At 54.8% G+C, this 121,420-nt stretch overlaps 6 protein-coding genes across 13 annotated transcripts; 4 read left to right on the top strand and 2 right to left on the bottom strand.

The window, feature by feature from the left end:
* Window positions 1-22,965: 22,965 nt before the first annotated feature.
* Window positions 22,966-31,348, top strand: HOMER3 (homer scaffold protein 3). Of its 3 annotated transcripts, none has more exons than XM_055430753.2 (10): window positions 22,966-23,168; window positions 24,843-24,924; window positions 25,008-25,164; window positions 25,620-25,751; window positions 27,401-27,508; window positions 28,591-28,712; window positions 29,249-29,405; window positions 29,737-29,847; window positions 29,957-30,043; window positions 30,880-31,348. In XM_055430753.2, the coding sequence occupies exons 2-10, from the start codon at window positions 24,911-24,913 to the stop codon at window positions 31,069-31,071; spliced, it is 1,080 nt and encodes a 359-aa protein (XP_055286728.1). In that variant the 5' UTR covers window positions 22,966-23,168; window positions 24,843-24,910; the 3' UTR covers window positions 31,072-31,348. The 3 variants fall into 3 exon arrangements, with proteins under 3 accessions (XP_055286728.1, XP_055286730.1, XP_055286729.1); XM_055430755.2 differs by lacking the exon at window positions 22,966-23,168 and adding an exon at window positions 23,282-23,849; XM_055430754.2 differs by lacking the exon at window positions 22,966-23,168 and adding an exon at window positions 23,881-24,255.
* A 593-nt stretch (window positions 31,349-31,941) lies between these two features.
* DDX49 (DEAD-box helicase 49) lies at window positions 31,942-39,742 on the bottom strand. Its single transcript, XM_055430747.2, has 13 exons — window positions 39,571-39,742; window positions 38,351-38,474; window positions 37,643-37,728; window positions 37,432-37,553; window positions 36,676-36,863; window positions 36,415-36,555; window positions 35,390-35,465; window positions 35,020-35,096; window positions 34,757-34,854; window positions 33,476-33,550; window positions 32,764-32,852; window positions 32,576-32,647; window positions 31,942-32,479 (listed from the first exon to the last, which is right to left on the bottom strand). The coding sequence occupies exons 1-13, from the start codon at window positions 39,683-39,685 to the stop codon at window positions 32,291-32,293; spliced, it is 1,452 nt and encodes a 483-aa protein (XP_055286722.1). The 5' UTR covers window positions 39,686-39,742; the 3' UTR covers window positions 31,942-32,290.
* Window positions 39,743-40,044: 302 nt separating this feature from the next.
* Window positions 40,045-57,886, top strand: COPE (coat protein complex I subunit epsilon). Its single transcript, XM_055430756.2, has 10 exons — window positions 40,045-40,217; window positions 47,020-47,082; window positions 48,737-48,837; window positions 51,956-52,108; window positions 53,259-53,312; window positions 53,761-53,842; window positions 54,921-55,076; window positions 56,316-56,384; window positions 57,452-57,526; window positions 57,681-57,886. Exons 1-10 carry the CDS (start codon window positions 40,092-40,094, stop codon window positions 57,726-57,728), a joined length of 927 nt encoding a protein of 308 aa, XP_055286731.1. The 5' UTR covers window positions 40,045-40,091; the 3' UTR covers window positions 57,729-57,886.
* Window positions 57,887-60,479: 2,593 nt separating this feature from the next.
* On the top strand, window positions 60,480-80,351 carry CERS1 (ceramide synthase 1). Of its 5 annotated transcripts, XR_016038122.1 has the most exons (9): window positions 60,486-60,952; window positions 63,179-63,338; window positions 68,252-68,432; window positions 70,978-71,139; window positions 71,603-71,750; window positions 71,952-72,061; window positions 78,454-78,616; window positions 79,759-79,840; window positions 80,212-80,349. XR_016038122.1 is itself a non-coding variant. In XM_055430749.2 (8 exons), the coding sequence occupies exons 1-8, from the start codon at window positions 60,716-60,718 to the stop codon at window positions 80,236-80,238; spliced, it is 1,107 nt and encodes a 368-aa protein (XP_055286724.2). In that variant the 5' UTR covers window positions 60,486-60,715; the 3' UTR covers window positions 80,239-80,349. The 5 variants fall into 5 exon arrangements, 4 of the variants coding, with proteins under 4 accessions (XP_088695336.1, XP_055286724.2, XP_055286723.2 ...); XM_055430749.2 differs by lacking the exon at window positions 78,454-78,616; XM_055430748.2 differs by lacking the exon at window positions 79,759-79,840 and having other exon boundaries at window positions 80,212-80,348.
* A 242-nt stretch (window positions 80,352-80,593) lies between these two features.
* Window positions 80,594-82,367, top strand: GDF1 (growth differentiation factor 1). The gene is made up of 2 exons (XM_055430752.2): window positions 80,594-80,920; window positions 81,534-82,367. Exons 1-2 carry the CDS (start codon window positions 80,596-80,598, stop codon window positions 82,316-82,318), a joined length of 1,110 nt encoding a protein of 369 aa, XP_055286727.2. The 5' UTR covers window positions 80,594-80,595; the 3' UTR covers window positions 82,319-82,367.
* Window positions 82,368-82,704: 337 nt separating this feature from the next.
* UPF1 (UPF1 RNA helicase and ATPase) lies at window positions 82,705-116,643 on the bottom strand. Of its 2 annotated transcripts, none has more exons than XM_055430745.2 (24): window positions 116,145-116,643; window positions 104,233-104,375; window positions 102,516-102,605; window positions 100,017-100,184; window positions 99,430-99,610; window positions 98,081-98,242; window positions 97,339-97,456; window positions 97,090-97,188; window positions 96,495-96,603; window positions 96,169-96,328; window positions 95,950-96,068; window positions 95,366-95,530; window positions 95,160-95,274; window positions 94,215-94,358; window positions 93,634-93,847; window positions 90,465-90,582; window positions 89,909-90,065; window positions 89,546-89,688; window positions 88,016-88,190; window positions 87,410-87,491; window positions 85,955-86,116; window positions 85,614-85,831; window positions 85,170-85,292; window positions 82,705-84,564 (listed from the first exon to the last, which is right to left on the bottom strand). In XM_055430745.2, exons 1-23 carry the CDS (start codon window positions 116,364-116,366, stop codon window positions 85,173-85,175), a joined length of 3,384 nt encoding a protein of 1,127 aa, XP_055286720.2. In that variant the 5' UTR covers window positions 116,367-116,643; the 3' UTR covers window positions 82,705-84,564; window positions 85,170-85,172. The 2 variants fall into 2 exon arrangements, with proteins under 2 accessions (XP_055286720.2, XP_055286721.2); XM_055430746.2 differs by having other exon boundaries at window positions 97,372-97,456.
* Between the last annotated feature and the right edge of the window lie 4,777 nt (window positions 116,644-121,420).

Genomic DNA, 121,420 nt, shown 5'->3' with positions numbered 1-121,420 from the left:
AAATTGCAAATGTTTTGTCAGACTTGGAAACGTGAGGATTAGAGAGACCAAGGGGAGTGGGGCTCAGACAGAGGGTGGGGATCCCATTTCCTTGAAGAGCAGCTTCAAGTGGCAGCCCCTTCCCCACCACAGTGCATGGACAAGGTGACCCTGCAGTTTCTTGCTGGAGCTTCAAGTGCAAGACACCACTCTATGCACAGACACCTGCAGCTGCTCTACGGAATCTCGCCCCCAGCATATTCGCAACCATCCGGCACAGCAAGGCCCTCCCATAGAACAGCGGGCCCCGCCCTGCCCACGGAATGGAGCGCTCTGCCCCTCCCTCACTCCATGACTCCATCCAGCTGTTCTGAACAGACTCGCCCCGCGAGACCCCTTTAAACCCATCCTCGAGGGGCGCACAGGTGCATCCCAGCTGACCCCTCCTGCGGGGGCAGCCCTGCCCCCCACCCCCAGGAGTGCACAGTCCAAGTCCTCCCCTCAATGCTGGCATCCAGGTGTCCTCTGGCAGCCCACTGACCTCGGTGCCTCCCCCCTTTACCCTCTATACGGTGGACTCAGGAATAGCGTCACCTCAAAACCTGCTCCTGCACGGCCTTGATGTGTGACCTTAGGTGTGTCACTTCACTTCTGCACACCTGTTTTCCTCCTGTACATTGAGCTCCCTCCTCCAAACCTAGACCCTCATTTCCCAGCTGGGCAAGGACCTTGACTGCTCTGTGCCCCAGTTTACCCATTCATGATGGGCTGTTGAGAGAACTTTGAGGAGTCACACTGGATGCTTAGCATTCAGCTGGCACTCAATAAATGTTTGGAGTTGTTCATTTAGTTCCTCCAGGTAAGGAGATGTGGAAACAAGTGGTGGTTGGAGAGGGTTGTGGCTGAGGGAGAAGCCAGCAAGTGGAGGGGAGCCCAGGGTCAGCACTGAATCTGTTTCCTTACCTGCAAGGTGGGCTTGTGAGACTAGTCAGGTCAAGGGGGAATTACCAGCCTGGGCTGTGAGACAGAACAGAGTAGGTGGTTTAAAAATGAGGGCTGGGGACTTCCCTGGTGGTCCGATGGTTAAGACTCCGTGCTTCCACTGCAAGGAGACCGGGTTTGATCCCTGGGACAACAGACTGGTTCCAAATAGGAAAAGGAGTACGTCAAGGCTGTATATTGTCACCCTGCTTATTTAACTTATATGCAGAGTACATCATGAGGAACGCTGGGCTGGAAGAAGCACAAGCTGGAATCAAGATTGCCGGGAGAAATATCAATAACCTCAGATATGCAGATGACACCACCCTTATGGCAGAAAGTGAAGAGGAACTAAAAAGCTTCTTGATGAAAGTGAAAGAGGAGAGTGAAAAGGTTGGCTTGAAGCTCAACATTCAGAAAACGAAGATCATGGCATCTGGTTCCATCACTTCATGGGAAATAGATGGGGAAACAGTGGAAACAGTGTCAGACTTTATTTTGGGGGGCTCCAAAATCACTGCAGATGCTGACTGCAGCCATGAAATTAAAAGACGCTTACTCCTTGGAAGGAAAGTTATGACCAACCTAGAGAGCATATTAAGACGCAGAGACATTACTTTGCCAACAAAGGTCCGTCTAGTCAAGGCTATGGTTTTTCCCGTGGTCATGTATGGATGTGAGAGTTGGACTGTGAAGAAAGCTGAGCGCCAAAGAATTGATGCTTTTGAACTGTGGTGCTGGAGAAGACTCTTGAGAGTCCCTTGGACTGCAAGGAGATCCAACCAGTCCATTCTAAAGGAGATCAGTCCTGGGTGTTCATTGGAAGGACTGATGCTAAAGCTGAAACTCCAATACTTTGGCCACCTCATGCGACGAGTTGACTCACTGGAAAAGACTCTGATGCTGGGAAGGATTGGGGGCGGGAGGAGAAGGGGACGTCAGATAATGAGATGGCTGGATGGCATCACCGACTCGATGGACATGAGTTTGAGTGAACTCTGGGAGTTGGTGATGGACAGGGAGGCCTGGCGTGCTGTGATTCATGGGGTCGCAAAGAGTCGGACACGACTGAGCGACTGAATTGAACTGAACCGAACTAGGGAACTAAAATCCCACGTGCTGTGTGGTATAGCCAAAAAAGCCTAAAACAAACAGAAACAAGGATTTCCCTCTGCAGGTAGCTACTCACTAGTGATAAAGAACCTGTCTGCCAATGCAGGAGATCTAAGAGACACGGGTTCAAACCCTGGGTTAGGAAGATCCACTGGAAGAGGGCATGGCAATGCACTCCAGTATTCTTGCCTGGAGAATCCCATGAACAGAGGACCCTGGCGGGCTACAGTCCAAACAATTGCAAAGAGTTGGTCACCACTGAAGCGACTGAGCAAGCAGGCAGTAACTACTCAGTCATTCCCAACTAGTTCCACCCTTGCTCCAGGAACATCTAGGAACATCTATGGCTGGTTTTCAGCAGATCCCGGATGTTCCCTTAGAGAGCACTGCTCAGCAAAGGCACAAAGCCTGGAATATGCGTGGCGCCTTTGAAGACGAGATTGTTGAGGGTGGCTGGAGTGGGGAGAGGGGTAGGTGCTGGGCAACTGAAAGCTGAGATGGTATGTGGGCTGGGGGAAGCGAGCCCAGATCCTCCTGTTAGCAGGACACGCTCCCACGAGGGCAACCTGCCCTGGGTCGGGAAGAAGAGTGCATTCAACCTGCAGTTTCATGGGGCACATGCGAGGGAGGGGTTGAGCAGCCAACTCTGGAAGTTGAGTCCTGGCCTGGAATCTGCCTGACTCTCCTGCATCTGTCCCTCCGGAAAGATACCTCACCCCAACTCACACCCCAAGCCCCAGCCAAACTGAGCCATTGGGAAGAGCTGGGAAGATGGGAAGGGTTTGGAAGCCCACGTTGGAAGCCCTGCACTGCCGCTGTCTCTCCTGCCCTGTGGGCCCTTGGCCATGGCCATCACAGTCCTTGGGTTTGATTTCTGCATCTATGTAATGGAGATCATCACACTGAACTTGTGAGGTTCAAATCCCCCAGAGGTGGGGAGGGTCTGGTCAGGTGTTGGGGAGCGCAGGGCTGGGGAGGGTGGTTCTCTTTAAATGGCTGTAGAGTAAGCAAATCCAGCCCATTCAGTTTAGTCACTGTTCATTATCAGTAGCTCTGTTGCTGGTGTTTAGTTGCTAAGTCATGTCTGACTCTTTGTGATCCGATGGATTGTAGTGTGCCGGGCTCCACTGTCCGTGGAATTCTCCGGCAAGAATACTGGAGTGGGCTGCCATGCCCTCCTCCAGGGGATCTTCCCGACCCAGGGATCAAACCCATGTCTCCTGCATTGGCAGGTGGATTCTTCACCACTGAGCCACCTGGGAAGCCCCAGCGGCAGTTTGTGGGCCCCACAAACTGACTCTAAGACAAGGACTTGAGGGTCCCTGGGTTACTTGGGAGGTGACTCCAGGAAGAGCTGGTGGGGGTGAAGACCTAAGATGCAGGAGCGGGAGGATGGAATTCTGCAGGCAGTGCTGCGGGAAACGGGCTCATGTCCACTGAGGGTCTCGCAAGATGGCCTGGAGCACCCCTCGGAGCAGCACCACCCCAAGGCTGACGTCAGAGTGGCCTGGGCTGACCTGGGATCGCTGACCTGGCACTTCCAGCCGGCCCCCCAGGTAGGCCAAGAGAGCCATGGCCAGAGAAATGGTGCTGGGAGCTGAGCAGGTGCAGGGGGCACATAGGGCGCCCCATCGGGCCCTCCTCGCATCTCACCCCGGTGAGCCCTCGCCCAGCCCTGGGGCCTGCTGGCAGTGCCCACTGGTGTAGCCGGAGTGGGCAAGGCCCAGAGAGGCTGCGCCTGCCCCGTCACACAGTCAGCTGGGCAGCCAAGCTTCCCCGCCCACAGCACACGCTGGCTCTCGGCAAAGCCCTGGCCACTTCCTCTCCACTCTTGCTGCTCCCAGAAGACAGGCACCTGCACAAGCTCACGGCCGCCGTGCAGAGACCGTCATCACGGAAGAGCCTGCTTAGGGCCCAGGCGTGCGCTCTGTGGCGCTGTCTCCCGGAAGAGAAGGCCACCCCTCCTCGGTCCTTGGCTTGGCCCACGGCCAGCGTCTCCCTCAGAACAAGGGACTCCTTCAGACACCTTATCCCCAAAGACGTCTTATACGGTCAGCTCTCTGTATCCATGGGTTCCGCTTCTTTGGATTCCTCCAACCACAGATCAAAAATATTCAAGAAAAAAAATTCCAGAAAGTTCCAGTAAGCAAAATTTGAATTTGCTTTGTACCAGCAGCAGCCATTGACATAGCATTTACACTGTATTAGGTATTATAAGTAATCTAGAGACGATTGAAAATGTACAGGAGGATGTGCAAATACCACACCGTATTATATAAGGGACTTGAGCACCCACAGATTTTGGTATCCAAGGGGGATCCTGGAGCCAATGCCCCCATGGAGACTGAGGGGCAACTGTAGGGCATCCTCTTATCCCAAAGACATCCCCAGTCAGCCCTCTTCTCTCCACCCTGATGCCCCCACCCAAGCTGCCCCAGACTCTTCTGGAGGCCCCAAGCCCTGCTTCCTCCTCCTCCCTACTTCTGCTCTAGGGTTCTTCTCCAAATCTTTCTGTGCACCCCCAGCCCATTAGGGATAAAACCCCAGCTCCCCATCAAGACCCTGCCCCGTCTTGCCATTCCTGATGGCCCCAGCCCGGAGAGTTCAGGCCACGCTCTGCCTCCCTCTGGTTACTCTAACATCTACCTCGTCCCCACTCCCAGGCCTTTGCACATGCAGCACCCTTCGTCAGAAACACCTTCTCCTGTGCCTGCCTCTGTCACTGAGTTCTCCAACCCTGAGCTCCAACCGTCCTCCAAAAGCCTTTCCCAGCTCCCCAGCCCAGCTTAAGTCACCTGAGAAAGCTCTCATGGAGCTAATTATTTTCTTTCCAATAGCTCCATTCAAACTTAGACATTTATTTCTCTGACCGTGCCTTCTGTGGGCTTCCCAGGTGGCACTAGTGGTAAAGAACCCGCCTGCCGATGCAGGAGACATAAGAGACGTGGGCTCGATCCCTGGGTCTGGAAGATCCTCTGGAGGAGTCAATGACAACCCACTCTAGTATTCTTGCCTGGAGAATTCCATGGACAGAAGACTGGCAGGCTCTGGTCCATAGGGTTGCAAAGAGTCGGACACAACTTAAATGACTTGCACGCACGCACAAATATCTTCTGCATTGAATCGTTACTCTGTGATAATACACCCAGGTCTTTATTTGTCCCCAGTGGCATCTCAGACTCAACCCAATAGGATTCAATGCATGCTGAATAAACCTCCCCCGCATTCCCCCCAGGCCTGGACCTCCCTGTGTATATAGCCCTCTCCACTTTCTCCAAGCCAGTGTTTACTGAGTAACGACTCTGTGCCCCACATGATTCGCAGGATTTCAGGCTGGGAAAGGACTTGCCTCCCAGAATCCCAGGCCAGAAGTTCCCTGAATGTCCCTCTCTCTATGCCATGTCTCCAAAGCGTCCTTGGTGTCAGGCCGTCATCCTCACCCACTCCAGGCCCCTGAGACCAAAACCCCTGATGCCCCTCACTCCCAAACCCACGTTCATTCACTCAGGCCTCTAGTCCTGACAACTCTCCCTCCTCAGTTCTCAGCTCCACCCCGGTGGCTGTGCCTCAGTTCCTCCCCACACCCTGCCTGGGCTCACCCTGGAGGGTCGCGGCTCCCCAGCACCCTCAAGCATTAGAAGGGCGCTCTGTCTCGGCCCTGCACCATCAAGGCCCTGCCCAGGGTGCAGAGCCTACTGGAGGCTGGGAGGCCCAGGAGGAGGCCAGAGAGGAGACTGCAGTTTCCTGCAGGTTATTCGTCACCCATCCACTTCATCCCAAGGCTGCTGGCTCACAGAGGGAGACTGTGTTTGGAGGTTAGAGGCAGGCTGCAGCTCAGGAGCCTCCGGCCCTGGTCCCCCGAGGCCTCCTATTTGTGTCCTTATGGAGTTGCACGGTGGTGCAGAGCTGCTACCAGCTCACCCTTGACTGAGCTCCCTCCCTGCTGTTCCAGGGCCCTGCACTTTGCCCACTGCACCCCCCTGGCCTGGCCTCCTCCCCTAGTTCTGGTTAGCCCACGGAGGCAGGGAACAAGGGTATTCCTTGCTCCCTTTTCACAAGCAAAGGAATCGCGGTGTCATGGCACACTAGGATTGGAACCCTAAATTTAGGGTCCTCAGCTGTCTCAACCACTCTCGTATAAGCCCATCACAAGAATTCACAAGTGCTGGGACTTACCTGGTGGAAGACTCAGCTTTCCAATGCAGGGGGTGTGGGTTTGATCCCTGGTCAGGGAGCTAAGAACTCATGTGCCTTGAGGCCAAAAAAACCAAATCATAAAAAACAGAAGCAATATTGTAACAAATTCAATAAAGACTTTAAAACAAAATTCACAAGCTTTGAGTCACCTCAAAACCAGGGACATCCTGTCTATTTAAGGAGCAAGCGCTGAGTGGGTTCAAAGACTGAGCACGGTTTTGCAGGAAGGGAGGGGAAAGGGCATTCCAAGCGGAGGGCACTGCATGGGCAAAGGTGTGCTGGTGGGAAGGGCTGGGGGTTCTGAGGCCAGTAATCAGACTGATGTCACTGCACTGGAAGAAACGGCAGGAGAGCAGAGCTGAATCACAGAGGCTTCTGGGACCTACAGGATCCATAACCGCTGCGGGAACTGACAGCACCTACTGCACACAGGCCGCCTGGCACTCGGTGCCGTCTGCGACGACTCCACATGCTGCCCTTGGAAGCCTGTGCTCATCCCCACTTTTCCTTCCTCTTTCTTTTAAATTTTATTGATTAATTTTTGGTTGCCCTAAGTCTTCATTGCGGCACCCAGGCTTCCTCTAGTTGCAGCGAGCGGGGGCTGCTCCCTGTTGCTGCGCTGGGCTCCTCATCGCAGCCGCCTCTCTTGCTGCAGAACAGGCTCTAGGGCACTCAGGCTTCAGTAGTTGCGGCGCTCGGACGTAGTCGCTCCGCGGCATGTAGAGCCCTCCCAGACCAGGGATCGAACCTGCGTCCCCTGCACTGACAAGCAGATTCGTATCCACTGTGCCACCAGGGAAGTCTTTGTCCCCACTTTTCACACAAGCACACGAGGCTGGGAACACGGGTGGAAAGGCAGTGGGGCAATGGGACCCTCCCTACCCCTCAGCCTGCTTCCTCCCTAGTTTGTGTGGGGGCGGGGGCGGGGGATTAATTCAGAGCATCTAGCTGAACTAAGGGAAGGATGTCTGGCTGTCCTCCAGGCAGTAGGGGACCCACGATGGAAAGACTCCTTTGCTACCTCCCTCCACGCAGCTCTCTCAGCAGAGAGTGTAAACCCTGACCAGGGACCAGGAAAAACAATCAAGGAGCCCCAGGGCTTGGGCCTTGTGCGCGGGGACCACTGTGGGCGTCATCTCAAGCCCTGGGAGAGGGTGACCCTTCTCTCTCTGGCCACTGCCCCCTGCTGAGCCCCGCTGTCCAGCCACTCAAGACCCAGCAGTTCCTCCCTTGGGCCGGGGTCCCCCAACTTGTCACCAAAGACACCCTTCCCTCCTTTTAACCGAGGGGAGCCACTCTAGAAAAATTTCTCCCATCTCCCGTACTCTATGTGATGAAGCACACACAGTTCATTTTCCCTTTATAAAGACAGACATGAGGAAAATACGTGAGACTTCCCTGGTGGTCCAGGGGCTAAGAGTCTGCACTCCCAATGCAGGGGACCCAGATTTGATCCCTGGTCAAAGAACTAGATCCCAGGTGCTGCAACTGAAAAATCCAACATGCCACAACTGGACTCGGCACAGCCAAATAATTTAATTTTTTTTAAAAAAGAGGAGAGCACAATCAGGGAGAGCTTAGAATTGTGTGCTCCAGCACCTCCACTCCTTTGCCTCCCCCCCCCATCACCCCTCCTAGCCCAAATTACCTTTTTTGGGTGGAGTGTGGTTTTCCTTGCCTGGGTGGCATTTCACTGTGGTACAGTGTCTGGTCTTTTTGTCCGGCGAGACGGCAATAGTTGGATCGTGGATATTATTTTCATGAACATTGATTTTTACAAACATTCGCTAAGGACCTACTGTGTGCCCAACACAGCTAGTAAATGAGTGAATGAATGCCAGGAAGTAATGAGAGCCATGAAGATAAAGAAGCCAGATGGAAAGTGCTGGAAGAGGTGCAGGGCCTGGATGTGCTCATGAGGAGAGGCTTCCTGGAGGAAATTTGAGCAGGGTTTGGGGGACTTTCTGGAAGCCAGAGACCCCAGGTTGGGGGCTCTGGTTTGTTGGCTAATTGTTTGGTTTTGATGTAAAATCCACATAACATGAAAGTATCCATGGTGGGGCTTCCTTGGTGGTCCAGTGGTAGGAATCCACCTGCCAGAGCAGGGAGCACTGATTCAATCCCTGGTCCGAGAAGATTAACTAAGCCTGGGCAACTCAACTACTGAAGCCCGTGCTTGGCAACAGAAGGAACCACTGCAATGAGAAGCCTGGGCTTTAAACTGGAGAGTAGCCCTGGTCCTCTGCCATTAGAGAAGCACAAGCGCTGCATCAGCAAACTCGACACAGCCAGAAATAAACAAAGCAACAAAAAAGAAAGTAGCCATTATAAGCTATACAATCCCATGGCATTTGGTACATTCACAGTGCTGTGCCACCACCACCTCTATCTAATACCAGAACATTGCTGAAATCACTCCCCCAAAGGAAACCCCATACCTGTTAAGCACTCACTCCTCAGGCCCCCTTGGGTCCCATTGGGCGCCTCTGATTTTAATCCACATTTTGCAAAGTAAATGTCTCTAATATTTATTTGCAAATGTCAAATGTTCAAAGAAATGGACAATGTCTCCCCAAACACTGGCCAAATTTGGGACCAAGAGGAGGAACTGAGAAATGGAATATTTCCTGCCAAATCAATCAACAAGGATGTCACAGTCATCAGCCATTCCAGTCCTCCAACGTGAGCTGGTGAGCCCTGAGGGAACTCAGGAAGGACAATACCTCCCAAACTCATGTCCATTGAGTCAGTGATGCCATCCAACCATCTCATCCTCTGTCATCCCCTTCTCCTCCCGCCTTCAATCTTTCCCAGCATCAGGGTCTTTTCAAATGAGTCAGTTCTTCGCATCAGGTGGCCAAAGTATTGGAGTTTCAGCTTCAGCATCAGTCCTTCCAATGAATATTCATGACTGATTTCCCTTAGGATGGACTGGTTGGATCTCCTTGCAGTCCAAGGGACTCTCAGGAGTCTTCTCCAGCACCACAGTTCAAAAGCATCAATTCTTTGGCAATCAGCTTTCTTCACAGTCCAACTCTCACATCCATACATGACTATGGGAAAAATCATAGCTTTGACTAGATGGACCTTTGTTGGCAGAGTCATGTCTCTGATTTTTAATATGCTGTCTAGGTTGCTCACAGCTTTTCTTCCAAGGAGTAAGCGTCTTTTAGTTTCATGGCTGCAGTTACCATCTGCAGTGATTTTGGAACCCAAGAAAATAAAGTCTCTCACATACATAGAAAGCACTAAATTCCTTAACTTGGGATATCTGGTTTTCTTTTTTTTTTCCAGGTTTTTAAATTTATGCTGTGCTGGGTCTTTCTCTTGTGTGGTGATCGGGAGCTACTCTCTAGTTGTGATGTCCGGGCTTCTCACTGCAGTGGTGGTCTTGTTGCAGAGCATGGGCTCTAGGCACAAGGGCTTCAGCAGTTGTGGCTCCTGGGCTCTGAGGCGCTGGTTCAGCAGCGGTGACCCTGGATTTGGTTGCCCCATGATCCCACATGCCGGATCTTTCCAGACCAGGGATTGGACCCATGCATTGGCAGGCAGATTCTTTAACCCTGAGCCACCAAAGAAGCCCTTGGTTTTCTTTAATTGGCAATAATCTTTTGACACTCAGACCACCTGCCCTTTGGTGCAAAACTTCTACATAACCTGGCTCTTCTCCTCCGAGCAGTTCTCTCAGGGCTACTTGAGATGCAATCTCCTCAGCTTGAACTCCTAAAAATTTGTGCCGCATAAAACATAACTCTCAAAAAAAAAAAAAAAAGGACACAGTCACCCAATGGGACTGGAATGAGATATGGGTACCCCGATGAAAATGCGGAAGCAGGTGTGGCTCTTAGTATCCATAAGGAGCCCCGAAAAATGTACAACAAAGTGATTCCACTTTTAAGGCTTTCTCCAAAAAGCACTCATCGAGGAAGCAACCTAGATGCCCAACCATCAGGGATCAGTTTAGTAAATCATGCAAGAGCCTTCAGCTGGACACTGATGAAGTCTTTCAATGCAAGAGAGTAGAATGGTACTGATTGGTGTGGGAAGTAGGCCTTGACTGACAAGTTGTATGTACAGTGTGATTTCATTGTAGCTGAGAAAAAAAAAATCTGGAGTGAAACAGACAATCATGATAGTAACAGTGGTTTCTGAGTGTTGATTTTATTTTTTAAATTTCATTCACTGGACTTTCCTGGTGGTCTATTGGTTAAGGAACCGCCTGTCATCTGCTGTATAGAACAGGGAACTCAATATTCTATAAAAGTTAGATGGGGAAAGAATCTGAAAAAATTCCATATATAATATATATGCGCGCTTCATCGCTCAGTCGTGTCTGACGCTTTGCGACCCCGTGGACTGGAGCCCACCAGGCTCCTCTGTCTATGGGATTCTCCAGGCAAGAATACTGGAGTGGGTTGCCATTTCCTTCTCCAATATTATATAATATACACATATACATAACGGAATCACTTTGTTGTACCACAGAAACTAACACAACATTATAAATCAACCATGCTGCTGCTGCTAAGTCACTTCAGTCGTGTCCGATTCTGTGTGACCCCATAGACGGAAGCCCACCAGGCTCCCCCATCCCTGGGATTCTCCAGGCAAGAACACTGGAGTGGGTTGCCATTTCCTTCTCCAATGTGTGAAAGTGAAAAGTGAAAGTGAAGTCGCTCAGTTGTGTCCCACCCTTAGCGACCCCACAGACTGCAGCCTACCAGGCTCCTCCATCCATGGGATTTTCTAGGCAAGAGTACTGGAGTGGCTTGCCATTGCCTAATCAACCATACACCAATAAAAATAAAAATTAGAAAATTAAAAAAAAAAAAAAACATCAGCAAGTAAAAAAAGAAAAAGACCCCACCTATCAAACAGGGGCATGGGTTCGATTCCTGGTCCGGAAAGATTTCACATACTGCAGGATAACTAAGCCCGGGAGCCACAACTTAAACCTTCGAGCTCTAGAGCCTACGCTCCGCAACAGGAGGAGCCACCGCCATGAGAAACCCACCGCGCACGCGCACAGCAACCTCGCCCAGTGCAGTCAAATAAATAAAAATGTCATTCACTCAACACTTTGCCAGTGCTTTGTTTTTAACGTAACAGTGAGCACTGGGCATATCTTAGGCACATAATAAAAATTCACTCAGGAAATTAAATGCTATAACGAAGGACCTACTTAGATTATTTATGTTATGCTTGTTGTGTTTTCTGAAACTGTTTTTACACTGAGCATATTACTTTGGCAATCAGGAAAGAAAATTCATAAAGCTAATTCCATTAGAAAACGTATGCGGGTATCTTTCACCCCCTCCTCACTCGTCATCATCGTTGCTTATCTCCCCAACCACCCTCTCCTTTCTTCCCATCTAGTTCTTCCTGGCCTCTCATCCAGAGTGATACTGGGACATTCCAGCTCCTGGGGGCTGGGGCTGGGCTGGGGCTTCTAGAAAATATGCAATTAAGATGATGTAGAGAGAATTCCCTGGCAGTCCAGTGGCTAGGACTCAGCTTTCACTGCTGAGGCCCGGAATCAATCCCTGATTGGGGAACTAAGATCCCGAAAGACTTGGGTTGAGATGGAGAAATTTCCAGATGGGGGAACGGAGGTTCAGAGAGGTAGTCTGACCTGTTCAATGTCACGCAGCACATAAGTGTCAATGGAAGCTGTCTGCTCCTAGAGCTCCTGCTCCCTGGAAAGGACTCAGGCCAAGCCTGGATTCCTTCCGTCCCTGCAGCCATTTTATTAGGCTTATATGATGATGGCTTTATTATTGATGGAGGGAATTGTAGCCCACAGGGAGTTTGATTTCCCAGTGGGTCATGAGCAGAAATTGCTGGTCTTTCCCGTCCCCAGTGTCTTAGTTGGTAACTAATCTGCCTGCAATACGGGAGACCCGGGTTCAGTCTCTGGTTTGGGAAGATCCCCTGGAGAAGGAAGTGGCAACCCACTCCAGTATTCTTGCCTGGAGAATCCCTTGGACAAAGGAGCTTGGACTGTAGCCCACAGGGTCTCAAAGAGTCAGACACAACTGAGCGACGAACACTTTAGCTTCGACTTTCCTTCGTCAACACCTCACACTGGTACTCCCAGTTCCCTGAGAAGCCTCAGCACCAGGACTGGGGATGCCAAATCAGATACATTTGCTCTCTGCTCTGGGATCAGGCCTGGGCTGGGTGCTCTGTCTGAGAAATCTGGAGGGCTGCATGGAGGAGGGGACACAGAGTTGGGGCTTGAAGAATGAGTAGAAGTGTGCTAGACTGAGAAGTGGAAGGCTAGCTGGATGGATGTTTGGATAGAGCAGCAGGGTTTAGATCATGGATGGTGGATCATTTCTGGAAGCTAGGTAGATGGATGTGTGAATGGGTGGGTGGATGGATGGATAGATGGATGAGTGGATGGACAGATAGTGAGTGGATGGGTGGGTGGTTGAATAAGACAAGGCAGGCCACTCCGAACCACTGACTGACAACCTGGCCAACCCTGTGGGCATCACTCAGCCCCTCCTCTCTCATGTTTCTTCTCTTCTTCTCCCTGGAAGATGTCCCCAGAACAGCAAAGACACCCCCAAGGACTCAGTCCAGCAACTAGACACATCCTGCATGGGCCCCAGGGTGCAATGGTGGTGGTGGTTTAGTCGCTAAGTTGTGTTCGACTCTTGCAGCCCCATGGACTATAGCCCGCCAGGCTCCTCTGTCCATGGGATTCTCCAGGCAAGAACACTGGAGTGGGTTGCCATTTCTTTCTCCAGGGGATGCACTGAGACCCCAAGTCCTTTTTTAATTTTTAATTTTTGGCTATCCTGGGTCTTTGTTTGCTGGAACTTTCTCTAGTTGCAGGGAGCAGAGACGACTCTTCATTGCCATGCTCGGGCTTCTCATTGCAGCGGCTTCTCTTGTTGCAGAGCATGGACTCTAGGCACTTGGGCACTTGGGTGGTTGCAGTTCCCAGACTCTAGAGCATGGGCTCAGTAGTTGTGGCACACAGACTTGGCTGCTCCGCAGCATGTGGAATCGTCCCAGGCCAGGGATTGAATTCTGCACTGGCAGGGGGATTCTTATCCACTGCACCAGCAGGGACGTCTGAGAGACCTCAAGTCTTGATGTGGTGAGACTAACACCGCTTTCCCAGACTCTGAGTTCCCTGCTCAATTTGGGAATTGTAATAGTAGAGAATTAAAGGATTTTGAGAAGAACTCCACATCTTTGGGGGTCCCCAAGATGTGACAAGAAGGCTGAGTCTCAACTGCCCCCGCTACACTCATCATGCTTGTTACCATTTCAGGAGGCTGAAGGGGTCAGCTTCCAAACTTATGGCTCTGATGTTACAATCTTTAAAGATCTGAATAAGTTTTGACAAGGGGCCCTGCACTTCCTTTTGGCACTAGGTCCTGTAAACCACACAGGCTAACATAGTAACGTGCTCCCGCTGCCTCAATCAACAAGCATTTAAGCTGTGCCAGGTGAATGCAAGCAGAGCCAAGCCATGGTTCCCCTTGCCGGAAGCATGGGGCCGCTACTCTCAGGCCTCCCAGCCAGAATAAGACAGAGAAAGATTCGAACCTGGGCTTCCCAGCTGGCGCTTGCAGTAAAGAACCCACCTGCCAATGCAGGAGACATAAGAGACGTGGGTTCGATCCCTAGATTGGGAAGATACCCTGGAGGAGGGTGTGGCAACCCACTCCAGTATTCTTGCCTGGAGATCCCATGGACAGAGGAGCCTGGCAGGCTATAGTCTATAGAGTCGCAAAGAGTCGGACACGACTTTGGGGGCTTCCCTGATGGCTCAGATGGTAAAGAATCTGCCTGCAATGTGGGAGACCCGGGTTCAATCCCTGAGTTGGGAAGATCCCCTGGAGAAGGGAATGGCAACCCACACATGTATTCTTGCCTGGAGAATTCCATGGACAGAGGAGCCTGGAGAGCTACAGTCCATAGGGTCGCAAAGAGTCGGACATGACTGAAGTGGCTTAGCACGCACACACGGATTTGAACCCAGGCCCCTGACTGCAGCCTGGAGGTAGTGCCTCCCCTATATGTGGTTGGTGTCCAGTGTGTGATCCTTTCTCTGTCCCTTAATGGGCCCCCTCCAGCCCAGGGTAAAGCAGGCTCCTCCGTGATCTCCCTTGGTACTAGAGGATCTGTGCTCCGGAAACCAGATGTTTCCTGCCTATTGGAGGCCTGGGATTTCAGTGATAAGGCCAGAGCCAGCGTCAAGAGTTTCCGAGAGAGAAAGAGGAAGGCCAGACAAAGCAGAAAGGGGGTTGCTGAGATGAGCTTCCTCCTCGAGGACCCGGGAGGGACATGTGCTCAGAGCCTGTGGCCATCCCTAAAGATATAGTGATAGCTGATCATAATGTCTCTTGTTTGTCAAGCACAGTCCAAGATGCCCTCTGCTTCATGATAAATGAAGAGGAAAGTATTAGTATCACCCTCCCCAGTCCATTTGTGGCATCCTGGTGAATCTAACCTCAACCTATAAAAGCAAATCCTGTCCCTCTCCTGCTCAATAGTCTCCCATGGCTCCCCAGTCTCCATTCTTCACTGGGGCCCAGAAGGCTCCTTCTGACGCCCAGCTCATGGAACTCTCTGCCCACACGGCCCCCAACTGTGCCCCCCACTCACTCTGCTCTAGCCACACTGGGTGCTGCTCCAAGAGGCTGAGCGCGTTCCCACCTCAGGGTCTTTGCACAGGCCCTTTCCCCTTGAATCATCAGCTCAGAGCAGCCTTTGCCAACCAGTTGTCTTTGTCCATTGTTTTGCTTGGTTTTCTTTCCTTCTAAGCTGACGGAGGCCAGCCTGCTATGTCCTTTGTTTGTCACCCATTTCGTCCCCACCATGGCTGTGAGTCCCCTGAGGGCAGAGCCTCCCAGAGTACTAGCATGTGCTCAATAAACATAAGTTAAAAAAAGAAGGGACCTCCCTGGTGGTCCAGTGACTAAGACTCTGAGCTCCCGACCCTGGGGGCCCAGGCCCGATCCTGGGAACTAGGTTCCACATGCAGCAACGAAGAGTTTGTATGCCACAACTAAAGATTCCACACGCCGCAACTGAGACCCAGCACAGCCAAATCAATAATTTTTTTGGAAAAATGAAGAACCTCCTTCTTAAAGAGGAGGAAGAAGGGAATTCCCTGGTAGTCCGGTCCAGTGCTTAAGACTCCAAGCTCTCACTGCTGAGGGCCAGGTTCAACCCCTGGTCCAGGAACCAAATCCTGCAAGCTGCATCAGTTCAGTTCAGTTCAGTTCAGTCACTCAGTCGTGTCCGACTCTTTGCAACCCCATGAACCACAGCACGCCAGGCCTCCCTGTCCATCACCAACTCCCAGAGTTCACTCAAACTCATGTCCATCGAGTCGGTGATGCCATCCAGCCATCTCATCCTCTCATCTCATTATCTCAACCTCTCATTCCCTTCTCCTCCTGCCCTTAATCTTTCCCAGCATCAGGGTCTTTTCAAATGAGTCAGTTCTTCGCATCAAGTGGCCAAAGTATTAGAGTTTCAGCCTCAACATCAGTCCTTCCAATGAACACACAGGACTGATCCCCTTTAGGATGGATTGGTTGGATTTCCTAGCAGTCCAAGGAACTCTCAAGAGTCTTCTCCAACACCACAGTTCAAAAGCATCAATTCTTTGGCGCTCAGCTTTCTTTATAGTCCAACTGTCACATCCATACATGACCATGGGAAAAACCATAGCCTTGACTAGACAGACATTTGTTGGCAAAGTAATGTCTCTGCGTCTTAATATGCTGTCTAGGTTGGTCATAACTTTCCTTCCAAGGAGTAAGCGTCTTTTAATTTCATGGCTGCACTCACCATCTGCAGTGATTTTGGATCCCCAAAAAATAGTCTGATACTGTTTCCACTGTTTCCCCATCTATCTGACATGAAGGGATGGGACTGGATGCCATGATCTTCGTTTTCTGAATGTTGAGCTTCAAGCCAACCTTTTCACTCTCCTCTTTCACTTTCATCAAGAGGCTTTTGAGTTCCTCTTCACTTTCTGCCATAAGGGTGGTGTCATCTGCATATCTGAGGTTATTGATATTTCTCCCGGCAATCTTGATTCCAGCTTGTGCTTCTTCCAGCCCAGCGTTCCTCATGATGTACTCTGCATATAAGTTAAATAAGCACGGTGACAATATACAGCCTTGACGTACTCCTTTTCCTATTCGGAACCAGTCTGTTGTTCCATGTCCAGTTCTGACTGTTGCTTCCTGACCTGCATACAGGTTTCTCAAGAGGCAGGTCAGGTGGGCTGGCAAGCTGCATGGTGTGACCAAAGAATTAAAAAAGAGAGAGAGAGAGAGAGAAGGAGGAAACAGAGGGCCAGAGGAGTCCCCAGGGTATCCATGGAGATGGGACGATTTGGAACGTTTAAGTCTGAGTCTAGATTATGCCAAATCTACCTGCCGGCAAGTGAAAGCCCTTCGGGTAAATAAGACTCTGATGGCTGCAGGGAGCAGAGTCTGGCCTGTCAGACTCAGGTCCCAGGCCAGGCTTTCCCACTCAGCCAGTTTTTAACTCGGGGAACTGGCTTGAGCTCCTTGAGCCTCAGTTTCCTCTTCTATAAAAACAAAGTCAGAGGACGAGGTGGTTGGGTGGATTCACATGAGTTTGAGGAAACCCCAGGAGACAGTGAAGGACAAAGAAGCCTGGCGTGCTGCAGCCCATGGGGTGGCAAAGAGTAGGGCATGACTGAGCGACTGGACAACAACAACAAGAGGGACTTTACTGGTGGTCCGCTGGTTAAGAACCAGCTCTTCCACTGCAGGAGACATGGGTTCAATTCCTAGTGAGGGAACTAAGATCCCACATGTCACACAGTGTGGCCAACAACAATAAAAATGAAGTTAGAGATCAGATCAAGGAGGCAGCCTGTGGGGTCCTGCCTTGGGCTGCCTGGCGGGTGTCTCACTTTCTCTTTGTACCCCACACTGGGGGACAATGGAGCCCCTGAGAGCCCTTTACTCAAGTCAAGACTCTGAGGGACTCCCAGTCTGGGGTAGGGGCAAAGCCAGAGAAAGATACCCCTGTGTCCTGGAGGGTCAGGCTTGGGGTAGTGGAGGGAGGCTGGGAAGGCTTCCTGGAGGAAGAAGTTTAGCAGAGCTCACATTCCAGGCCCTAGATGGGGTCAAGTACAAAAGCTCAGAAATGAGGCCAAGTACAAAAGTTCAGAGATGGGGTTCAGCAGCTTGGCCAATGGAAACGAGGTGCTAGATTCTCCCTCTGAAACCTCCAAGAGACTCATGGAAGTTGCTGGAGCAGGAAAGTGAGCCATGCCACCAGTTAAGGGATCCTGGGGGCGGAGATGCTGGCTTGGGGGAGGCCCAGAGGGGTGAATCCTGACTCTAGCCTGTGCCTGGGGACCAGGAACGACCTCCCCTGGCAGACTGAGGGAGGAGGATGAGGCATCTGAGTCACCCAGTTCCTGCAAGAACATTCGGCACCAGCGGCCTCACGTGGGCTGTCCCCAAGCGGGAACACTGCCCCCGGAGCCCCTCCACGCAGCCCTCCCCGAGGCCTCCTGCTCTCCGTTCCCGCAGCTGTTCCCTCACGGCCACAGAAGGCAAGTAGGAGGAGAGGGCAGGCGGAAGGGAGTCCATGTAGGCTGCTTGGGGTGGGGGGAGGTTCCCTGGCTGAGAGTCCAGAGTGCCCTGGGGCTGCCAGAGCCTCTGGACTCTGTTGGGACTGGGAACCTGAGGCCCAGGGTCTGCCGCTGTTCTGCACATTGTGTAGTGTTCTGCATGCGTGCTAAGTCACTTCAGTAGTGTCTGATTTTTGTGACCCTATGGACTGTAGCCCACCAGGTTCCTCTGTCCATGGGGATTCTTCAAGCAAGAACACTGGAGTGGGTTGTCATGCCCTTCTCTAGAGGATCTTCCCGACCTAGAGATCAAACGCGTATCTCTTGTGTCTCTGGCACTGGAAGGCAGGTTTTTACCACTAGAGCCACCTGGGATGCCATTGAGATACCTCGTTCTCTCCTAAGAGTTGAAACCCTGGGGAATTCTCTGGTGGTTCAGTGGTTAGGATTCTGCACTTTCACTGCCAAGGGCCTGGGTTTAATCCCTTGTCGGGGCTCTCAGATCCTACCAGCCTGCAATCTGATCACATCTCTCCCTCTCTGGCTTCAAACTCTCCCATGGCTCCCCAGTACCCTCAGAAGGAAACCCACCTACCTCACCACCACCCATGAGGTCCCACCTGGCTCCTGTGACCTCCTTAGCCCTCAGCATCCCCCTACTTTCTTCCTACTCACTCTATTCTGACCACCCTGGCCTCCTGGCTGTTCCTCCAACACACTAGTCCACCCTTACCTCAGGGCCTTTGCACATGCTGTGCACTCTGCCCAGAGCACTCTTTCTAACTTATGATCCCTGTTTGATCCCTCAGGAAAGATGCAAAGAGAGAGGGTCACGTGCCCAGGAATACACATCAAGTTGGGAATGACTCAGGGCTTACACCCCAACCTGTCTGACTAACACCCGCAATCCAAGCCCTCTCTCACCAATTATTTAACATTCAAAACAGGCCTCCAGACCAATCCACCATGGAGATGAATGAGCCTCAGCCTCTCCAGGTTTTGCTGCAGGTAAGTGCCAAAGACCATTAGCCTTAGGCCCAAATCCCCTGCTCGGGGAGCTCCTAGGCCAACTTGACTCTCAAGTCTCCCACTGTCTCTCCTGATGTGGTCCTGGTTTTTCTGCCCCACTTTCTGCCCTTCACATGAACGGATGGTAGAGCCTTCAAGGACGGCACAGCCAAAAATAATCGGGCCCCGACCTACCTCCCGAAAGTGGGGCAGCCCCGCCCAGCCACCTGGTACAACAGAGGTAATTAGTACATGTGGCAAATAAGGGTAATTAGGTCTGTGGGAACCAAACCACGGATCCAGGTTTGGAGTTTGGAAGGGGCTCAAGTTCTGCTTCCCTAACCCCCAACCCACCCTGATCCTGGGAGGTCTAGTGCATAATCCAGTGCCAGACCCCCTGCCCCAGCCCCTTCATGCCGGGGCTGGGGTGGGGGAGGTGGGTACCTGTCTTCATTACTTCCTGGGGGCTGTTTGTTTAATGAATTAACCTTGGCCTTTGGCAGAAGTTGAAATAGATCTGAACTTAAGGTGGGGTCAGTTTTTGTGTGTGAGTTGAGAATCATCAAACTTTCCTCTGCCATGAATCCCATGCAGCTGGAAGATGCCAAATCCAAGAGATGCCTCAGTTGAGCCCTTGAGATACCTTCAGGCTGGGGGAATCAGCTCTGAACACAGACACTTCCACTAGGAGGGAGGGTGTTAGGGAAAGTTTAGCAGGAAAGAAACCTTCTTAGAGAAGAGGGCATGGGGGGAGGTGGGTAGGGGTTTGAGGAATGAATAGTTTGCTAGGAGGATATGATCCTGTGGCTGTCCCAACTGGCAAACCTGGGGGCATGGGGAGTAGGAGAAGGAGGGTGGTTAGAGAGGCACATGCAGGGCCCAGAGCTAAAGATTTAGAGGATATCTATCATGTCACATTGGACCCATTTCTGTCCTCAAGAGCTCACATCTGGTTGGGACCCTTCAAACCCTGAAAGTCTTAAGAACTTGGCTCAGTATCAAAACTGCCTGTCCAGATAGCCAAGAATAACTATGATGTTTATAACTAGCAAAACATTTATTAAGCTCCTAGGGTCATACCCTCTTCATGCCAGGCCATATTGGAGCCTTACAGGAAGCCTCAGAAGTGGGTACCATTCTTAATGCATGCTTTATAGATGGGGAAACTAAAGTACAGGGAAGGAAAGTGATTTCGTTAAGGTCACCCTGCTGGTAAGAGGCACCCTGGCTCATGTGACATGGAAGGCCACCAAGGACCTAGGCAGCGCCCTTGGGATCCCTTCCTTCTGGCAACAATTATAGAGTTCCTGCTGCAAGTCGGGCTTGCTGTAGGTGGTGGGACAGAGGCTTGAACAAAGTAGGCAGTAACCAAATCATGACAAACAGACCAGAGTGGTTCCTGTAATCCATGCCATGAGGTTGGGCATGTGGTTTTGGGGAAGAGTGACAGACATTCTCTCCCCTTTGCTGCTCTGGTGGGACAGGAAGTCTCCAGGGAAGAGAGACAGTATAACTTCAGCCAAAAGTTTGGGTCAGATTTAACGAGGCAGAGGCCAGAGCCTCACCTGTAAGAGCTACTCTGTAATGCTGCAGTCCATGGGGTCGCAAAGAGTTAGACATGACTGAGCAACTGAACTGAACTGAGCTGACAGCTGAATGAGCTGTTCTGTTTCCTGCTTGGTTCCTCCTATGGCAGGAAGCGCGTTCCCTCACGTCCTTCCTCAGCCCCAAGAGGAAGCTGTCATGTCTAGTCAGCTACCTTGGGTTGGTGGCCTCTGTTCGCCCCTCAAGGACATTTTCAGTCCTTTGTAAGAGAGGCCCAAGGACCACGCAGAATAGGGCTCAGGTTGAGTGGGAGTGGCAGCTCAGGGCAGCCTCCTACTCATCTATGCCCAGGAAACAGCGAGAAGCTGATGGTGTTGCCTGGATTCTTCCTGCCTCCTCTCCCCACCCCAGCCCCATGAGCATCAGCCCATTCTCCAGGCAAGAAAGCCCAGTCTACTGACAGAATCATTCTGTCAGTTTGAACTGGACTAAGACAACTGCAGGTCGGGGCTGCTCAAAGCCAGCTCCATCCCAGTCCTTCCTGGAGACTTGAGAGGGGACCCCATTCTCTGTCATGCTGTTGCCTCTTGCCCATGTAAGGGGTAAAGTTTGCCCCGGCTCCTCACCCACCCGCCCCCACAGAATAGCCACCTGACCCCAGTTCTGCAGCCGGTCAGTACTTAGCACACGCTGAGTGGCCTCCAAAAGCTTCGGCCCTGCCAGCACCTTTCCAGTTACATTTAAGAGATTTTTTTTTTTTTTTGGTTATAAGGAAAAGTCACTCTCTGCACGGAACAGACGGTATTTTCTTTGTTCCCTACAGTGTTCAAGCGTTTCGTGGCTTCGGGCCTGAGAACGAAGCCAAATCCTTTGCTTATGCAGATGCCGTGTGAAGTTAGAGGCAGGTGGAGAAAGTGAGTCTGTGGCTTTGTTTCCTGAGCTGGAGTGATAGTCCCTCTCACGCTGAGTGAGGTTCAGGCTCAAGGATGGGTCAGTTCTGGCCACAATCAAACCAGTAAATAAATCCGGGATCCCAAAGCAAGGGATGAGGTGGTGCAGCAGGGGTGGGCAAGGTCCCTACCAAGCTCAGGATAGTCAGAGAAGCATCTGGGAGGTGAGGGGGCAGTGGAGCTGAGCCTAGAAGGACAAAACAGAATATAGGCCTTTGAGAAGGGCGTTCCAGGTAGAGGAAACAGCTTCGGCAAAGGCTGGGAGGGAGGAAAACTCAGATCTTGGCCTGGGATGGAGGCTCCAGAAACGACGTGACCTAGGATTCACCTAAAGGTAATTTGAAGGGAGCGACCAGCTCAGATGAGGGGGAAACAGACAAGAACAAGAAAAGGAGACAGAGAGAAAAAGCAAAAAACCTTGAATGTGGGCTTCCCAGGTGGTGCTAATGGTAAAGAACCCACCTGCCAATGCAGGAGACACAAGAGATGTAGGTTCCATTCCTGGGTGGAGAAGATCCCCTGGAGGAGGGCACGGCTACCCACTCCAGTATTCTTACCTGGGGGAATCCCATGGACAGAGGAGGCTGGCAGGCTACAGCCCACAGGGTCACAAAGAGTCAGGCACGACTGAGGCGACTGAACACACACGTACGTGAGGCTGAGGGCGTCACGGAAGTGCAGGCAGGCCTTCCTTGGTTCAGTGCCCCTGTCCATGAACCTGATGGCACCGTGTGGCTTTGGAGGAGTCTCCAGAGAAAGGGTGGAGCTGGGACTGACAAGGGGGCTCCACGGGCTTGGACCAGGAGATCCTGGCTCAGCTCTAGAAGGACAGTCTCCCAGAAGTATAGGAAGGCAGTAGTGACAAGCCCAGGGCCGTGGACCTCCAGGCTATTCACCCATTCGGTGGCAAGTGGACATGGACATTCCCCCTACCTGTGATTTGGGGGCCCTTTAACAGAGCAATGACAATTCTAATCCAACCTCATCAACACTGTGACAGCTGTTTGGGGAGACACAGAAGCCCCAAGGTGGACAGAAGCTCGAAACTGGGGATCAGAGTGGGGTGGGAGAGCGGGCAGGAAGGAACCTGAGCAGGGCACCTGGGATCAAGCCTGCTGTTTGCCTCTCTCTCATCTTCCAGCCTCCTCTCAGCAAGGGCTCTTTCTTCATTTTCTGCATACGGGCACGCCTGGGCCACCAAGGGGCAGATGTGCCCTGCACCTGGACTCCCTTTGGGTGAAGAGGGACCTGACTCCCCATCACAGACAAAAGCAGCCGTGGCCCAGAAGTTCGGGGACACCCCCCCCCGCCCCCCCGCCATGCACCCTTCAAAGGAGGCCGAGGCCACATTCTCCTTTGTCCGCCTGTCGCCTGTGGCTCTGCCTCTGTCCTCTGTCTCTCTGCCTCTGGGTCCGGGTCTCTGGCTCTACCCCTTGACTGTCCCCCTCCGCACCTTCTTAACCTCTTGCCCCCCGCCCGCTCCCGCTCGGTCTGCCAGCTCCTGCCCCTCCCTCTCTCCCGCCCCCCGCGGCGGAGGGTCGGCAGGGGGCGCTGCGGGGCGGCCTCGGCGGCCCGGGGAGGCGGGGCGGGCGGCGGCCGCGTCGGGACCCGCCGCGATGGGACCGGAGGCGGCGCGGGCGGCGGCGGCGGCGCAGACAAAGGCGCGGGCGGCGCGGAGGGCGGCGCGGAGGGCGCGGGCCCCGGAGCCAGCGAGCGAGCGGGCCGCCGGGCTGCGCGGAGTCGGCGCCGCGGGGCGGCACCCGTCTCGCGCCCGGACACTTGCGGGGCGCCGAGCCGGCAGGGTGAGCCCGGCCAACCGAGCCAGCGCTGGGGGTGCGGGGGGACCCGAAGTTCGAGAGCCCCGGAGAGGGTGCTGGGGGGATCGCCGAAGTTCGGGATACGGAGGCTGGGGGCGGCTGGGGGAGCCCCGGAGTGCCAGAGCTTGAGAGGGCAGGGGACCCCGAAGTTCCGGAGTCGGGGTCAGGGAGGGGACATTGGGAGGGGGTCCCGAAGTTCCGGCCCCGTCGTTGGAGAAGGCTGTGAAGGTGTCTCCGAAGTTCCGGACCCGGGGTGGAGGGGCGACCCGAGGGAACCCCGAAATTCCCGACCTGCGGATGGAAGGGTGGCAGGGGTCCCCGAAGTTCAGGAGTCAGGGACAGCGCGAAGGATCCCCTGAGTTCTGGACCTGCGGTTGCGGGAGGTAGACAACGTGCCCCCGAAGTTCTGGACCCGGAGTGTTGGAGGGCCGTGGCAAGGGATCTTGGAAGTTCCAGGGCTGGGGGCGACACTTCCCGAAGTTGGGGCGTCCTGGTCCTGACGCGGGTGGGGTCTTGATCCCGAATGAATATCCGATCCCCTGGACTGGGGCTCGTAGGATGGGGCTTCGACCACTGAACGCAGTGTTGGATCCCGGACACCGGGCGGGGTCGGGCTCCCCTTGGGGAGCCCCGCGGCCGGCGGCGTCCGAGGCGCATGACTAGTTGGTGAGTAACTTTCCCCAGTGCAGCAAGTCGCGGCAGGAGCGTCCGGACGGGCAGGAGGGACCTGAGTGTCTGAGACCCCTGCGTCCCCGGAACCCCGGCTCGACCCGGGACCCACCCCCAAGGCCGGCCAAAGTCACCGCCCCTCCCCCACCCCGAGCTCCGGTTTCAGACCCTGTGACCAGGACAGCAGCTGCCCAGGAAGGAGAGGGTGCACTCCCCCCTCTGACCACGGGGGCTACGGAGTCCGGGCCTCCCTTCCCTCGGTCTGCCTGCCCTCCCTCGGGTCTCTCCACACGTACTGGGACTCAGTGGTGATGGCTGGCCACCACAGTGGGCCTGTTCAGTGCATCTTGTCTTTTTAACTAGGCTGCAGGCTCCCTGGGGATTTTTGGACTTTGACTGCAAGGTGGGCCTCTGCTCTAGAGTGGAAGCTGAGGGGTTTCTTTGCGGGTCCCGTGGGGGATGGGTCTCCCAGTAGGCACCCGGTAGCGCCCCACTCTTTTGATGGAGGCCCTCCTTTGAAGAGTGATGGATGAATGTCAGAAGGTACTGAACAGGAATTGGCCTTGGCCTCCTCGGCCCAGCCCAGAGATAGAGAAGACTTCACTGGGAGTCCTGTAAGCAGGAAGATGTGAGATTTATGCTGGGGATGTCAGGTGCCACCTGGCTCCTGTCAGAGGCCATCTCCATCTGGAGGATGTTCCTGCAACACTCAGGACAGGAGATGGCCACTGGTGGCCCAGATGGTAAAGAGTCTTCCTGCAATGCAGGAGACCCAGGTTTGATCTCTGGATTGGGAAGATCCCCTGAAGAAGGGAATGGCTACCCACTCCAGTATTGTTGCCTGGAGACTTCCACGGACGGAAGAGCCTGGAGGGCGACATTCCCTTCACTTTTGGATCGAAATTCTGTGAATGGCGTACTTGGGGTTGGACGTGCTTGGCCTCCCTCATCCTGGCCTGGGGGACACTCACAAACCCCCTCTCCCTCCAGAGGCCAAACCAGCAGTTCCTACCGTCCCACTGGCTGCCGCTTGGAGCCCACCCAGACCAGCCTGACCAATGTCCACAGCCAGGTGAGCCCCTGCTTCTGCCAGCTTGACCCCGAGCCCCAGGGTGGGTGTGTTTGGCCCCCACTGAGCACCCTCTCCCCACACAGGGAGCAGCCCATCTTCAGCACACGGGCACACGTGTTCCAGATCGACCCGGCCACCAAGCGGAACTGGATCCCTGCGGGCAAACACGCACTCACTGTTTCCTACTTTTACGATGCCACCCGCAATGTCTACCGAATCATCAGCCTTGGGGGAGCCAAGGTCCTGGTGGGGCCTGGGTGGGGTGGCAGGTACCAAGGATCCCAGGGACAGGACTGGGTCCATTTACTGCCTTGCTGTGTGCCTTGGGGGCCAGGGGATACTCTGAATTTTTCTGGGTCTCCGTCTTCCTCCTGAAATGGCTCAAGCCAAGTGGTGCTAGTGGTAAAGAATCCACCTGCCAATGCAGGAGACGTGAGAGACATACGTTTGATCCCTGGGTCAGGAAGATCCCCTGGAGGAGGGCATGGCAACCCACTCCCATTCTCTTGCCTGGAGAATCCCATGGAGAGAGGAGCCTGGTGGGCTACAGTTCATAGAACTGCAAAGAGTCGGACAGGACTAAAGCGACTTAGCACAGAAGGATTAATACAAGGGGATTTTCTCTGGGGGTTTCCTATTGATTATTACCAGTTCCATCACCCATGAACTTTTCTCCCCAACCCACCTTCCCTCAGGCCATCATCAACAGCACTGTCACTCCCAACATGACCTTTACCAAAACCTCCCAGAAGTTTGGACAGTGGGCGGACAGTCGCGCCAACACTGTCTATGGTCTTGGCTTTGCTTCTGAACAGCATCTGACTCAGGTGGGCCTATGGGGGTACATGGTGGGAGGAGCAGGGCGGGGGTTGGGTCTTATCTTGTATGTACCGGGGGACCCTGGACAGCTGCTGGGCCTCCATCTTCCCAGCTACAGAATGGGCATACAGAATCGGACCAGCCTGCAGCCACTTCCCACTTCTCTGGTCCACATCCCAGCTCAGTTGGCCACCTGCTTTGATTTTGAACACACCCTGCTCCTCTCTGGGTGCCTTTGATGGGCTGAGTGCTTCCCCACATCCCTGGCACTACCTTCATTACCACCTCCCTCCACCCTCTGCTGTTTCTAGAATTCAGCATTGTCTTATTAATTGTTTCCCTGTATGGTTCATGTTCTCTGAGATGCTTTTATTCTCTTTTCTTCTAGAAGCATTAGTTTCCCTTTCAAATTTAGATCTTGAATTAATTTCTGCGGGCGGTATAAAGTAGGAGTATTTTTTTTCACATATGAGTATTCAGTTGCTCTTCGGACTTTTTTTTTTGGCCACGCCATGTGGCATATGGGATCTTTGTTCCCCAACTGAGGATTGCACCCCTTGCACTGGAGTGTGGAGTCTTAACCATTGGACCACCAGAGAAATCCTGGAACAGTTTTTGAAAACACTAGCTACCCCTAATATCCCCAATGAATTGCACTGGACGCTTTGCAAAAACCAAGGGGTTGTATATCTGTAAATATTTTAAAAATTACTTCCAAGGTAAGAAAATTGGGGGGGCTTCCTTGGTGGCTCAGTGGTAAAGACTCCACCTGCCAATGCAGGGGAAACAGGTTCAATCCCTGGACCAGGAAGATGTTAGATGCTGCGGAGCAATGAAGCCCGTGTGCCTTAACTGTGGGTCAGGTGCTCTAGAGCCCAGGAGCTGCAACTGCAGAGCCCACGGGCCCTAGAGCCTGTGCTCTGCAACAAGAGAAGCTGTGATGGGAAGCCTGTGCACCACAGCTAGAGAGGAGCCCTTGCTCGTTGCAACCAGAGAAAAGCCCAAGCAGCAATGAAGACCTAGTACAACCGAAAATAAATACATACATCAACAATTTTTTTAAAAAAAGGTTCCCTGGTGGCCTAGTGGTTAGGATTCCAGGCTTTCATTGCCATGGTCCAGGTTCAATCCCTGGTCAGGGAACTGAGATCCCACAATCCGCTTGGTGCAGCCAAAAATAAATAAATAAAATGAAAAAAAAAAAGTGTATCCTACTCTAGCTGGAAAACAGGTATGGGAGATTAATGTAAACTATAACAAAACTGAGAACAGGGTGGCTACTCTCCCACTGGCTGCAGGTGCCTGTCAGAGGCTCCAAGTCCAAGGTCTGCTTTTTCTTTGTCACAAAGGATATTCACAAAGGATATTCACAAGCATCCCAGGCATGAAAGACAGATTAGCACCCACCTGGGCTCTCCTTGCTGAGATAAGCTGATTGGGAGGGAAAGGGGCTCTCTTTCTCAAGGTGGTCTCTGTGAACATCCCACCCCTGCCCTCTAGCCTGATACCCACTCTGCCCCTTGGGCATCATTTTCCAGGCCTTCTTCCCTCTCTTCCAAAGAGACAGGGCTGGTGCTGGGTGGGAGTAGTGTGGTGGGGCCCTGGTGGAGGGAGCTGGGAGTTTGTTGACTGTCTGTTCCTATCCCTCATCCCTCAGTTTGCTGAGAAGTTCCAGGAAGTGAAGGAAGCAGCAAGGCTGGCACGGGAGAAATCTCAGGATGGGGGAGAACTCACCAGTCCAGCTCTGGGGCTCGCTGCCCACCAGGTCAGCACTCCTTGTCCCAGGAACTCAACTGCTATGGAGCGGGGGGTCTAAACGCTATGCCGGTGCTCAGGACCAAATGCTTACTGATGATGTAAAACTAGATCCATGGCAGGGACCATGGAAAAGAGTTGTGGGTGCCATGGGAGCATGTCATAGTCCTGTCTGAAAGTTAGATAAAAGAAGGCCAGAAAACTAGCTCACACGGCAGAGTTGAAATGCGAAAGTTGAAATGGCTAAGTAGTGGTGCGTGCTTGCATACTGTCGCTTCAGTTGTGTCCAACTCATTGTGACCCTATGAACTGGAGAACTGCCAGGCTTCTCTGTCCGTGGGATTCTTCAGGCAAGAATACCAGAGTGGTTTGCCATGCCCTCCTCCAGGGGATCTTCCCATAGCCCAGGGATATCGAACCTGCATCTCTTATGTCGCCTGCATTGGCAGGCAGGCTCTTTACCACTGAGCCACCTGGGAAGACCTAAGTAGTGGGGTGGGGTAAAACACTGTCCCTGAGCATTTCCCCCACTAACTTATTCAACGCCATTCATTGACCACCTACTGTGTGCCAGACACAGGACCGGGCACAGGGCTTAAGAAGATAAATAAGTAGGCTGGTCCCTGCCCTCAGGACTGTGGTCCAGGCACCAGGTGGATTCATGATGAACTCAGCCTAATGGAGTAGGTTTCCTGTAGGAATTTTAAATAGCTGTTGAAATTTGGCCCCAGGAAAGGTCATTGCGGTGACAGAATAGCACCGAGGCTTCAGATTGCTGCCCGATTTGCAGATTATGAGTATCTATCTCCCTGGGTTTAGGCTAGCCTGCATTAGGTTTGTTGCTGTTGGGTTGGTGAGAGCCCAGCAGGCAAGGAGGCGGGACAGGGCGCCAAAATACAGCCCAGGGGCCATGTGGGGGCCATGGATGGTGGGTGAGGAGGGGAGAGGAACGATTGGATCCCAGTGCTGGGAAGGCCTCCTGCCCCCTCTCAGTCATGACCGCTGACATCAGCCCTGACCCCAACCATGACCTAACTGGCCCTTAACTGAAGCCACGCCCTTCTGTGACTTCACTTCTATCCATGCCCTTAGGTGCCTCCAAGCCCCCTCGTCAGCGCCAATGGCCCGGGCGATGAGAAGCTATTCCGCAGCCAGAGCGCGGATGCTCCGGGCCCGGCTGAACGCGAGCGGCTCAAAAAGATGCTGTCCGAAGGGTGAGGGGGTAGCGCAGGGTACAGGGGCGTGACAGGACGAAAGGTGGGGGAGGCGAGGAGAGGTTCTCAGAAACTGCTTGGACTCGTTCAAGTGGCGGAATCTGACAGTGGATCCACGCCTGGGATCCCAGTACAGGCCTCGGTTGGAGAGGAGACACCCAGATTACGCCCCTTCCAGAGCCGACCCCGCTTGCCTCATCCATTCCTTGGGGCTAACCCTGGCCCGTCCACACCTCCCCCAGCTAATTCTAAACCCACGCGTGCCTCCCCACCACCCGGTTCAGTCCACATCCCATGGGTTGATGTGCTTGCCATACGGACTGTGTCTCGTGGAAAGGACACAGAAGGGCCTACTCTGACCCCACCTCCCGGGAAGACCCCGCCTCCCCGGGACGTCCCCACCCGCTTGTCTCGGGGTCCCTTGACCCCGCCCACAGCCCCGCCCCGGCCCAGCCCCGCCCTCGCCCCGCCCCCGGCCCAGTGAGGCCCCGCCCTGCCCTCTGCCGACTCGGACTCCGATTCCGGCGCTCTCGCAGCTCCGTGGGCGAGGTGCAATGGGAGGCCGAGTTCTTCGCGCTGCAGGACAGTAACAACAAGTTGGCGGGCGCCCTGCGAGAGGCCAACGCGGCCGCCGCCCAGTGGAGGCAGCAGCTGGAGGCCCAGCGCGCAGAGGCTGAGAGGCTGCGGCAGCGGGTGAGGAAGCCTCACCCTCCCAAAGACCCCAAGTGGCCCAAGGGTCACTGTGAAGGCCCTGCCTCCTATCTGTCCTGGGTTCAACTGACTGGATCTGTGATCTCGGCAGGTCATTTCCCAGTGTCTTAGTTTCTTGCTCTGTAGTATGGGTCTGAAGTAATGTCGGCCACAGAGGGTTGTCAGACCCTAGAGTCTACCTGCCAGATGTTAGGTAGTGGCCCGGATGTGAAGGGATGAATTCCGTCATGGGCTTGACTGACCAGGAGGCGTATCCCTGGGGTCAGGAGGGTACAGACTGGGCCATCAGGGACTGACCTTCCTGTCTGCACAGGTGGCTGAGCTGGAAGCCCAGGCTGCCACCGAGCCACCTGCAGTCGGTGAGAAGGAGGGACCCAGCCAGTCATTGGAGCAGCTGGAGGCACTAGTGCAAACTAAAGACCAGGTGTGTGAACACATCTGTATGCACGTGTGTTTCCTTGGGCCTTGCCTTCCTTGATCTCCCACAGGGGAGCCAAGGACCTCAGAACAGATTCTGGGAACTTTTCCACTAGGAGATCCAGACTCTGAGGAGCCAGACTAGTGGGTCCCGGGAGGCTGCAGACACCACTGAACGTGAGGAGACACAGCAGAAGGTGCAGGTAGGTGTGGTTTCTGTGGGGTGTGTGGGGGCGGTGACTACCCATGGCAGCCAGCCCCTGGTATGGAACGGACATGATCTTCCCTTCCCACGGGTTCTGGGCAGCCGTGTGCCTCCCCGAACCTCCGTTTCTTCACCTATAAATGGAGTCAGGAAGACATCTAAGGTTGTGGAGGATTCTGATGACCAGGTGCATGGAAAGACTGAGTGAGATGATGGTTATTAGGACAATGTTTCATCTTCCATTCATTCAACAAGCAGTTTCTGAGTCTCTGTTGAATTTCCATTCTTGACCTCTATCAAGTCCTCACACATCCCCATCTGAGGCCAGAAGCTTGCATTTGTACCCTGCTGTGGCTGGCCTGGCTTTCACTGAAGACTTTATCTGAGGAACGTTCATAGGGGCATGTCCTGTGAGTCCAGCAGGTGGAGAAGTTAAAGGATCTGGTGCCCCCAAAGAGAGTATTTGAGGGAATGCTCCCTGTTGTCTCCTGGGCAGCGTGCGCAGCAAATGCAAAGACCCTGAGGTGGGGAGAAAGTATTCAAGGAACCACAAGGAAGCCAGAAAGGCTGAGCAGGAATGAACAAGGAGAGGAGGGAGGGGTCTGAATTTCATTCCCAAAACAGTGGGTGACAGGAGGATTTTGAGGAGGAATGTGGTCAGTTCAAATTGGCTGGGGGACCAGGGAGTGTCTTGGGTACAGTTAGCTGGGAGAAAGCCATCAGACAGGGAGGGTTTGACCCAGAGTGGGGGCTGTGGTCCCCAGCACCCGCTTTGAGATGCTGGACCCTTGAGACTTGCTGGGGCCCCCAACACCGCCTACCCTCTCCCTGTAGGACCTGGAAACCCGAAACGCAGAGCTGGAGCACCAGCTGCGGGCCACGGAGCGCAGCCTGGAGGAGGCGCGGGTCGAGCGGGAGAGGGCACGGGCCGAGGTGGGCCGGGCTGCTCAGCTGCTGGACGTCAGGCTGTTTGAGCTGAGCGAGCTGCGAGAGGGGTTGGCCCGCCTGGCCGAGGGCGCGCCCTGATTCCAGGCTCCAGGTCTGCATAAAGGAAGGGGCCTGTGGGAGCTGGTTTTACACGAACGACTCCTGCCTGGGGCACAGGCCAGGCCGCAGGCGGCACGGTGAGCCAAGCCCCCTGGCAGGGACTGGGGCCCAACTCAGCCTGGAGAGGGCTTGTCCACAGGACTCCAGCCAGCCCTGGCTGTTCACAGCTCAGAGGCTGTTTTTGAGCTTTTCATTGTGTAGAATTTCTAGACTTCCCAGGGTGCGTGCTGGTGCCCAAATTACATTTCTAAGTGTGGCTGTGTGTGTGTGGTATCTGAGCAGCCCGGGTATACCTAACCACCATCACTGGACCCTCTGTCCATCTGCCCTGTCTGTGTAGGGTTTGGTAAGCCACCTGGAGGGTGAGGTTCAGAAAGCCTGAGGGAGCATGTCTAGGACACATGGCTCTGCTTCCCCATCTCCTTAAGCCCTGCCCATGCTGTCTGGACCAGTTTGGACTAACGTGGACTCTGATTAATCCCCCCACTTTCACTTCACTCTGGCCACAAACCCCAAATACGACCAAGTGGGCAAGTGGGGAAGCTCCTAGAATGTGGCTGTGTTCACTAGGCATGGAAACAATCTCTCCAAAACATCATGTTTACATCTGGATAGTAGAGTGGTTGCTATACCCATTTTCCAGATGAGGAAACTGAGGCCCATATAAGGGACTTCACCCACCCAAGGTCACTCAGCTGGAATGGTCAACACTACAGTCCAAAGCTTTGGGCCGGGCCCAACAGGAAAGAACTAGTGGGTGGGGTGGCAACATGATGTTCCAGGGGACTTGAGAAGTACAGGCAGCCACACCTTCTCCTCGCTGCCCCTGCTCCCCAGAGTCAGACTGCAGAAGTTAAAAGACTCATTTATTAAGCACCTCCTGCAAGTGACACACCTTTGCTTATTGCACATCCAGGGTGACCCTGGGCTGGGGTCACTGTACCCCAGGGGGACTGGGGCCCAACCTCATAGCCAGTGTTTCTTCTTCCTCAGCAGCCCACCTCTTGGCTGAGGCTCTGAAAAGGGGCCACCAGAGGCTGCAAGGTGGAGGGCTGTACCCTGTACAATGTGAGTCTCAACGGGCTCTGCTGAGAGGCACTGGGCAGGCTGGGAGAGGGTTCTGTCCTTAGGGGAGGGTGCTCCAACCCTCACCTTGATGAAGGAGTCCCAGGCTGGGCAAGTGGGTGCTGTGTGGAACTCAGGCTGGACCCTGAGTGGGTGCTGGGGACAAGGAAGGCTCAGGCCGGGCCCTGGGTGGGCGCCCCCTGCGGTCAGCCCTGCTGGCCTTCTGCCGCTGCAGTGTCTGCTCCACTTTCTCCTTGAAGCGCCGGTTCTTCTGCTTGATCTTGGCCAGCTCGGCCTTGCGCTTTGCCTCCAGGTCAGGGTCCTGGCACAGGCAGGACCAGAAGGTGGCTGAGCTGAGCGTCCTCCCTGGGAACCCTTGCGCCCTGCCCCTACCACAGACGGCTCAACCAGCCCTCACCTTCCCCTCCAGAATCATCTGCTTCCGCTTGTTAATCTCCTTCTTTTCATCGAAGTTGGCTGCCTCCAGTTTCTGGGTGTGGCGGGGGCGGGGAAAGGAGTAGGGGGAGGGAGAGGCCATCACGGGGGGTTGCTACCTTCAAGGAAGCACCCTGGGTCCCCGAGGATGAGCCCTTCCCCGACACTCACAATCTCACACTCCCTCCGCACCACGTTGACCTGTGTGAGGATCTGTAGGACCTGGGCTTCCTCCACTGGGAACTCTTCCAGCTTCTTCTCTGTGGGGACAGCAGGGGCCTGGGGTTGGGAGGGGGTGGGGAAGGGCAGGCACCACAGGGAGACATCTCCCTGTGTAGTTCTCCATGCGGCAGGGCATGCAAGGCCACACAGAGGCCTATCGGATAAAGATCAGGTGGGCAGCAGCTAGGTACAGATGGCTCTCTTTTTCTGGTTGTTAACAACACTATGAATTTGATTAGGAGTTTTTTTTTTTTCTGAAAACAGTGTCCATTAAAGTCAAGACGTTTCTGAATCTCAGGACAGTCTGTGCAGTGGTTGGAGATGCCCCAGAGCTTCTCGGTCTTGGATATACATTAAACCACCCAAGGGGACTTTTAAAAACATGCCTAGGCCACAGCCCTGGGGCTTCTGACTCATCAGCAGGGACCACCCACACACTGTGGTCTGAGAAACCAAAGTCCCTTCCCATCAGATATGGCTTTCGGCTGCTGGAGGCCATGACTGGGTTTCTGCTTCAATAGCTGGGCCAAAGAAACTTCTATGAGGGTTGCACAGGAAGGAAAGTGCAGTTTAAGCCTCCTCACACGAGCAGACAGGCAGGCACTGACAGGGCGCGTGGACATCTCACCCGGAGGCACCACCCTCCCTTGCCCCCACTCACTGATCTGCTCCTCGATGGCGTGGACCAGGTGGATGTCATACTGCGTCACCAGTGTGATGGCCTGTCCCTGCCGCCCTGTGGGGACACACCCAGGGTGTGTGCTGGAGGCCAGGAGAAGGGGCCGACACAAGCAGGTCCTGACCGCTAGGCAGCTCAGAGCTCCACTTGATCAAGGGGAACTGTACAGGAGCTCAGTGGGTGGAGGAATGAGTGGAGGCGAAGGAAGCTTAGAGCGTCAGGTCTCAGCCCCGTGCTTGACCTCTGTGTGGTAGGCAGGTCTGTCCCAGGGGAGCAGCAGGACTCCAGGGAGAGGCAGCTCTCATGCCAGCTTGGCCTTAATCAGGGGCCAGTCATGTGGCTGATTTCCCTTTTCGTTATGGCTGCCAGGGAGCTAAAGCCCAGTTGTCAGCAGGAAGCCCAGACAGGCTTCAGCTCCGATCTCTACATGCCACCGTCTCTGTTCCTGGTTTCCATGAGACAATGCCCTAGAACAGCCCTGGGAGATGACCATGCCTGAGACCCTCAGAGCGGCCCCAAACAAGCGTCACATTCTTGTTAGCCATTGTTGGATGAGGCGGTGGGGGCCCAGAGAGCTGATGTGACCGACCTGAGGCCACAGTGCAGGAGAGAAGGGCCAGACCCAGTCTGGCCCCAGAAACCACGGCTCTGTCCACTCCAGGTGTGAGAAAATCTCCCAGACTCTGTGCCCCTTCCGGGTGGGGCGGGGGAGCAGACACAGGGCTCCTACCGGGAGTCACAGCAAGTGGTTGAACTTGGACGCCAAATCCCACAGGGCAGCATCTTACCCATCAGGACCCGTACACCTGCTTGCTGCTGGGCTAGGACGGCCAGCCCTGACAGGTGAAGGGGGCTCGGGTGAGGCAAGAGGTAGTGGTGGGGAGGGGGTTGTGTGTGCCGTGTCCCCAGGGGACAGCTCAGTGCTGCCTGGGTCATGTGGAGAAGACACAGCACCCTCACCTATGTCTTTTTGTTTGTTTGTTTTGGGGGGTTTTTTGGCCATGGCGTGCGGGATCTTCCCCAACAAGGGATCAAACCTGGGCCCCCTGCATGGGTAGCGCAGAGTCTGAAACACTGGATCGCCAGGGAAGTCCCCACCTATGGTTCTCAAAGGAGGATTCCCCCTGCTTGCAAACACTACCTCTAGCATCTCCCACCTGCAGCCTGTGGCCCTCCCATGCCCCACCAGCTCGTGGCTGGCTCTGCATGCTGTGGGCAGGCAGGAAGGAGGGTACCCAAAGGCTGCCCGCGCTGTCTGCTCACCTGCACGGGCTGTCCGGCCGACTCGGTGGATGTAGATCTTTGGGAGTCCAGGCGTGTTGTGGTTGATGACCACCTGCACAGTGGGAATGTCCAGGCCCCTGGAGGCAGAGGTCAGTCAGCGCCTTTGTCCACGTCGGGAAACTGAGGTTTGGACTCACCCAAGGTTACTCAGTGGTGAAGCCGGGGCTGCCTAAAGCCAGCCTCCCTCTCTGGCCCTTTTGTGAGGGCCACCATGGGGGAGGGAGCACCCTGGAGCCGCTCACCGGGAGGCCACATCTGTAGCGATCAGGATCCGGTAGATGCTGGACTTGAACTTGGCCAGGGCAGCGAAGCGTTCTTTCTGTGCCAAATTGGGAGACAATTGGGGCGGGGGGTGTCAGGTAGCATCCCAAGAAATGTTTCAGAGTTTATGCTCACTATGTGAGGCCCAGGGACACGCACGGCAGAGGCCAGGACGGTCTCTGCCCTCAAGGGGCTCACAGTCCAGCGAGGGAGATGACCTTGAGGAGGCCAGAATGGGGCAGATGGGGGGGCAGGAAGAGTGTTCCAGGCAGAGGAGAGGGCCTGAGCAAAAGCCCTGGGGCCAGGAGGAGTCCCCAGGGGAGGGCTCTGGGTGGCCGCCTGGCACCTCACCTGTTTCATCATGGAGTGCAGAGCCACGGTGGGGAAGTTGAACTTGCGTAGCATCATGCATAGGATCTGGCAGGTCCTGGTGGGAAGGACAGGCTGTCGGTCCATCTAGTGCTGGGGTCCTGGGAAGGTGCTCTGCCCCCGCCTCCCCACCCCGAGGCCCCTAGCAGTGGCCCTGCGTGACTGGGGAAGGAGAAGCAGGGGTGCTGCGTCCTGCCTGCTGACCCCTTTCCTGGCCTAAGCCAACAAGAGAGTGCTCTACGGCCAGCCTTTTCTCTTCTGGTAGCCCAAGAAATTCTTGGGGGGCAGCAGTCAGGAGGTCTCCTCCATGTGCTGTGGGCTGCCCTTCTACGTGGGCTCAGGCTAGACCAGCCTACAGCTCCCTGATGCTCTCCCCAAATATGTCAAAGGAGTTTGAAACCCCTGGGTCTGTAGAGAGGACAGCCATGGGGGTGAAGTGCTGGGCCTCAGTGACCCCTGAGACCACAGCGAACTGGCTGCTCCAAGGCCTTCCCAGCTGCTGCAGGGGTCTCCTGGGGCCCAAGGCCCTCAGCTCTTCCAGTTAAGGGCAGGTCTGAAAAAGTGAAAGTGTTAGTCTCTCAGTCTTGCAACCCCATGAACTGTAGCCCACCAGGCTCCCCTGTCCATGGAATTCTCCAAGCAAGAATACTCGAGTGGGTTGCCATTCCCTTCTCAAGGGGATCTTGCAAACTCAGGGACTGAACCTGGGTCTCCTGCATTGCAGGCAGATTCTTTACCATCTGAGCCACTAGGAAAGGGCAGGTCTGAGGACCCCCAAATCCTGGCTCTGTCTGTCTTCATGGGGGTGACCTTATTAGCAAACTGCTTGACCTCTCTGAGCCTCCTTGAGTGAATCCTCTGAAACTGATGGTCGGAGCAGAGGCCCTGGAGTGCCAAGACTGGCCGTGTGCCTGACACCTCCATCCTCAGACCACCTGCTGGACCTCCATGAGGCGCAGGGGGAGGGATGCCCGGGGGACGGGAGCGGCAGGCCCGCCCATGCTCACTTGCACGTGTTGGTGAAGATGATGATAGACCAGTCCTCATGCTCGTCCTGGAAGTTCTGGATCAGGTGGACCAGGTAGGCATCCTTGACCTTCTCAGGCACTAGCAGGTAGCGCTGGTCCAGCTGTTCTACAGTGCGCACCCTGGGCACGGGCAGATTTGTTTCCCCTTCTGTTGAATGAGGTCACTGCCCACCCCGCCCATGGTCAGTGACCTCTGTTGGGACACCCCCGCCTCCCACCAGAAAGTAGCTATGGACTCACGGGGCCTGAGCCTCCCAGAAGAAGGGCTGGTTGGTGGCCAGGCCCTGTAGCTCCCTCAGTGTGTCGGTCAGCGTGGCGCTGAAGAGCAGTGTCTGCCTGCGGGCGGGCACAGCTGCCAGGATGACCTCTAGGTCGACGGTGAAGTCAGTACAGCCCTGCTCCAACAGACGGTCTGCCTCATCCATCACCTGTAGCATCAGCCACAGCAGGCAGGGGGGTGGGGACCTGGGGTGAGGCTGCTGTCCAAGGCCTGACCACCAGCCCAGGGCCCACCTACCTCTTCCATGTGCCTCCTTCCTGGGCTCAGCCATATACCCTGGAGCACTCTCCCTTGAGGTCTTGGAGGCCTGCTCTCTTGCCTATCTCAGCTTCAACATTAACTCCTCAGAGAGGTCCTGTCCTCAACTAACTTTTAGTGTGTGCATGTACGCGTGCTCAGTTGTGTCCAACCCTTTGTAACCCCAAGGACTGCAGACCTCCGGCTTCTCTGTCCATGGGATTTTCCAGGCAAGAATACTGGAGTGGGTTGCCATTTCCTCCTCCAGGGAATTCTCCCCACCCAGGGATCGAACCCACATCTCCTACATTGGCAGGCGAACTCTTTACAACTGAGCCACCTGGGGAGCCCATCTTTTCTAGTACAGCCCCCCTTTTGTTGGTCCCTGAGATGTCATTGTCACCATTCCTAACTTGGTAATGGATGGCCTATGGGACACAGTTCCCAAATGGATGAATCAGGGCCCTAAGCTGACTCACCAAGAAGTGGATCTTCTTTATGCTGAAGGTGTTGGAGCTGCGGAGGTGGTCAGCCAGGCGCCCCGGTGTGGCAATGACTATGTGTGGTTTCCGGGAGAGCTCCAGCGCCTGGGCCACCATGTCTGTGGGTGGAATGCGAGAGGTGGGGCTAGGTAGATGGTCTGAAGCTGCAGCAGTCCCATGCCAAGAGCCTTCTAAGGTCCCCCCATACCCATGCCGCCGACGATGATGCAGTCTTTCAAGCCCAGAGGCTTTCCCAGGACCCGGAACTGCTCTGCGATCTGATAGGCCAGCTCCCTGTGGGCATGAAGGGGCCAGCCTGAGTCAGATAGGGGTTCTGTGCCTGCTTCTCATTCCCATCTCCATCAACAGGGCCTCCTGCCTGCATCTTTCCTGTTCACACAGCTCCATGGCTCCCAGTCCCCTTTGGACAAAGGTTCTGATACTGACCACTGGAAGCCCATTGTGGCTCCTGCCCTCTCACTAGGCTGGGTGCCCAAACAGAGTATGGCTTGTCCTCGGCCAGTCCCACCCAAACTGGCCTTTCCTCATCCCACACCCTCAGCAATGGCCTTGACACCAGTCATCAAAGCCACCCGCACCCCCCTGCTCCAAGGCTGGCCAGTGGGTCAGTGGCCAAGTCCCCTCCTCTCTGCCCCCAGCTCTGTCCAGGCCTTTCCTCTGCCCATATGCCTACTTCCTGGCCTTCCTGCTTGCCCTGAGTCAAGCCCTGTGCTCAGCACTTTTCACACACTGTCCTGCTAATTCTTCAGCACCTCTAAGGGTTGGGCTAATTTCTGTTTCCATTTTGCACACGTGGCAAGTGTCCTCAAAGCGGTACAGGCACGTGCCCAAGAGCACACAGCTGGTTAACCCGCCAGAGAGGCATGTGTCTGTGTTGGGGAGGGGTGGGACCCACCTGGTGGGTGTCAGGACAAGGCAGAAGATGCCATAGGGATCCTCAGACAGCTTCTGCAAGATGGGCAGGACAAACGCTGCTGTCTTGCCGCTGCCTGTCTTGGCACAGCCCAGGCAGTCCCGACCTGGGCACAGAACACAGCAGCGTCACAGGTGCAGACAGGTGTTCCGTCAGGCAGTTTACAGCAGCTGACAATTAACGAGCAATGACTATATGCTCAGGCTTCCCTGGTGACTCAGCGGTAGAGAATCCACCTGCTAGTGCAGGAGACATAGGTTCCATCCCTGGGTTGGGAAGATCCTCTGGAGAAGGAAATGGCAACCCACTCCAATACTCTTGCCTGGGAAATCCCATGGACAGAGGGGCCCGACATGCTACAGTTCACGGGGTCACAAAAGACTCTGGCATGACTTAGCAACTTAAAAATAATGACAAGAACTGTGTGCTCAGTACCAGCCTGTGCCCTTCCTGTTGAAGACATTATGACAACTTTCCATTTAGAGTAACTGACACATTTAAGGAGAGTGAGGCCGTTATCGTCCCCATTTAACAGAAGGGGAAACAGAGTCAAAGGTTTGCCCAGGACATACAGCCAGTAACAGCCTGGACTGGAACCCACATCCATTTGACCTGAGATACTACTAACCACACAATCTCATTTTGACTCCTTCCCTGGGATCAGAGCTTGGGAAACAGAATGTGCTCCTCAGTCCAGAAGGCCCTCCCCCAACCTGAATCCTATTCTCCCTACTGACTCTTCATCTCTGTTTATTTAATGCCTTAACTTGTCACATCCTAGGCTTCCTGAAGGTGTCTCTTTAATGGCAAAACTGGGCTGGACCAAAGGGGTGGAGAGAAGAGCAGTCTAGGGACCAGAGTCCTGGATTTACCAATAATCTTGACAACCTCAATTGCCATTTGTAAAATGAAGGTAGTAAAGCAAGTTCTACCGAATTTTCCCAGTACTATCTATTAGTTATTCATCAAACCCTCCCAGTGATGAGGCCACGAAAGTTTCAGAGATTATATCACTTGTGCAGGCGAGTCAGTCGTACAGCCTAAACACCAACATTACCTAGTCGTCCTCCGGAACCCAGGATCGCCCGTAAGGCCCAGGGCTGTCCCTTGCCTCACGGGACCCGCGTGGGCAAAAGCTAAAGAGAAGGCAAGAGAATCGACAATAGCGGGGAAGCCTCCTGGAGAGGCCAAGTCACACTCACCCTCCAGGATGGCGGGGATGCAGCCCAGCTGCACGGGCGTGGGCTGCTTCAAACCCATCTGCCGACACTGTTCCACGAGCCACGAAGACAGCCCGAGCTCCGCGAAGCCTGCCATCCTCGCAGCCAGGCCAGTGTGAGCGCTCGTGTGAATGGTGCTTCCGGCGCGTGTCGATAACGTCACGAAAGCGTTCCCGTTCATTGGATCTGCCTCCTGCTTGGTCCCACCCTCTCCAACTCACACTTCAAAGCCTCGACCACGTCCTTATCAGGTTTTCCCGGAATCCCGCGTGGGGGCGGGGGGGTGGTGGGGTGGCGCTCAGCCTCGAATTAAACTACAGTTCCCAAGATGCCCTGCGAGACGCACTTGCGTCTCCCGCCCCTCTAGTCCCTTTTAAGAGTCTTCTATTGGCTCATCTCCAGGGAGGCGCCAGTAAACTACATTTTCCGGCGTGCCCGTAGGTGGCTGCCTCCTTCCGGCCGACGTGTCGTTCAGGAAGGGGAGTGAGTGAGAGGGCAGCGACATGGCTCCTCCGGCTCCTGGTCCGGCTTCTGGCGGCTCCGGGGAGGTGGACGAGCTGTTCGACGTGAAGAACGCCTTCTACATTGGAAGCTACCAGCAGTGCATCAACGAGGCGCAGAGGGTGAAGGTGCGGCGGCTCCGGGGCTGGGAGACGCTGGGGGCGGAGACGGAAGACGCTTCTTGGTGGCCGCGGGTCGGGCTCTGACTTTAAAAACCCTACCTTTTCTCCTCGCGCCGTTTCACCCCCCACATCTCTTCAGAGCGCGGTGAGGAATTGTCTTTGTCCCTTGACAAAACTCAAAGCAGTACCATTTCGTGATAATTCTTACTTTGAGCGCTCAGTCTGCACCTTAGGAGGCTTTTGAGTAAGAGAAAGGTTCATGCTTCTGTAGTAATAGTAACAAAAATAATGATCTACGCTGCGGTAGTAATAATAGTAATAACAATAATAGTTCTCATTTGTTTCCGCCATGCCCTCAGTACCCCTAAAGTAGAGACTATTATTTATCCTCATTTTACAGGTGAGAGAACAAGGAGGCTCAAGAGAGAAATGACTTCTCGCCTGTTACCCTGCCCCACTAGCCAGTTTATTTCTCCCCAGACTTGCTCATTCATTCACATTCCTCATTGATCATCTGTAGGGGCCAAGCCATGTATCCGTTCTAGGCTCAAAGCTGTGACAAAATAGATAAAACTGCTATATTTCTTGGAAACCTCAGCTCCCAAGGGAGGCAGATAAACAATAAGAAAGTAAATAAAGTATCAGGGGCATCCCTGGTGGTCCAGCTGTTAAGCCTTGGCTTTTCCACTACAGGGGGCATGGCTCCATCCCTGGTTGGGGAAGTTCCGAATGCCACGCCAAATACAAATAAATAAAATTAAGTTATTTAAAGGGTGTTAGGAAGTGGTGTGATGGAGAGTGGTGGGAGTGAGCCTGACTGAGAGCTAGAAACTGCAGCTGGAGAGGCGCAGGCGGTGAGTGGGTGACAGGAGAGGGGGCAGCTGGGACTGCTAGCAGCACCTTTTTGGGAAGGAGATGGATGGTACTGTCACTTTGAGAGTGAGCTGTTGGAAACTTAGAAAATAATTTTTTTTTTTGGTATATTTATTTTTGGCTGTGTGGGATTTCATTGCTGCTCAGGCTTCTCTCTAGTTGCAGAGCTTCTCACTGCGGTGACTTCTCTTGCTGCAGAGCACAGGGTCTAGGTTCAAGGGCTTCAGTAGTTGGGGCTTGCAGGCTCTAGAGTGCTGGCCCACTGGTTGTGGCACACGGGTTCCGTTCCTCCGAAGCATGTGGAATCTTCCTTGACTCATCACTGGCAGGCAGACACCATCCCAACCACTGGACCACCAGGAAATCCCGAGGATTTTTAAGAGCCGTGAATGTGACAGAGTCTTTGCCTGCCCTCACGGTCTAGTGTTCTGAAGAGAGTAAACAAGCAAAGAATCGAGTGAATTTGTAATTACAACTTGAGCCCTGCAGGGATAGGAGATAGAAAGTGCTGATCAGATATGGGGGGCATGGTGGGGGTCATGTGGGAGTGGTCAAATCAGACCAAGCTTCTGTGACTGTCATCTAACCCCATGACCAAACCTTGAGAAGGCTCCCATAGGTGAAAGTCCCAGAGGTGCTGAGGCAGAGGTGAGCTCTGTGTAGTCAAGGCCTAAGAGGCTGGGGTTGCAGAAGTGGGGCGAGCACAGTGGGGGAGATGAAGAATGAAGTGAGCAGAGTGAGGGGCAGGGCCGGGGCAGGCGCAGCAAGCGTTTGGCGTCTATTCCAAAGGTGTGGGAGGCCATAGGAGCACCCTGCAAGGGAGTGGCAGACGTCTTCACAGAGGCAGCCGAGGGGTTGGAGGAGTTTGGATTCTCAACTGGAGAAGGCTTGCTTTCCCTTTTGGCCTTTGGCAGTGAACCCCATGTCCCTGAGTGTCATCTGTGGTACGGAGGGTAAAACCTCAGACCTCAGTAAGAGGTTGGGATTTGTTGAAACCATGTTTGCCTGATTGTATTAGTTTTCCATTGTCAGTATGACAAAGGACAGCTCAAGGCAACACAAGTTTACTATCTTGCAGCTTCTGTAGGTCAGAAGTCCAACCCTGCTCTCACTGAGCTAAAATCAAGGTGTTGGCCTGGCTGTGTCCTTTCTGGAGATTCCAGGGAGGAACCACCTTCCTAACTTGTTGAAGTTGCTGCCTCTTGGACAGGGGCCACCCTTAGTTCCTAGAGGCTTCTAGATGCTTCTCTCCAGCCCTCAACCTCCCACATCACCCTTCCATCTCAGAATCAGCCACAGAGGGACTTTTCTGGTAGTCCAGTGGTTAAGACTCTGTGCTCCCAATGCAGGGGGCCCAGGTTTGATCCCTGGTCAGGGAACTGGATCCCACATGCTACAGTGAAGATCTCCTGTGCTGCAACTAACATCTGGTACAGCCAAATAAATTAAAAAAGAGAAAAAAAGAATCCAGGTATGGGGGTTCTTGGAGTCTTGCTAGTTTCCCCTTCCCCTTCATTCCTTTTGTCTAAAAGTCCTCTGCTTTTAAGTGGTTCTGTGATTAGACTGGACCCTCCCAGATAACCCAGCATGGTCTCCCCATTTTCAGGTCCATAATCTTAATCACACCTGTGAAGTCCCTTTTGTGACATAAGGAAAGCTGTCCCAAGGGCTGCCGTGGACATCTCTCAGGGCCTCATTGCGCTCAGCGTCACAGTTGTTAACGTGCCTCCCTGCTGAGTAGAGTAGACAACAGGAAGGTTCAGACAGGCCTGGCTGCCTCAGATTCTGGCTCTTCTGTGTTCTCTCTGCAGCCAGGCAGTCACGGCACCCCTCTGAGCCTCGCTTTCCCCTCCTGTCAGATGGGAGCCATGACTTTCATCTCAGCAGGGCCCTGTGAGCTTCTGTGTCCTACTCAACGATACACTTTCTGTCTTCTGTTGTGTGTCTGTTCTGTTTATGTTATAGCAATGTGTTCTTTGAGTCTTACTGTGTCATAATATGCAAATTTTACCTCCCTGCTAAAGGAAGCAGCACGACCTGCTATATGCAGGGAGCTATAGAAAGCAAAGGAAACCAGATCAGCTGTCAGATCACTGTTGTTGGAGGCAAGGCTGTGGCGCAACCTCTGAGTTGGGGCCTGGGTGCCCTCTTCTGCAACATGGTAAAGATGCACTGGCACCAAACCAAGAGATCCTCCCTGACATGTCCAGAAGAATGGGAGTCCTTTCCTTGCTGAGCCCTTTGATGTGCTTTAATTGTGGTCTACAGGCCACCTAAACCCTCTTTGGCAGCCTGTGTTGGGTCAAATGGTGTCCCTGATGAGATGCGTCCACTCAGAACCTGTGAATGTGACTTATTTGGAAAAGGGTCTTTGCACACTTCCAGGTGGTGCATGGTAAAGAATCCGCCTGCCAATGCAGGAGACACAAGAGATGGGCTTCGATCCCTGAGTCAGGAAGATCCCCTGGAGGAGGAAATGGCAACCCACTCCAGTATTCTTGCCTGGGAAATTCCGTGGACAGAAGATTCTGGCGGGCTACATCCATGGGGTCGCAAAGAGTCACACACTTCTGAGCAAACACGCACAGCGCTATAATCCAGTGAAGGATCTCTGGATGAGATCATCCGGGATTTAGGATCGGCCCTAGACAAATCTAGACAGCATGTTAAAAAGCAGAGACATCACTTTGCCAACAAAGGTTCCTATAGTCAGAGGTATGGTTTTTCTAGTAGTCATGTATGGATATGAGAGTTGGACCATAAAGAAAGCTGAATACTGAAGAATTGATGCTTTCAAATTGTGGTGCTGGAGAAGACTCTTGAGAGTCCCTTGGATTGCAAGGAAATCAAACCAGTCAATCCTAAAGGAAATCAACCCTGAATATTCATTGGAAGGACTGATGCTAAAGTGGAAACTCCAGTACTTTGGCCACCTGATGTGAAGAGCCAACTCACTGGAAAAGACCCTGATGCTGGGAAAGACTGAGTGCAAAAGGAAAAGGGGATGACAGGATGAGATGGTTGGATGGCATCACTGACTCAGTGGACATGAGTTTGAGCAAAATCATGAGATGGTGAAGGATAGGGAAGCCTGGCGTGCTGCAGTCCTTGGGGTCACAAAGGGTCGGACATGACCTAGCAACTAAACAGCAACTAAATCCAATGACTGGTGTCCTTCTAAGAGAAAGGCAGAGAGAGGCTTGAGGCAGACAGAAAAAGTGGAGGCAGAGTTTGGGGTGATGCAGCCACCAGCCAAGGATGACCCGGAGCCGCCAGCAGCTGAATGAGGCAAAGGCAGATCCTCTCGGCCCGTGGAAGGAGCGCAGCTCTGCTGACACCTTGATCTCGGACCTCTGGCCTCCAGAACCACAAGAGAACAAGTTTCTGTTGTTCTGAGCCCCACCCTAGTTGGTGGTTGGTTATAGCAACCTCAGACAGGCACCCCCAGAGGTGGCCCCAGGTGGAGCCCCTGGTGTGTTGCGATGATGGCACCATCACGATGTTTGTTTCCCTACTTGTCAGCCATTTCTCGAGTGCCCACAAGATGGCAGGCACCGCACAGGTGTTAAGGATGAAGCAGCTAAGAAAGCCTCCAGGAGCTGACGGTCTAGTGTGGTCGGGTGACACTGATGGCCAGTAAAAGAATGGGATGTGGTCCCCTTTCCCAACCCATCCCTGGCCTCCCTGGATAGTTCCCCTGGCTCTCAGGCCTGGCTGCACCTCTGAGCTCTTTGCAGGCAGTTTGAGGCCACCCCCGTGGTTGGATGTCACTGGTGGATGTGAGCCTCTTGGCCTTTCTGATCTTTGAGCTCCCAGCAGGTGCCGAAGAGCCGTCAGAACTAGGGACCAGGGCATTCTCCTGGGGCACGCTTCAAAGTTCCTGGGGTTCCCTGGTCTGTGCACCTGTCTTCGTTCATATGCTTCCCAGAAGCTCTTCTCTTTGGCTGCTTGGAAAGGTCCTGAGGTCTGCATGTGGGGTCTCGGTGACCCCCCTCGGCCATCCTGCAGGGTCTGTGGTGTGCCTGTTTGACGCAGAGGGCAGCTGAGGCTCAGGGTGGCCTCTGGTCCCTTGGTCCCTCTCAGGGCATCTCACTGTGTCCCTGCTTCAAAGATACCAAGAGCCAGCATTTGTCTCTTTTTTTTGAAGAAAGTAATCTTTGTTTTATTTTGGGCTGCCCTGGGTCTCTGTTGCTGCCCGCAGGCTTTCTCTAGTCGCGGTGCCCGGGGGTACTCAGTGTGGGCCTCCCTGCGGCGGCTTCTCTGGAGGAGCGCGGGCTCTAGGGTTCGGGCCTCAGTAGCTGTGGCACACAGGCTTAGTGACCTTGCAGCGTGTGGGATCTTCCTGGATCGGGGATTGGACCCGTGTCTCCTGCAGGTGGCTTCTTTACCACTGAGCCACCGGAGAAGCCCCTTGTCTGTCTCTCTTTCTCTCTCTGTTTTTATACTGAAGGTGGTGTGGGGAACCCAGCTGGGTTGTCCTCACCAGTGTCCAGCTCTGAGGGTCTTTTGAGAGTCACTTCTTTAGTAGGAGACACCGTGTTCCAAGTCCTGGCCAGATCCCGGCTGGCCACCGTGGCTGGAGCAAGCTGCTGAGACCCCATGGCGAAGCTGGATGGAGCCCAGCTGGGGCCAGGAGCCAGGCTTCTTGTTTGCAGTCTCTGGTGGCCTGTGAGGAGGACATGTCCACCTCCCTCACACCCTCAGGCTGGGAAGAAGGCCTGGGCACTTGGAGTCTTGGTTCTCAACCTCGGGGGAGGGTAATCCTGTTTTGCTCCCACTGGGGGGGGCTCCAGGCCATTGTCCCCCAGCTCAGGCAGTTTGGCAGGCCGTCCTCTCTGCTGGTCCCCCGGCCCTGTGGTTTGGAGTGGCAACTCCAAGGTGGCCAGGCCCCCTTGCCAGGTCACTTTCCTCTCCCGGCCACCGCGTGGCCTGTCCCAGCACCCCCGCACCCTCTGGGCTGAGTTGCTCTGTGCCTGCCCACCGCAGGCACTGTGGGGCCTCCAGGAAGTCAGCCAGTACTCCGGGGCATGGTCCAAGGCTGTTCCCCCAAGGAAGGGCCCCTCGCGTGCCCACAGCCGCACGGGGGCCCTCTTCAGGGTGCTGCAGTGAACCCTGCATGAGCTCACCTTACGGCTGCTTCTGGGTTCCGTGCGGTGACTGGGCTGACTGAGCGTGGCCTGTGGACCTCGTCCCCAAGGACACGGCGGTCCCCAAGGACTCCCCCCGCCTGGCTAGACCCCAACGTTGCTGTGCTGGGGCAGCCAAGCTGAGCTCTCCCAGAAAGGTCCTCTGAATGAGGCAAACCTTCGTCTCTTCTGTTGTTCACGTTTAAAGAGCGTTTTGAAACCAAAGCCTTATAGAAGGATCGCTGCAGACAGTAAAATCCCCTTTGCACATCTCCTGCCAGGTCCCATCCCTTCTCCAGCATCAGCCACCCATCTCCAGATAGGAGTCTTCCCAGGCCTGCTTTCTGGGCTTGTACAGACATAGGCATCAGTGTATGCCCACTCCCCACCCCATTGCGGGCATCCTCGGACCACCCGGACTGTTGAACTGCTTCCATTTTGGTCTGCTGCACCTTGGGGTCCTTCCCCATCGGCATGAGCAGCCCAGTGTCCCATGGTCAGAAGCGTGGGTTCTGCCCTGGCCCCTCCTATATGGCTGGGGCCGTTTTAGCACTGTTAGTGTCCCCGTCCCTCACCCAGCCGGATGAGGGTGACAGTCAAGCCTCCTTTCCCAGGGGGATGTCCCAGGGGGACAGAATGGGGTGCCCAGCAAGCTGCGTGCATCCGTGGTGGCTGCTCTCCTGCGGCTGAAGGTCATAAGGTGGCAGGGACTAGGGCCCGGACTCCTGGGAAGGCTGCCCATTGCTGGCCTCCGCAGGCCTGCTGGCCATATAGCCCCCACGAATCCTGACCTGCCTTTGCTTCCGCAGCCATCCAGCCCAGAGAGAGATGTGGAACGGGATGTCTTCCTGTACAGAGCATACCTGGCACAGGTAAGTGTGGGCCCTTGACCGTGACTGCCGGTGCCCTGGGACAGGAGAATCAGGAACAGTGTTGGTGAGGGCAGGAACCACGCAGCCGGTGTGGCCACCACAAGTCGGTGACCGTGTCACTGAGGCCCTGCAGCCCCAGCTCAGGAGGCTGGTTTCAGGATTTCTTGCTCTGCTTTTTTTTTTCCACTTAGTCGATAGATTTTGCTTGTTCAGTATGGTTCTGGGTTTACAGAATAACCGAGCAGGTGATAAAAAGAATTGCAAATCCCCAGCCCCACCCCACAGGCGTTTTCTCTCATTAACAGGTTGGGTTGGTGGGGTGTTTTTGTTAGGATTGACGCACCGGTATTGATGCTGTTATTAGCTGGAGCCAGCAGTTTAGACGCTAAAGTTTTTAAAAGCAGCGTTACATGCTGTGCTCAGTCGTGTCCAACTCTTTGTGACCCTGTGCACTGTGGTCCGCCAGGCTCATCTGTCCGTGGGATTCTCCAGGCAAGAGTACTAGAGGGGGAGGTCATTTCCTACTGCAAGGGATCTTCCCACCCAGGGATGGAACCCACATGTCTTGGCATCTCCTGCATTGGCAGGCGAGTTCTTTACCTGGGTCTTAAAAAGCTGCATCCCCTGGGACATAATACAGTGAGAGTTCATCTCCCTGTCGTAAAAACAACCCGGGCTCTGCAGAGAGGATTGAGCTGTGCCCGCCGTGTTCCCACCCCAGGCCCACAGCACGGGCGTGGCTGCCAGCCTCCTGCCAGCCTGGTCCCCTTAGAGCTGCAGGGAGAGGGCAGGCCTGGGCTGCTGTGGGGGGCACGTGGCTCCTCAGGAGCCGCCACCTCGCGTCAGGCCTCCGGTGGCTTCCTGGTCTGTTTGCATCTTGCCCTCTGCGGAGCATTCTAGAACCTGAGGGGCCTTGCCCTGTGGCCCAGGTGCCCCCCCTCCACCGCCCACCTCCAGGGTGTGCCCCCCGTCAGAGCAGGGTGCCCCAGCACACCCCAGAGTCTCCTCGGTTATGTTCCTATATGTGTGTGTGTCTTTAAGAGATAAATACTTGTAGGGACTTCCCCGGTGGCCCAGTGGTTAAGGCTCCGTGGCGTCCATGCAGGGGTCCTGGGTTTGATCCCTGGTCGGAGAACTAAGGCCCCACATACTGCATGGCAAGGCCAAAAAATTCTGTTTTAATAAATTTAAAAAAATTAAAGGTGAACACACGTAGAAGGCAATGAACACACTGAAACTGCCTGGAAAGGAACAGGAAAATGGGTCCCTGATTCCGGCTTCCCTGGGCAGTGACCTCCCTGCTGGATGTCTGTGGGCAGTGCCCAGACGCCCTGACCCTGGTGACCCCCTCCCCAAAGCTGGGGGCCCCTCCCCCTGTCACTTCACCACTGGGGGCTGTACAGTGACCGGCCAGGGTCTGCAGCTGGAGCAGCGGGCAGCGTGGCTAACGGGTAATGGTCTGCTGGCTGCCACAGTGCTCTGTAGCTGTGGTTGCTCCCGAGGGCCAAGGGGTGTCCCTGGGAGTGGTAGGTACTGGGGCTTCACCAGGGCGATGCTGGAGCCAAGCAGCCCTTGTTTGTTCCCCAGGGTCTGGGACACACAAGCCACACGGGGAGGCTGGGTGGGGCTGACGGCGTCTGTGTCCTGCCCGCAGAGGAAGTACGGCGTGGTGCTGGATGAGATCAAGCCCTCCTCTGCCCCCGAGCTGCAGGCCGTGCGCATGTTTGCTGAGTACCTGGCCAGCGACAGCCGGCGGTGAGGCGGGGGCACCGTGGACGGGCCTGGGTGGGCAGGGGATATCTGGTCGGCTTCCCTGCTGTGTCCTCTCCCCTCGCTGAGCCTTGGTTCCCCTCACCTGCACGGCGGGGGCAGTGAGGGGCCCTGCTCCAAGGAGGTCTCTGCGGGGGCAGGGGACCAGAGGTGGGGACTGGTGCATAGGTGCTTAGGGGCTGCGGGAACCTCGTTGCCCAGAGAGCCTCCCTGGGACACACGGCGGGGACCCTGCCACCCACCCTCCATTGCTGCTCGCCTGTGTTGCGGGGAGGAGCTGGCGGCCGCACCACCTGTCATTCATCTCTGTGCAGACAGCTGGGAGGGTGGACACTAAGTCCTCAATTCTGAGCTGGGGGACTGCTTCGTGCGGCAGATCAGCAGTCATCAGACTCCCTCAGGCGGTAGCCGGGAGAGGCGAGGGTCAGGGCTGTAGGGACCCGGAAGCGCTGGGTCTTCCAGGACCAGGCCTGCCTGTTCTCTGCTGCCCGGCGTGGGGTCTGAGACCACTCACCACTCACGGTCCAGTCCGGCTTCTGGTGACTCCTGCTCAGGCAGGTCTTGGGCAGGGATGCTCGCCCAGGTGCCTGTGAGCTCAGCCTCTGGCTGGGAGCTGTGTGGCTCTGCCTCACCTGTGCATGGAGCACCAGCCTGACCCAGCAGGTCCTGCAGCCCCCCTGCACCTCGGTTCCTCCCACCCCCGGGAAAGGACTGGTCACAAAGTCCTCTGGGATTTCAGAGGTGAAACTCCCCCCAGAGGGTGGCTGGGCTAGAAGGCTGGGGCAGCACAGCCCGTGACAGGGAGACGTCTGCCCTGTGAGCCGACCCCAGCTGCCTGTCCCAGCTCCGGGGCCCTCTCTCACAGCACCGTGATGCCTCGGGAATCGCAGAGGGGTCCTCTCCTGAACTCTGCCCCGTGGAGCTTGTTAGACCAGGGTGTGGTCGTGACCCCATCGATACTACACTTCCCTCGTGGGCTGCTGCAGCCCTTTGTGGGTCCCAAGTGAGGATGTCTCCTGTGAGCACCACTTCTGATCCTCAGGGAGGGCAGCACCCCGTGCACAACCTCCTTTGCTCTGGCTCCCTGGTCCACAAAGAGACCTGAGGGGTTTCTTCAAAGAGGCTTAAGCAGTGGCAGCTGAATGGGAACCCCCAAAACCTGTGAACCTGACCTCATTGGAAACGGGGTTTCTGCAGATGTAAGTGGTTAAGGACGTGAGCTCATCTTGGATGTAAGGTGGGCCCTGAATCCGGTGACAGGCGTCTTCAGAAGAGGTGGGAGAGAAGACGCAGACGCGGAGGCCACCTGAAGGCGCAGGCAGAGATGTGGACAAAAGAAGACAAGCCAAGGACTGCCGCCGCTCCGAGAGCCGGGGGGAGCCCGACATGCTGTCCCTTGAAGCCCTGCAGAAGAAACCCGTCCTGCCAACACCTTTATAGAAAAAAAATTATTTGGCTGCACTGAGTCTCAGTTGCCATGTGCAGGATCTTTGGTCTTCACTGCAGCATCTTTAGTTGCGGCATGCAAAATCTTAGTTGTGGTAATTGGGGTCTAGTTCCCTGATCAAGTATTGAACCGGGGCCCCCTGCTTTGGGGGCATAGAGTTTTAGCCACTGGACCACAGGGAAGTCCCCTGCCAACACCTTGATTTCAGACTGCTGGATTCTAGAACTGGGAGAGAATGCATCCCTGTTGTTTTACTGCTTCCTGGTGCCTGGTGCTTTGCGGTGGCAGCCCTGGGACAGTTAAGACAGGCGCCCTCTCTGCACCTCACTAGCCTGGGTGATGAGCCCCATTCTCCTTTTGGAAGGGGAAGGAGCTCCGGGACTGCTGTGAGCATTACAGGAAAGAACCCACAGGAAGCCCAGGGCATGGAGCCAGTGCTCAGAAAAGCAGAGGTGCTCATGGTGCATCTATCCTGACAGTGCAGACTGCCACCCTGCTCAGACTGCCTGGCAGCAGGTGGCAGACGGAGAGCGCTCTAGAGCCCACGGGGTAACCCCAGCTCGCTCCAGTGACAGCGTGCGACGCCACGCCACAAGACGGGCAGGCCGCGTGTTCAGCGCCGGGAAGCGGGCAGGAAGCTTTGTGAGGCGGCCTTGGGGCAGCTCATGCCAGTCCTGCCACGTGCACAGTGGGCCACACACTCAGCTGTGAAGTCTCTTGTCCGTCAGGCCCCTCTCTGGTGGGCACGGAGAGGCTGACAGACATGTCCCTGGCCTCCAGAGACCCTGGGGCACACAAGCATTTGGTCACCACCCCCTGCAGCCCACACGGGATGTAAGCGTTTGCCGAGACAGCGTCGGTCCCGAGCCACAGCGTTTGTCTGGCAGTGACACAGGGCCCTTCTCTCATTAATTGCTCAGCAGCCCTTTGAAACAAGAGTCCCAACTCCTCCATTCGGTTAAGCAGTTCATTTCTGGTGTAATGTGACGTGTGGGTGCGCCCAGCTGGTCCTCAGGCCAGCCTGGACTCCGGTCTGGCGCCAGCACGCAGGCCCCAGCCCAGCACACCCCCCACCTGTCGGAGGCAGTCAGGCTGGGGAGCCAGCGAAAGCCACCTTGGCCGCGGGGCATCCTCACGCACAGCCACCCTCAGGACCCAGGCCCAGTGCTGACCGAGGTAGATCTGGACCCTCTGCTGAGACCACTGGCCTCCTGGGGAAGTTGGTGGCATCATGAGGATGAGGTGCACCTGTGCAGCCTCGTGTCCCTGCGGTGGGAGGTGCCCCCAGCAAAGCCACCCCCGCCTCTTTGTTGGGGTGGTGTGCACACCTCAGCCCTTGAGCTGTGAGACCAGGGGAGCGCAGGGCCTGGGTGTTCATCTGCGGGCAGGGCCAGGCACGACCCTTCCCGCCCCGTATCTCCCCACGGGGCCTGGCTCACCTGACCCCACTTCTGGCCTCGGTGTCCCTGTGTGTGTGAAGGCTGAGGAGTGCCTGATGAGGTGGGGTGAGCGGCGCCCCGAGGGGCTTGGCGCGGACAGCTGGGTCCATCCTGCCCACTGCTGCTCTGTGCCCGCAGGGGCCTGACTCTCGGCCTGTCTGTTTCCCTGGGGGTGCGGCCACCTGCTGCCCCTGCCATGAGCAGCTGTGTCTCACAGGGATGCGATCGTGGCCGAGCTGGACCGGGAGATGAGCCGGAGCGTGGATGTGACCAACACCACTTTCTTGCTCATGGCCGCCTCCATCTACTTCTATGACCAGAACCCAGACGCAGCCCTGCGCACCCTTCACCAGGGGGACAGCCTGGAGTGGTGAGTGGCCATACTACACAGGGGTTTGGGGGATGCTGCCTGAGTGGCCCTTCTGCTGTCCAGGCAGCTCAGAACCTCATCAGCCGTTGTCATAGGAACGGTAAGGGGGACTGCTCGGACAGTGGCCTAGGGTGGGGCGCAGGCCTCTTGTTCTGGCTCCAACTCTTGTTCCCAGTCCCAGAGACACTCTTTTCCGCACGGCTGGGCTGCTGCTCTGAGGACATGGCACCCTCAGCTGAAAACCCTCTGTTCCCAGCAGCAGAGCTGAAAGCACCTTTGTCTCTGCCTGAGGCCTCTGTGCCCTCCCTCCCTCCACGAAGCCTTGTGTTCCTCTGCCCAGGGCCCTGGCCTGTCCACCTCTTCCTTGGGCCTCCGCCACCCTCCCCTGAGGCCGGCCCTTGGGCACTGCCGGCCTGGGCGCTGGAGCCCTGTGCAGCCTGAGCTGGCTCCACCCCGACCCCAGGAGGAGGCTCTGGGCTGTGCTGTGACCCTCGCCCTGCTGCCAGGACTCCACTAGCACTCTGTTTTTTGCCTTCCCATGGTTAGTCTTTCTTCTCCATTTATATCCCATCTCAATCCCGAAGGGGGTTTGCAGTTGGCCTGGTACCTGGCTGAGGGGGCAGTGGATCCACGAATGTTTCTCATGCCCCGCCCTGGGCTCTTCTGGGCGCTGGGTCACGTTCTGGCAGGAAAGCTCTGGAACAAGAGGCCACATTAGTGATCGGCGGTCCCAGCTGTCTAGGCCTGAGAGGGGGTGGTGGGTGTGGGCGCTGAAGGCGAGGAGCACGTGCTTCCCTGCAGCACTTCATCCGGGACTGTGTCTGGAAAGAGGAGGGAGTGCAAACCTGGTGGCTGGCCATGGGGGGGCAGGGAGCGGGCCGCAGGCCTGAGGACCCTGTGGAACTCTCGGCCTGATCCTGTTTGACAGAGGCACAGCCTGGGAAGCGATGGGGTGCTGGCTGTGGCGAGCAGTGCCCACAGAGTTTGATACTACTGGGCTGATGGTCAGCTTCTGTTTTCCCCTCTGCAAAGTGGGACTGGTGGCCCGAGCACTAACAGGAGGTTTCGGGAAGGTGGTGCTTACAATGTGAGCTCCCAGTGGGAGGGTACGGTGGGGCGAGCGTTCACGGACCACATACCTTTCCCACAGCATGGCCATGACAGTGCAGATCCTGCTGAAGCTTGACCGCCTGGACCTCGCCCGGTAAGCCCGTCCCCATTGGGGGCTGCTGGCGATGGCCTGAGCCTGGGGGTGGGAGGGGAGGGTACCTTAGCAAAAGCCAAGCTGTGCTGGGACCCTGAGTTCTCCAGAAACCGGGCCTCTGTCTTCAGTGGGGCCATCCCGAGCATGCGCCCTGGCTCAGATCATCAGCACTGTGGGTGTCTCCCCACGGAGTGCGTTCTGGTCCACGGGGCGACAGCACCAAGGGACTGCGCGCCTGTGCAGTGCTGCCCAGGACGGCGGCGGCGCTGCCGGCGCCTCAGCTTCCTTCTGTGAGGCCGGCAGCGGGGCCCGGCCTGCAGGGTGGGCGCGGGCTTTAGGCGTGTGCGGCCGCAGGGGGTGCCAAGGCCTCGCCAGCAAGGAACTCGGGCAGGGGTGGGGGACAGCGACCGGGCCCCGCAGCCACTGCGAACCTCTCCTCCGCCCCCAGGAAGGAGCTGAAGAAGATGCAGGACCAGGACGAGGACGCTACGCTCACCCAGCTAGCCACCGCCTGGGCCAACCTGGCTGCGGTGAGCCCCTGCCCAGCCTGGGCGGGAGCACGAGGGCAGGAGCACCCGGGCACCCCGAGGCTGCAGCTGGGCTTCACGGACACTCCGGGCCTCGTGCTTTCTTGGGGGCCAGTCACCCGGAAGAGCCCAGCACGTTTTTCCCGTCACTCAGCCTTGACCCCTTCTGGCTTCCTATAGCCCAATAGCTTGGCCAGAGCCAGGGTGAACCGACTGGGGGGCTCTGAACCAGAATCAGCATGCCTCTCCCTGCACGCACTCCCACCCCCAACCTGGGTGCAGGGAGCCAGCCAGCCAGCCTGGCAGCACACCCTCCTCTGGGGCCTGGCCCCAGGCTCGGCTGCTGCTCAGCTTGCTCTCCAGGGTCCTGGCACAAAGCTGGTGCCCAAGTCCCCCCTCACACTCTCCCTCCTTGAGCCCAGCCCCCCTACCCCCACAGGCCTGGGCGTCCCTCTCCTGGCAGCAGCCCCATTTCTGTCTTGGGCTTTTGACTTCCTTTCTCTGAATTCATTCTCTTGTCCAGGCTTTTTAAAACGTGCTCCTCGTCTGCGTGCATCTGCACGTCGTTTTGCCTGGCTGAGGCCTCACCCCGTAGGATCTATTCAGTATAGGGGACACACCCCAACAGTCCTCTGGTAGCCTTGCGTTTGTTCACAAGTGCATCTTCGTGTCAGGCTCCCCTGCCAGCGTGACACTGTGTCTCTGCCAGGCAGACAGAACCTGCTATTCAGAATGCGGGCGGGCGGGCAGGATCAGGACCAACCATGGAGCAGAGGCTGGTGGGCTGTGTGTCCTAACCCAGACCTTGGCCCAGCTGGCTATGTGTTGATTTCTCCTTCTTGAAGCCGAGCCTTTCAAGTCCGTAAACTGAGGGCTTGGGGGAGCCGAGTTTGAGGGGTCTGCGCACCGTCTCGGCCCCTTCACGGCACAGGCTGCTCAAGAGCCTCTGTGGGGAAGAGGGTGGCATCCCCAGGGTGCCTGCGCTTGGCCGGCTGCCCTGAGATCCCTCCAGGAGGGAGTAGGCTGGGGCAGGGCAGGGCAGCAGGGTGACAAGGCAGTGATGTCCCAACTGTCCCCGCAGGGAGGTGAGAAGCTCCAGGACGCCTACTACATCTTCCAGGAGATGGCCGACAAGTGTTCCCCGACCCTGCTGCTGCTCAACGGGCAGGCAGCATGCCACATGGCCCAGGGTCGTTGGGAGGCCGCCGAGGGCGTGCTGCAGGAGGCACTGGACAAGGTATGGGCAGGCCCAGCCCCACCCCAGAAACAGGTGCGGCAGGGACCCCACGGCCTGCCTGCTGGCCAGGTGGGGATTCTCATGCTGACTCAGCTAAAAATCGGGATTGCGAACCACAATCCTTATTCTAAGTTCTCTTGAAAATGGGAGGATCCCGTCAGCCCAGGCTTGAGCTAAGCAGACACACGCCCCATTTCCTCACTGCTGCTGCTGCTGCCTGGCCTGGGGCCTTTCAGGGTGATGATCCCTGACCTGGATCTGTGCTTGAGAGAGACCCCTGCCGTTTGCTGCTGAGGAGCGAGCAGAGCACACACAGAAGTGTCGCCTGTGCCCGTCCTCGCCAAGCAGAGGGCCTGAGTGTGCTGCCCGCAGGGGACTGCGGGCTGCCGCAGTGACCTGTCTTCTCCCCACCAACAGCTGAGATGGTTTTTGATACAATGAGAAACTGACACCAGTGGGCAGCCCTCTTCCTCTTTACCTCTGTGAGGGGCCGGGCTGTCACAGAAGGCTGTTGGCCACGTGGGGACAGGCCGAAGGGCGGTGGGGGTGTCATCAGGCTGCGCTTGTGGAGCTGTGCCCCATGCCGGTGGGGAGAATTCGGGCCTCTGCTAAAGGGCAGCGTGGAGTGGAGTCCGGCCTGTGCAGGCGGCCAGGGTCCACGCGGCCCCTTGAGCCTGAGACACCCTGAGCGGCATGTCCCTGCCTCGCCCCCCATCAGGTCCTTCAGCCTGGGATTCCCGGCCAAGGCAGCATCTGAGCCCATTCCCAGGATTCCCCGGGCTTCAGCGCCCAGTGTGGGCGGGTGAGGGGAGGTCAGCTGCTTGGAGGTTCTGGTAATTTCCTGCGGTTTCCTGTCAAGTCCCTTGGGGAGTGGGCGGGCCCTCCCCCACAGTCTCAGGCCTCATGGCTGCAGCAGGGAGACCAGTTCGCTGGGCTGTGATACGTTGAGGCTGCCTTGGCCTAGACTCTGTCACCTTAAGATTTGTGATAAATAAGTCCCTCAGAAACTGCAGCAAGTGGAGTCTCCGTGTCAGTCTGGTCTATTTAGGAGGCACCAAGCCCTGGGGAAAGGAGCTGGTGTGGGGAAGCAGAAGGGAAGGCTCCTAGGTCACCACATGGCCAAACATCCAGTCATTGGGCACATTGCATCTTGTAGCCCCAGCCCTGTCTGAGTTGGGGGTAAGCGGGCCAATCCAGTGGTCTGGAGAAGCTGACCCTGCCTGTCCCCTTTGTTGCCAGGACAGCGGCCACCCTGAGACGCTGATCAACCTTGTCGTCCTGTCCCAGCACTTGGGCAAGCCTCCTGAGGTAGGCCCCTCCCCACCCCCAGCAGGTGCAGCAGGGTTTTCCGGCCCTCACAGTGCCAGCCTGGGGTGGGCAGGGGGTCTCCAGTGAGGCCCCAGCTCCACAGGGAGCTCGAGGCCACAGGGTCTAAACTTCAAGGCTAGCCTGGGGTTGGGGCAGGAACCTGCTCCCCATGAGTAGATGTGGCTGCCATTGACCCTGGGAAGTTGGTGGTACAAGCACTCCCCCAGGGTCCCCACCCTGCCCAGAGCTCTGTGAGGCCTCTGGATGCGTGAGCTGAGGCTCAGGGCTCCCAGGGTGGGAGCCAGCATGTGTCACCTCACAGTCAGGAGCAGGCAATGGGACAGAGAAACGGGACTCAGGGGAGCCATCCTGGTGAGCCTGTCTCGTCTGAGGGTACAGGGGGCAGATGCGGGGCACTGCCCCATTAGGTGCCAGGCCCAGGCAGCTAGGGGCCTGTCACCTCAGGGCTTCATGGGGGTCTGTCCCCAGTGCCTATAGAAAGGCCCCCTGCAGCCTCAGGGCTGGAGTGGTGTGGGGCAGATAGGACAGCCCCCCACTCAGCACAGAAATACCCCCAGACTACCAGTTAGGAAGAAGCAGAGCCGCACAGATGCCCACAGCCCCATATGTGGGGCTGGGCCAGGGGTAGGGCCAGGCTGGGCGCGAGGCTCTGTCTTGGCCCCAGTTCCCATCCCCAGGCCTCTGAGGTAGGTCTCCGTACAGTGCGCCCAGAACAAACCCATTTCCTTTCCCAACCCCATTCCCCTGACCTGCTGTCCACCCCATCTGGCCCCCTGCCTCTCCCCGGGCCTGGGTCCCCACCCAGCCCACATCCCTGAACCTGGTACATCCCTTCAATCATGTGCCAAGCACAGGCTCCTGGCCCCACCCCCCGGGGTCCCCTCTAATTCAGCCTGATTCCGGGGTGTGGGGTGATGGAAAAACTGTGGGGAATCGGGGCTCTTGCCTGGGTCTGGCTGGGTGGCCCTTGTTTCATCCCATTCTGCTTTCCAGGTCAGAACCAACGTGGGGTCCCCATATTTAGCTAACCTTGCCTCCTCCCACAGGTGACAAACCGCTACCTGTCCCAGCTGAAGGACGCCCACAGGTCCCACCCCTTCATCAAGGAGTACCAGGCCAAGGTGAGCCCTTGCGGGTGGCCCAGCTCTGTGCCCCAGTCCCCGCAGGCTCTACTCGGCAAGGTGGGGGGCTCGGGGCCTGGCTCACAGGTTCTCCCATTTCTCCGTCTCTCTGCCCCCCCAACCCCTACCCCTGCACTCCCAATTCACATCGAAGGAGAACGACTTTGACCGGCTGGTGCTGCAGTATGCCCCCAGTGCCTGAGGCCTGCCCCAGACGCACCTGCGAGGAGCCGTGGGAATGCAAGGCCAGGGCTCTGCTGCCCTCTCTGCCGGGCACTTGCCCTTTGGCTAGAAGCACAGACTGGAAGCCCAACCCAGCCTGCCGTTTTTCAATAAATGTCTCCATTCCAGGAATCCCCACCCAATCCGTGTTTGCTCCAGCCACTTTGAGGGGGCAGATGGGAGGGACTCCTGGTGACCAAACAGCTACCCCCACACCCAGTGGCATGCAGGGAAACTGAGGCACAGGGAGGTCACAGCCATCACAAGGGGTACCAGGATTTAAACGCAGCACCCCTGGGGGGTCTGGAGGTGGTGAGGGTGCCAGAAGTACTCAGGCCTCAGCTCAGTTAAGTGGGGGAGGGGGTGTGCCGGGTCCTCATAGGAGTAAACATCACCCTACCACACCAGCTCCAGCTCCTTGCTGCCCTGTGGTGAGTCAGGACAGGCCCGCCGTGATGGGGGCGTGGGTGCCAGAGCACCGCTGTGGCCGAAGCACCGAGCTCCCTGCCCAGAAAGATGAGTGCCTAGTGAGCGCCTTGATAAGGAGAAGCTGGACAACAGGCAGGGGAGTGGCCAGGCCCTCTGGGATAAGGTCACTGTTGAGCTGTGTCCGCCTGAACAAGAAGGATCAGGCAGCCCAGGTCCTGGGAGGTCGAGCCTCCTGGGCAGAAAGAACAGCCTGTGCAGAGATCCTGGGGCCGCACTAGAGTCAACAAGCCGGATGGGGCTTTGTCTCTGGCCCTTGCCTGGGGAGGGAAAGAAAGAAGATACTTGGCTTCCCCCTGACCTCACAGAGGTGGCCTTTGACTGCCAAGACAGGACAGAGAGCAAGGGACCCCCAGCCCCTCCCCGGCAGGTCAGCAGGGGATTGAGGTGGCAGAGCCCTTCCAAGGCAGGGGTGTCAGGCAGGGGTGGTGGTGTGTACGAGGGTGAGGGCTGGGGTAGGCTCCCTGGGGAAGAGCAGGCCTGCCCTCTCAGGAAGGGCGGGGTGCAAGTCTCTTTCTTGGGACCTCGGCAGACCCCTTGGAGCCCTCGGAGCCTGGGAGCTCTGGTTCCCAGCTGCCTGCCAGCACCAGGGGCCACCTTCTGTTTCTGCTCTGCACCCACCCGTCGGCAGCCTCCTATCTGGGCCGCGCCACAATGAAACATGAGGCTGGGCTGGGGCTGCTGTGCGGGGGGCAGCTCTCCCCTTGCTGATGGGTGCCATGGTGACCAGATAGTGCCTGGGGAGGGGGGGAGATGGGTGGTTGGGACGGTACAGGGCTGCCCGACTGGACTTGCAGAGGCATGTCCAGCAGCCTGGGACCCCTTAGCTCCTCCCCTCAGCTTGCCAGGCTGGCTGTGGAATTGGGTATCTTTAACGGAAGAATCCTTGCCCACACAGAGAGCACATTAAAGAGTACTGAGGAGGAGGCGGAGCAGGGCAGAAGGTGACACCCACCAAGGAGAAGACTGAGGGGGGCAGGGTCAGGGAGGTGCAACGACCAGGTGACATAGGTAAAGCCTGAGGCAAAGGAAGAGGCCTGCCAATCCCTGAGGTAACCGCCAGTGCAAGGGCCCTGAGGCAGAACCGCTTGCTGTTGGGAGAGCCACCTCCAGCTGTGAGGCCAGGGCAGCTGGAATGGAAGGAGCAAGGTGAAGAGAGCAGGCGGTGAGGGCGGGTGGTGAGTCACAGTGAGAAGGTGGGCTTTCACTCTGGGTGATAGGAGCCATGGAAGGCTGTGAGCAGAGGGGGAGCAGGTAGGTTCCTCTGGCCTCTGTGGGGGTAAGAAAGGCACAAGGGTGGCCAAGGGTTGAATAAGGCGGTACAGATGCAGAGACTTGACTGGATTCTGGAAACGTCTGAAGGTGGACTGAATTGGATGAGCTGGAAGACTCGGGGTGGGGACAGGCAGTAAGGGAAAGGAAGAGGGATGAGGGCCTTTTGGCCCCTCTCTCCCATTTTCACCTGTGTGCTTGAAGGCCGGGTCAGGCTAGTGGCTGTATGGAACCCAGCCGGGCTCCTGCAGGGCCCACACTGATTCCTTAACTCTGCACCTTGAAAGGTGGGGGGGGGGACTCCTAGGTGGGGGAAGGGAGGGGCACAGGTGTACAGGAATCCCGGGGGCTGGAATGAAGGCTATCAGTGGCAGAAGAGACGATATCTCCAAGAGGTGACCTTTGGTGATGGCCTTTGGGGGCTTGGGACACAGCGCCTGGTGGGTGGATAGTGGAAGATCACCAGGGGGTGGTCCCAATGAAGCTGTGGTCGGGATTCAACCCAAGTTGCCCCCCCACACACCTGGGACACCCAGTCCCTTGGCCTCCCTGAAGGTCTGTCAACCTGCTGCAGTGGCCTGCCGGGTCCTCAGGGTCACGGAGAGCAGCAGGTGGCCCTCAGGCCTGGGCATGGTGAGGTGTGAGTGTGGGACAGGGCAACAGAGACAAGCTGGAGCGCCTGGGAAGGAGAATCGCAGGTCCCGGGTGCGGCCTGCTGGTGCTCGCTGTGCCCATGTCGAGGACACAGCCTGGTGCGGTGAAGGGACCCAGGGTGAGCAAGGGCATGCAAGCGGGGACGAGGAGTGGGGTCACGGGCCCGCGCCGGTCCTTCTTGGGTTCAGGCCTGGCGCGCGGCAGGCCAGATACCCGCTCCACCTCTGCCCCGCCCCCCCGCGCCTGGGTTTCCTCCACTGGAAAATGAGTCCGAGCGCTGGCCCGCCTCCAGGACGCGGCGCGACAACGCCGGGACTTGTACACCCGAGGTCGACGCCGCCGCTGCCTCCGGGGGACCCAGCTATCGCGCGCCCCGAAATCGTAAACGCCGCGCCCCGTCCCTGGGGGGCGGAGCTAGCGCCGGTCCCGCCCCTCCGTCCCAAGAACTCCCGCCAGCGCGCCCCCCGGCCCAACTGCGGCGCGTGACGCGGGGCGCGCGGCTCGGGCGGCCACCGTGGGCGGGCGCAGACTGCCCGGACGGCCGGGAGCGGCGGCATGGCGGCGGCGGGGTCGGCGGGGCCCGAGCCCATGCCGAGCTACGCGCAGCTGGTGCAGCGCGGCTGGGGCAGCGCGCTGGCGGCCGCGCGGGGTTGCGCAGACTGCGGCTGGGGGCTTGCTCGCCGCGGCCTGGCCGAGCACGCGCACCTGGCGCCGCCCGAGCTGCTGCTGCTGGCCCTCGGCGCGCTCGGCTGGACCGTGCTGCGCTCGGCGGCCACCTCGCGCGTCTTTCGGGTCAGTGCTGCTGAGGGTTAGGACGCGGGGGCCCCGGGCTGGAGGAGCTCGGGCCGCGGGATCGTGGGCCGCCGCGTGCCCTATCGGTCAGGGCGGGGTGGGAGTGGGGGTAGATGCGGGGGTGTGACCGGGCCAAGAAAGCGTGGGACGTGGGGACCCCGACTCGGGTAGGGTGTTCAAGACGTGGGGGAACCGATCCGGTCAGTGAGGCACAAGGAGGCCCCGGGAGGTGGGAGGGCCTTGGCTGCTGCGCACGCTTTCGGACCGGGCGGAGCCGGAGACCGAGGAGCGGAGGACACGGGAGAAGGTTCGGCGCACGGGGGCCGTCTGCGCCTTGCTTCTCCCGGTCGTGCGGGGCGCTCTCCTAACCGTATTGGTGTCCTGGGTCGGTGTGGCGGCGGGACTGGCTTGTCCGCTGCTACGGGGAGGAGGCCGGAGCTGCCCGGTCGTTGCAGCTCGTCTCTCGAGTCAGCGCCACCCTCCGATCAAGGGCTGCAAAAGCCCGGGCTCCCTGGCGACGCCGCGTTCTCAGTTTTTGGGAGAGGTCGCGCGGCCTGGGTCCTCGAAGCCGGACTGTGCGACCCCCAAGGGGTCGCGACTGAACTACTGAGTTTCCGGCGAGCCTGGGAAGGCCACCTCCCCGACCTGGAGAGTGACTGGGGCTGACATTGGTGCCTGGTCTCCCTCCCTTCCTTGGGGAGGGGTCGCTGCTGTGGGAGCTTGCGGGAAGGCGTTTGGACTCATCGCTGGGCTGTGACTCCCCTGAGGACCAGCTGGGGTCACTCCTCCTGTCTGACCAGAGCTGGCAGGGGGTGCAGGGACAGAGTGCCCAGAGCCAACAAAGGGGCCTTTCTCTGCTGGCGGGGAAGAGGCTGGCCCTTGTTAAGTCAAGGATGGGATGTTGTCTGGCTGCCGTTGTCCCCACCCCCATCTGACCCACATGGTGGGTAGAGACCCCAGCCACCACTCTGCTCCAGGGAGGGGGCGGCAGTCATGACGAGAGCCCCTCCATATGTCAGCTCTGGTCCCAGTCTGGCTTTGTTGCTTCCCCCACCTTCCTAGTTTCCAGCTGGGAGGTGGGAGGTCCAGAACACCAGAGCCCGGGAAGGGGATATGATCACTTTGGGACTACCAGGTTGGAGCAGGCTTCGTCCTCACTTCCTGAGGGAGCTGGGTAGGGGACAGCAAGGTCATAGCACCCCCACTTTTGGAATCCCCGGAGGTCTGGCACTCACTCCAAATTTGTGGCTCGCCCTTCCCCAGAAACGGGTGGAGGGGCTGCCTCGTCCTCCAAAGCTCATCTTCTTGGCAGTTGTCTGGTTGCCAGGGGTTACTGGAGCTGGCTCCAACTGTCTCCATGACGACTGTTGGTGCTCCAGCCCCCTCAGCCTCTCCTAGGGGAAGGGGGCGGGGCTTGGCCCGCTGCTGGGGAGCCTCGCCCCCAGGGAGATTGAGGCTCTGCTCCCAGGACTCCAGGGACTCTGAGCCCCTCAGATTCCTCCACGTCTCACCACTGCATGCCCCCACTTCTCTTGTGCCTTCACCATGTCCCCAGGTTCGCCCATCTTTGATGTCCTTTCCCTGGCCCTCTTTCTTCCTCTGCTGCATCCTCCCTTCCTTTGTGGCCCTGAATTCCCAGGTCTTGCCCTACATCCCTATTCCATCTTCCACAGCCCTCTGTTCCTCTCAGGCCTCCCCAGGTTCCATCTCCGAGGCCCCCCTTCCCCTCAGGTTTCTCCCCCTGGCGATCACTGGGTTCCAGCCCCCTGTGTCCCCCACAAATGCCCCCAAATTTGCCTCCATGCTGTCTTCACAGGTTCACCCCCACCGCCCCTTCCAAATCTTCTCTTTAATCCTCCCTCCTCCCTGTCATACCTCCAGCTCCTGTTGAGACCCCCCAACCCCAGTCCCCTAGACTAACCCAGTGATCTCCCTGGCTTTACACCCACGTCTCCTTCCTCTGCTCACAACCTCCCCTCACGTTTCCTCTCAGGCCTCCCCCATCACTCCCCTCCCCAGGCCACTGCGACTGGACAGCTGGGCACTAAGTTTAGCCCTTGGCAGGCACTCGTGGGCTCTGGTTACGTTCCAGGAGGCTGTGGGGACCTGGCCCGGCCCTCCCCAACACTGCCTGGCCTGGGGAGTCCCTGGGCTTCGGTTTCCCTTCCCTGGAGGAGTGGACCTGGGCCCCCAGTGCTGATGGCCCATCCACCTTCTCACCCATAGCCCCTAGCCAAGCGGTGCCGCCTCCAGCCTAGAGATGCTGCCAAGATGCCTGAGAGCGCCTGGAAGTTTCTCTTCTACCTGGGCGCCTGGAGCTACAGCACCTACCTGCTCTTCGGCACCGACTACCCCTTCTTTCACGACCCACCCTCCGTCTTCTATGGTAGGGCCCCTCCCAGGGTGGGGAAGGTTGGGGGAGGGCTCCATTCGGGATCCGGACACTCATGAGACATCCCATACTGGACATCAGCCCTGAGACAATGGCGATCAAGGGGCCTGTGGGCCAGGAAAGGGGGCACCTGACCCTGTGTCAGGACTCAGGGAGACATCCTAGAGGAGGGGACCCCTTGTGTGGGCCCTGGCAGGCAGTCCAGCACGTGCAAAGGCCCTGGGGCTTGCATGAGCTCGATATGTAAAGATGAGAGGAGGATGGCAGGAGCTTGAGTTTCATCCTAGATGGGGTGGGTGTGTGGATTAATAAGAAGCTTCTTCTGGCTCCCAGGAGATGAATCCTGGGTAAGGAGGGGAGCCAGGCCCAGGGGGCAGGCGAAAGACCAGTGTGGCTTGGACCAGCTTGGCGAGGAGGTACAGGTGGGGAGAAGTAGCTGCACCCATTGAGTGGCTTCGGTGTGTAAGTCTCTTGCAGGCCTGAGCTCTGGGTGGGGGATGGGCAGGAAGGTGACTCAGTGTTGTCTGTCACCAACCGGCAGGCTGATAGAGAACAGTCTGCAGTGAGCGGTCAGACTTCGCTACCCTTGTGCTGACTACACAGGCCATGTGTCAGGGACACACATGGATGTGTTTCCTGCCGTGTGATATAAACATCCTGAGAGGGTTCCTGTGGCACCAGGGAGCTGAGCATGGAACCCCTGTGTGTCTGTCTTTCTGGGACCCTGCTGTCCACAGGGCCACTTTTCCCATGTCATAAATCCCTGGGGGGAAGGTTTTAGTTGTCATTCGGTTTTATGAGAATGAACTGTAATTGAACTCTCTCAAAGTTTCCGGCATGGACTTGCCTCCGGCTCCTCCTTATAAATTATTCTGTGAGACCACACTTGCAAGTTAGCTGCTTCTTTGGGTGCACATTTATTGAGCACCTACTGTGTACCAGGTGCTGTGCTGGCACAACTGTGGGCAGGTCAGAGAAAGGGCCCTACCTCCGTGTTTTGGGGTAACAGACCATGAAATAGAAAGTCTGTTAATGGTGACAAGTACAGATGAGAAATCTTGAGTGAGGAGAGGGGATATGGGGTGTCTGGGAGGTGCGGAGAAGGGCATTTTCTCCAGGGATGGGGAAAGTGTTAGCTAGTGTCCAACTCTCTGTGACCCCATGGACTATAACCCACCAGGCTCTTCTGTCCATGGAATTCTCCAGGCAAGAATACTGGCATGGGTAGCCATTCCCTTCCCCAGGGAATCTTCCTGATCCAGGGATTGAACCCAGGTCTCCTGCATTGCAGGCAGATTCTTTACCGTCTGAGCCACCAGGGAGGCCACAGGGATGGGAATGTGGGGACTGGGAAGAGCCTGGGGCAGATAGGAGATGTAGAGGCTACTGTCAGACAGACAGACACACTGGCTGATCAGAAACAGCAAGGAGCCCAGTCAGCTGGGGCAGGGGCACTGGGGGCCTTAACCAGAGGGCAGAGAGCAAAAGGGGGGACATTGACAGGATGACTTGAGGGGCTGAGGTTGGGAGCTGGTGTCTGTGACCAGAAAGGGCTGAAGCAGGGAGAGAAGTGGTTAAGAAATGTTTTAAGGGGCTTCCCCCTGGTGGCCCAGTGGTTAGGACTCTGCTTCCACCACACAGGGCACAGGTTTGATCCCTGGTCGGGGAACTGAGATCCCGCGTGCCACTCAGCATGACCAAAGCTAAAAGAAAGAGATCATATCATTAAGTTTTCTGAGAGCAGAATCGATAGGATTCACTGCCAAACCAGAGGTGGGTGTGAGAGTGGAGGAGGGTGGGGCTGATGCTGGGGCCTAGAGGGGTGGAGGTGGGGCCGGTCTGGGGAGACCAGGAGCTGATCCTGGGGGTCGTGGAGGGTGATGAGGCGAGAGTGCTGTGGAGAGTCCAGAGCAGCAAGGGAGTGTGTGGAGATGAGGTCGGAGGTCCAGGGACAGAACCCAGCCCTGCCTGACCCCCCCAAATGTGCTCGGAGGTACAGACGCAGCCCGGATGGGGAATTACCTGCTCCCCGTTTCCCTCTACCCCCGGTCCGGGGCCCAGGGCTGGAGAGGGGGTGCTCCCCACTGTACCAGTCTTGCCAGTGCGGTGGGTGGAAAAGTGGGTGTCCAATTTCCACAGAGGGCGCCTCTGTGTCCCTTCCTTCTCAAGAGGGACAGAGGCGCCCGGCAGGTGCGGGGGGCGGGGGCTCCCTCCGCTGACTGCAGCGCTGCCACGCGGCTGTACACACAACGTGGCGAGAGGCCCTCCCGAGACTGTGAGTTTGGCTGCTGAGTCTCGGGAGCCCTGGACATGCTCATGTTGGGGGTGAGTGTTTTGCATTTTTAAAATTAGTTAAACATAGCATAGAATTAACTATTTAATTTTATTTATTAATTTATTTGGCTTTCACCATGTGGCTTGCAGGATCTTAGTTCCCTGGCCAGGGATTGAACCCATGCCATCAGCAGTGAAAGTATAGAGTCCTAACCACTGGACTGCCAGGGAATTCTCAGAATTAATGATTTTAACCAGTCACAGAAAGACAAATATTCTGTGATTCTACTTATATGAGGCACTTAGGGCTTCCCTGATAGCTGGGTTGGTAAAGAATCTGCCTGCAATGCAGAAGACCCTGGTTCAATTCCTGGGTTGGGAAGATTCCCCTGGAGAAGGGGATAGGCTACCCACTCCAGTATTGATGGGCTTCCCTGATGGCTCAGATGGTAAAGAATCCACCTGCAATGCGGGAGACCTGGGTTTGATCCCTGGGTTGGAAAGATCCCCTGGAGGACGGCATGGAAACCCACTCCAATATTCTTGGCTGGAGAATCCCCGTGGACAGAGAAGCCCACCAGGCTCCCAGGCTCCTTTGCCTGTGGGGTCACGAAGCGTCGGACACAACTGAGCGACTAAGCACAGCACAGGACTGTCCGATCCACAGAGGCGGGAAGTAGGAGGGTGGGGGCCGGGGCTTGGGGGCCTAGGGGGCACAGTGCGAGTGGCCAGTGGGAACAGAGTTTCGGTTTTACAACATGGGAAGAGTTTTGGGGATTGGTTGCACAATACTGTGAATATGCCTAGTGCCACTGAATTTAAAAGTGACCTAGATGGTACATTTTATGTTATATATAGTTTTAGCACGATTTTTAAAAATTCACCATTTTAAAGTGAGCAAGCAGTTCAGTGGCAGCACAGTCATTGTTGTCCAAGCACCGTGTCTGTCTAGTTCCAGAACATTCCATCTTGCCCCAAAGGAGACCCATCCCCATTAGCAGCTCCCCATCCTCCCTCTCCCAGCCCCAGGGAAGCACTAATCTGCTTTCAGTCCCTATAGATTTGCCTGTTCTGGTCATTTCTTCTGCATGGAATCATTGGTCTGTGATTATGTGTGGCTGTTTTGTGTCTGGCTTCTTTGGCTCAACATAATGTTTTTGAGGTTTATTCACATTGTAGTCAATGCTTCTTTCCATTTTGTGGCTGCACAATATTCCACTGTGTGAACTGATCCCATTTTGTGCATCCATTCACCTGCCGACGGGCACTGGGGCCTCTCCCCATCTGATGACTGTGACTAGTCTTGCCATGGACGTGGGGTAAAGGGTCCCTGTCTTCGTTTCCCTTGGCCGTAGGCCAACAGTGGGCTTGCGAGGTCATGGGGTCTGTGTATTCCCAGCCATCGAGATGGCTTCAGGGAGAACGGGCCGTCAAGCAGTCAGGAACAGGCTCTGGAGGCCGGGAAGCTGGGGCAGTGCTAGGAGGAGATGGCAGTGCCTGGTCCAGGGTAGGGGTGGGGGCAGGGACCATGGAGGGACCCTCGGAGAGGGGCCCAAGTGGATCTCTGTTGCAGGAGGGGCTGGGGCACAGGTGAAGGCTTGTCACTGGGGGAGGCAGCAGAGGAGGCGGCTAGGGGATAGGGCTCCAGGGGGACTTGAGAGTCTAGCTCCAGGTCATGGAGGCAGGGGCTGGGAACAGGAGACCTGGGACAGAGCCCGCGGAGGCCGTTTCAGGGGTGTGGTGAACAGAGGAGGGGCTGCAGACAGCAGGGCACAGCCGGAGTTCTAGGTCAGATCAGGCAGAGACTGGCGATGGGCTGAGGAGGGGAGAACGGAGGTGGTAGAAGTAGCCAGGGGTCGGTGTCACTGGGAAGGCTCAAGACCGGAGTGTGGGTGGGCGCATGTGTTGCGGGTGGGGCGGGGGTGCTACCGGAGGAAGGGAAGTGGAGCTGGGCCTGCTGTGCGGGAGCACTCACACTCATGGGCACTGGCCAGCACAGCGAGGCAGGTGGCACCTCCATCAGTCTGGATTTGCTGAGAGGGTCTCGAGCAAGCCTGGTGAGAAGAGACAACAGGAAGGGGGCCTGGGGCAGAGTTGGAAATTCAGCAGAGGACTGATTTCAGGGCTGGTGTTCAGTCAGTCATGTCCAACTCTGCAAGCAGCACACAAGGCTTCCTTGTCCCTCACCATCTCCCAGAGTTTGCCCCAGTTCCTGTCCATTGAGTCGGTAATGCCATCCAACCATCTCGTCCTCTGTCGTCCCCTTCTCCTCCTGCCTTCAATCGTTCCCAGCATCAGGGGCTTTTTCAATGAGTCAGCTCTTCACATCAGGTGGCCGAAGTATTGAAGCTTCAGCTTCAGCATCAGTCCTCCCAATTAATATTCAGGGTTGATTTCCTTTAGGATGGACTTGTCGATTTGAGCGTAGGAGTACCTTTTCCTGTAGATCTAGAATTGATCTAAAAGGTAATGCCTACTCTTAAACAATGACGGGTGGAGAGTGGTAACAGAAAGCCAGTGGCCAGCACACCTGCAGAGACGTGTGGCGCCTGCCTGGCCTGAGGGGGTCAGTGGGGTCACCCGGGGGTCCCAGAGGCCCTGTGAGTCCCTGACAGCACGTGCGGCCTCCCCAGACTGGAAGACGGGCATGGCAGTGCCACGGGACATTGCAGTGGCCTACCTACTACAGGGAAGCTTCTACAGCCATTCCATCTATGCCACGCTGTACCTGGATGCTTGGCGCAAGGACTCAGTGGTCATGCTTGTCCACCACGTGGTCACCGTGGTCCTCATTGTCTCCTCTTACGCCTTCCGGTGAGTCCAGGGGGAGACAGGCGGGTAGAGGGTGGTGACGTGAGCAGCGGCGGGAGGCCGGCCCAGGACAGAGGCTGACCCTTGGGCCAGGCGTGGGAGTGCCCGTGGGGGAGGCTTCTGCAGAGAGACTCTAGAGCGATGGGGTGAGACAGGTGCAGAGAGGCCCTCCTGCCCCCACCCCATCCGTGCCACTCTGACCCCTCCTCGATGGCATCCTTGGCCGGGTCACAAAGCAAGTGTTTAGTGAACACCTGCCACGTGGCAGGTGCTGCTGGGGGTGCGACCATGAGCCCGACAGACAGACCCTGATGTTCCAGAACGCACTGTGGCCACCACATGTGGTCGCGGTGCTTCAAGGCAGAGCCTGTCCAACCCACAAGCTGCTGTATACGTAAAAGCCACTCTGATTCCAAGGCAAAGGAGAGTGAAGATACCTTTGTTACCTCATTACCTGTTGAATAACAATATTTCAGATATACTGAATTATTTAGAATATATTATTAAAATTCATTTTACCTCTTCCACTTTTTTTTTTTAATGTGGCTGATAGAAAATTTAAAACAAAATTGGGATTAGCAAAAAAAAAAAAAAAATTGGGATTAGCAGATGTAAATAATTACATACCGAAGGGTTAAACAACAAAGTCCTACTGTATAGCACAGGAAACTATATTCAGTACCCTGTGATAAATCCTAATAGAAAAATATGAAAATATATATATATATGTAACAATGTGCTTAGTCACTCAGTTGTGTCCAACTCTGTGCGACCCCATGGACTGTGGCCCGCCAGGCTCCTCTGTCCATGGGATTCTCCAGGCAAGAATACTGGAGTGGGTTGCCTTTCCCTTTTCTTTTTTCATAGATACTCTCTTTATTAAATGTCTGGTGGTTTGTACCATCCAGAAAATACAATCTTAACAATTCTCTGTGGAAAATTCACCTGTTTATTTTTTATTTATTTTTAATTCTTAGTTTTTTTTATTTTTAATTGTAGTAGATTTAAAATATTATGCTAGTTTCAGGTGTGCAGCACAGTGATTCAGTAGTTTACGGATTATACTCTACCGAATGTTATTATATAATAATGGCTATAATTCTTTATCTGATACAATATAAACTTGCTGCTGTTTTATAGTAGGAGCTTTTAATCTCTTAATCCCAAACACATAATTTGTCCCATTGCACTTCTGTCTCTCCTTTGATAAGCATTAGTTTGTTTTCTTTATCTGTATAGTTGCTAAGTCGTGTCCAACTCTTTGAGACCCCTTGGACTGTAGCCTGCCAGGCTCCCCTGTCCACGAGATTCTCCAGGCAAGAATACTGGAGTGCGTTGCCATTTCCTTCTCCATGCCTTTTCCTTTTCCAGGGGATCTTCCCAATCCAGGGATCGAACCCAGGTCTCCTGCATTGCAGGTGAATTCTTTACCACTTGAGCTACCAGGGAAGCCTTTATATATATAAAAATACATATATATAAAACTGAACCACTTTGCTGTACAGCATAAATTAACACAATATTGTAAATCAACTGAACTTCAATAAAATTTAAAAAATAACGACATATACAGCTCATATTCTTTCCTATTGGACTAGCTGTGCCCTCCAGCACAGTAGCTGCTGGCCACCAGTGGCCTTGTTAATGTTAATTAAACTTAAAATCACACATTCTATACTTCAATGCCAGTATGTGGCTGGTGACTCTGGGTCTCAGACAGTGCAGGTTTAGAACATTCCTATCATTCCTGAAAATTCTATCAAACAGCCCTGCTCTAGGGGGTAGAGTCAGATAACATCCCCTCATCGCCCCCAAAAGCCCCGCATTTATCTGAAGGTGATAACTGGAAAATTCGAGTGGAAAGATGAGGACTGCCGAGGTGGTGAGGTTAGGTGGGGGAGTTGGGGGTGACAGGCGAGCAGAGACTGAAGGGTGGTGAGGGAAGGCTGCGGGAACACCGGGGGTGCTAGGTGGTGAGCGCAGCCTGAGCTGTCAGGAGGACAGAGGGACGGGGACGTTACTGAGGCACACGGCCACATCCAGGCTGGACTCAGGCCGCCGGGCCACGCAGCTGCGAGGGGCTAGGAGTGGGGCTCCAGGCTTCTGCAGCTCCTGGTGGGGACCCAGCCCGTCTCAGGCAAGCCTGCAGATTGTAGCCGTGCTCAGGGTAAATGTATAAACTGGGAACATCAGTGAGGCAGTCGTGTTTAAAGTTTGAGGGGTCTGGACATGTGAGGGTCAAGGGTTACAGAGGGGTCAGGGGTCACGGTGAGGTTCCCTGTGAGGAGAAAGTACTTCCAGAGAGGTTCCTGAGTCACGAGGGATAGGGTGAGGGCCTGGGTGGGGCTGCCATGGGGCGGACTCGGTCTGGGTGCTACTGCTGACCTAGCCCCGTGAAGGGATGGGCAGGGCAGCCGGGCCTGGGAGGATGGCTCTGAACCCGCCCACCGGAATCCTGGGGGGCGGCCAAGGGGGCCTGTGCTTGGGAGCCTGGGTGTGGGTAGGGGTTCTATGTAACTGGCCGTCTCTGCTGTCCTCTCCTCCCCAGGTACCACAAGGTGGGCATCCTTGTGCTCTTCTTGCATGACATCAGCGACGTGCAGCTGGAGTTCACCAAGCTCAATGTCTACTTCAAGTCCCGCGGAGGCGCCCACCACAGGCTGCACGCCCTGGCTGCCGACCTGGGCTGCCTCAGCTTCTGCCTCAGCTGGTGCGGGGAGGAGGCGGGGCCAGTGGAAGGGGCGGGGACTTGGTGGAGGCAGGCGGGGCCAGGTCGGAAAGGGGTGGGGTTTAGGTGAGTGGGCGTGGCTAAGCCCGAAGAAAGCTGTTCCCAGAGACAGGGTGGGCCCGGCAGGAAAGGGGGTGGGGTTTAGAAGAGTGGGCGTGGCCGAGCAAGGAGAAAGCGGGTCCCAGAGACCCGGTGGGCCCGACAGGGAAGTGGGTGGGGTTGGTGAGGTGGGTGGGGCCAGTTGCAGACGGGATAGGCTTGTGGGAAGGGACAGGGCCAGGTCGGGGAAGCAGGTGGGGCTTGGTGGGGTGGGCAGGAATGAACAAGGGTGGAGTAAGGAGACAGGGACAGATGGATGATTCCAGCCAGGACAGGTCAGGCACGGGGTGGGGCCATCCTCTGCTTCTCCCCCGCAGCCTCCCCGAGCCGCCCCTCCCTCCTGCAGGTTCTGGTTCCGCCTCTACTGGTTCCCTCTCAAGGTCCTGTACGCCACGAGCTACTGCAGCCTGCGGTTGGTGCCTGGCATCCCCTTCTACTTCTTCTTCAATGTGCTCCTGCTGCTGCTCACCCTCATGAACCTCTACTGGTTCCTGGTGAGTGGACACCCACAACGCCTCGCCACCCGGCCCTCCGCAGACGCTGGTCCTGTTCCGGTCCCCGTCCCTGGGGAGCCCTCCTCACACAGGCCCAGTGAGACGGCCACGTTAGGCAAGGGGCAGAGGGCCTGTGGCAGGAGCAGACGGCGGTCAGGAGGCGCAAGGCTCTCTTCTCACCTCTGCCTTCCCCTCCCACAGTACATCGTGGCTTTTGCTGCCAAGGTGCTGACGGGCCAGGTACGGGAGCTGAAGGATGTGCGGGAATATGACACGGCAGAGGCCCCGAGCCCCAAGCCCCGCAAAGCTGAGTGAGTGTGGAGGGGCCGGCGGCCCTGGTTCATTCCATTAGCTACCTCTGTCTGACGGAGCGCGCGCTGAGGGCCCTGGAGCCGCGGCGGCGGATAAAGCCCAGGTGGACGCTGCCCCCCGCCCGGAGCCTCCATTCGAAAGAGAGACTGCGATAAAGGCATGGACAATGTAGCTACAGAGTTAGACGCTGTCGGAACAGACAGCGAGGAAGGTGGGACCTGGTCGGGGCAGAGTGGTGAGGGGTGAGATCGGGGTCTCAGTGGTGGGAGCTGTAAGGGCCAAGCCTGGTGGTGAGGGGCGGCCGTTGGGCAGGCCTGACAACAATCTCTAAGCAGGTGGCAGTGGAGGTGGGGGGCAGGGGGTGCTGTGGGCACCAGAGAGCCTGCGCTCTGTTCATGCTGACACTCCCTGGCTTCAAGGTCCTGTGAGGCAACCACTGGTCAGCCAAGCAGGAGTTGGGGCTTGGGGTTTGAACCCAGGTGGGAGCCATAGGGATGGAGAGCAAAAGGGGCCTCTTGAAGCTTTCTGGAGGTGGGCCTGGGGACTGCCAGCCCTGGGATGTGAGCCAGATGGCACCCAAAGCCCCTGGCCTAGAGGGGGCCCAGGGGTGAATGTAGGCAGGCTGGGGTGACCAACCAGGTCCAAGGCATGCAGCACCCCACAGGCAGTGTGAGGAGTGGTTGAGCAGCAGTGAGGCGGGGGAGGGGGCTGCTGAAGGCCCCCAGGGTACTTCCCAGCAGACCCTCTGATTCGGCCCCTGGGAGATCATGAGGGAGCAGGCTGGCGAAGATGGTTTCCAGGAAGCAGTGGGCTCAGAGTGCAGTGACGCGTGGGTCAGCATGGGCAGTGAGGAAGAAGAGAAAAACAGACATGAGAAGGGGAGCAGAGAATTGGGGGATGGTCAGAGAGGCCGAAAAGCCAGCGCCCAGGGTCGAGAGAGGAGTCAGGGCAGGGAGTGAGGATGGTGGACACGAGAAGGCTGGGCAGCAGGTGAGGTCATCCCAGTGGTCAGATCCAAGCTGTTTTGGAGAACTAACCAGACTTGCTTTGGATGTAGGTGAAACAGAAATAAAAGAATCAAAGATCCAAGACCTCTGGCTTGAGCTGCGGTTTACCAAGAAGGGACTCAGGGCAGGGACGTGTGCACCTGTGGGGGTGGGAGCTGGGAGTCTAGTTCTAAGGGTGTTGGATTGTCCATGTCCAGCAAATTTGAATTGGGAATTGCACATAGAGATCGGTGAGGTCTCACCAAGGAGTCTGACCGACCCTCAAGAGGCTTCTGGAAAAAGCAGGGACTAAAGATAATTTCAGGGACAAGGTCAGGAAATCACTTGCTTGGCCAGGTCTGAAACTCTGAAGGCTCTTTCTGCTGTAAGACAATGAACTCCTGGAGAGCCCAAGACAAAGGGAAAGTCAAACCCCCTAGCTGCACCCTGCTCTGTCTCCCCCAAGAATGTCCATCCAGAATGTGGGTTGGGAGTCTGGCACCTCCACCCCAAACGACAGCATTCCCACTATGATGGCAAAGAACAAACTCCATACAGAGATGACAGGGGACCAGGGAATGCTGCCTCATGGGCGCCACCTGCAGATCCTAATCCCTAAGGATGACTGGAATTAGCACAGTCGAGTGCACAACAAGATGGGATAAGAAGCACTGGGAATGTGGGCTGCGCCACAGAGGAGCCGGCCAGGACACCGCAGAGCTGTTGGGTCACGGAAAACGAGGCAGAGGAGCCGTCCCTGCTCAGACTGACCGAATGCAGTTGTGGAATCCTGGACCAGAAGAGACCTCTGTAGAAGAACTGGTGAAATTCAAATGAAGTCTCCTGTTTAGCTCGTGGCAGTGTCCCCAGCGTTGGTTTCTCGGTTGTGACAGATGCACTGTGGAGATGTAAAGTGTCAGCATTCAGGGAAGCTCGGACAAGGCCTGCCCTGGAACTCTATGCTATCTCTGCACATCTAAAAATCATCCTAAAGTTGAAAGTTTATGAAAAATGTAGAAGATATGAGAGACCGGTCAAAACAGCATTAGATGTTCTGTTACTTTCCTGGGCCTGCTGTAACAAAGTGCCACAAACCAGGGGGCTTAAAACAACAGAAGGTTATTCCCTCACGGTTCTGGAGACCAGACATCTGAGATGAAGGTGTCAACAAGAGCCACAAACTCTCTCTGAAGGTCTAGGGGAGGATCCCTGCTTGCCTCCTCCAGTTTCTGGGGGCTCCTTTTGGCTTGTGGCTACATCACTCAAGTCTCCATTTCCTGTCTTCACATGGTCTCTTCTCTCCAGCTCTTTTAAGGACATTTGTCATTGGATTTAGACCACTATCTTCTCTTTGCAATTTCCTTCACTTAATTACATTTATAAAGACTCTTTTTCCAAATAGTCACATTCACAGTTCCAGAGATTAGGATGGGAACATATCTTTTTAGGGACCACTGTTCAACCTACTGTAGAAGTTGTCTCCAACAATTAGACACAAAGGAGAATCAGTAAATTGAAAGCTGTGGAGAAATTATCCAGAATGCAGCTAAACGCATGGAAAATATGACAGCTTGAATGGTAAGAATTATCTGGCTGAGTTCTAAGAAGAGACAGAAAGGGAGAGAGAACAATGAGAAGACATAACGCTGAGAGTTCTTCCAGAAAGTGGCAGACCGTAAACCATCAGCAGGGTGAACAAAAAAGTATCCTTGCTCCAAACATGGGGCTTCCCTGGTGGCTCAGATGGTAAAGAATCTGCCTGCAGTGTGGGAGACCTGGGTTCAGTCCCTGGGTTGGGAAGATCTCCTGGAAAAGGGAATGGTTACCCACTCCAGTGTTCTTGCCTGAGAATCCCATGGGCAGGGGAGCCTGGGAAATGTAAAATAGCCACAGAAAAGAAGAGATGACCTATAAAACAGTGACAGACTAATAGCAACAAGGGAAACTGGAAGACTGTGGAGTCAGATTTCACCTCCAACGCTGAAAGAAAGTAACAAGAAACCAGGACTCTTGTATACAACTTGAAAAACAATTACTCAAGAGAAAAGATACATGTTGGCTTGAATGAGATCCTGGGTTCTGTCCCAGCATCCCCATCAAGAGAAAAAAAAAAAAGAATATCCACAGGAACAAAAATTAAGAATGCTTACCACTTGCAGATCTTCTCTCCAAGAATGTTTCAGAAAACAAGAAAACTATACCCAAGAGTTACATCAGCAGAGAAACTGACACATACCTGGGTAAAATTCTTCTAAATGCCTAATCTCAGAGATTAAAAAAAATTAGAGCTGGGACTTCTCTGGCAGTCCAGTGGCTAGGACTCTGCGTTTCCACTGCAGGATGCGCGGGTTTGATCCCTGGTTGCGAACCAAGATCCCACATGCTGCACAGCCAAAAATTTAAAAAAATTTAAAGAATCGCAAAGATGCCATGTTTGGGCCAAACTTAATAAAATAAATAAAATTAAAAAAAACACCATGCCCTCCTCCTAGGAATCAAACCTGCGTCTCTTATGTCTCCTGCATTGGCGGGTGGGTTCTTTACCACTAGCGCCACCTGGGAAGCCCCAGGGGATTACCTTTGGGTTATCTATGTTAGGCGCTCAGTCGTGTCCAACTCTTTGCAACCCTGTGGACTGCAACCCATCAGGCGCTTCGGTCCATGGGATTTTCCAGGCAAGAATACTGGAGTGGGTTGCCATTTCCTTCTCCAGGGGATCTTCCCAACCCAGAGTTCAAACCCGGGTGTCCTACATTGCAGGCAGACTCTTTACTATCTGAGCCACCAGGGAAACCAACTAGAGTGAGTACTTACGTTAACACTATTAGGGTGCAGAGGGGAGAATGGAACAAAAAACAGGCGTAACAAATACAGAAAAGGAAAGTTAGCAAAAGCAGAATAAGTAATGCAAAACAGAGCCCAGAATCTCAAATAATAGGTGTCCAAGTAATCCCTTACAGAATCATCATCACAGTTACGAGACTGGGCTTTTAAGTAAACCCACTTCTGACCTGGTTAAAAGACTTCAACTCCAGGATCAATGCAAGTTGCAAGTAACGGACAGGAAAAGACATTCAGGTGTAGCCTTTGATCTGGAGGAATCTGCACAAGGCAGCCCTAAACCGCGGCAAGGGGACCCGGGAGGTTAAGTCCACGCTCCTCAGCAGGCAGCTCAGAAGCAGGAACAGATGTTCTGTTTTGTATTTTTAAACTTGATTTGTATGGCATAGTTTTGTCCGTGCTGGGTCTTTGGTGCTGCTCGGGCTTTCTCTAGTTACGGTGAGCGGGGCTACTCTCGTTGTGGTGCTTGGGCTTCTGTCTCAGAGCGTGGGCTCTAGGGCACGCAGGCTCAGTAGCTGCGGTTTCCAGGCTCTAGAGCACAGGCTTAGTCGTTGTGGTGCGTGAGCTCAGTTGCCCTGAGGCATGTGGTCCCTTCCCAGTTCAGGGATCGAATCCATGTCTTACTGCACCAGCAGGCGGATTCTTTACCGCTGAGCCATCAGGGAAGCCCAGGAACAGATGCTCTTTTGAAGCACAGAACACTGGTCAAAATTGGAAAAAAAAAAAAAAAACCAGGCCACAGGAGCAACCTCAGTTGCTTAGAACCAAGTCACGCAGACCATGTATGATGAGAAAATTCACTTAGGTCTGAAAACAGCAAGAAAATGGCGACTGAGAATCACCTCGAAGGACTCCGGAGTGGAAGAACGAATCACATGGCAGGGTGGCACCGATGCCTCCCTTGCTCCTGCTGGCTCTCTCTTCTGATCCGCCTCCACGGGACCCCTCCTGGCCACCATCTCTGGGCCCCTGCAGCGACCCCCGTGCCCTGGGCATGATCTTGGCCTGAAATCCCCGTCATCCTCTCAGGCTGCTGGGACCGCCGTTCATCCAGGCCCCTTGCCCCACTCTGGCTCTGCTGACTTGCCAGCCCCACCTCCCCAGACATTGGCCTTCGCCGCGCTCTCAGCAGGCCCTGCTGTATCCGAAGAGCTGAGACCCACACGTCTGGCCACAGCAGCCACGCGGGCCAAGGGTCCTAGTGAAGCCGGGCTGGTGCCTGTGCTCCTGGGACTCTCCCTTCTCCTCGGCCACCATCTTCACTGTCGTCTTCACCATCGTCCCTTCACCCGATGACTGGCCCCCATGTCCCCAGGAGGAGGATGTCCACCCTCTTGCCTGGCTGGCTGTTTGGTAGCTGGTCTGTCTCCTTCTGAAGGCACCGTCTGGGCCACCGATGTCCACCCCCTTGCCTGCTCAGGGACATTCTGATCAAGGAGAGAAGCTGCCTCTCTCTCTGCCCTTCTCTGCCATTCTGGCCAGCATCTTCCCCACCCCACCCCCCTTTACAGCACAGCGCCCCCTCCCCTCCCTTCCCGAACCCAGCTCCCTCTGGGATCTTTCCCCCATCACCCCCTGAGACCACTCCTGTCTGCTCCACTGATGCTAAACAAACCTGGCAGTCACTTAAACCCCTCCCCTTTTTAAAAACAGTTTTATCGAGATAGAATTAACACACCATGCAGTTTGCCCATTTACCATGTAGAATTCAATGTTTTTGGTCCATCCACAGGGTTGTGCAACCCTCATTGTGGTTTTTGGGACATTTTTGTCAGCCCCCCAAAAGAAACCCCATGCTCAGCCTGAGCCCTCCTTTTGCAATCACCAGGCTGCTTCTGCTCCCCACTTCACCTTCCCGCTCAACGCGTCTGGCTTCCCGCCCCCCAGGGTCACTGAATCCGACGGCCCAGTGCCTCTCCCAGCTCCCAGTCTCCTCTGAGCGCCACTCTGCGTGTCAGCATCTGCTTGACATTCTCAGCACCTTCTCAAATATCCAAAATCAACCCCCAGCCCCACTCCCAAACTACCTCTCCTGTACATTTGCCCATCGCAGCTGATGGCCACTCAAGGTGAATACCTTGCAAAACCCTCGAGAGACCCCCTCCCCTCCCTCCTCCTTATCCGCAAGGAAATATCCAGAAACCAGCTGGGTCTCTGCCTGTCCACATCTCCCTCCAGCTCCCACCCGCACTCTGGTTTTTCCTTTCCCTGCAGTGCTGCACTAAAGACTAAATCAGTGTAAACCTGATGCTGCAGAGAGGCTGTCCCGCCAGAGTTGGGTACTCCCCTCCCCCCACAGATACCAACACTGTTTCTGAGGAGGGAGGGGACACTTGGAAGCTTGCACAGAAAAACAAACCTGAATCACCCCAGGAAAGCTCTGATAAAAAGGCCCAGGGCAGGGGATACAGATCCTTGGAGGTATTAAACCTTCTATAAAAGTATAGGAATTAAAAACAGCAGGAACAGAGCTGAGCCCATCAAACTTTAACAAAGAAGGAACCCCGGGAGGGAAGAAGTGTTAGTGGGATGCTTCCTTGGTAACCATCTTTATCTCACATCAGCCCCCAGCGCAAACTTCCAAAAGATCAAAGCTGTCGGTGCAGAAATGAAAGCTGTGCAGTCAAACAAGAGCGGAAACGAGAGACTGGGTCGTCCAACAACGGAACTATGACAAGACTCGAGAAGCCAGGAATCCCACCTATGCTCCGTCTGCAGGACCGACAGGCAAAGCCAGAAGCTCTGGGACAGATGGGCGGTCCACGGGGGGCTTATCTCTGATCTCCTAGATAAAGGACTCCTGTGGTGGCAGTGAGAGAGCATCAACCCACGGAGAAGCGGGCTGAGGGGGAGACGTGCTCCCAGGAAGGGACATCCAGGGCTCCGGCCCAAGGGAAGAGCGAATCAGTGCCTGAGACTGTCTCCTCAGGAAAGTCTGCGTCCTCATGTGAAAGGGTCTGTGGGCTAGAGTGCTCCGCAAACCAGGGAGCTGCAGGGGGCAGTAATCCACATATGTCTGTGAGGAGTCTCAGGAAAACTGGTGAATTGCTAGGAGTCATCCAGTCAAACTGAGCTTTCTGTGCTTTCTGATGTCTAGATCATGAGAATATATTTGTTGTTTAGTCGCTAAGTCATGTTCAACTCTTTTGGGATCCCCTGGACCGTAACCAACCAGGCTCGTCTGTCCATAGGATTTCCCAGGCAAGAATACTTGAGTGGGTTGCTATTTTCTTCTCCAGGGGATCTTCCTGACCCAGAGATCAAACCCACATCTACACTGGCAGGCAGGATCTTTACCACTGAGCCACCAGAGAAGCCCAAGAATGTATTACTGGCTCAAAAAAATACATTTATGTGTAAGCTGGACTGTAGAACTCACTTCAGCAGAGACTGATGGATCAATCACGTGCAAAGGCATGAAGAGTTCTCATATGTGGAAACAGGATTGGCCAATGGCCTTGACCATTAGGCTGCAGTGAGGTCCAGAGGCATCAGCAGACTAGCAGTTAAACAGGGCGTAACTCTGAGCAAGGGCTGGCAGGAGCAGTGAGGAGCACGGGCAGACCTGTTGGGTCCAATAAGGTGGGCCTGGGTAGACCCCTCAGAGCGCAGGTCCCCTCCCAGTGGGAAGCCCAGAGATCTGCCACTAACACAGGCAGGGAAGATGGAATTAAGGAGAGCACTAGGGCACATGGGTGCCGTCTCAGCTGCACCGTTTGGAAAACTGAAGTGCAGGAGCACACATCTTTATAGACAGTTCGAAAGATGCAAACCATGCACATTGTTTAAAAGGGGTCTTTCTCTGGGGTCTCAAGCTGGGCACTTATAGTATTGATTCTTTTTTAAAACACCACATAACTTGTTTTAAGGACATGGAAGCAAAATAGGGGCTGTGGCAGACGTAGACAGCAGGCAGTGGATGGAGAATCGTGGCCTGGGAAGCCTTTCTTGGTAAGGCTCCTGGAGGTGGGAAGGAGCCTGCCCTGCTCCAGTGGGGTCGCAGGGGGATCTGGTCAATTCTGCCTCCTGTGGAGGCAGAGGTCCAGATCCTGGTTCAGGCAGAGTTGGTAGGTAACTCGCCCTCCAGCAGCCGCGGGTGGCTCGGGAGGTGGGGAGGGGAGAGAAGGGTTTAATTGTGGGGAGGAGCAGGAACCACTTGCCCAGCAGGCAGATGGCAGGGTCTTTTGGCCTTGTGGGCTGGGAGGAAGGATGGAGGCGGAGCTGGGAAAAGAGATGTGAAAGGCCAGGAGGGCGGGACGGGTGGGGGGCGCTCCGCAAGGGCGGGGGTCCCCAGGCTAACCTGGGCCGGTTCTTGCTCGCAGGAAGCCGCTGAGGAATGGCCTGGTTAAGGACAAACGCTTCTGAATCCCTCCACCCCGGCCTCGCCGCCCAGGACCCAGTCCCACCCAACCTCGCCCTCGGAGACCAGCCACGGGGATCCCCAACCCGCCCCAGGGACCCTAACCCTGCCAGGCTCCGCGCCCTCCCCAACCCACTCCTCCTTGGCCACTCCCTGGACCCCTGCCCCGCCCCCTGGAGGCCCCGCCCCCGCAATTGGTCCCTATTAGGCTTCAGGATCGCGGCCACACCCCCCGGGACCCTGCCCCTGCCCAGATCTCTCCAGGGACCCGGGTCCCGCCCCCAGCCCACAGGTCAGGGAGCCCGACAGGCCCAGAGCACTCGCCCGGCCGCTGCCTGTGAGGAAGATGCCACCTCTGTGCCGCCGTCCGGGCCGCCGAGTCCTTCTCCTCCTACTGGCCCTGCTATTGCCCTCATCGCCCCCGGCCTGCGCTCCTGCGCCCCCGGGCCCCGCCGCCTCCCTGCTCCAGGCTCTCGGATTGCCCGACGTGCCCCAGGGCGCACCCAGATCCCGGTCCGTACCCCCTGTCATGTGGCGCCTGTTCCGCCGCCGGGACCACCAGGAGGCCAGGGTGGACCCGCGGAGGATGCCTCCGGGGTCCACCTTGCGGCCGTGCCACGTGGAGGAGCTGGGGGTCGCCGGAAACATCGTGCGCCACGTCCTAGACCGCGGTGAGTGGGGTCTGCGCTGGCGGCGTGGGTCTGGGAGGCCGAAGAGCCTTGAGGATTCCCCACCCATCCCGTCCAGCCCACAAGCAACCTGGGCTTCAGTACTCCATGCGGTCCTGGGCATGGACACCTGTAGGGACAGGGGATGGGGAGCAGCGAAGGGAGCGGTCCGAAAGCCAGGCTCTTCTACTCCGAGCCGGGCCCCCTGGCTTGCAGCTGAAGCCCTGCCCCCACCCCTTCACAGCCCCTCTGCCGCTTCACACCACTTGATGCCTTCCTGCTGATGCCACCCCGCCCCAGCATCGGTTCCCCTGGCCCCAGGCGGGCTTTCGTTCATCCCCCACTCGCCGATCTCCGCCCCCCACCACGCGGCCCCCTGTCTGCCTAAGACCCCAACCGCGGGCTGACCCCAACTGAGTAGGGCCTCTTCCTCGCAAGTGATGCCCTGCCCCCACCCCCTGGCGCTTCACACCACTTGACGCCTTCTAACAGACGGTGCGCCCCCGCCTCCGGACGCTCACCTTTCTCTGCAGTCCCCAACCCAGAACCCCCTCGTGGGCCAGCCAGCACCGAGAGGGGACCCAGCGACAGCCAAGCCCTCTCCCTTTCTTCCCAGGAGCGGCCGCCCGCCCCCCGGCACCCACCTCAGCTGCAGGGCAGTGCCCTGAGTGGACCGTCGTCTTCGACCTGTCGGCCGTGGAACCAGCCGAGCGCCCGAGCCAGGCCCGTCTAGAGCTGCGCTTCGCGGCTGCGGAGGCGACAGCGGGGACGACTGGCGGCTGGGAGCTGAGCGTGGCGCCGGCGGGAGCGGGCCTCGGGCCGGTGGGGCTCCGCCAGGTGGTGCCCACCCTGGGACGGCCGGTGCGTGCTGAGCTGCTGGGCTCCGTCTGGGCCCGCAACGCCTCGGCGCCCCGCAGCCTCCGCCTGACGCTGGCGCTGCGTCCCCGGACCCCCGCGGCCTGCGCGCGCCTGGCCGAGGCCTCGCTCCTGCTGGTGACCCTCGACCAGCGCCTGTGCCACCCCCTGGCCCGGCCGCGGCGCGAGGCCGAGCCCCCAGTGGGCGGTGGCTCCGGGGGCGCGTGTCGCGCACGGCGGCTCTACGTGAGCTTCCGCGAGGTGGGCTGGCACCGCTGGGTCATCGCGCCTCGCGGCTTCCTGGCCAACTACTGCCAGGGCAAGTGCGCGCTGCCCGCGGTGCTGTCTGAACCCGGCGGCACTCCCGCGCTCAACCACGCGGTGCTGCGCACGCTCATGCACGCGGCCGCCCCCGGCGCCGCCGGCCTGCCCTGCTGCGTGCCCGCGCGCCTGTCGCCCATTTCCGTGCTCTTCTTCGATAACAGCGACAACGTGGTGCTACGGCACTACGAGGACATGGCGGTGGATGAGTGCGGCTGTCGCTGACGGCGGCGGGCGGGGCGGGGGCAACAATAAACACTGCGTGGTCCGCTCTGCTGGCCCCTCTGGTCTTGTTAAGTGGCGGGGGGGGGGGTACGGGGGTCTGGTTAGGTGGCGGTGAGTGGAGGGGGCTGGCAGCCATTGACCATCACCGTTGACCACGAGGGTGGGGGTTCGCAACAGTGACGTCACAGGACAAACTGCCCCCACAGCCCAACATCTAAGATGCCTGAAACCTAGGAACCGCAGGGCCCGAGCCCAGGCCCCCTTTTCAAGACCTGTCTGTTTTGTCATCAAGGTGGCTCTGAACCCACATCCCCAACCGGCCAGACCCCCAGGCCAAGTGCTCTGCCACACACCCCTGCAGTTATCCAGCCCGTGTGAAAGCAAGAGATGTTTATTAAGATTTTATTGGTGACAAAAGAGCTTAAAACAAATTGACCAAAAACCAAAAGTTACATTGCCTTGGTACAGATGTTTTTCTAATTTGGGGAACTTATAGTAACTGCTGCTAAGAAGGTGGAGAAACAAAGCAAACAGCACAAAGCAGAGGCAAAGCATTCCAAGGAACAGAACAGGGTGGGTGGACGTGCCACCCGGGGGACGGCGCACAGGGGTCACAGCAGAAACCTATCCAAACTATGCAGCTACCAAAAGAAGTGGGGACTGAAGGCCCTGCAGCGAAGGCGATAAATAAGAGGCCTGCCAGAGAATGCGGCCTGTGCCCCCCAACCTGTGCCAGAGGAAGGGGGCCTGAGTCCCCGTCTCTCCCGTGTGCCAGCTGGAGGCTGTGGGATAAGGCACACTGGGAGGGGGATGGTGGGGTCAGGGGCACCAGGGCCCGGACAGGCAGGGTTAGGGCTAGATGGTCCCCAACCAGGGCCGGCCAGGGAGGCCGATACCCAACTGTGTGCGAAGAGCTGGGCGTGGGGGGCCTCTGCCAGCAACAATAATTTCCAAGTTGCAGTTCAGACCCAGGCAGAGGCCCCATGTAACACCTGATGTGACAAACTCTTTCAAGCCCTTTAGCACAGAACCAACTTATTTTGGAAACTTACTCCCTTCTCCCCCCGACAAACAACCCCACCTCATCGAAGCTGTGCCCGTGTGTAGAGTGGCTCCAAACTAGTGGGGCAGGTGGGGAACAAGGTGGGGGTGGGGGCATTCAGTGACTCCAACTGGCCTCAGGCGTGGTGGGCCAGGCCTCCCTGGGGACAGGGACAGGGATGGGTCCTCCTGACCGCCGCCTTTCACCAAATCCTCAGGAAGGACCCCGGGGAAGAAGCAACTGGCCGGGGAATAGCCACCTTGTGGCCTTCTGGCCTCATGGCCAGTCCTGCCCAAAGCCCCTCCTGTGGGGCCAAGTCCATGGCGCACGGGAAGCGCTCTGCTTCTTGGGAGTCCAGCAGAGACCTCGGAGCTGCCTGCCCGGCCCAGGACTGTGCTCCCTCACTGCCCTGATGCGCTGGGAGAAGCTGCTGGAAGCTAAAAACTGAAAAAAATCCTCCTCCCATCACAGATGTTGATTCTAATCTTGAGTTGTGTTGGCATGTTTAAACTTCGTTTCTGGAAGCTTCTCACATCTCCCAGGTCCACCACTAAGATTTGAGAGACAAACTCAGGAAAGTATATTTTTCAGTACTCCTTAGAAAGAATTTTTAAAAAACAAACAGAAAAACACAAACCACCATATTTTCTTGAAATGAAAACCCTCCTAGAATGCAGGCAGCATGAGCGCGGCGGTATCAGAGCCGGTGTGGACAGAACCCACACTCTGCGGGGCTCTCCCGGCATGGCCACCACTGCAAGCAGCCTGCTCAGCACAGAAACGCGAAGTTTTTTTCCTGCTAAAACGTAGTCCCCTTTCAATAAAAGAGAAAAAGAAAGAAAAGAACAGAGGAAAGGGCTACTCTGCGATGAGGGTCTTCCTCCCTCCGCCCTGGTCGCAGGCCCAGGTGTGGCCGCGGCGGGCTCGCTGGGCTCCTCGCGAGCGGGGCTGGGGGGCTCCTGGGTGGGCCTCCGCGGCCGCCCCGCCTCCCGCTCTCCCTTCCGGTCTCCGCCGCCACGCGCCAGCAGTGGGCGCTGCTCCGTCTGGGCTCCGCTCCCTCGGGCGCTCCTCTCCCTCTCCTGTGGCTCACAGTGGTGCTTCAGTTTTAGCAGTGGAAAACAGGTATCCATTTATTTTTATTTTTTATTACCCAGAATAAGATGCTGATGGACTAAGCCACATAGCTTAGCTCTTCCGCTGCCACCTGTCAGGGACAGAGGGAGGGCAAGAGGCTTTAGAACAGGTGGGAGCCAGGGCAGCTCGCAGACCTGGCCTGGAAGGCTCCCCCGTTCCACTTGGCCCCATCCCAGTGGCCGGCTGGGGGCCCAGACCACTGACCGCCCACCCGGAGAAAAGGCGGCTGAGAGTCACAGCTGCTGGGCCTGCGCGATCAACAGCATCGCCAGCTCCCATGACCCGGTCACTGTGGGGGCGGATGGGGGTGGGGTGGGGGATGGGGGGTGGGGGGTGCAGGCCCGAGGCCTTCCTACCCCTCTCTGGCCTTGCTATGGGCAGACAACCATGACACAGGGCCCTCGAGAGACCGAGATGCACACCCAGAGGCGCCACAGGCACACAGGGGCTGGGCCCTCTCCACCCTCACGTCAGGGTGACAGGACCCTCTGCCTGCTGGCTGCCACCAGAAGCAGCGCTAAGACCCTCTGGAGAAGACTGTGGCGGAGGAGTGCGCATGAAGCTCATATCCCCCACAACGAAGCAGAGGCACAGGGACCCACAGGGACAGCTGACAGGGTGGGCTGGCCCCGCGAGGACTTGAGACTCCCACACCTCCTCCACAGGCCAGCTTGCCTTCTAGTACTGCGACAGCCCCGTCACTCCACCGTGCTGGTACGCCCGCTCGCCCTGGTATGTGGAGTCTTGCGACAGTGCCACGTCGATCTGTGACTTAAATTCATCTCCAAGGTAGCTGTCCTGTAGGGCAAGGTTGGAGATGGGCACTCATCCTCCCGATCTTAAGAACCTGCTCCGTGTCCAACCTGTTACCAGCCCCAGGGAATCATCTGGAAACTTTCCCTGAAGCCCAGGTGGCAGGAGACCCACATGGGTTACCTCCCCACTGGAGATGTGCTACCCAGGACAGTACTGTGTGTGGAGCGTTCTAGACCCACAGCCCCAGCACCATGGTCGTTAGGGGAGAGTGCCACAGGGTCTGTGTGTGTCAAGAGGGCTCCCTGGGCTGGGCTGACTCCCCTGTGGGTGTGTGTTGCTTCCCACTCAAGCAGCAGGGCTCACCTGGGACAGCTCAGGCTGGGAGAGGCCGGGCTGGCTCATCTGGGAGGGCTGGCTCATGGAGATGTAACCTTGGGTCAGGGCGCCCTGGGAGAAGGGCTGGGACGCCACATCCTGGCTGGCCTGGCTGTTGGGGAGATTCGTCTGACTGGGCCCAGGAAGCCCAAAGCGGTTCTTCTGGCGTCCCCCACGACCAGTCTTGCCTTTCGGGGTGCCTCGGCCTGAAAGACAGCAGTCCAGGGTTCCCTGAAGGAGGTTCTGAGCCTCACAGACAAGCACGCCTGCTCAAATCTAGGAAGTGAACCAAGTCCAAGGACAAACTGGTTTTCCCCACGGGTGCTCACCTGCAGCTGGCCCGTTAGCTTGTCCAAAATACCCCGGTGGCGGCATGGGAGGCATGACCAGGTTGAAGGGAATGGGAATGTTCATGGCAGCCACGTGGCTAGGGCCGGCACTGATCATGCCAATCTGGTCATGGGTCTGGAAGTACATGTTCGAGGGCCGTCCTGTAAGACACAACATGAGCGGCGGGCGTCACGCTGCATCCAGATGAGCCCACTGCCCGCTGGTCTGCCCACAGCCGAAACATCTGTCTCATCCGCTCACTGCTGTCTGTCCCAGCGTCTCCTGGTGTGCTCCGACAGCAAAGTCACCTGATGCAGAATCTCACAACACATCCTCCCCACCCCCGACAGCCTCCTGCAGCTGGTGTCTGGGAATGAACCTTTTCTCCTGGGGGATTCTGAGAACCACTGGCCTATGGGGATATGAAAAACAGAAACCATGCTGCACTTCTGATTTCTTTAAACAGCCCTTTTTATGGCAAATGTTCTAGTCATATTACATGCTACCACTGCCACCCTGCCACCCCTAAGAAAAAGCCCAAGCTTGATACACCAGTGGACCTCGCTGAAGACAAAAGCCTCTGGGGCAACCTTCAGTCAAGGCAGATCCACGGGGGCTGCAGGGATGAAGGACGGACCCAGGACACCCTCAGCCACACAGGGACTCGTCAGATACGGTGACAAGATCTGTTGTTATTTAAGAACACAACTCCCAGTTTTGCTGAGCCTAACGACCGGAAGAACACTGCGGCAGGGAAAGGGTCTCTAACGATTTCCTGTGGAAGAGGAGCAGCTGGGGTACACCTGCCCTGGAGAGGAATGGCAAGCACGCGGGAGGTCAAAGGCAACTGCAAGACTTGGGCAGGTGGCAAAGAGTACATGGGCGAGGTACTGGCCCCCTGTGACAGCTGGCATGGACAAGGGTCCCGGGAGGCAGGGATCTGTGGGATGAATGGAAACTGGTTACAGACCGCCTCAGGCCGGAGGAGGAGTCCCAGGCAGGAGGGCCAGGCTGGGCCTTAGTACACAGTACACAGAAGCCTCACCCAGCTAGAGAGGCGGTGTGCCCAACCCTGAGGTCTGACAGATGGAGCTGAATGAAGTTCAGGGAAAGCAGCAAAGCCTGAGACGAGGCTGCAGGTGTGGCCCTCCCACGGAGAAGCAAAGCAAAGGGCAGGCAGGGTGGGGTGAGGGGGTGGAAGCAAACTGACAAGTTTTGCTGAGACACCACTGCGTACGCAGAGCTGCATTATTTAAAAACATCTGTCTTTTTAGAAATTGCCCAAGACCAATTATTTGATTTTGAACAAGTGAAGCTGAGAAAGAACTCTCACTGCCAGGCAAGTTTCTGTGGACAGAGGCATGAGAGGTCACTCAGGAGTGACAGGGCTAGAAGGTGTGGGCGTGGGGACAGTCAACAAGTGCGGGGCCAGGCGGTCCCCCACAGAGACTCACCCTGGCTGCTCCGGTCATAGACCGACCCCGGGATGATGGCCTCCCGGGCATCATACATGGCTGTCGTCATGAAGCGGGCTCCCTGCAAAGGGTTTAGGTCAGTGAGGAATTTATCATGCTGACACAAGGAAGAACTTTCCAAACATCTGGGGGCCTGGGAGGTGGCCAAGCTGCACACACACATGACAACCCCAAGGCTCGCCCCTCGTGCGCTCCAGGCTTTGCCCGCCTTTCCTTGCCTGAGCCGGCCTTTGCTGCACAACACCTCAGGCAGCACTCACTCCTTAAGCCCCAGACCACCATGGGTTTATCAAGCTCCCAGCTGCTTGGGTCTGACTGAGAGCTGCTAGGTGCCACCTGTGACACAGTATTCCACAAGGGCCAAGAAGAGAAAAGCCTCAGAAAACCCGAGACAGCTGGCGTGGGAGCTCTGCGGGGACAGGCCAGCACGCATCGCTCGTGTTCACACACTGACACTCTCAGTCCAGCCCCAGCTCGTACTCGTCACAAGTCCCACCTGCCATCACTCACTGCCACAGGCCCAGAACACCAGCCTGCGGAGGAGGGGTTCCCAGCAGTGTCTCCCCGCCTGTGGCGGGCACTCACCGGGTTGATGGTGTTGACCAGCTTCCTGGGCTTGCTGAACTGCATGAGGCTCTCCCGCAGATTGTTCAGGGGCCCCTCCACCAGCACCTTCTGCTCCTTGTAGTAGTTTAGCAGGTGGTTCCACAACGGCTGCTTGGACAGGGCCTTTGGGTTGCCCACAATAATGACCCCATATCTGCAAGAGGTAGGCACCAAGAGTTTAGTCAAAGCTATGGCCTTCCAGTAGTCATGCATGGATGTGAGAGCTGGACCATAAAGAAGGCTAAGCACCGAAGGTTTGATGCTTTTGAACTGTGGTATTGGAGAAGACTCTTGAAAGTACCTTGGACTAAAAGGAGATCAAAACAGTCAATCCTAAAGGAAATCAACCCTTAATATTCATTGGAACGACTAATGCTGAAGTTCCAATACTTTGGCCACCTAATACAAAGAACTAACTCATTTGAAAAGACCCTGAAGCTGGGAAAGACTGAAAGCAGGAGGACAAGCAATGACAGAGGGTGAGATGGTTGGATGGCATCACTGACTCAATGGGGCACGAGTCTGAGCAAGCTCCAGGAGTTGGTGATGGACAGGGAAGCCTGGCATGCTGCAGTCCCTGGGGTCAAAGAGTCAGACACGACTGAGCGACTGAACTGAACATACAAGGTGCCCAGACAGCTCCCCTGGCACCCTGCCCACCATGACGCTGTCTTCTCAGCACAGAGGAGCACTGAAAGCCACCCTCAGCCTCCCTGCCTAGACGCCTGGCCTGCCTATGCAGCGCCCTCTGGGAATGCTGGGGATGGTTGGGTAATTGCAAGTAAAAGGTGACTTTTACTAGAGCCCATCCTGTAAGCTGCCAACCCTGCACTTGGGTTTATTTGAGGGCAGGTTTCTGTTGAGCCCAGATGTCAAAACATGTTTGTGGGAAGATGAGCTCAGAGACGAGTCTCCTCGTTTGCAGACCTGAGTCAGCCTTCTGGGCACCAAGTCACACGTGGCAGAGGCAGACTCCACAGCTGCCTCAGGCATTCTGATAGGCTGGGCACATCACTCGATGCCCAAGCCAAGCTTCTGGGGGAAAGCTTACATTCATCAGCTGTTTCAGGGCTCCACCAAATGAAGGTTGAGGTGCCCTCAGTGTGGAGGGAACCAACATGTGAATGTGAGTCCTGCCTGCAGCTGGTACAGGGTGGCTGCTGTCTGGTCTCACGTGGGGGTGACACGGGGCCCACCTGACTCTCTGCGCCCCTATTTCAAGTTACATTCCAGAGCTAAACAAGGCAACTGGATGGAAAGCACCAGGGCACAGAGACAAAGACGACTCACGGGCGAGGGTTCTTCCAGACTGGGGCCCTCTGCCCCGGCACTGCTGAGGCCCCTCTACCGAGCCCCGCGCCACAGCCCAAGGCGAGGCTGCGTGCGAGAACGCACAGAAGAGAAGTGGGTGGGGGCGGCTCTCGGGCCAACCCCTCCCAGCACCTCGGAAACCCTCCTACGCAAGAGGGGCCACCCCTGCGAGGCCCAGCAAGACCCAGCTCTCCGTACCGTGCTCTGGTCAGGGCCACGTTAAGTCGCCGGGGGTCATTCAAAAATCCAATGCCTTGGTGCTCATTGGCCCGCACACAGGAGAGGATGATAAAGTCCTTCTCACGCCCCTGGAACGCGTCCACACTGGCAATCTCCACCTCCTACAGGGGCAATAATCACAGTCAGCCAACAGGTTTCCTTCAAGGAGCCCTCAGCCCGCACAAACGAATCAAGATGCACCATCGAATCCCACAGATGGGCCTGGGACCTGAAGCTGGCAGAGCCCATAGGTTCTGGCCATGGGCTCACTGCGCCTCTGCTGCCAGGTGGTCAAAGGCCAGTGCCTGGGGCAGGACCCAGCAGAGCAGACTGGGCGCGCACCTGGTAGAGCTTGGTGTGCAGGGAGCCGCTGAACTGCATGTACTGCACCAGGTAGGAGCGCTGGCCCTCGTAGGGCGTGATGATGCCGATCTGGTCCGGCTTGGCACCCGCCTTCAGCAGCTTCGTGGTGATCTTCTCCACATTTGCAGCCTCCGTCCTAAGAAAGTCAGGCTTTCACTTCCCAGGCTCCATCTCTGGGCTCCTGAGACCCCCCCCCCAAGGCTAGAGGCTGTGGAAGGCTCAGGGGCAGACTCGCCTCCAGTACAACCCTGTGGAGGCCCTGCTTGGCACACCCATGGCTGGGCAGCCCAGCATTTCCCAACTGAATCAGCAGGAACAGAAAAGGCTCACACGGGGGCTCCTAAAGGATCTGCTCCACAGGAAACACACACTGAAACGAGGCTGGACCTGTGCTGCTGGTTTAAGTGCTCAAACCGAGTGGGCATAAGGAAAACAAGGACAAGTCTCACACCACACTGAACAAGGCCGCAGGTGCGCAGCCACTGGAGAAGCTGCCACTGAAGCCAGCAGGCACCACACACAAGCCTCTGCTTACCTGTTAAGGTAGGAGGTGCCTGAGCTGGCAATCTCCTCCTGGCCCTGGGTCACATAGAAGAACATCGGTTTATCCGGTTGGGGCCACTGAAAGTCAAAGCCCTTCTTTACACGATCCGCTGGCATCGTGGAGGAGGAAAAAGAAAACATCCTGTTAGAGAAGAAGAGTGTAGCCAGTCTGGGTGAGCCGTGGTGGAGAGCAGAGCGGAGGCCATTCCACCCTGGGCAGAGGCACACGGCGGAGCAGGAAATGGCAAGCTCCAGCAACTAACCCAGGCCTGTGGGTCCCAGGGGAGGCCACCGGAGGGGGTCCTCTGACTGAAACTCCCAGCAACACAGCACTACACCTGGTACAAAGCTGGCTTCCTCACAGAACAGATCGCAGTTAGTGCTTTCTGCAGTCTGTGTCTGCCCCAGGGTAAAGAAGATAGTCTATCTCCTTCCAGAAGGTTTATGATGTACCTTAAAGGACTCACAGGTACCCACACCTGGCTTTTAACAATGACACTGCTGACCCACCCCGTCTTGTCCCATACCAGGGCATGTGGACAGGTGGGTCTGCCTCTGGACTATCTCAGGCCCTGTGCGCAGTGTCTCTGGGACCGCAGCTGGACAGTAACTCGTGACATCCCTGAATACGAGCTGCCACCTTCCTCAAGCTCTTTACATTCATCTCAGGTGCTCAGTCCTCTGCAAGTCCTTACGATGCTGAAAATCAGTCTGTCCAATCAGACAGTCCACCTATTCTTTTGGGAATTTCTGACTGGAGTTACACCTAATCAGATTAATGTAAGAAAACTGAAATTTTTGCACCAAAATAGACTACCATAGATGAAGGAAAACCCTGAACTACGAGGACACATGGTATGATCCCTTTTATGTCAAGCTGAAAATGAAGCAAAGAATCAATGTTTCAAGTGAGGGCAGTGGCTAGAGCAAGTTCAGGGACCCGAGGCTGGCAAACGTTTAACCACTTGCGAGGGACAGGGCGAGGGCCAGTATACAGTGCCGGCTAATTTCCATGCTGCAGACACGCCCCCACCACTGACGTCAGCGCCCCAGGGTGGGGGCGGAGTGGGGCGCCAGCACCACCCCAAACAGGGCTCACTGCTGGGCCGCAGGTGCTGGTGACAGACACGGTCACCTAGTGAAACTCACAAAGCCGAACACTCAGGATCTGGACACTTCTTTACACTTCCTCAGAGTTTTTAAAAAAGTTACTTCGGGGGTGCCATGTCCCAGACACTGACAGTTCAGCAGTGAAGCATCGCCAGCAACCTCTACTGTGGAGCTGATGCCATGGAGAAGGAGAAGCAAGGCCAGTGGGAGTCTGTACCAGTGCTGAGTGGTGGCTTTCCCAACAAGTGTCAACCGCGGCACCAACAAGCTCCCATGACCTGGCGTTTTCCAGCCCTACCACCCGCCAGACCAGCAGCACTCCAAGGGTCAAGACTGTATCGCACAGCAGCCGTGTGGCCCTGGACAAGCACTCGCACTTTCCGCCTCAGTCTCCGCATCTACAGAGGGGGCTAAACAAAGCCGACGCGATGGGCTGCTGGCATTAACAAGACTCTAAGTTAGCAGTTCTCAAACGAATGCTGCTCTCAGCCTCTCTTTACACTCTGAAAGTGGAGCAGTACAAACAGCCATTATTTCTGTGCATTACAGCTACTGCTATTTGTTGCATTTTGAGATCCAAAATTTTAAAATAATTTAAAAAATTCATTTAAAGATGAACATATTAAAAATATTTTTATGAAAAATAATATTTCACTAAAATATATATTTAGTGAATTTTATCAATTCACTTCACTCTCCAGCTTACTTGACTCCTGCTCCCAGTCTCCTGCGAGCCCTCACAGCACGTGAGGATGGACAGGCCTCACAGATGCAAGTGGTTGGAAAAGGGAAGCATGTTTGTTTTCAAACATTTATTTAGCTGTGCTAGTTCTTAGTCACAACACTTGAGATCTTTAGCTGTGGCACATGAACTCTTACTTGCAGCACGTGGGATCTTAGTTCTCTGGCCAGGGATGGAACCCAGGCCTCCTGCACTGGGAGCACAGAGTCTTAGCCACTGGACCACCAGGGAAGTCCCAGGAAGCATCTTTTAAGATCTTTCCCACTGCTGCTGCTGCGTCACTTCAGTCGTGTCTGACTCTGTGTGACCCCATAGACAGAAGCCCACCAGGGTCCCCGAATTATCTCAATTCTATCTGAAAACGAAGGGAGGCTGCCCTGTAGCTCAGGGATGATGGCCTTTCTACTCTGCCCTGACTTGCATGGCCTCTGACCCACAGTGACTTGGAAGCACCCTTGCTGCCTGTTGGAATGGAGGTGCTGCTCACCCTGTTAGGCAGGGCTTCCAAAGGCTGACACACATGACACATGCACCACTACAGATCTCATCAGAAAATTTACTCAGCACCTGAAAGACACAGTAAGCTCACACTAGCGGACATGTGTTTTCCAAAATTCTCCTTTCGGTGTGAAGTCTCAGATTTTATCACTGGTGATGAATACTGTGAGTTGTTTTCCTTGAAGCCACAGGCCAGCTTTGATCCCTTTGAAGAAAATGCCTGCTAACTGCTCCAGTCTGTGTAACTAGTGTGTGAGTCCTTCCTTAGAGCACCTCATACACCTGCCAAGCGTCTCAGGAGACCATCCTCTCCCACCCGACACAGAATCACAAGGACGGGACTCAGGGAGCAGGAAATGGAGCACTCTCCACTTTGAACTCAGGACAGGGCCTGCCACAGGTGTGTGGTGGTGACAGTACACAGCAGCCTGGACGCACCGCCATCGGCACAGCCCAAAGGCGCCTGACACCCCAGGGTCACCGCGGAAGCAGTCTGCTCTGGGCGTGCGCAGGTCTTTGGGAACCACCGACAGAGGAAGGAGTGGGACAGGCAGTTGTCCCTGCCACCCCCTCTTCTGTGTGTGACACACCACTGTGGGGAATCCTCACAGCGGACTCTGCGAACCCCACGAAGATGCGGGCTCCCCCTTGCCCATGCCCAAGAATGTCCTGCACTCTAAAGCACACGTTCTGCCCACTGACCCCTGCGCCTCTCGGAGGGGCCCCTACACACAGTCACCACGTAAGGCCGCTGGAGAAGGAAGTGAGGCCAGGCACTGTCCCCAGACTCCCGGCACTGGGCCGAGCTTACCTGCGGTAACGCCGTTCTGAAGAGAGCCCTCGTAGAAGATGTTCGACGGGAAGGCGCTGAGCGCGGGGTGCATCCGGTACTGGACCTGGAGGCGGATGGGGCGGATGCCCAGCACCACCAGGCGCTCAAAGAGCGACTGCGACAGCCCGGCCTTGGCCGCCTTCTTGCACATCACCACGGGGCCCAGCTGGCAGTGGTCACCCACGAGGATCAGCTGCGACAAGAGGCCCCCATCACAGTTCAAACATGGACGGCCCACATGTCCACCTAGGGGCCAAGAGGACTGGGGTCCATACAGCCACCCAACTACACTAATTCAAGTGGCGAGATGCTGACCTGGAGCGGGAAAACTGCCCACCACACACATGAAACACGTGCTCAGAACCTTCACGAAGGTGCTCCGTGCCATGCCCACCCTTGGAAGACCCCCTCAGAGGCCTGCTGTGCACCCCTATGTGCTCTGCCAGGGCGTGAGACTGAGCATAGGACACTAAAGCAAATCTCCAGCACTAACCATCACATAGGACTAGAGCAAAAGAGAATGCACACAAAATTCAAATAATGGACATGCTGTGGCCCACCTGCTTGGCTCCAAGGACCACAGGGACCATGCACTCTGGCTCGGTGGCCTGCGTGCTTTCGTCGATTAAAATGGAGCGGAACTGCATCTTGGCGAGCCTCGGGTCTCCTGCGCCCACACACGTGCAGCAGATGACATCTGCGTTCTGGGGAAGAGAGTGCGCCAGGCCTCAGGGCACCTGCAGGTCAAGGCTCCCAGACCCCAAAGGGCAGGCAGGACGGGACGCAGACACCGCTCTGGTCCACACCCTTTCTGATAGCATCTACAGTCCAGGCTGTGGTGACACTCACTCTCAAGCGAGTCATGCCCAAAAAAGGGCGTAGTGCCTCAAGACAGCCTCTGAGGGGCAGTGCTGAGCCAGGGAAACCATGGTTTCAGTTGGTTCGTCACCCAGAGTAGGGGACAGATCTCTGGACCTGCCCGGGCCCCAGGCACAGACCAGGCTCCCAAGATTCCAGCAACAGGGAGGCTGGCAGGGAGTGGAATCTACCCCCCAAAATTGTGCATTTCAGACAATAAGATGTCTCTGTGTGACCTCAGAGGAAGCACATGGGGAACAGCATCAGAGTTCTCTCCTCAAATGGAAAAGAACCCACTAAAGGTGCTACACATGGACTTAGTATATCCGAACAGGTCCTTTGGCCCAACTGAACAAGTCAAACTGAAAGTGTTGCTCAGTCGTGTCCCACTCTTTCCAATCCCATGGATTGTAGTCCGCCAGGCTCCTCTGTCCACGGGATTTCTCAGCCAAGAATACTGAAGTGGGTTGCCATTCTCCTCTCCGGGGGAATCTTCCCAACTCAGGGAACAAACTTGGGTCTCCTGTACTGCCAACAGATTCTTTACCGTCTGAGCCACCAGGAAAGCCCAAAGTGAGCAAGTGAAGAAGACAAAAGCCCAAAGGCCCAGACCCATTCCCGGGCAGAAGGGCAGGTGAGGAGCTCACCATGAGTAGCTCCCTCTCGGCAGTGCGCTTCAGGGCTCTGTAACGCTTCTCGTCTGCCGACGACAGCTCCCCGGTCTCATCCTTCAGCTGCTGCAGCTTCTGGAGCTCTGGCATGCTGCAAACATGGCGTGAGCGGGAGGTGGGTGCCACCAGGGCCTGCCCCAGGGAGACATGTCTTGCTTTAAGACCAGGGACCCAACACCCACCTGTCCATGTTCCTGATCTGGTTGTGCAGGGCCAAGAAGGACACCGGGGAGTCTATGGCCTCGCGGCTCTTGGCGCAGAGCCGCACGACTTTCAGCCCGGTCTGGTGGATCTTCTCAGTCAGCTGATCCACGGCTATGTTGCTTGGAGCACAGACCAGCACAGGCCTTCAATAAAATGTGAGCAAATGTCAGCGCGCGCCCAGAGAAGAGCCCAGAGCAAGACCACTGTTTGGATCACAGGTGGTAGGGGAGCCAACTCAAGCTCTAAGACTAAAGCCAGGAGTGACACGGTGCTGAAGGAGCAACAAGGTAGATGGTCTGGAGCTTCCCAATCTTCACACTGTGCGTGCCACTTTCCACTAACTCCTGATTCCAGCGTCATCACCTCCTGACCACACTGTTAAGACTTTCCAAGCTCTGAGGTGCACACAGGCACAACACAGCCGAGGATGAACCTGCCCTGTGCAAGCTGACTTGTTAAAAGCAGCCATAAAGGCCAGATCTACCACCAACGGCGTAGGAAGCAGCACGCCAGGTACCCTGCGCCCCTCCGTCTCCCCACCCTGGGCTGTACAGAGCCCTACCCATTGCCTTGCCGAGCCAGGTGGTAGACGATGGTGGCTGAGGTCACTGTCTTTCCTGTGCCCGGCGGGCCCTGGATCAGACTCAGCGGTCTCTGTAGCACAGTCTTCACGGCGTACACCTTGGGATACAAGCAGCCATTAGGGGTGCAGACATGGCAGAGGGCTGCTCCGTGCGCAGGCCCTGCGACCCAGGGCCCCTGCCCCGGGACAGGCGCGAACCTGAGAGTGGTTGAGGTCGGGGAGCCCCTGCGCCGTGAAGCGCTTGGGCAGCTGGCACTTGATGAGCACATCCTCCACCTCGTGGCCGAGCAGTTTGTGGTAGATGTAGCCCGACACGGAGGTCTCGTCCACGGCAAAGGTTTTCAGTGCACTCTGCATTCTGAAGGGGGAGCTCCGGGTCAGCGGCAGGCACAGGGAGCTGCCAGGCAGCCTGGCTCCCCATGACACGAAGCAGCAGGGAGACGCAGGAGGCTGCAGGCACACCGAGGGCCGGGGCCTGCCAAGCAGACGCAGGCAAGCGGGGGCGGGGAAGGGGATGGACATACCTGTCGAATGAGGTTGACTTCCACACGAAATCCACCTGGAAGTTATGAGTCACCTCCACAGGGGCGCCCACACTGCTTCGAAGCTCAATAGCAATCTCATCGCCATAATCTACACCGCCGAGTTAAGTTTCACCCTTGTCAAAGCCTTCAGGAGGAGCCCTCACTCAGTCACTGAGGAGACAGCCCCTCCTCTGCATCACACACAGAAAACACAGCGAGGGACCTGTGTTCTCAATGACAGATTCCGGCCACCAAGTCCAGGCCATTGCAGCCAGGGGCATCTTCCCCACGAGCCCAGGGTGGCACCCAGCAAGGAAGAGCCAAGCCCAGGGCCCAGGTTCCACAGAGCCCTCGGGCACACAGTTCGGAGCACCCTGGTTTCTGCCTAGGCAGCTCTGTATCAGCTAGGACAACTGAGGAGCCTGACGGCAGGAAACAGACCAGAATCAAAGGGGCTGCACACACCCCTCCCAGCATTCGCGGCCCCGAGACCGCTCTCCATGGTGACCCACACAGGTCTCTTGTACTTAGGACAAGCCCATCGGAGACTGGGGCAGAGGGTGCCTGTGCCGGCCCTTCTTTACACAAAGGATACTATCGGGGACCTTGATGACATGGCCGATCCCTTTCCAGAGGGGCGCCAGGTCCCCTTTGTACCGCAGGCATATCTCATCCCCTTGCATGAGCCGCATGTCTTACAGAGAGAAGACAACAGGAAGATCGGCGTTTTCACACGCGTCACAGACACCACCACCAACAGTTCAAATTCAGGGACACTTTACAAGGGTGAAACTAGGAATTTTATGCTACTTAGAGTCACAAATATTTTAAAACTTAAAATCACCTCTTAACCAAATTATGACTAAATCCTCATTACCAGAGTCAGTCTTGGGCAAAGTGAAGTAGGCGATTCTCTTCTTGTTAAGGCCCAGGTCCCACCTGACCGTGATGTTATCTTGAGTCTGAGCACATAAAAAATAAGAGCCCTGTTAGCCTGCAACACAGACACGGGTCTGGGCTCCTCGTGTCTGTTTTCCATAGGCAGGTGCCCCACGGCGAGCAGCACCCGACAGCCTGAAACACCAACAAGGGCACATCCGGGAGAGAAGGCGTGCGGACCCCAAGACCTGCGGAGGACGACCAGAAGACCCCCCACACGACGTCTGTTCTTGGAGACAGCTGCTCTGTGGGTGGCGGAGGGAGAGAAGGAAGCTGACGGCTGAGGACATGGCCCGTGAGCCCCAGGGCTCCCGATTCCCATGCAGTTTCCGAGGAATGGGCACAGGAGTGTCCTCAGGGTGTTGTGGGCTCCTGGGGTCTGACTCTCCCCACTGCGGCAAAGGCTACAAACCCACCTGGAAGGAATGTTTGTTGGATTTTAAATCAGACAGCACCTATGTGGATGTTTGGCCATGAGTGGCGGGGCACCTGCCCACAGGCCTGTCCTTTTAATCCACGGCTCCGTCTCTCAGGGGCTGCACCATGGCGCAAGTCAGCATCAGCAGTCTGCAGAGACCCACCCTCCCCAGACCTGAGGAGAGATGCTTTGTTAAAATGAACAAGCCCTCCTGCACACACCACATCACCTGCGACTCTTTCAGCTTCTTGTCGTAGTCAGCTTCCAGCTTGACCAGAGGCCCGAATATGTTCTGGTATTGGTAGGCATCCTCATACCGCAGGAGGACGTGCTGCGGTTCCTCGTCCACGCCGGGCTTCTCCAGGTCCTCCAAGGTGGCAGAAGGGTTCTCCTGGAGACAAGAGCCGGCACCACGTTCTTCCCCATTCTCACCTCCACTGAAAACACACTGTATGCGAGTGCGTACCTGGCATCACTCCTCAGGACGAGCGGGGCACCCAGTGGCCGAGCCCTCTTATCAGGAAGCCCATGTGGCACACAGAGGTGGAAGCCCCAGGAACACAGCCTGACACACTTAATCCACCAGATGGCCACATTCTTCAACAAACACCTAGCCCCTGACATGGGAGAGGTTATTCTTCCCAGTTGCCAGAAAGAGCACTGGATTCCCTGACTGCATAAACAGAAAGGAAGGCCCACCTCCCTGTTTCCTCCTGACCCTACTACGCTGCACCAGAAGGAGAAACACTCTCTCTCTCGGCTATAAGTGGGCTGTTTAGATATAAACACGAATGGTGAGGTAACTGCGGCAACCTGAAAATCAAGGTGGTTGGTAGCCAAAGCTTCACAAATATTTTGCCCTGCAGCTGAAGAGAAGATAAACTTCACATTTTTTTAATTATATGGGTGCCTAAATTTCTAGCCTAATTAATTAAAACAGCAATTGGGAGTTCTTGGCCATTCACTAGTTAAGATGCTGAGCTTCCATTACAGGGGCTGCAGGTTCAATCCCTGGTCAGGGAACCAAGATCCCATATCCTGCACCAAAATTAAATAAAATGTGTATGTGTGTGTGTCTCTGTGTGTGTGTGTGTCTGTCTCTGTGTGTGTGTGTCTCTGTGTGTCTCTATGTGTGTGTGTGTCTGTCTGTCTGTCTGTGTGTAAGCAGCCAGAACCAGAGGAGGGCTTTCTTGGAGAAGCGGCCTGCGGCAGGGCAGGAATCTTGCCAGCCCCTAGCCTGGTGTCACCCTGGCTCCAACATGTCACGCGTCTCAAGCCCACCCAGGTTTTACACAGCATACCGCAGCCCTGTCTGTCTACTCAGGCCCGGCTCCTCCTGACATGTCCACCTGCGGTCACTGACAGCCAGTTCCCATCCCCCTCCTTCCTACCAGCCACCCTTGCCCTCAACAAGAAGAGAGAAACTGCACTGGCCAGAGCCTTCCTTTCCCAGAGGCCTGGCAGGAGGCATCCCTGGTACCCTCCTTCCTGTTTCTGAGGACCCCAGTCCCGGTCCCAGCTCCCACCCCTACCAACACCTGGTACAGAGGGGGATGTGCATTGCCGGCAGGCCCTCACCTTCCAGAGCTCCTCCAGCTTGTTGATCTGCTGGGCGGTGATCTGCCGCGCCCGCAGCTGCTCCTGCTCAGAAGGGATCTTGACCAGCCAGGACAGGAAGCACCGATCCTGGATCAGGGGCTGCCACTGGGAGCTGTCCCAGTTGATGTCCTTGAGGCTGCTCTGACTGGCACAGGGCTGCCTGCAGAAACCCCAAGGGCAGGGAGAGCCCAGATGAGGATGACCTCTGCCCCCCGCCCGAGGGTCAGCGTGGTGCTCCCTACATTTTATGATGTATGATCACAGTCCCTTTAAATTGTTAGCAATAAATGCATCTCCCCATGCACCTGAGCTCTGAACTCTTCAAACTCAGAACAGGTTTTGCTTTTACAGAACTTTACGATTTAACCAGAAGATACCCCAAAAGAGTCATGTGACATTCCTAGCTCTGTAACAAGCCCCAACCCTCCAAAACCTCCTTAGACCTCACTAGTTGGCAGAAACCACTTAAAACTATTTTAAAGCTCCAGAGAGTTGGAGCCATGGAGAGACTGAGTCTTTGCCTGAAAGGCAACCCCCCAACAAAGGAACTGGGGCCCTGCCCTCACCTGCACAGCAGCACCACAACCGAGTCGGCCTTGGCAGGTATGAAGCCGAGGAGGAAGACATTGCGGCAGCCGCAGTTATAGCACTCCAGAACCGTCTCCCCTAGGGGTCCATCCTTGTGCAGAGTCACCTCTTTGCATTTTGCCCTCACAAGGTGATTTACAATGTGGCTGAAACCAGGAAATGATAAATAGTTAACACCCAAAGTTTGGCTTTTCACCACTTCCAATTTTCGAGCTCCGTTAAAAGTTCCGGTACCGTTCACGGTCCATTAGCAGGAGTGGTCACACCTCATCCATCTGGCATCCAGAGGGACCGGCCTGCCCCTGAACTGGCTCCCCACTGAGTGCAAAAATCGATCCGACTTGAACCATTTCTAAGGAAAACTTTCCTGACATGTTTCACACAGTTCCCTCTCCCCCGATTCCTGCTTTCTTAAATCCAGCTTGCTGGGCCTGGCTGAATCTAACGCGGGTGCCAAGACTGCTGTCTTGGAGAGGAAGGCTCGCCCCTTCACTGCTCCTATTCACTCAAAGTAGCTTCTCTGCTGCTCCTTTCAAAGTCACTTCTCCTGGCCCCGCGCCTGCTTCCAGGAGCAACACCCCTTCTTGTTCGCTGCAGGCCAGGAAACTTGATAACCAAATGTACTAGAAACCTGAGGACGGCAAAAAAACAGGGAGTAGGGGGAGGTCAAGGCTACTCTCCGGAAGCACAGGGAGAGCTCTGAACTGTCTGGAAGCCCCGCTGTCTCAGCTCTTTCCTTGTTGTGCATGGCCAGAACTCTTTACGCCTTTCTCATTTCTGGGACACGGCTAACCTAAACCAGGGCCTGAGTCCCTGGTTTAGCCGCTGAACTCACCCTCCCCAACGCCAGCCTCACTCGGGGCCCCAGGTAGGGCCTGCTTCTGCCTCCGGCTCTCCCAGCCTCCCCAGAGATCCCCAGCCTTGCTGTGGGCTTGTCACATGCTGAGTGTGCCTGCGGGGCCTCCAGCCTTCCCTGCTGCACCCCTCGCATCACCTTGGGAGGCCCCTCCTGTGCAAGCTTTGGCTCAGAGGCTGACACCCTAATCCTCCTGGCCCCACAAAGACCACCAGATCACCCAGCTGATCACCACAGCTCTCTGTGCCTCCAAAGCCCTCGCCCTTCTCTCTCCTCCTGGAGCTGCCACCACCAGGTATTCTACCGGGATCAATGATTTCCTCCTGTCTTTTCTAGGCCCACCATGCTCCATCACAATGGAAGCTTCCTGAGGGCAGGTAGCTATCCCATCACCTTCACAATTTGACCTTGCACAGAACACACAGTGCTGGCCAACCAAGTCTGTTTTCTCTTAGAGGTTCTCTGCTCACTTCCCTGACCTTGGCTCTGCTGACCTGAAGATGGAGTTGCCAACTAAGGCAAGTTTTATTTAATTGCTTTTCCTGCAGGAGAGGAACTAATGCAAACACAGTAACATTTAAATTACCCAGAACATTTGGAAAGTGGGATACCAGTCTCTTCTGGGTACCCTAAAGATGCTTCTCCTCTCATATCTCTAAAAAACCTCAGCTCCCTTTCGTGCCTCACTCAGAAGCCCGTAATTTGCATTACTAACTCCAAGGTGACATGAAATCTGACCCTTCTGTGTCCTGCATGAGATCAAGAACCCGGGTCCATGGCTGCCAAAGACATAGGAAGGGTAGGGGCTCTGTACGAATAAAGCTGCCTACGGAATTTCATCACTTTATTTCTATAAAACAGGAATCTCAGAGGAAGGTGGTGCTTCTGTGCTGGTGACCCAGAGCCCTGTCCCACGGAGACTCTGCTCTGCTTCTCTGTGGCAATGGCCTGAGTCCTCATCTCATGGCAGCCTCAGAGAAGCGAATAGAACCAGACCCGTGCCAGTGGTGGGGGCTGAGGAATCTCACCACTCGAGCTTAGATAAACGGATTCTCCCCTGGAATGAGTACCCGCATCATGCTGGTCTCACCCAAAACCAAAAATGGGGACCTAGTCACAGCTGCTGCTGATCAACAGCAGGAAGGGAAGCCCAGAGTCGACAGTCAAGTGAACTTAATTTAATCTGATGATTCAGGATCTGGCCCATATTAGCCTCAGGACTGCTCCAATGAGCTAAGGCCAGAGGGAGCCTTCTCAGGAAGCAGCTCCCATGGATGCCCATGACTGTCTTGGGAACATCCTCCCCAGGCACCCAGTAATGAAGATGAACGGGCATGCCAGGAGCTCATCTCGCAGAAAAATATAAATAAAAACTGGGAATGAGAATTAAACCAACCCTACTTGCATAATAAAAAGAACCGCAGAGAATAAATCAAGGGTAAATACATTAAGGCATTCACACACCACCATCTGTTTCAAGTTAAACCAGTCACAGAGGAGGGGAAAAAACCAGGTTTGTTAGCGTGATTTTATATTGTGCTTCGCTTCAACATTTCCATAATTTACACACAAATCTGAGCACAGCACTGATTAAAGACACATGCGCGGTTTGATTATCTACCTGCCAGAAGTATTTCCACGTCCATTACAGAACCACTTCTTGCTGGTGTTACAGTAAACCACGCAAGCAGGATCGTGTATTCCACAGTAACTAAAAAAGTCAAAACATCAACAGTTAAAGTTGGAAGACTGCTCTCTGGTTTTAATTTGGCAGAATGTAAAATTCTTTCCTCTTACAACATTTTTAAGTTTTTCATTAAACACATACTCAAACCCAACGATCTCACTAACAAAATCCAATCAGTTAACTGCAGAGGCTTCTTGACCCTGTGAACACAGGGAAGGGGTTAGGGGTGCTGTGGAGACTCCTCAGATGGCAGCAAAGACCCTTGTAGGCAGGGTTGGGGTGTGGGGCACGAGAGCAGTGCAAGGTGCCAGGTGAGCCCAGCAACGTATACCTAACACCCCCAAGGTGACGGAGTCATTTCCCTTGGTCTCAAGTTTCAGGAACTATGACTTGTGAGCAGGGAAGTCAACATCCCTGGCTCTGGGCACACAGAAGGTAAGCAGAGACCATGCTGCAGTCAGAGCCTCACAGGCTCCGGCAGAGGGCGCCATGCTCCTGGGAACACTCAGCTCAACCCAGCAGTGGAGGGTCCTGCAAGGAGCGCCTCGGGAGAGCCCCCGGACTCCCTTTTCTTAAAATCAAAACACCAAAAACAAAAGCAATGGCTCTGGCTCTGCACAGAGTAAAGTTCTGTATATGTATGAAGCCAAGACTTCGCCTCAAACCAGAATGTGCTCTGGCCAAGAACCTTCCCCGCAGCACCTCATACCAGGACAGCTCTCCCTCCTCCACTCCACACGGACAGCAGGAGTGTGAGGGGGTGTGCAGACTTTAACCACTGCAGCTTCACCAGGACCATTTCACGGGCCTGTTGAGAACAGGAACACTGGTACAGATGTAAAAATGTACCGTGAATGACAGGGAACACAGAACCCACAAAGGAAGACAGTGCCCATCAAGCAGTGAAGGAGCAGCCCTCTGTGCCATCACGGGTGCAGATCGTGGAGGGCAGCATGCCCGAGGGTGGGCAGGGCCAAGAGGCCCAGTGCCCTGACTGGCGGAGTGCCCTGAGCAAGATCATTTCACCTCTTTTGGTCTCAATTTCCTTGTGTGCGTGTAACAAAAAAACAAGAGTAAGTCCAAACACAAGGGATGAGTCCTCCTCTAGATCAGAATTTCAAATTTGGTCGACACGCAGGTCTTTCTATTTTTTTTTTTTGCTGCCCGACACAGCCTATGAGATCTTAGTTCCCCAACCAGGGATGGAACCCACGCCCCCTGCACTGGCAGCATGGACCGCCATGGAAGTCCCCAAGGCAGCTATTTTAAAGAAGCCCACAGGAACCTTGTTGTAAGCGAAATCTCAGCTGCTCTCTTTACCCTCTGGACTCAGATGATCACCCGATGTGCTGAGTTCTTTCGGATGAGTGAGGGAACAGGTTCCGGGGAACAACCTTAAGGCCTGAGGAAGGCAGAGAAGGGGACTCTCTCCCTCCAGCTGGGAGAATCACGGACGACAGAGAGTGCTGGTCCCACTCTCCTGCCCAGGATGAGGGGTTTATGCGCTTGAGCAACCTTATTTCCAAGGACAGTGTTTCCAAGTGTCACAGTCCATGGTCTTAGACGGGCCTCTGGAAAGTTAGAACATGCATATGGACGGTGGATGCTCTGGGAGGCGAGTACCCCCCCCCCCCCCGGCTGAAGCGCTCACCTGCAGGCATGTACAGGGAGATCCTTTGTGTAATAGGTATCTTCTTCATCTTCTTCAAAGTTCAACTCGGCTAACAACTGGCTGGTCTTGGCCACGCTGTCATCCACGGCCCCGTTCTGCAGGATGCCCTCAGGTCCACCGACCTATGGCAGAAGGGCAGCATCACCATGAAAGGCAGCAGCTTCTGGGCCTCAGCCCAGGCACCTGGCTTCTCCCCACGTGAGCAGCCATGGCAACCTTCCCGTGAAGCAGTGGCCTGCTCTCCACTGTGAGACAGTGCAGCTTCTTCTGCCGTGACTTTTCATACTCTCCTCCCCATCAAACCTGCCTGGCCAGAAACAGGGCGCACGTGGCAGAGGCCATCCGCCCTGCCGTGTGCACAGCCCAGCCAAACCCCATCCAGCCACAAAGCCACCGCCAGGATGCGGAGGGCCGCAAGGAGCAAGAGGATGGCTCACAAGCCAGGCACGGTCCCCCTGAGGACAGATGCACGTCAGAGCAGAGGGCCTGCACCCCAGCAGGGTGAAGGGCCCGCCCCCAACTCCGCCGCCTGAGCACCGTAAGGAAAAGCTGAGGCTCCTGCAGTGTAGGAGTGCGGTTCTCTTGCCAGTCCACAGAGTGTCTTCACTGTCAGCTCCCCACTCTGCAAGGCAGCCCTTAAGCAGGGATTAGAAACTGAATGCTAAAACAATCTTCTAGTTTCAGGATACAATCTACTAAATATACTACCTTTTACACGTTGTAACAGCAAAAACATACAACAGGCAACTTTAAGTAACTAAGCACTGAACTTCACAGGCACTCCTGCTGAGCCCACACATCCATTCGGGTACACAGACAGCTCATCCGAGGGGAAGGGACGCTCCTATTAGCTGCCCCCAGGAACTGCCCCCTCAGATGGCAGCCAACAGTCCCCATCACCCCCAGGGGCCACAGCCCACATGAGGCTGGGTCAAGCAGTAGGAGCAGCCTGTGATGAAGGACAGGGAGTGACAGGAGCCCCATGTTTCTCGGAGCTGTGAGACGGGTCAGACACTGGCCTGGCTCCCTTGCAGAACCCCTGCCACGCACAGCTGGCAGACTGAAACCATAACCCACATCCGCGCCATGCAGGGTCGGCCCAGGCCAGCCCCTGTCCATTGCCCCATCTGAGCCAAAGAACAACACGGCTCCTGAGAGGGGCACCCCAGAGATTTCAAAGACGCATTCCCATTACAGGAATCCCTGTCTCTGTAATGATCTCACCCAGATCAGAACCCCATTTCAGTTTCCGCCACCACTTTAATATACTTTCATTTTCAGAAGGTCCAGGTTAAATGTAAGAAGACAGTATACTTTGTTTTGGGGAAATTTTCTTTTTCAAAAACGAAAAATCAATATCAACTTTTGGGTTTTAACTATTATTAACATCATCATAAGCACCTCTTTGTGAATTCCTGATCTCCTTTTTAGACAAGTTTAAGTGGTTCTGTGGCATTAAGTACATCCACATGGGTGTTCAAACACTACCACCATCCATCTCCGGACCTTCCTCATCTTCTCAAACTGAAACTCTGTCTGTTTTCCCTCCCTCAGTCCCTGGCAACCTCCATTCTACTTTGTTTCTACGAATTTAACTACTACTATAGCGACTTCACACAAGTGCAATCACACTCTATTTGTCCTTTTGTGACTGACTTACTTCACTTAGCATAAGGGGTTAAAGGTTCATCTGTGTCATAACTGTGTCTGAATTCCCTTACTTTTCAAGGCTGAATAATATTCCATTGTACGGACACACCATTTTGCTTATTCATTCATCTGAAAATGGACAGTTGGGTTGCTTCCAGCTTTTGGCTGTTGTGAATGATGTTACTATGAAGTACAAATATTTCCTCAAGTCCCTGTTTTCAATTCTTTGGGGTATATGCCCAGCAATGGAGCTGCTGGATCATATAGCTGTTCTGTGTTTATCTTTTTGAGGAAGTTACTACTGTTTTCCACAGCGGCTATACTATCTCACTTTCCCACCCACCAGAAGTGCACAAGGGTTCTAATTCTTCCACATCATTGACGACACTTGTGATTTCTGTTTGTTCTTGACAGTGGCCATCCTAATGGGTGTGAGGCAGTAACTCGCTATGGTTTCTATCTGCCTTTCAAGGATTATAATGATGCTAAGGATCTCTTCCTATGCTTGTTGGCCATTTGTATATCTTCTTTGAGGAAAAGTCTATTCAAGTGCTTTGCCATTTTCCATCAGGTTGCTGAATTTCTTGTGGTGCTTTGTTTGAAATTTTGATAGCAGGTTACCACTTCCAAAGTCACCTCTCCTCCCGGCAGCACTCTCCCTGCCACGCAGAGTGGCAGCATTGGGACGAGGCTGCCGACAGAGACCAATGCGCCTCTAGGATGACCGCCTCAGCACACACAGGCTGGCTTTCTCAAAGTGTGGCCAGATTACGGTACCTGGATTTCACTTAATGGCAGTGGAGCAGCCACATAAATCATGCTACAGAAGACAGAAGGACGTGGGCCACAATCTCAAGCTCAGAATAGTATTTACATTTTTAAATGGTTGAATTAAGTACCTAATAGTAGGTATTTGCTTCTTGTCCCACAAAGTCTAGAACATTTAGTACCTAGCACTTTAAGAAAATGTTTGCCAATATTTCACCAAAGACATACAGATGGCTAATAGGTACATAACAAGATGCTCAATATTGCTAATTATCAGAGAAATGCAAACCAAATGAGGTATCACCTCACATCAGTCAGAATGGCCATGACTAAAAAGGCTACAAATAATAAATGCTGGAGAAGGTGTGGAGAAAAAGGAAGCTTCCTACACTGTTGGTAGGAATGTAAACTGGTACAGACACCATGGAGGGTCCTCAAAAAACTAAAACTAGAGTTATCATATGATCCAGCAATCCCACTCCTGGGCATATATCCAGAGAAAACTCTAATTTGAAAAGATACACGCACCCCAATGTTCACAGCAGCACTATTCACAACAGCCAAGACACAGGAGCAGCCTGAATGTCCACTGACAGATGACTGGATAAAGATTCAGTACATACACACAATGGAATATTACTCGTCCGTTAAACAGAACGAAACACCGCCTCTTGCAGCAACGTGGATGGATGAGAAAGTGTCATATTAAGTGAAGTCAGACAGAGAAAAACAAACATCATATGATATCCCTTATATGTTGGAATATTAAAAACAAACAGATAATAAAACAAATGAACTTGTTTACAAAACAGAAAGACTCACAGACACAGAAAACAAACTTATGGTTTCCAAAGGGGTTGAGCGGAAAGGTGTTAACTAGGATTCTGAGACTGACACACACACATGGCTGTATACAAAAGAGATAAACAAGAGACCTATACTATAAGGAACTATACTCAAGTATCTTGTAATAACCTATAACAGAAAAGAATCTGAAAAAGAATATACATATATGTGTGTATAACTGAATCATTTTGCTGCACACCTGAAACTAACACAGTACTTTAAATTAACTATACTTCAATTTTATAAATGGTTAATTTAAAGAAAAGAGAAATGAAAATCTCACCAACTCCTAGAGGAGGAGCTCCCAAAATGTGTCATCAGGCTGCATAAACTTTTTTTTGTTCAAGGAAACATTAGTGATGTGAATCTTTACTTTCCTGAAATACCAAAATTAGGATGTAGAGTAATACAGAAAACTGCGTGCCACCAGGGGCCCTCATTCTACCCATCCTGCTTCATCCAGGCCTCAGACCCCACACTTCTCCCCTCACAGAGAGAGGACAGAACCAGCATCAGGAATGTGTGAAGCTCTTGAAAGCGGCGATGCTTTCTCTGCATCACTGTCACGAACCCTTCTGGCCTCATAAGGAGCAGGAAATCTAAAGTCTGCTCTAGGAACTCTCTTGAGAGACAATGCAATACAGAAAACACAAAGTCAGATGGACTCTCCCTCACACTCTAAGGCAAGGAGACCAGAGAGAAGAGTTCAGATTCCCCAACAGGCTCTCAGCTGTGTGGCTGGGAGTGTGGGTGTGACCCTTCTTACAAGTACTTTTGCACATGTAAACGCGCATGTCCAACCTCTGCCCGGCCCGACTCCGGCCCTGCTGTGACCTGACCACAACACAGACTTCTCTCTACTTTCTGGAAAGTTTTAAGATAAACATTAACTTCAAAAATACATTTGACCTTAGAAACTATAATTAACTGAATGAAAGCACTAAAGAGTGCCTGGCACTGAGAAGGCACACAACCCAAGCCAGGCAACGTAACAGAGGAAGGGAGGGGAAGGTCCTTGTCTGGCACAGGACTGACTGAAGTTATCAACCCCTCAACTACAGCCAGGAGCCCTGGGTCCTGCTGGGCTCAAGAGGGGAAAGGCCTCCCCAAGCCTTCCCCTGGGCTCTCTGAGCGCACCCCCAGGCACCAGGTCACTGGGTCTAGAAAGCCAAATAAACAGTTTCCTCTCCACCCCTGAGCTGGACACTATGATCAAAGCCTTGCAGGGATTTTTTGCCAAGAGAGTGTCTTACGACCCACTGAGGAATTCTGTGCACATCAGAGCAGCAGGAAGAAAGTCACTTCATTCTCACGGAGGAAAAGCATGTCAATTAAAAATTACCACTAAATGTGTTGGTAGGAACTTTTAGACCACACACTATCCCAAACCTTGTAAGCGTCAACCACTCACCATAAAATGGACCTTCCTCTCAGTTCCTAAATGGGTCCACTCCCCAGGCCTTTGCACTCACTGCCCCCTTGGCTTCTGCACCAAAAGCTCCAGGTCCTTCAGTCTCCATCCACAGGGCACCTCCAAGGGAGGTCACCCCTGACCCCATCTGAGGGGTGCCAGTGGGGCCAACTCTGCCTGTTCTGCTTCCTGCTATGACCCCAGTACCTAGAACTAAGCCCACACCCCAATATGCTCTCACAGGACTGGCTCGATGAATACATCTTCTCATCCAAAATATAAAGGCTGTGATGAAAAATGATTCGTCATTTATTCTTTTCTTCCACAGTCTAAGTAAAAAAGAGTGAATGGGAAACTGCCTTTCCTGAGGTGGCCTGAGGCAGAGAGGAGCTACTGGGTCTCTGAGCCCTCACAAACAGCCTAACAAAAGATCCCTTCTCCCTCAACTTTCGAAAAAGTTTCAAAACTACAGAGAATGAATGGCCCACTCATCCCCCATGTGGATCTACCAGCCACTCACATTTTACCAGGCTTGCTCTCTCCCTCTCTTGCTCTGCACAAGCACACACACACATACTTTTACTTTCCTGATCCATTTCAGAGTCACAGGCCCCAGGACAAGAGCTTTCTCCACATAACCACAATTTAAGCATCACACTCAGGAATAATGCTAATATAATACTGCTCTCTAACACACATACACACATGTCCCCAGTGCCCTAATAACATCCTTTATAGTTTTTTAAATTCAAGATCCAGTTAATGATTACACATTGTGATATAATCTCTTAGCCCTCTTTAATCTGTTTTAATCACAAGAAATTGTTGAGATTTGACCACTTTTGACCTACAATGAAGGGGACTTCACGTGGTCCGACCCAACACAGCAGTCCCTAAGCTTTGAGTTAAAGGGGTGCCACCTGCCTCCCCCTTTACTTGTTCTCATCGAGAGCAGAGTCCACCCCTGCAGTTCATTCCAAAGCTCACAAGCATCCTCAACCTGTCTGGGGAGGCTGAGGCACCCTCTGCCCCTGACAACCCAGCTCTGGGGTCAGCCACTGTTCAGAGGAGCTCACAGATTGAAGCCAGACTGTGAGGCAGGACACCTCACAGGACAGTGACCTGGACAGGATCCTGGCTCCGTGTCATGAAAAGGAGAAAGAGGAGCTGCCCGGGAGAGCAAGGCTGGAGACATGACAGTCAATCACATTAACATTAGACCTCGCAGGGGTCTGGACCAGGTAAACAATGTGATTGCGGAGAAAGGGAAGTCCCATGTATTAGACGAACGTTGGTGCTGTTCATTTGAGAACAGCAGTGCGGCTACGAAGATGCCCTTTTCCATTTTTAGAAATGCGTTCGAAATACTATAGGTCTAAACAGTTGAGTATCACTAACTCACATGGCTCAACCTCAGAAGAGCGAAATAAGTTGGATTTGCTTTAAAACACGTCAGAGAAGGAAAAGAAAAAGGAAAATCTTCATAATCTTCAAATCAAGAAGAAAGAAGGGCAGGGTTTGCTTTATTTACTTATACAGGAGAGAATTCATAACATACATTTTTATACAATACAGGTGGACAAAGCGCTGCCTGGAAACTGTGTCAGTTCTGCACAGCCATGCACTTGAGAGGAGTGATGGAAGATGAGCACAGACAAACGCCTTCCACCCAGGGACGAGGAGAGTGGCGCCGCCAGAACCAGCATCAAGAATGTGTGAGGCTCTTGAAAGGGGCAATGCTTTCTCTGCATCACTGTCACGAACCCTTCTAGCCTCATAAGGAGCAGGAAATCTAAAGTCTGCTCTAGGAACTCTCTTGAGAGACAATGCAATACAGACAACAACACAAAGTCAGATGGACTCTCCCTCACACTCTAAGGCAAGGAGACCAGAGAGAAGAGTTCAGATTCCCCAACAGGCTCTCAGCTGTGTGGCTGGGAGTGTGGGTGTGACCCTTCTTACAAGTACTTTTGCACACGTAAACGCGCATGTCCAACCCCTGCCCGCATGTCACGCACATGTCACCCCCAGCAGGTGAGCTATAAGAGGAGCTGGAGTAGACGGAAAGGTGCTATCCTCAGTCATGACAAAGGTCCCCAAAGCTCCACAGGCGGCCTAAGCCAACTGGAGGTCTAGAGGCCATCCCGGCCCAGTCCACAGGGGTCCTGAGAAGCCGGGTTTGGCTGCCCAGCTCGCAAATTGCTACTGGACCAGCACACATTTAAAAAGGCACAAGAGGATCTGATGCCAGCTGTGGGATCCCAGGAGGAGGAAGGGCCACCTGGTACCATGAGCATTCTCTGTCACAAACACAGAAGGCCACACACCTGACCCCAGCACTCTCTGCCTGAATCCCCCTTCTAGCTTCAGCCACACTCTGCCAGACTTCCCACCACTAAGGGCCCTGCTCTCAAGTGAGTTCACGGAACCCCTCAGCAGCAACACAAGGCTCCCAGATCGAGTCAGGCCCCTCGGTATAGACACTGGCCCTTGCCTGCACTCGCTAGCCCTCCATGCCAAGGCCTGTGTTCCCCGCCAAGTGGGCGCACCTTCCTGAACGACTCAAGGACCACCACTCATAAAGGCTTTCACTTTGCCGGGCAAACCACCCCCTCCTTTGGACCCTCACTGTCCCCATGGCCAACTGCTGACTGGGCAGCACCTGCCATTTCTAACACAGCAGCTGCAGTTGACAAAGGACTAGCTCTGCCTTCCAGCAGGAGTGACCGGCCACAGCGCTCCTGGAGCACAGCAGGACTGGGAAAGGGAAGTACCCAGGGGCAGTTGTCGAGAATCAGGCCAAGGAGGGTAGCCTAGGAGCCCGAGTGGAGGGAACCAAAGAACCGGCAAACAGACACACGGGGGGCACAGGCTCGTCACTGAGCAGGTGGCCAAGCCTCAGCACCCCGGCGCAGAAGCCCACACAGGGCAGCGCACGTCCCCGATGGGTGGGCTGAAGTGGCCAAGTGTGGGCTCACCCGATTCCCTACCTCAGGGCTTTAACAAGAGACTACCACGACCAGCAGGAGCAAAACAGAAGAGGAAAGAACGGTGGCATGAAAGAGAAGAGAAGACAGTGAGTGACTGATGGCTGCACAGCTCAGTAAGTCTACTAACAACAACAAAAAAACCCCACTGAATCAAACACTTAAAAACAAGAGGACTCCATGGTGCACGATCACACTGCATAAAGCTGTTTGAAAGATGTGTTTTTTAGTTGTGGGACCTAGGCTGATAGAGAATTTTGCTATTGTGTTAGTGTTAACCTCCTCCTCAATCATGCTAAATCTGGGTAAAGAAATTAATTGGGTAAACAGAGTTAGAAGCTATCAGCTATTCAGCACTAAGCCACATACGTCCTCACTTTTGGTTTTCAAACCCCAGAAATCCAATAAAAGACAAGTGCTATAGAATACTTGCCAGAGCTCCTGTGAAGTCTGCAGCATCTTATCTCCCATTTTCTCAAAGCGTACTATGTCGCAGTTGTACTAACCGAGTGTTCACACAACCAAAAAAGGTCCACACAAATTTTAAACTCACCACTTTCACGAACCCTGGGACTGTAAGGAACTCACTCCTTATCATAAGCTCAGGGCCAGGAATCAGAAGACGATCTGTTTACCTAGATAGTCAAGGATGTGTCAGAACAACCTTCCTGGACTTCTGAAGGCTGCCAGAGTTTGAAGACAAGGTAGCAGCTCTTCACAGCTTTTAAAATCGACACACACTGCTGTATGTAAATACAAATCTGTCAATCAAGGTAACAAGCACAGGCATCACCCCCAGTCTCTTCCTGCCTGTGTCATCCCTCCCTCCTCTCCTCCCCTCCCCACAACCACTGTCCTACCTTCTATCACCTTCTACCACCACAGGCTACCTAGCACTTTCTAGAGTTTTATATGAGAAGAATCATATAAAACTATATCTAGAGTATATACTTTTTTTAAAGTGCATCTTTCACGCAATGTAATTATTCTGAGATGCATCCACGCTGCTGTGTGCATCAGTGGTTCATTACTTTTTGTGTTCGGTAGTGTTCCCAACTCAGCATTTTCATCATCATAATTCCAATGTTTGGAGGAAATACGACAGCAGCACCAAAGGGAAATATTGCAACTAAGCCGACCAGGAGGTTTGTACACCAGCTGTCATGCAAAGGACTTCTGAAATCACCTTTCCCTGCCCTTGGAGACGCTGGGAGACAGGCCCAAAAAAGGGTCAAATACTCAAAAGAAAACTGTTGCCTTATCTTAAGGACATTTGACAGGGCTGTGACAAATTATCAGTTCATTTCATAAATAAGAAAACAAGTGTTACCTGAGCCAACTCAGTTGACCTCAGGGTGCCATTCTCCCCGCCGTCCTGAGACACACATGTGTTACCTAAACCTTCAGGCAAAACCCAAACTGGCAGTCAAGACCGGCATTAAAGGTGACATCAGCGATAGAGAAAGCTGCGCATCAGAAAACAGTCTGGTAGCCCCGGAAAAGGTGACAGGCAGCTGTTACCAGCCCACCCAGAATTTCACTGAAGGCTTACACCCACACAGAAATTTGTACACAGATGTTCATAGCAGCATTTCCAATAGTAGCTAAGCTAAAGGTCCACCAACAGACAAGTAGATAAACAAAATGTCGTCTGTCCGTTCTGTGGAACATCATTCAGTCATAAAAAGGAATGCAGCAGATACATGCCACACGTGGATGAACCTGGAAAACATGCTCAGTGAAAGAGCGAATGACCACAGACACAGGATGACCACATACAGTCCATTTACATGAAAGGTCCAAAGTAGGTAAACAGAGAGAGATCAGTGGTTGCCTGGGGTTACAGAAGGGAGGACTGGCAGACTGAGGGGCAACCGGGTTTCTTTTCATGGTGACAAAAATGTCCTAAAATCGATTGTGGGCAAGGCTGCACAACTCTGTACTAAAGCCACTGAGGAGCACACTCTGAATGGCTGAAGTGTATGGTATGCGAATTCTATCTCAATAAAGCTGTGAAACAAAAGCAGTTGCACGGCACTTGACAATTCACAGCCACTCATCCAAAAAGATAAAATCAAAAGGCACTCAGAATAGAAGCCCCACCGAACATTTGGTTATGCAGGCAAGTCTTGAGGACAAATAAGGGAAAATCTCCCAAATGTCGCAGGCAGCCAATACCACCAACACAGGAGATAATCAACTTTTCACTCCCCTTCCCCAAACACAAATCTAAAGTTAGGCTACAGGTGGGTGGGTCATCAGAGTTACCTAAAAGTGAAAAAGGACAAACCCTTTTGATGTCATAACAAGTGCGCTCAACTGTAATGTTTCCCTCTGGTGGAATGTTTCAATGCTCTTATTTCAAACAGTTCAGTGTTCAGGTGCAGTAAAAGAAATCAACTACTGTAAAGCAATTATCTTTCAATTAAAAAACAAGCAAATTTATTAAAAAGAAAAAAAGAAATCAATTACTTCAACTGAAAGAGAGACATGCCCCCACAGTTAATCAAAAACAGAACCCAAGGGACAAAACTAGAACTCAGAGCTGACCCAAGTTTGCTGTTTTACAGTCTACAGTTTAAAAAGGATTTGCAATAAACGATTATGTTCCACAAAACAACCCTGAACTGCCAAGGATCATGGCACACTGCTCAGCCAAGAGATCTTTAGCCTCTGTCTTCTGGACACACTGGACACAAATTACAGATGGCACTATCTGGTCTATCCATTCATACCAGTCCAGATTTCAGGTGTGTTTAAAAGCAACAATATACAGCTGTTACTCCCATGTTACAGCCGTGGAAACAGCATCCAGAGTATGAACCCTCTGATCACAGGTGTTATCATGAGTTTACAGCAGCTCACTTATTTCCCAAGCACTCTCCCTTCCCCCATGATAGTCAACAAAACGGAAAAAACACAGCTATGTGCACACCTGTTCTCCCGATGCCCCACCCATTAAGCTTCTATTTTTAAGGAATCTGGGGTTAGAATGAGTCAAATGTTTTCTGCTTCTATTAGGGGCTAAAAGAAAGTCCAAGTGGGTGGTCTACCCACGGGAGTGACTCAATCAACTAGAATACAAGCCCCCTCCCCCAGGAGACAGTTTCAGCTCACTCTGGCTGAGGCTGGGTTGGCTCCCCCCACTCTGGCAGTGGGTCCTCATGCCAAGGGACACCTGTGACAAGGTGAAGCCTATAACTACTCTGTGGCTGAGAATTCAGGAAAATAAATGAGGGAGGTGCTAGACACAGGAATGGAATTTGAGACCCACAGGATGATGGCTACATTCCTGGGGAGCCTAGCCCAAGACCACAGCCAGCGCCCTCTCCCATCCCGGGTCAGGGACCCAGATCCAGGAAGTGTATGCCGGATACACTCTCGTAACACAAAACCAAATTTAAAATAACCAAGCAGCCTTTGCTAAATGTTCACATCATTAAGAACAAAAGTTCCTGACGTGGCAGAGCCACGTATATAAAACCCACTACCACTGACCCACTGGAGGAACAAACTCAAAACCAACTTTTCCAAGGCAGGGCTGCGGAGTTACGTAATAGGTCGGTTTCAGCAACAGGCAATTCAAGAAGAAAAAACAAAACGCAAACTGCCTCCTGAATTATCTTAAAAGTCTACGAGCTTGGGGTTCTCTACTGAATGCAAAAATTCCGTTTCTGCTGGAGAAGCCTCAGCCCTCCTCTCGCCAGCGTCCGTGGGCCCAGTGAAATATAAACCTACTGCACAGTGGGCATGAAGGAGGGCAGGGGTGCCCAGACTGCGACCACAGGTAAGGGGGTGGGGCAGCGGTCGGATGAGACTGAGGGGGGAATGGCACAGATCAGGAGTTGGCTTGAGGGAAGCACTGACCCAGCTGAAGGAGAACTCGGGGACAAGTCACCCCTGCCCAGGTCAGAGACGGATCTAGGGCCGGTCACTTCGGACACAGGCCCGGAAGGGGACTTGGGACCGATCAGGTAAGACTCAGTCTGGAACTAGATCTTGAGATCACTCGGGAGAGACCAGAGAAGGACTTGAAGTAGGTTTACCCGGGTCGGGCTGGAGAGCAGAAACTGGAGACAGGTTACTCCGGACCTGTACTGAGCGGGAGATACCCGGCCGGCTCACTCTGGACCAGGCGGGGCTGCAGGAGCCGAGGAGATCAGCCCCGGCCCGGCCGGAGGGGAAACCCGGCCCGGCCCCGGCTTCCGGCGCCGCCATGTGCCGCTCACCTGCGCGTCGAGCTGTCCGGCCGCCGCGCCCGGGCCGGCTCCGACCGGGGCCCCGGCGCCGCCACCTCCGGGGCCGCCGGGGGGCGTCTGCGTCTGGCTGGGGAGGGTGAAGTCGGTAAACTCGAACTCGGAGCCCTGGGTGTCGGCGCCGAGCAGCTCGGCCTCCTCGGTGTCCAAGAAGGTGAGCGTCTGCGAGCTGGGCCCGTACGCCTCCACACTCATTGTGCCGCCGCGTAGGGTCCTCAGGCCGGCTCCGCGCCGCACTCGAGCCCGCCGCCGCGCTGAGGCCTAGGCCGCAGGCCTCGGGTCGCCGCCGCCGCCGCCGCGTCCGCGCCCCTGGACCGGCTCAAAACGCCCGCTGCGGAGCGAGCCGGCTTGAGAGTCACGCGCGCCTAGCCGCTGAGCCCCTCAGCTCCGCCGCTTCTTTCGGGGCCGCCGGCCCTCGCAGCCCCCGGCAGGAACCGCCGCCGCCGCCGTCGTCGCCGCCGCCGTGCGCGTGCGTGAGGCCGGCGCAGGTGCGCGTGCGCGAGCCCGACGACGGCGCAGGCGCGCGCGCTCCTCGAGGACGCCTTCAACCGCGCCCGTCCCGCCGGAGCCGAGCGGGCGGATGGGACGCGCAGCGCGCACGCGCGGGGGCGGGGCTTCCAACCGCCGTCCGGGCGAGCACCCGAGTTCACGGGCCCGCCTCAACCGCTCTCTGTGGCACTCGGGCAGCGGGTGGTGCGGCCGTGGTCGTCTGTGCCCCTAGAAGCGGCGACGGTGCCGTGGGTTAACTGAGCGCCAGCTGCATGCCTTACCGAGGTGGAACACGCAGCTGGGGAGGCTTGGCGAGGAAAGTGTGGTGCGTCCCCTTCACTCGGAGAAGCTCCCTGGGCTAGTTTCGCCAGATCTTTCAGATGAGGGTGCATGGCACATAGTAGCTGCTCAGTGTGCGCTGGTTGAGTAAGTGAATGGGGACAGTCCTTACCACAGAGCCTAGCACAGAGAAAAGGTGATTGCTGCTGCTCTGGACAATGGTATTCTTCAGAGGCATGAAATAACAGCGATTGGGAACACTGCTCTGGGTTGAAACCCAAACCTGGCCACCTACTGTCTGTGTGACTTTAATTATACAAGCGATTTTACCTCTCTGAGCCTAGCGTTTCCTCAGCTGGGGAAGGGAAATAATAGCCATTAAGATGGGATGAGGGGAACTTTACTGGTGGTCCAGTGGTTAAGAATCTGCCTGCCAATGCAGCAGACACTATTTGATCCCTGATCTGGGGTGAACCCACATGCTGTGGGGCAACTAAGCCCCTTGGACCGCAACTACTGAAGCCCAAACCCTCCTCAGCCAGTGCTCTGAAACAAAAGAAGCCGCTGCACTGAGAAGCACGTGTCCCACAGCTAGAGAGTAGCCCTGCTGAATCGTGTGAGGAGCATCCAAGACCCAAGACAGCCAAAAATAAATAAAAAGATGGGATGAGGAATAAATGAGCTACTCGTTACTCCCAGGTATTTACAAAGAAAAGTTCCATGTGGACAGCGGCTGACTGTTCATCACATGGTCGTCTCCGTGGGGAGAATAACCGCCCACACAGGAAAGGTGCACAGTAAAAGTTTAATTACTAGTTTATGAGCCTTAATCTCCTAACTCCTAGCCCCAGCTTCCTTTTCTGTAAAGTGTCTTGGAGAACCCCCCACTTCCCAAGATTCTGGGACTAAATACTTGAAGTCAGTTCACAGGGCTCCTGGTTTGCATGGCTGTTCCTAAAGTTCCAGATGCTGCATGGTTCCTCATTTTCCAGTATTCCTGTCATGACGTGATAAGATTCCTTTTCCCTTCTTCACATCTTTTTTGGCTTCCTGTGCACGAAAACGTGGGAATATAAAAAATGAATAATTAGGTCCCGCCCTCTACAGGAAGACACAGTTTAAGGAAGAATCCTAGCAAGCTAACAGATGCTTTCAATAAAATGCAAAGCCCGCTATGGAAAGTGTCCAGTTGAATTGGTAGAATCATTTAAGACCAATCTGGTAAAACTTAGCAGTTTGAGTGCATGCCCTGCCCTGCCCTTGACCTAGTAATTCCACTTCTAAGGATCTCCTCTTTTTTCCTACATAGCCTCACATTTGCAAAATGACATTGTGGATGATACACTAAAACGTATCAATTTAACACAGAAGAAGTTCGTAATGGACTAACTGAAAAAAGACAGGACATACAGAAAGCAAACAGCAAAATGGCAGAAATAAGTCCTTATCAGTAATTATACTAAATGTAAATAGTATATTAAAAAGCAGAGACATTACTTTGCCAACCAAGGTCCGTCTAGTCAAGGCAATGGTTTTTCCCGTGGTCATGTATGGATGTGAGAGTTGGACTGTGAAGAAAGCTGATCGCCGAAGAATCGATGCTTTTGAACTGTGGTGTTGGAGAAGACTCTTGAGAGTCCCTTATACTGCAAGGAGATCCAACCAGTCCATTCTAAAGGAGATCAATCCTGGATGTTCATTGGAGGGACTGATGCTAAAGCTGAAACTCCAATACTTTGGCCACCTCATGCGACGAGTTGACTCACTGGAAAAGTCTCTGATGCTGGGAAGGGTTGGGGGCGGGAGGAGAAGGGGACGACGGAGAATGAGATGGCTGGATGGCATCACCGACTCTGTGAACATGAGTTTGAGTGTACTCCGGGAGTTGGTGATGGACAGGGAGGCCTGGCGTGCTGTGATTCATGGGGTCGCGGAGAGTCGGACACGACTGAGCGACTGAACTGAACTGAAATGAATTAAACGCTCCAGTGAAAAGGCGGAGGTTTTCAGAGGTGGGTTTTTGGTTTTTTTTTAATCATGGTTCAGCTATGCTGTGTGCAAAAAAAGTAACTTTTTTTTTCTCTTTGCCCCTTGGCATGTGGGATCTTAGTTCCCTGACCAGGGATCAAACCCATGTTCCCTTCATTGGTAGTGCAGAATCTTAACCACTGGACTGCTGGGGAAGTCCCCAAAGACTCACTTTAGATTCAAAAACAAAAAGGCCAAAAGTAACTGGATGGAAAAGGATACTCCAGGCAAATAGTAACCAAAAGAGAGCTATGTTGGCTATACTAGTGTCAGATAAAACAGATGTTAATACAAAAATTGTTACTTGAGACAAAAAAAATTATATAATGATAATGATAAAATTTCAACCTATCAGGAAGAAATAATAATTATAAACATGAAAGCACCTAACAACAAAATCCAAAAATACATTAAGAAAAATGTGATAAATTGAAAGAAATAATTCAACAGTAACTATAGTTTACTATCAAGGAAAGGAGTCAAAAGCTTAGGGAGATGAAAATGTTAGAGCTGATTTATCATTTAAGACCTACTCACCTCCCTAAGCTTTTGAAGATGGATATGGTTACCATAATGGACAGCAGAGTCAAAGTAGCAATCCAGAGGGGAGAAAAGCAGCAATCAGAAGAGTCTGACTTACAGAGCCCTATGGCATTGACTAGCTGATCATGGTGTTCTTAGAAGTAAAATAGTTGGGAAGCCTACTAAATTCTTACTTGATCTGTTTAAGCAGAAAAGTTCTAGGTCATGTGAATAAAAGTCTAATTTGAATCTTAAAAATGGAGTATCATGGCCCCTCAGTCAATTCTCAGACTTGATCCAATTCACAAACCCAGGACACCTTTAATGAAGAGGCTGAGTCCCCTTGAGGAAGGACCCAGGACACTGCCAAAAATTCTTACGTTGACCTTCCCCCCAGTCTTCTCCAATGGAACCTTTGGCCCTTTGCCGAGGTGAACATGCACCGGGCTGAAGGAAACACTTAGGCCTTTCACAGATTACTAGACAGTGGCTCTGAACCAACACAAAGTTCAGGACACCCAAAACATCGCTATGGTTCGTCAGTCAGAGTAGGGACCTATGGAAATCAAGTTATCATTGGAATTTTATGTGGTTCATTTTCCAGTGGATTCCTGAACTCATCTTGTGTTGTATCTCCAGTTCTGGAATGCATAATTGGAATAGATACACTTAGCAGCTGGAAGAATCCTCACATTTGTTTCCTGACCTATGGAGTGAGAGCTATTACGGTAGGAAAGGTCAGGTGAAAGCCACTAGTACTGTCTCTTCCTAATAAAATGGTAAACCAAAAATAATACTGCATTCTCAGAGGGGTGGAAGAGTGTCAATTAGGGGTGGAATTAGTGTCACCATTAAGGACTTGAAAGATGCAATTGAATGCACATCCCCGTTCAGTTATGCTATTGGGCCTGTGCTGAGGACAGATGGAGCTTGGAGAATGACAGTGGGTTATCACAAGTAACTGGGTAGTTGACTCCAGTTGCAGCTCCCCTACCAGATGTGGTTTCATTCCTTGAGCAAACGAACACATTCTCAGTATCTGGTATGCAGCTATAGAGGTGGCAAATGCCTTTTTCTCCATCCTTGTCCAAGACCAGAAGCAGTTCCCTTTCAGCTGGCAAGGCCAGCAATATTCCTTCCCTGTCCTACCTCGGGGGTGCATCAGCTCTCCAGCCATAAGTCATAATTTAATTTGCAGGTGTCTTGATCAAATTACCCTTTCACAAGATGTCACATTGGTCCATTATATTGATGACATTATGCTGATTGGACCTAGTGAACAAAAAATAGCAATGATTCCAAACTTACTGGTAAGACATTTTTATGTCAGAGGGTAGGAAATAAATTCAGCAAAAATTCAAGGCTCTTCTAGCTCAGTGATATTTTTAGAAGTCTTTCTTATATTCAGTTGACCCAAGATTTCTCTTTAGGCCTAGATTCCAGAGGATCCTGCAAAACATGCCGATCCCACAGCTGCAAAGCTACAGCCTCTCAGTGACAGCCCTGAAGGACAGCCATGAAGGGGAGTCCTCCCAGTGGACAGAACTTCAACCAGTGTACTTAGCTGTTTATTTTGCTTGGAGGGAGAAATGGCTAAATGTAGGATTGCACACTGATTCATAGGCTGCAGCCAGTGGTTTTGTTGGATGGTCAGGGATTTGGAAGGAACATGATTGGAATTTTGGAGACTAGAAAGTCTGGGGAAGACTGTGTGGATAGACCTACTTGAATGAGAGGGTGGGGAATGTGAAGATATTTGTATTCCATGTGAATGTTCACAAAGGCTGAACTCAACAGAGGAGGAGTTTAATAATCAAATGGACAAAGTGACCTATTCTGTGAATACAAGTGAGCTTATCTCCCCAGCCACTCCTACCACAATGCAATGGACCACATCAACAGGTGACCATGGTGGCAGGGATAGAGGTTAT

This window comes from Moschus berezovskii, chromosome 8, assembly GCF_049115385.1.
Source record: "Moschus berezovskii isolate FMDL1 chromosome 8, NW_MosBer_1.0, whole genome shotgun sequence".
Classification (NCBI taxonomy): Eukaryota; Metazoa; Chordata; class Mammalia; order Artiodactyla; family Moschidae; genus Moschus; species Moschus berezovskii.
Note: the sequence above shows the minus strand (reverse complement) of the source record. Positions and strands in the feature narration are given on the sequence as shown.

Coding starts and splice junctions, on each gene's coding strand:
- HOMER3 (XM_055430753.2), top strand. Junction 25,165..25,619: donor TCAGCCTTGGGGGAGCCAAG/GTCCTGGTGGGG, acceptor ACCTTCCCTCAG/GCCATCATCAACAGCACTGT. Junction 29,848..29,956: donor TAGTGCAAACTAAAGACCAG/GTGTGTGAACAC, acceptor CTTTTCCACTAG/GAGATCCAGACTCTGAGGAG.
- DDX49 (XM_055430747.2), bottom strand. CDS start 39,685: ATGGCAGGCTTCGCGGAGCTCGGGCTGTCTTCGTGGCTCGTGGAACAG. Junction 35,466..36,414: donor ATCTTCACCAACACGTGCAA/GTGAGCATGGGC, acceptor CCTTCCCACCAG/GACCTGCCAGATCCTATGCA. Junction 32,648..32,763: donor TGCGGAGGGAGTGTGAGATT/GTGAGTGTCGGG, acceptor CGCCACACCCAG/AAACTGGAGGCAGCCAACTT.
- COPE (XM_055430756.2), top strand. CDS start 40,092: ATGGCTCCTCCGGCTCCTGGTCCGGCTTCTGGCGGCTCCGGGGAGGTG. Junction 40,218..47,019: donor ACGAGGCGCAGAGGGTGAAG/GTGCGGCGGCTC, acceptor TTGCTTCCGCAG/CCATCCAGCCCAGAGAGAGA. Junction 52,109..53,258: donor CAGGGGGACAGCCTGGAGTG/GTGAGTGGCCAT, acceptor CCTTTCCCACAG/CATGGCCATGACAGTGCAGA.
- CERS1 (XM_088839210.1), top strand. CDS start 60,716: ATGGCGGCGGCGGGGTCGGCGGGGCCCGAGCCCATGCCGAGCTACGCG. Junction 63,339..68,251: donor CCCACCCTCCGTCTTCTATG/GTAGGGCCCCTC, acceptor CGGCCTCCCCAG/ACTGGAAGACGGGCATGGCA. Junction 68,433..70,977: donor GTCTCCTCTTACGCCTTCCG/GTGAGTCCAGGG, acceptor TCTCCTCCCCAG/GTACCACAAGGTGGGCATCC.
- GDF1 (XM_055430752.2), top strand. CDS start 80,596: ATGCCACCTCTGTGCCGCCGTCCGGGCCGCCGAGTCCTTCTCCTCCTA. Junction 80,921..81,533: donor GCGCCACGTCCTAGACCGCG/GTGAGTGGGGTC, acceptor CTTTCTTCCCAG/GAGCGGCCGCCCGCCCCCCG.
- UPF1 (XM_055430745.2), bottom strand. CDS start 116,366: ATGAGTGTGGAGGCGTACGGGCCCAGCTCGCAGACGCTCACCTTCTTG. Junction 90,066..90,464: donor GGCACCTCCTACCTTAACAG/GTAAGCAGAGGC, acceptor TGACTTTCTTAG/GACGGAGGCTGCAAATGTGG. Junction 85,293..85,613: donor CCCAGCCTGAGCTGTCCCAG/GTGAGCCCTGCT, acceptor CTTGCCCTACAG/GACAGCTACCTTGGAGATGA.